Source organism: Myxocyprinus asiaticus, chromosome 9 (assembly GCF_019703515.2).
Source record: "Myxocyprinus asiaticus isolate MX2 ecotype Aquarium Trade chromosome 9, UBuf_Myxa_2, whole genome shotgun sequence".
Classification (NCBI taxonomy): Eukaryota; Metazoa; Chordata; class Actinopteri; order Cypriniformes; family Catostomidae; genus Myxocyprinus; species Myxocyprinus asiaticus.
In genome coordinates this window covers 50,783,081-50,909,759 of record NC_059352.1, presented here as the reverse complement: position 1 = coordinate 50,909,759, position 126,679 = coordinate 50,783,081, and the positions used below count along the sequence as shown (strand labels likewise).

General features: G+C 39.0%; 1 protein-coding gene, 2 long non-coding RNA genes and 1 pseudogene across 5 annotated transcripts; all 4 read left to right on the top strand.

Moving 5' to 3' along the window:
* The first annotated feature begins 15,922 nt into the window (after positions 1 to 15,922).
* Positions 15,923 to 89,580, top strand: LOC127446222 (uncharacterized). Of its 2 annotated transcripts, none has more exons than XR_007898169.1 (3): positions 15,923 to 16,123; positions 65,286 to 65,381; positions 88,203 to 89,580. It is a non-coding gene; the product is annotated as an uncharacterized LOC127446222 (long non-coding RNA). The 2 variants fall into 2 exon arrangements; XR_007898168.1 differs by lacking the exon at positions 15,923 to 16,123 and adding an exon at positions 63,492 to 63,877.
* On the top strand, positions 17,099 to 30,013 carry LOC127446221 (uncharacterized). Of its 2 annotated transcripts, XR_007898167.1 has the most exons (5): positions 17,099 to 17,512; positions 26,023 to 26,335; positions 27,905 to 28,359; positions 28,542 to 28,657; positions 28,778 to 30,013. It is a non-coding gene; the product is annotated as an uncharacterized LOC127446221 (long non-coding RNA). The 2 variants fall into 2 exon arrangements; XR_007898166.1 differs by having other exon boundaries at positions 27,905 to 28,657.
* On the top strand, positions 44,915 to 55,696 carry LOC127446218 (protein-glutamine gamma-glutamyltransferase 5-like; annotated as a pseudogene).
* Positions 89,581 to 108,554: 18,974 nt separating the features above from the next.
* On the top strand, positions 108,555 to 121,375 carry LOC127446195 (protein-glutamine gamma-glutamyltransferase 5-like). Its single transcript, XM_051706924.1, has 15 exons — positions 108,555 to 108,577; positions 109,079 to 109,258; positions 109,704 to 109,949; positions 110,137 to 110,255; positions 112,559 to 112,687; positions 112,787 to 112,964; positions 113,627 to 113,762; positions 114,550 to 114,653; positions 116,134 to 116,373; positions 116,471 to 116,491; positions 117,063 to 117,098; positions 117,220 to 117,420; positions 118,817 to 118,980; positions 119,257 to 119,393; positions 120,643 to 121,375. Exons 1-15 carry the CDS (start codon positions 108,571 to 108,573, stop codon positions 120,791 to 120,793), a joined length of 2,049 nt encoding a protein of 682 aa, XP_051562884.1. The 5' UTR covers positions 108,555 to 108,570; the 3' UTR covers positions 120,794 to 121,375.
* Positions 121,376 to 126,679: the final 5,304 nt, after the last annotated feature.

Genomic DNA, 126,679 nt, shown 5'->3' with positions numbered 1-126,679 from the left:
TTCTCAGCTTTTGGATGAACTCATTGATTCTAAAAGTGAAAATGCACAGTAAATATGGGATTTCTAATAAAACAAATTAGTGTACATTGTGTTTAGCAGCGTGGCGTTTCGCAATAAATCGTTCAATTTAAAAAAAATTGTATATTGGATGAAACTAGAGACTCTAATCTTTTGACTCAAACAGGTTTCAGTGTAAACACTTAATTAGGTTTCTTACCAGATGTAGTTTTGTTGGCGTTTCTCACAAAGACAAACTCTGCTGTGGTCGGTGCCATGTTGTTTTGTCACATGACTCTGTGCGTTGAAAGTTTAAACCTTCACTGACAGTCTTCTGAACTGAGATCAGTTGGTCTAAATGAATTTAAATTATGTGCTGCGTATAGCAAAGCCAAAATACAATGTCCACGGATGTGTATGCGGGGTTGCACAAGGTTAAAACACCTTTTAAAACTGCCATTTTCCATACTTCATCGTAATTAATTCCTCAAATAGAACAGCTCCCACAGCTTTTAAACAAGATGAAGCAAGTGCACACGCTCATCGCCAAGCTTTATTTTAGTTCATGTTTATTCATTTATTAATTTAGCTTACAGTTAGTGAAAGTAGTTGCTTAGTTCCACAACCTGATTAGTTTAATTAAGACATTAATCTTCAGTTGGGGCAGTTATTGGATCGATACATTAAGACCGCATCACCCAACATTTAAAGCAGAAATTTAAAGCTTATCATTTCATAAAAGCACTTACATTAATTCTTCTGTTGAAACACATTTATTATTTGAACTGTTACATTTTTTAAAAAGTTTTAATCATTGTTTTTGTGGGATACAGGGTTATGGCATTTCGTCATCATGGCAACAAAGTTGTAAAATTGGCTATAACTACACAGAAAAGTTATTTTATCACACAAAATTCATGTTAACACACATATTGTTTACATATTGTGACCATACTTTTGAAACAGTGAGTATTTTAACTAGTGCTGTCAATCGATTCAATTTTTTAATCGCAATTAATCGCGTATTTTTTTGTAGTTAATCGCAATTAATCACAGATTTTAAAAGTGCTGAAATTTAACAATATATATTCTTCTTTTCTTGTCAAAATACTTCTATTTCCATTTTAGGAAAGAAAATAAAATAATATGAATCAATATAATGCTTTATTAACATTTTCCAAACAAAGATAGAAATGCACTAAAATAGCACTAATTCAAGTAATAGTAAACTGGTTTGACTAACTGAAAGAACTAGTCCCCACATAGGTTGCATATTCATTGCAATGGGCATTAAATCTCTTAAACTCTCATCATCCACAATATTAATCTGCCTGTAGACTGTGACTATCTTCTTTGTTACAGCAATCGTGAAGCTGCGTTCATGATTCGCATCAGAGCGTCAAAGTCTGCGGTGCGTGCCACTTTGAACTCCACATGAAATGTGCTTACAAACAAACACACTTACAAACGCTGAAAAATACTTGATTTCTATCAATGTTTTGTACATCAAATAGTGCTAAGAGCTCCTTTCTCCATCATTTTATCACTGACAGGGAAGTGCTGTCAGAGATTCTTTTATTTATCGTGTAGTGATTTCTACTCAATTCACAGATGACGTAGTGATATTTGATCACGTGTCACTTAAGGGGTGGTTATGAGGGTATCAGATGACCCCTCCCCCTTTGCAACATGGGGCACCAGTTAAGAATACTATCTTAACAATTTAAGAACACTCCCAAAAGAGCTGTTCGATAATTTAGAATTCATGTAAACTAGAGGGAGTTGGTCAGCTGATTTATCTGAAGGATTTGTGAGAGTCTGGACAACTAGTAGAGTCTTTGATCGTCAACACAATGAAGACACAGTTGTAATAAAATTTATAAAATTTATTAACAATAGATATGCAAGAGTAAATACCACAATGATTAATAATGCTAATAATGTATATGCACTGCTAAAGGATAATAAACTAATAACCAAAAAGGAAAGTACTGAATTAAACAATAAAACAAATGAATGATTTGAACACAGAATGGATAAATCCAATGCTGTTGAACTGAATGTAGCAATGGGAGAGAATTGTATAGGAATGCTCCTTATGGGAAACCACCTAATGGCTCTGGCAAAATGGTGATAAATAATGCTTATTTATCATTAAACAAATAATATACCTATTATTTGTAACAAGCTGACCCCAGGTAACTGTTATAAAATATGCCGCAGGTATAAACTAATGCCAAGGTCTCTAGAAAGAGGTTTGGTAAGTGTGGCAGCGGGGGCGTGGTCAAGTATCTCTCCGGAGAGAGAGAAAGCAGTAAGAGCGCTTATACCTGAGTTAAATTATGTCTAACACCTGTCTCTAATTTCAGTGAGCACGGGGAGAGCGGCATAAATAGAGCCACACCACAGGTAGACGAGAGAGAGAGCCTGGGCACCAGAGACCCGATTGTGAAGCCAAGAGTTTATTATTGCAAAGTTGAGAGTTTATTTTGTGAAGTAGTTTGTGGATTTTTAGAGTGAGTTATTGAACAGCGTAAAAGCCTTGAAAGAGTGTATTTGCTGCAGTGAGGAAAATAAAATGCTTACCTGAACCATGAAATCTGCTTCTCGCCTCCTCCTTCCACTGAGTAGTGTTACACTGGTGCCGAAACACGGGAGCCGACACCTTCCCCTATCCCGATGCCCCGCCGCTCTCCCCCTTAGGGGGGGGCGCCCGCCAACGCAAGCGCGGGCGTAGCGCCTGGGCCAGCCTGCTGGAGGTGCGGGGACCCGGACCACTTCCGGGATCAGTGCCCTCTGATGGAGCTGGGGACAGTGGTGTGGGTCTCTGATCTCCCGCAGTCTGCCCCCGACCGGGCCAGAGCGTACCGGATACTGGTAAGTGTCAAGGGGGGGTACTCACCAAGCGTTGGTGGACACCGGGTGTAATCAAACCACTATCCACCAACGCTTGGTTCAACCCAAGGCATTGGACACAACTAAAATGGTGAGGGTGAAATGTGTGCATGGGGATATTCACAAGTATAAGTATCATAATGACGAGAGAGGGGGAGAGGCTGCAGCCCCTCCCCTTCTCAGGGATTTCCCTTTGGAGCAGTCGCAAGACGAATCCCTCAAACACGCCTTTGACCAAGTGAGAGTCATTGATGGTCAACGTCTCCAGCCGGACATCACCCTTTCATACCCCTATTTTGCGATTGTATAGAGTGACACAGGACGCTCAGACTAAAGAGGATACAACCCAACTTTTGATTCCAAGGAGCCGTCAGGAAATGGTATTCCAGGCGGCTCACTATAATCACATGGCGGGTCACTTAGGAGAAAGGAAAACACTGAACCGTCTAATAGCCCGTATCTATTGGCCGGAATTGGCGGCAATGTCCGCAGGTGGTGTGCGGCATGCCGCGAATGCCAGCTGGTTAACCCACCGGCCACCCCAAAAGCGCCATTGCGCCCTCTCCCTTTGGTCGAGGTCCCCTTTGAGAGAATTGGAATGGACCTCGTCGGGCCATTAGAACGGTCAGCACGCGGACATCGCTTTGTATTGGTTCTAGTGGACTATGCAACACGATATCTGGAAGCAGTGCCTCTTTGCAACATCTCAGCATGCAGTGTTGCGGAGGCACTCTTCAAAATAATCTCCCGGGTGGGGATTCCAAAAGAAATCCTCACCGATCAGGGCACAACGTTTATGTCACGGACACTACACAAACTGTACGAGTTGTTAAGTATTAAATCGATTCGCACCAGCGTATACCATCCTCAAATGGATGGCCTGGTGGAACAATTTAATAAAACCCTCAAAAACATGATTCGTAAGTTCGTGCACGACGATGCTAGAAACTGGGATAAATGGCTCGACCCCCTGTTATTTGCAGTACGAGAGGTCCCGCAAGCCTCCACTGGCTTCTCCCCATTCGAGCTGCTGTATGGGCGACGCCCACGTGGTGTGCTTGATGTATTGTGAGAGGCCTGGGAGGAGGGACCTTCAAACAGTAAAAATGAAATTCAATACGTTCTTGATCTTAGAGCAAAACTCCACACTTTGGGACAGCTAACACAGGAGAATTTGCTCCAAGCTCAAGAACGAGCGCCGACTGTATGACAGGAGAACTCAGCTAAGGGAATTTGCACCGGGAGATAAAGTGCTTGTATTGCTTCCCACATCGAGCTCTAAATTACTCGCCAAGTGGCAAGGACCCTTTGAGGTCACACGACGAGTGGGAGATCTCGATTATGAGGTTAAACGAACTGATAGAGGGGGCGCACGTCAAATATACCACCTCAATCTCCTGAAATTGTGGAGGGAGGTGGTTCCCGTGACGTTGGCTACGGTAGTTCCTGAGAAGGTGGAGCTCGGACCGGAGGTGAGTTCAAAATATAAACAGTTCACCCCGGACACTTGCGGAGACCACCTCTCACCGAGTCAACTCGCGGAGGTTGCTAGGTTGCAACAGGAGTTTGCGGATGTGTTCTCCCCTCTACCGGGACGTACAAACCTCATCCATCACCACATCGAGACTGAGCCGAGGGTCGTGGTACGTAGCCGCCCCTATCAATTACCCGAACACAAGAAGAAAATCATTCAGGAGAATTGGATGCAATGCTCGATATGGGGGTAATAGAAGAATCCCACAGCGACTGGTCCAGCCCTGTTGTTCTAGTGCCTAAGAGCGACGGGTATGTACGGTTCTGTGTGGATTATAGGAAAGTCAACGCGATGTTTAAATTTGATGCGTATCCAATGCCTCGCGTTGATGAGTTGCTCGATCGGTTGGGCACTGCTCGATTTTATTCGACATTGGATTTGACGAAGGGTTATTGGTAGATCCCCTTGACACCAATTTCCCGTGAGAAAACCGCCTTCTCCACACCGTTTGGATTACACCAGTTTGTGACATTTCCGTTCGGTTTGTTTGGAGCCCCGGCTACGTTTCAGCGTCTCATGGACCGAATCCTCAGACCACATTCAGCTTACGCCGCTGCCTATTTAGATGACATCATCATTTATAGCAATGATTGGCAGCGGCACATGCAACATCTGAGATCGCTGCACCGAGGGGGACTCACAGCGAGCCCAAAGAAGTGCACGATTGGGCGGGTGGAGGTACGGTATCTGGGGTTCCACTTGGGCCATGGGCAGGTGCGTCCCCAAATTGACAAGACAGCAGCGATTGCGACCTGCCCGAGGCCCAAGACCAAAAAGGGAGTGAGACAGTTCCTGGGGCTGGCTGTCTATTATAGAAGGTTCGTGCCTAATTATTCGGACGTCACCAGCCCGCTGACTGATCTCACTAAAAAGGGAGCTCCAGACCTGGTCCAGTGGACGGAGCAGTGTCAGCGGGCGTTCACGCAAGTTAAAGCCGCACTTTGCGGGGGTCCGCTTTTACATTCACCTGACTTCTCTCTCCCTTTTGTTTTACAGACAGATGCTTCAGACAGAGGGCTGGGGGCCATACTCTCGCAGATGGTGGAGGGGGAGAGAGCGCCTGTTGCTGTACATTAGCCGTAAGCTCTCGTTGAGGGAAACTAAGTACAGCACCGTGGAAAAGGAGTGTCTCGCCATCATGTGGGCGGTCCTCACTCTCTGATACTACCTGTTGGGGCGGGCCTTCACCCTCTGTTCTGATCACGCCCCACTCCAGTGGCTCCACAGCATGAAAGATACCAATGCCCGGATTACCCGTTGGTACCTGGCTCTTCAGCCGTTTAAGTTCAAGGTGGTCCACAGACTGGGAGCGCAGATGGCTGTCGCCGACTTCCTTTCCAGGAATGGGGGGGAGTGGTAGGCAGGCCGGATGCCGCTTCCGCCTGAGTCGGGCGGTGGGGATATGTGGCAGCGGGGTTGTGGTCAAGCATCTCTCCGGAGAGAGAGAAAGCGGTAAGGGCGCTTACACCTGAGTTAAATTATGTCTAACACCTGTCTCTAATTTCAGTGAGCACGGGGAGAGCGGCATAAACAGAGCCACACTGCAGGTAGATGAGAGAGAGAGCCTGGGCACCGATTGTGAAACCAAGAGTTTATTATTGCAAAGTTGAGAGTTTATTTTGCGAAGTAGTTTGTGGATTTTTAGAGTGAGTTATTGAACAGCGTAAAAGCCTTGAAAGAGTGTATTTGCTGCAGTGAGGAAAATAAAACGCTTACCTGAACCAGGAAATCTGCTTCTCGCCTCCTCCTTCCACTGAGTAGTGTTACAGTAAGTTTATATTTACGTTCCACACATCTGAGTGATCAGTCAGGCTGTAGAGACATCTTCCACTGGCGATGCGGGTAGCGTGCAGTTGGAAGGGCGCAGAGTTGTGATCCAGTAGTCGTTGCCACACTGGGTTGGAGGATGCTGAACTTCGGTTGAGCCAAGAGGGCCCTTAAAGAGTGGACTGGGCAGCTGGGTCAGTTGAATCTTCACAGGGTCCTTTGCAGGCTGGCTGCATCACTGGGAGCCGTGTGGGACAGGCAATGTCTGCCGATGCAGAGGTCCTGTGTGGACTGGGCTGCACTGCTGGAGGGCCGTAAGGGTCAGATAAGGTCCCTCAATGCTGGGGCCCTTTTTCAGCTAGAGTGAAGCAATATAGCAATAAAGCAATATAAAAGGTTTTGCTCGCAAAAGCTTAACCTCAACTATCTTGTAGCCTCTTTCCTCGTCAGGTCAGAAACTCAGGACGTGGTGTGTCTGCTAATGTCTTCTTCCCCGTCGAGTTGGAAACGCAGGACAAGGGTGTGTCTACCCGGGGGACACATTATTTCTTTACCAAACCTCTTTCAAATTATTAAAGGCATCATATGGAACAGATAGAGACCAAACACGATAAGAAAGGTTAAGTTGTTTATCTGTTAATAGGTCTGTCCGGTGAACTGTTGTGTTAACAGTCAATAACCATTAACATAAACTGTGCTTTGCATGAAGATGGAGTGGATGTGTTGCAGTTTATATTAATTTAAGACCTCCAAACATAAGTATGAATAGATCTCTGTGGCCCTCCACTGCTGCTGCATCCGGGAGGTCTTGAAGGAATTTATGGCAGTTCTTGCCTAACCTTAGGAATGAGTTTGGTGGGTGCAGAAGGTCCCCCTTCCTGCCCTGTAAGAGGTGTCTGGCAGTTGTCTTAGCATCTTATCTGATGTTGCGTCTTAGCATCTTATCTGATGTTGCTGAACATTTGTTTATGTTCATTCACCAAGGATCCAATCACAGTAAGGTGCATCTTCTTCCACACCGGCAGTTAGAGAGGGGCCCTGCCATAAACTGGTCCCTGGAATGCCATCTTAACTGACGTTCACCACAATCGAAATAACCTCCGCAGCTCTATCATAGGAGAGAGCGAAACTGTCAACTAGTGTGTTACGACAGTACCACCCATAGAATGTCTTATGCTGTTTTATGCTAAGCTTGTAGGCTCATCTTGGTAGAAAGGCTCTGGCACTGTGGTGTGTGTGCCAGTGTAATGACTTTGACATATTACAAAGGTCCGCCCTTCACACCAGTGTTTATGATGGAATATGTTGTATTAGCCATCAATGCGTTAATCGCGATTAAGAAAAATTAATGTGCTAAACTTTTTACTGACAGTTCTAATTATAACATTTACCAATTGGACCCATTGACTTCCATTGTAAGTGCCTTTTGCTTTTTTAAAGAAAAGGAAGGACGAGTCAAAATTTATTTTTGTGGTAATCAGCATTATCCCACAAATGCTGTCAAATTGAGCTTAACTTGAATTGAACCTGGAATATTCCTTTAAATTCTGCTTTAAGCAGATTTGTTCTAGTCTTGCTGTATGAACTTAATGTTTTTGTTATTCCTACTAAATGCAATAAAAATTCAAAAGAACTGAGTTAAATTTAAACTTGGGTTGTCTGCACACATGCAAAACCACACAACATTTCGGTGCACTACACAAAGGAACTCTACTTAGTGTTACAAATATTAGGCTACATACAGTTATAAGATTACACATTTCTAATACATTTCAATATTTAACTCCAATGAGACCAAACATTGGCTATATGGTATTGTATGCCAGAAGAAAAGAAAAAAACTTAGGAAAACAACCATATTTTAATTTAATATAAACAATGTAATGAAATGGTCAGATGTTAAAATAAAAAAATCAAATAAAAAAAATCAAACGTTAGCATCAACTTTCAATGACCACGTTTTCATGCACTTAAGAAAACAGTTTATTCCAGGGTTTATGCGAAAGCGGCATTCTGAGATGGCATGTGTAAAATGTGAATTATTGAACTTATTTTTACTTTATTCCAAAAGACTTAATGAGAATGAAATCAGCTTGAAGGAGGTGTATTTCTTAAGGCAGCTTCTTGGTCATCTGGCCAATAATCTTTAAAAAATAAAAATAAAGAGAGAGTGTAAAAAAAGGGGAATATATGAAATACAAAAAGAATGCATTACGATCACATAATACACATAAGATCAGCTTTTACTTTACCCCTATTTCTTATGCAGAAAATAAATGCAGCCACTCCAAGATGAAATATTACAGCACCAATAACATAAAAGGGGTACAAATAAAGAGTGTCCATTACCTTTAGAAGCAAAATGAAAATAAAGACACCTGTCAGGTACTTTGTCATAAATTAATAACTTTGAAATTCTTACTGCATCAAAGGCCCAGCACAAATTTATAAACCATTTAAAACCCTCTGAACATGTTTTTAGATTTTACCAGAATAATATGTTAATTCAACTCTTCACTGAATTCCTCACACGTTGATTCGTACTGACATTTGCAAACGACTCTCAAAGTGTCACTGAGCGAGCTATAGTGAATATTGCTGCTATTTCTGTAACTCTTGGAAACCACACATTGGTTAAACTTGTCTCTACACCCATACTCTCCAGTGATCATGTGGTTAATGAATGTTTCGACTTCCTCAGTGACAACAAATAGTCTTAGCAACTTAACTCATGCAGACATGTCAGACAGTTATAGTAATATCTTAACTAATAGGGAAAACTTATGTTAGAGATTGTCTATTATCAAAGAAGAAAACATATTTCTGACTAAAGTAAAAATATGACTAAAGATCATATTCAGGATCTTTGAAATGATGACTTGTGCTTGCTGCAAATGTGTGAATTTGTTGCCTGTGTGTACTAGTGTTCATCTTATATTTCAGCGCTCTTGTAGACACTGTGGGCTCTACAACCGTGCGCCATGTCTTATCCAATTTTCGTGAGAGCACTAATTTTAAGCGCAATTTTCGTGCAAAATGTGGGTGTATTGTATGGTAATGAAGTGCAAAGCACAGTTGACTAATTACCTGAGAAATAGGTCATTGCTCCTAGACGTTTCAAAAACTAGTCTGTTTTCAGCATTTCAATGTTTACATTCAAAAGGCTTTTGCACACCAAAGGCGACACGATTATGAGGGGCGAATCGCCGGCGAATGGCCCTTTCCCATAGAATTCCTTCATTGCTCACAGAGAACCAATCAGGGAACTGATCAACACATTCAGTTATTTGTACCTGGATTCTGAGGAAGATGAGGATGAGTACACAGGTGAGAGTCTGGATGAGTTTCCTTTATCACCCCCTCCCCCACCTGAAGATGAAGGGGAACCATGCCAACCAATTCTATCTTTTTACCTAAAAATGCACAGCTGGCTGAAATAATAATATCACTTGAAGGCCGGGTTGAGGACTGCTATCAGAAGGTGAGTGAATGTGTTTCTCATGAAGAGATAGAAAACAAATGCAAAGCCATTGAAGAGAGATTGCATTATTTGGTTGAACATGAATGCGACAGAGTTACGAAAAGGTTTGAACTCGCAATACAAGATTTAGGAAGATCTATGGTAGACTGTTTAAATAGAAGAGATATCCAAATTGAGCAAAAATTTAAGTCTCTTACTATAACAATGTCTAATCCCAACCAACCACATTTAAATTTCTCCTCATCAAATCAAGTAATTAAAGAGAACAAATTAATGATGTGCAGCTCACCAGTCCCATAACTGTAGCTGATTCTTCAATGCAATACAATCCTCCTGCAATAATTGACTTTCCTGATTTTAGCAACACTCAAGATGAAGATCCAGTGTTGTTCCTTGAAAGATGTGAAGAGTGTTTTGTTGTTCGTCCACTTTCTGACCATGAGATACTGGCTGCTTTAACCTCTGTTTTGAAAGGAACAGCTAAATATTGGTGGTTGGCTGAAAGAAGGAATGTTAGAAATTGGAAGCAGTTTAAGGAAATTTCCTTGCTTTCATATCTGAGTGAAGAATATGAAGAAATTGTTGCAAGAAAATTACTAGAAAGGATACAAGGTGTCAGGGAAAGTATCAGAGACTTTGCCTTTCATTACTGTGCTTTGTGCATGAGATGGAAAAAAGAGAAGTGGTACAAGCTATACTATGAAACTGTAATCCACGACTGGTGAGTCTGATGAGAGGAACTGTGAAAGATGTGGGCTAATTGGTACAAATTGGCACACAGATAGAATGAGATTTTGATGAGTCAAAAAGATATTGGAGTCAGGTGAATGTGGAAGAACAAAGAAAGAATCCACAAACCTCTCGTGATCCTCAACGAAAACCTCCCATAACAAATAACAGAATCATGCAAGCCACTCAAAATTCAGCACGACCAGTTGTTATTCCTGTTGTTATCCGAGATAGGTATTTCACTGCCATGGTGGATACAGGTAGCACATTGTCCCTTATCCAAGAATCCTGTTGGAAACAGTTGTGTAAAACAGAAACTAACCAGCAGTGTCAAGGACAGTCACTCATGTTGGCCAATGGACAGAAGCAGACAGCTCTGGGAAAGGTAAATTGGCAAGGTGAAATTCAAGGAGTACCAGTAGATTTGACCATGTTCATTATGAGAGATACTGATTTGACTGTGCCAATTATTTTAGGCATGGATATTCTACTGATGACAGGAATCGTGTTAGACTTCCAAAAAGCTCAGTACACCTTGCCTTCTGCCATAGAAGCTGGAAAAGATTTTTCTTTTCCATTTTTGAGCAAGGATGTCTGTTCTACTGTGCATTTTTATCTTGCTGTACCCACTCTTTCCGTTACAGATGACACCTTGTAGATTATGCAGCAATGAATTCAAAATGCTGACACTCAACCAAAGATCAAAATGAAGCTGGAAAATTTTATGTTAAACTGGCCTACTGTTTGTACACAAGACATTGGACATACAAACCTGGTAAAACATTGCATCATTACCACTGATGAATTCCCAGTCAGAAAAAGAGCCTACAGAGTTTCTAGAGATAAGCAGCAGTTTATTGAAACTGAAATCAAAGAGTTGTTAGCTAAAGAGATCATACATCCTTCAGTCTCTCCTTGGGGTTCTCCTGTGGTAATAGTTCCAAAAAAAGATGGTGGCTCAAGATTCTGTATTGACTATCGAGGACTGAATATGAAGACACACTTTGATGCGTAACCTGTGCCACAAATTCCTGATATATTAGAGTCATTACACGGAGCTGCTGTGTTTACCACCCTAGATCTTAAAAGTGGTTATTGGCAAATGGAGATGGAAGCAGATAGTATACATAAAACAGCATTTGTGACGTTCTCAGGGCTATTTGAATTCTTACGTCTTCCTTTCGGGTTGAAAAACTCTGCTGCTTCGTTCCAAAGACTGATGGAACACGTACTCAGTGATTTAAGAGGAAAATGTTGTCTGATATACATAGACGATGTAGTGGTGTATTCTTGGAATGAAATCAAAATCAAATCAAATCACTTTTATTGTCACACAAACATATACACAAGTCCAAAAGTGTGTGAAATTCTTGGGTGCAGTTCCGAGCAACATAGAAGTCATGACAGTGATGAGACTTATACCAATTTACAATAAACATCAGATTTACACAACACAATTTAAAATCTAATATACACATAATTACACACAACACAATATACAAATAATAACATACAATGTACAGTATACAATACACACAATATAGAATACACATTATACAATAAAAATAGTATATATAGTATATATAAAATATACAGTAGGTTGTATTGTACTGTACTGACAATCAGGCTGTCGGTTGATAGTAAGTTGCCAATGCGTTTTTAAGAGAGAATATAATTTATGACAGTCCGGTGTGAGATAATAAGAGTAATAAAGTGCAACGCTGATGTATTTGATCGTGAGAGATCAAGAGTTCAAAAGACTGATTGCTTGGGGGAAGAAGCTGTCATGAAGTCAGCTGGTGCGGGTCCTGATGCTGCGATACCGCCTACCTGATGGTAGCAGTGAGAGCAGCCCATGGCTCAGGAGGCTGGAGTCTCTGATGATCCTCCGAGCTTTTTTCCCACACCACCTGGTATATATGTCCTGGAGGGAGGGAAGCTCACCTCCGATAATATGTCTGGCAGTTCGCACCACCCTTTGTAGGGCTTTGTGGTTGTGGGCTGTGCTATTGCCATACCAGGCAGTGATGCAGCCAATCAGGATGCTCTCTACAGTGCTGGTGTAGAACCGTGTGAGGATGTGGCGGTTCATTCCAAACTTCCTCAGCCATCTCAGGAAGAAGAGGCGCTGATGAGCCTTCTTCACAACGGCCTCAGTGTGGACAGACCATGTGAGTTCCTCAGTGATGTGGACACCCAGGAACTTGAAGCTGCTGACTTTCTCCACCGGTGCTCCATTGATGGTGATGGGGCTGTGTTCTCTTTCTCTTCTTCTGAAGCCCACCACAAGCTCCTTTGTCTTACTGACATTGAGGGAGAGGTTGTGCTCCTGACACCAGTGTGTCAGAGTGTGCACCTCCTCTCTGTAGGCTGTTTCATCATTGTCAGTGATCAGACCTACCACCGTCGTATCATCAGCAAACTTAATGATGGCATTGGAGCTGTGTGTTGCCTCACAGTCATGTGTGTACAGGGAATACAGGAGTGGGCTGAGAACACAGCCCTGTGGGGCTCCAGTGTTGAGGGTCACTGATGAGGAGATGTTGCTGCCCATTCTAACCACCTGGCATCTGCTTGACAGGAAGTCCAGGATCCAGCTGCACAGCGAGCTGTTTAAGCCCAGAGCCCGGAGTTTCTCATCAAGCTTGGAGGGCACTGTGGTGTTGAATGCTGAGCTGTAGTCTACAAAATACATTCTCACATAAGTGTTCTTTCTTCCAGGTGGGAGAGAGAAGTGTGTATTGTGGATGCAATGGCATCATCAGTGGAGCGGTTGTTGCGGTAAGCAAACTGCAATGGGTCCAGTGATGGAGGCAGCACAGAGCAGATGTAATCTCTGCTTAGTCTCTCAAAGCATTTGCTGATGATGGGGGTCAGAGCAACAGGACGCCAGTCATTTAAGCAAGTGATTTTGGATTGCTTTGGAACAGGCACAATGGTGGACGTTTTAAAGCATGTGGGGACCACAGACAAGGAGAGGGAAAGGTTGAAAATGTCCGTACAAACACCAGCCAGTTGGTTCGTACACGCTCTGATGACGCGGCCCGGAATGCCGTCTGGACCCGTGGCTTTGCGGATATTCACCCGTCGGAAGGATCGCATTACATCCACTACAGAGACAGAGAGTGGTATCTTCAACATCTAAGTCAAGTCTTCAAATGCCTACATGATGCTGGTCTCACACTCAATTTAAAAAAATGCAACTTCATCCAATGAGAATTGACTTTTCTTGGTCACACTTTTCAGTGGAAGGAGTAAAAACTGATCCAGTAAAGGTAGCTGCTGTCCAGGATTTTCCGATACTCCAATTGCTAAAGGACGTTCAACGTTTTTTAGGTATGGTAGGGTGGTATCACCGTTTTATCCCTAATTTTTCAGCGAAAGCTTCCCCTTTACATGCTCTTAAGCAAAAGAAAGCTTCATGGATTTGGACTGAGCAATGTCAGCAGGCTTTAGAAAAATTAAAACAAGACCTTACAAAAGCACCAGTGCTAACTCCTCAAGATTACAGTAAGCCATTCAAAGTGCAGACCGATGCTAGTGAGATTGGTTTGGGAGCTGTACTAACACAGGAAATGGAAGGAGAGGAACATGTGGTAGCTTACGCATCTAGGCTGCTAAGAGGATCAGAAAAAGCTTATTATGTTTTGGAAAAGGAGTGTTTGGCTGTTGTGTGGGCAGTCGAAAAATGGAGACAATATTTGGAAGGGTGACCTTTTGAAGAGGTCACTGATCATGCTGTGCTCACATGGGTTTTTCAACATCCTAATCCAAACTCTCATCTCACCTGGTGGAATATACGTCTACAAGGCTTTCAATTCACAGTTAAGTACAGAAAAGGTCTGTGTAATGTCATACCAGATGTGTTGTCCCGAAACCCAGAACACACGGTCTCATTAGAGATGCTGACTGTAGTCAAAGCTACCAAGTCTACTGCTTTCCCAACCGACTTACCCATAGACCTTGATCAGATAGCTACTGCACAACAGAATGACTTGGAAATCCAGGAGCTATGTAAGAAGGTAGATTCCCAAACCACTCAGGATCTTACATTATGTCATGCAGAATGGAGTACTATTTCACAGCATACCTGATTTAAATAAGGGAAAGAAACTACAGCTTGTAATTCCTGTGGGTTTTCTTAAAGAGTTCTTGCAGTATGTGCATGATAATCCATTAAGTACACATCTAGGAAGATTGAAAACACTTCTTCGACTTCTGGACATGGCCTATTGGCCTACTGTTAGAGCTGATGTGTGGAAGTATTGTAAAGATTGTCAAAATTATCAAAAGTATAAGCCCATGTTAACCAAGTTATCTGGATATCTACAATCCACACCAGTAGTTGAACACCGGCACATGCTTGGAGTTGATCTGATGGGTCTATTCCCTAAGAGTGTCAACCAAAATGAACATCTCTTAGTTATTGTTGACTACTGTTACAAGTTGGTGAAGTTCTTACCTTTGAGAGTGGCGAAAGCTCCCCAAATAGCCAGGATCCTAGTACAGGAAATCTTTACTCGATGGGGCACCCCTGCCTATTTAGTGTCAGACCGTGGAGCTCAGTTCACCTCACAAATACTTTCCTTAGTCTGCAAACAGTGGGGAGTAATACAAAAATGTACTATAGCCTACCATCCCCAAACGAATATGATGGAATGGATCAATTGTAACCTAAAGACAATGATTGCTTCTTACGTGGGAGATCAGAATCACCAATGGGATCGATGGTAAGCCAGAATTCAGGTTTGCAATTAATACCACTTTCCATAAAAGCACAGGTTTCACACCAGCCGAAGTAGTTCTTGGACACAAATTGAAGGGACCATTGGAGAGAGCATTGCAGCAACCTCCTGCTCCTAGTAATCCTGCATATAATGTGTTGGAAAGTCAACAACAACTCATCCTCCTTGTTAAGAAAAACGTTGAACAAGCTCAACATAGACAAAACAGTACTATGACCTGTGACGCAAACACAATCAGTTTCAGGTGGGAGATGTAGTCTGGGTCTGGTCTCACCATTTATCCAGAGCTGAAGAAGGTTTTATGGTTGTTTTAAGTTAGCCGCTAAGTGGAAAGGTCTGGCTAAGATTGTCTCGGCTCTGTTAACTATACTGTTTCTCTCCTTAACAATCCTGAAAATGTGGAGATTTATCATGTGCAAAATTTGAAAACTTGTTATGGCTATGACAAGTTTCTTTCTGAAAGGGTGGGTATGTAACAGTTAAATGTTACTTCTGTTGTTATTCTACTACCCACCATCAGGGGGCACTAGTGTTTCTGTGGGTTAGGTTTAAATACAGGTATGTAGTAGAAGAAGAGATAGTTGTTTGGTAAAGGGAAAGCATGGATTCTCTTTGAAAAAAGCCACATTGACTGATGCTTTGATTGGGAAACATACTGTTTCATGCTCAATCAAAAAGGCTTTCCTTTTCCTACCTTTTTTGTTGTACCTAATGGTGCATTTGCTATCGCATGGTATACTTTAGAAATTGAAAGGACAACTTTGCCTGCATTATATCACATCGCCTTGTGTCATCTAAAATGGATATTACTCACGAGGATGGGACTAATTTCTGTTTGTTCCTGGAGTTAACATGTGGATAAGGGGATTTGGTTTGGACCGTTACTGGTGTTAAAGAACCGATTGCATCAACATCAACTACAAGGTTTCATCTTCCATCTACGGACTAATTCAGATAAGCTTCATCACTTTCACTGTATGCAACTCTTCAGTCTCAGATCAGAACTCTTTCTTTTGTATTAATAATATTTTTCTTGTATTTATTTGGGTTCATTTGTATGATTGGTTTATGGAATGTTACTTTAAGTTGTATTTCTGATGTACATTGCACTTTTGGTTTATTTATTTCTATAATATATTCTCATTAAGAAAATCAATTATCTGTTATATTGTTTTTTATTTTGAACACAACCAGTTTCCTGATTAGTGATAAGTTGGTATGAAGATCCCTCCAAAAAGAATTTCAGATTTATAGTGAACTTTTGCTCAGTTTATTATATAGTGACTGTTGAACTATCAATGAAGGCTCAGGCTGTATTAAAACAATACACTGAATCCGTGGCGGAAGAAAGTAGTTCAACTCACAAGAGTGTTTTACGGACGAAAACCAGAAAACGTTTTGAGAGAAAACCTTGAACGATGTCTTAAGGTGTGGTAACCGTGGTATAAGTGGAATAACTGACTCCAGCCCATTGAATTGTTGAAAAATATTGCACGCCCAAGGTGTAACGGTCACTGTACTTCATGTCATGCTGTTTTACCACCTCGAGGTGTGCATTATTTTTCAATGATTCAGCGGTCTGTCGTCAATTATAACTCACTTATTAATTGGAACAATGTTAATTATATGCCAGTGTCACACATACTGTATATACTTGTGTTAAGTGCATTTGTGTAAAATCACTGCGTAATGCACACTCATAATGACTGTTAAAACAAAAGTTTGACTGTATCTTATTGCCGTGTACATCTACTTGTGTTATATTTTCTTTAAGAATTACGTACATTAAGCAAGTTTGTTTGTAATGTACTTGTTAAATTTGTTTTTTGCAAGCTCTTTGTTCATTTGATTGATTGGCCGTTTATTTAGTTTAATCCCACCTCTATGAGGGGATATGGATTGTGATTGGATATAGGAGGAGAGAGAGAAGATGGCTGATCAGAGAGAGAAGTTATAAGATTTCCTCATGCGTTTACAGGAAAGAAAGTTTATTTTTAACCACTAACCCAGTGTGTTGAGTTTCATCTCGCAAGGTGATAAGCGTTTATGACACTGTTTATGTGAGTGATTGCTTTTATTTTGTTTATGAAAGTTTAAATAACTTAGTTTGAACCGAGTTCGCTGCACCGCGCAACACGAAGACATGTGAGTTCATCAGAGATCAAAGTGAGAGAACTGTGTGCATCGAAGAGTATTGGAGTGATCTTTAAACATCGATGGAGTTTGAATAAACTACAGACGCCGAGATAGAAGATTTGCTGTTGATTCAGCGGACTGCTGAGAGTGGTTACGGGCAAATCGCTGATCTACGTGGAGTTTGTGGATGATCGTTTGGGTTCGTTTGGATTCCAAAGAGGAGTTCAGGTGACATTTATTTTATTTGGTGTGCTCTTTAGGGTGAAGAGGCCATGTGTATGTTTTTAAGGCCACAATGCTCTCAAGGCACAACAGGCCTGCAACGGGTAGGTGTGTGAGTGTGTGTGGGCCCACAAATAACTATTGATTGTTAACATAATTCAGTAGAGATTTATATTTTCATTTTGGAAGAGTTAAACTGTCATAAGGTTGAAAAATCCTACTGTTTATTTGGAATTCTAATTTTATTTAATTCCAAGTGCACTGATATATTGTGAAATATTGATTTCATTTGTTCATTTAGCAAAATGTGAGCTTAATAGTTTCTTTGGGAATATTTATTGTGAACATTTCTTTCTTGCAATTTTATTTTTACTTTATTGTATTGTAAATCTGGGACATTACTAGTAGGAATATTCATTCAGAAAAGGCAATACAGTTATTTGTATTGTTAAAGGGACACATTATTTTTTGTACCTGAAAAGAAAGACAGACAAATCATTTATTTTATTTTTATTCATTCTACTTGTGATTAATATAATTCTTATTATATTACCTTTTGTGTTGATGGAAATCATGTTACACCTAAAAGGGAATTTGAGTTATTCATTTAATTTGTCACAGTAGTTAATAGGATACTGGAGGGGATTTATATTTTTAAAGTCGAGAGACACACCGTAGGAACTCGGGTGCTCCGCCCATTTAATGGTTAAGGGTAAGGGGCGCTGCACAATTTGGGGGCTCGTTCGGGATACGTCCTTTCTGGTGTCCTGTTAATGGCAAGAACAGAGTTAAACGTTAAGTGAATACAAGAGAATTGATACTTATCTGACTGAAGTTTCACCATGGCTTTTGAAAGTAACCCTTTATTGCTGCTGAGTAATCTGAGTGGTGTAAGGAAGCAGCAGTTGCAGAAAATCATGCCATCTTAGTGATAGGAGTACCTGCAACCACAGAAGTGACATGTATAGAAGAGACTGTGCAGACTATAAAAGCCCTAGGGAGAGTGCATGTAAGAGACTCGAGGGTAGGACCCACACCGGGTACAGTATTAGTCCTATGTGAGTGTAGGGAAGTCCTTGACCCTGCACGAGTTCCTCCAGAGCTACAGAAAAGTGAAGGAGAAGAAACATGGAAGGTCATAGTAGCTCCTGTTGATGTTACTGCCTTTGAGTTCACTAAGAAACTGACAAAGTACTTAACAGATGAAGGGAAATCTATGGCTGACATCCAAAATGTATGCTTTCCAACCAGTCCCAGTTTACCTGAATCGATCATTCGGGCAATGGGAGAACTATTAGAGAAGACAGCTAAACAAGAATCTTTTTGGGCATGGTTCCAACTCCGAATGGAGAGGAAAGTTTAAATAACTGGATAGAACAAGCCAGGTTAATGACAACGGAAAGTGAGTGTTCTGAAAAGGGAAAAAGGTAGACAAATAATGGAATGTTTGAAGGGTCCAGCCTTTGACATTGTAAAAGCTGTTCGATTTTCAAGTCCGGCGACCACTGCTTCTCAATACCTTGAAGCTTTAGAGAACGCCTTTGGAACCTCTGTGTCAGGAGAGGACTTATACTTCGCCTTTCGTCTCTTGCGGCAATACCAGGGTGAACCTTTATCTGACTTCTTGAATAGGATGGAGAAATCCTTGACAAAATTAGTGCAGAGAGGAGGGTTGACACCTCAGACAATGGACAGCATGGATCAGACAGTTACTTAGAGGTGCAGTTGAAGCTGACATGATGCTCCTACAATTGAGACAGAGGGAGAGAAAAGAAAAGCCACCTAGTTTCTTAACATTGATAAATTAGATAAAAGAAGCTGAGGAGAATGAAGCTGCTAGACATAGAATCAAAGCAACAGTAAAGCCAATACAAATAAGGCAGGATGATAAAGTAGAATCTTCTGTAGTCAGACAACTCAGAGCTGAGATTCAGGAATTAAGATCCAGATGGGATGACCATACAACAAATGTATCTGCTTCAACCATGAGTGTAGAATACAAAGACAAGCAGGCTACCAAAAGCTGACTTTTTCTGCTATCGTTGCAGGGAGGATGAACATATAGCTACCCAGTGTAAATCACCAGAACGTACAGCTCATGTAATACAGAAATTGGTATGTTCCCTCCGAAAATCAAAGACGGCGAGAACCAGAGAGACTAGAAATGATGATAATCCTAGTGGATTAGACTGTTTCTCTAAACGGAGTCAACCTGATGTCAGTGGGTCAAGCCCTATTCCCAGAAGATTAGTGGGGCCTGCATCGACAATTGCCATTAAACTGAATGGATGTCCATGTAATGTGTTACTGGATAGTGGGTCGCAAGTCATGATCATATTTGACGAATGGTATTCAAAGTACTTGTCACAAGTACCCATCCAGCCACTAACTGTACTGTCTATCTGGGGACTAATTGAGACTACCTACCCGTACCAAGGATACATAGTAGCGGAAGTGTCATTCCCTGTTCCAAAGACTAGAGAAAAAGATTCTGTTGACATTCTCGCATTGGTTTGCCCAGATCCACATGGCCCTAAGCAAGTTCCTCTGATAATTGGAAACAATGCAAGCTTCTTTCAGCACTTGACTGCTCTCAGTCATAAAACTGATGTAGCATACATAGCTCACTTATTGAGAATTCAGTCATCACTCCCAACGTCCTGTACATGGCAGATACCAGGGAAGGAGGAAGTGGTTGATGTAGCTGAGGGACTAGTAGAATGGAGGGGGATAGGAGCCTTGACTATTCTTCCAAGGATTGAAAAGTATACCAGTTGTAAAGGGGAGCTCGAGACACAGCTGAGGAAGGAAATTCTCCTAGAGGAAACAGCTACAGATAGCCAACATCCAGCTGGACTGTTTATCCCTCCCACAGTCTTGTCTTCATCAGACATGGACATGAATAATTTCTGTGCTGATTTACAATGAAACTGCTAAAGACATTACCATACCGATGGGGACAGTGATTGCTAACCTCTTTCCCACAAACACAGTTACAGTGGCTCAAGGAGCTTCAAAGAGGGTAGGTTCCAGAGTTTTCTAGTTTGGAGAGTCTCCTATTCCTGCAGATTGGAAGAAAAAACTGCAAGAAAAGTTAGCTGAATGAGGAAACATGTTCTCACTTGAGGAGTGGGATGTTGGACTTGCAAAAGATGTGAAGCATAACATCCTAAATGATTGCTGACGATTTAGATCCAGACGTATCGCACCAGCAGACATCAATGATGTGTGGTGTCACTTAAAAGATCTATTAGCTGCAGGCATAATAAAGGAATCAAGGAGTCCTTATGCTTCTCCAATTGTAATTGCCCAAATGAAAAGTGGAGCAATACATATGTGTATTGATTACCAGACACTGAACACAAGAACTATTCCTGACCAGTATACTACTCCCTGGATAGATGATGTGTTGGATTGCATGTCAGAAAGTAAATGGTTCTCTGTCTTGGACTTATGTAGTGGATACTACCAAATCGAGATGGCAGCCGAGGACAAGGAAAAGACTGCATTCCTCTGGGTTTCTACCAGTTCGAGCTCATGTCGCAGGGGATTACAGGTGCTCCCGCTAGCTTTGAGCGCCTAATGGAGAGAGTGGTTGGAGAGATGCATCTTCAAGTTATTGTGTATCTGGGTGACCTCATTGACTTTGGGTGTACTTTAGAAGAACATGAGGAGAGGTTGCTGAAAGTGTTGGACCGACTGGAAGAGTACAGACTCAAAGTGTCTATAGACAAGTGCCAGTTTTGCCAGTGGCAGGTTAAATATGTGGTGCACATATCCCTTGATCCGGAGAAGGTGTCTGCAGTGTCTAAATGGAAAATGCCACATGACTTAAAATCTCTGAGATCCTTCTTAGGATTCTGTGGATTTTATAGGCATTTTATACAGAACTACTCAGCTATTGTGAGACTGCTGACCGAATTGATGAAAGGATATCCACCTGTGATAGGAAAAAACAAGGTGGTACAGAAAAGGAAGTACTATAATGAATCACAGCCGTTTGGTGAACACTGGGATGAGACATGCACTGAAGCGTTTCATAACATCATTCATTCCCTTACACATGCACTAGTACTGGCATATGCAGATCCAGCTAAGCCATATGTCCTACATGTTGATGCAAGTTTAAGTGGCTTGGGTGCCATGTTAAACCAAGAACGTCCTGAGGGGCTGAGACTGGTAGCCTATGTAAGCCAAAAACTGAGTAACACTGAAAAACGATATCCCATTCATCAGTTGGAGTTTTTAGCCCTGAAATGGGATGTCATAGACAAATTTCATGATTACCTTTATGGGGCAAAGTTCACTGTTAAGACAGATAACAATCCCCTAACATATGTGCTGATGACTGCAAAGCTATGTGCTACAGGACATAGGTGGCTGGCGGCTGTGGCTGCTTATGAGTTTAGTTTTCAGTATAAACCAGGACACTATAACATTGATGCTGATGTACTGTCACATTATCCTGAGCATACTGACCTGTCACCTGAATGGCTGGACATACCTCAATCAGGAGTGAAAGCCATCTGTCAGCTTACAGTTGCTCATACCTCATGATGAATCTGACTGGTGGATCATTTATGCGTCACTCAAGAAAGCATTCTCTGTATGTATGTTTGTCCAGTACAGTTGTTGTCTAACTCAGACTTGAGATGTGGCCAAGAGCAAGATTCTTTCATTGGACCTGTAAAGCAGGAAGTAGAGAAAGGCAAAGTACTTACTGTTACAAAGAGTTGTAATCCGTCTGAGAACCTGTTAAGACAACAGGGTGAAAAGTTGGTGATCAGACATAACCTTTTGTACTGATGTACGAAATGTCCCTGTGGATGAGAGAAACAGCAGTTGGTCTTACCAGAAAAATATCACATGCAAGTGCTACAGTCTCTTCATGAGGGAGGTCACCTTGGGATTGAAAAGACCACAGAGTTGTGCAAAGATTGTTTCTACTGGCTAAGAATGAATGCTAATGTGGATGACAATAGTAGCTGATGTATTGTTAGAAAAACTCTACCACAAAGGTCTGCTTACATGAATCACATCACAAGCAGTGGTCCTTTAGATCTAGTCTGCATTGACTTTGTCCATTGAACCAGATTTGAAAGGGATTGGAAATGTTCTAGTAGTCACAGACAATTTCACTCACTATGCCCAAGCGTATCCTACAAAAAAACAGAAAGCAGTAACAGTAGCAAAGATCCTTGTAGAGAAGTTTTTCATACATTATAGTTTGCCAGCACGCATTCACTCTGACCAAGGGCGTGACTTTGGAAGTAAGCTGATCAAAGAACTCCTTGGGATTATGGGAATTCTTAAATCCAGAACATCGCCCTATCATCCTCAAGGGGACCCACAGCCTGAGTGCTTCAATCGGACACTCCTATCCATGTTGGGTACCTTGGATCCTGCCAAAAAGAACAGATGGAGTCAAAGCATCAGTCTGTTAGTACATGCATATAATTGTACTAAAAATGGAACTACTGCATACTCTCTGTATTATCTGTTGTTTGGTTGAGAGGCCAGACTTCTGGTAGATGTGTGCTTCGGGACTGCAGATGGTGGGGATAAAGGGAGAACACATCATCAGTATGTTGAAAGACTGAGAAAAGAACTGTAACAAGCGTTTCAGTTTGCCACTGGAAACACTCTGAAGACCCAGCAGAGAAATAAGAGACTGTATGATCTCATGGGGACATGATACTCTAGAAGGGGGAGAGTGTAACCTGGGTAGGGTTATTCTCATTTTATTTATGGTTGGTATTATTATTCTAAGATGGGGATAATATTACCATAATGTGCATTTAATGAATAAGGTTTATTTTGGGTTTTGTTTCTTGTTTGTGAAATAAAGAAATAATTATGTTTCTTTAAGAGTTACGTACATTAAGCAAGTTTGTAAAATGCAGTTGTAGGTTTTTTTTTTTTTTTAAGTAGGTAAGTTTCTGTTTCTCCACCAGACACTTCTGTGTTTCAGACCTGGCCTTTGATTTTTGTATTTTTGATGCCACTGACCATGTGGCTAATGGCAGGGTAGAAAAGTCTCTCACCATTGCTGAAGCATTGTAAGAACTGTCATGCTACAAATGTGGATTAATAATGGCATGTACATGCTTCCACTGCAGACAAGTAATACCTGGTCATGCGAAGGGTCATTTTGATCACTTGAGGGCAGTGCATGGCATAAATAATGCTTCAACATTCTTTCAATGCTGTGAAGATGGTTGCAGGCAGACTTTTGGATACATTCGGTCTTTCAGAAGGCATCTTCAGCATTCAGTCCCAGAACAGCATTACGGCACTGAGCAGCATTCCAGGGGGGGGGGGGGCTTAAGAGCATATGTGCAGGGCCTCTCAGTTTCCACAAATGCAGAATGCAGAAATTTCAGATCCTTTAGAGGCTCCAACAAAAGATAATGAAGACTGTGATTACTGGGATGAGTTGGAACCAGAAACCATAACAGAGCGAATAGCTCTGTTTTTGGCCACCCTTAAGTCCAAACAAGCACAGACCTACAGTACAGTCAGCTTTGTTGTCCAGCAGAGATCAAGCTTGATTTCAGACATTGTCGGTTCACTTCAGAGGAAGACTTTGTCTCTGTCTGGAAAATTAGGTCATAAGGATGATCCAAGGGTCCAAGAACTTGTCCATGATGTTGAAGCAGCAGCAAGTCCATTCAAAGGATTAGACTTTAAACAGATGCAATATTTTGCGAAGTCAGGCAACTTCATTCACCCTGTAGAGGAGGCTTTGCCTGGAGTCTCCTATGTGCAGAGAAGGGACTCTGCTACTGGGACAGTTCGACAGGTTGCAGTTCAAGATATGTTTTATCGTGTCCCACTGAAACCTCTCTTGACTAAACTGCTTGAGATCCCTTGCATTTTGGATGCCACCTTTACCTGGCAGCAAAGAAAAAATCCTTTTCAGTGTTACTCAGTTTTTGGCTTACATAGGCTACCGGTCTCAGCCCCTCAGGACGTTCTTGGTTTAACATGGTACCCAAGCCACTTAAACTTGCATCAACATGTAGGACATATGGCTTAGCTGGATCTGCATATGCCAGTACTGGTGCATGTGTAAGGGAATGAATGATGTTATGAAACGCTTCAGAGCATGTCTCATCCCAGTGTTCACCAAACGGCTGTGATTCATTATAGTACTTCCTTTTCTGTACCACCTTGTTTTTTCCTATCACAGGTGGATATCCTTTCGTCAATTCGGTCAGCAGTCTCACAATAGCTGAGTAGTTCTGTATAAAATGCCTATAAAGTCCTTTTAGACTTCTATGATGGTGAGTATTGCAAACAGCATCCTGTCTTCTCCAGCAAAGTGTCTGTTCCACTTCTTTTGTACAATGACAACTGTGAAACAGTCAACCCACTTGGTTCAAAGGTTGTGGTGCACAAGTTGGGGTTGGGGTTTATCAGAACTCTCGTCGCACTTTCTGGTTGCAGTTTACAAATCAGACGATGCCAAAACATATGGAATTGATAGTTTTCTGCTCTCAGTCATAGAGGAACTTAAGGATCTTGAGGTCAATGGTATCTCCCTCAACACACCTCACTTCAAGGGTGAAATGCTGTTCTCAGTTGCCCAGTTGTGTGGGGACAATCTTGGCTATAGATGCCATTTTTGGATTCACTGAGAGCTTCTCCAGTAATTATTTCTAAATTGGCCATAGGTGTAAGTGTGAGCAGGCATGGTTGTCTGTCTCTGTGTAAGCCCTGATATTGACTGGCGACCTGCCCAGGGTGTACCCCCCCTAATGTCAGCTTGGATAGACCCCTGCAACCTATCTTTTATCTACAGTAAAGGATATAGTGCCTATAGATAATGGATGGATGTTTGAAAGCAAAAACTATTAAACCGTAATCTGTAAATGAGAGAACACAATCTTAACAAAAACAACAACTAAAAAACTAACCAAAGAATAAAATCTAAAGGAGAAACAAGACAATTGAAATCAGTTGTCCAGTTTTGATTGTTGATTTTTTCACTCTTGGATCCATCTTTGCTTTCATGGTTCAGTTCTTTCATTCTTAGTTCAGTGTAAACACAGGGGCATGACTGAAGTTATTGATGGCTAAATTGGTCTGGTGTTTTATCGACAGCCTTTTTAATTAGCACTAGGGATGTTCATCATATCCTGTGTATTCATGAATAGGAGCTTCCAAACAATGACATTTATTCACTTAACACTGTGTGATGGGTTTGTGTGATTTAATATTAATGACAATATCAACATTAAAGTAATATTAACAAGAATAATATTAGTCCAAACTAATATTTCAAATTAACTTTTTCGTTTGCAAAGACTGAGTTTGAATACAAATTTAATTTGTTTGCCTTTCACATATTCGCATTTAGTCATATTTTGCAATGTTTATACATTGTTTATACATTGTATGCAATAAATGTTTTGGTGATCCTTTTTTTGCATTTTGATACTTCCACAAAATAAGCTTGATAACTTAAATGTCGTTTATATTGCAACACTAAGTGACTGATGTGTAATTAACAGGTGAGGACCAACATGATTGAGTACTTAGAAAACGCAGAGGCCAATCAACCATTTCCACACATTGTGTGCTTGGGGGATGAGACGACGACGTGCCAAGCCTTCACCATTATTTCAGGCCACACCATTGAAACTGAGTCTTTGTTTGGAGCTGTGGACCTGCGTTTCAAGACTTTTTTTGTCTTTGACATTAATTACACCAAGCAGTGCGTCCCCACATGGGAGTTTCTGAAGCACGGCCTGTACCATATTGATGGACATGAGTCCTCATCTGTTAAGTTTTTGAGGACATCAGTTTGTTCAATCCGCATTTAGGGTGTGTGTAAAATTTTTTTGTAATGTGTTTAAAGAGGTTATTTTAAATGTAAAAGTTATTTTTTTAATATAGTTAGGTGCTGTGTGTTGTGCTATAATGCACTGTGGATGTGACTTTTTTTTTTAAAGAAGCTGTTCTATATACTGGTGTTTTTATCTACGTGGGGTGGGGAGGGGGTATTGTATTCATGCATGATTCGTTTTGGCAAAAAATGAAAAGTTAATCATTAAATACACATTTACAGTGGCCTCTTTTTGTATAGTGTGTTTGTAAGATTATGGGAAATTATTAAAAAGTACACAACAATAATATATAATATACCGTAATTATTATTATTATTGTTATTATTATTAAATATAAAAGTAGCAAGGCAATGAGTCTTGGGAAAAAAAAAAAAAAAACATTGTATGTGTAATTTTAACCCAGCAATAGAATTAATTTTACTCACTAGGTTGGGTCAAATGAACAACCCACCATTCTGGGTTAAATGGTAAAACCCAGCACTTGGGTCAAAGCAACCCAGCGCATTCTGTCCCATAGTTACCTAGCAGTGAGGTTAAGGTTGGGTTATTTTTTAACCCAGCAATTTTTTGAGTATACGAATCATATGCAATACAAAGGACTGTAGTTATTTATATAATAATTATATTATATTAGTAGATAGCATGTGCCCCGTTTGTTTTTCCTTGATATTATTAAAGCATTATAAAGTGCATCTGGACTTTATATGCATCAAATGATCATGTCTTGTGCATGCACTCTATATGTACAGCAAATTTTAACAATGGATTTAACAAATAAAAAATATTTGTCCTGCATAAAGTGAGATATTGTCCTATATATATATATATATATATATATATATATATATATATATATATATATATATATATATATATATATATATATGCCACTTTATTCCAAAGCAGAAATCGAAAGCAATAGGCGGTCGATTGAGTGAGATAATTCCGCTATGAAATTCTCTATGCGAGAGCAGAAATCTTTACCAGTCAAATGCTCAATCGTACAGTGGAGGCATGAAAGCAGAATGCTGCGTCTGCAAATTAGGACACTGATCTGCAAGATCATGCATGTTTATTGGTTTTGATGCAAGGTTTTTGTGTGTGTGTGTTCGCCAGGATTCAAGAAATAATGCTTTGCCAGTATACAGTATTATTAAGCTTACATATTCAACTGAGGGTGCTCTAATGTTTGCAACCCAGCAGAAACGGGTCTGTATCTAACTGGTAGCTGCACTGACATGATGGCAAAACAACAAGATACATTACTTATCTATTAATTTATTATTGAATAGTAGTGTAACCTACTAGCTCACTTTTTGCTGCACTACCATGTTCGTGTAGCACATCCTGGTGCTCTCTGGCAATGTGACACATACGATTCCGAAAGGAATATTTGCCAATTCTCACGGTCTCTCCACACTCCCTTTCGATTTCCTCGTTCTTAACTTTGATTTATACTTAGCATTTATTTAGGCTATAAGGTTTGCAACGTCACTAAAACAATGTTAGAGCTCCATAACCTCAGGCCTATTGCTTCCTTTCACAGATTCCCAAACCAGCATATCACGAAGTGCATTCTGGGTTGAGCGAGCGGCACTGAGCGGCCTGAGCGAGCGGAGCGGAATCTTCAAAAAGGCGCTCTCCGCTCAGGTGAAATTATCACCGCTCCACTTTGCTCACATGCTCTGCCCTGTACACACTTGAATAAAGATCATTTTTAAGGAAGGACTTAATTATAATAATAATTGTATTTATTTATCACACATATACAGTGAAATTCTTTTTTTCACATATCCCAGCTAAGCTGGGGGTCAGAGTGCAGGGTCAGCCATGATACAGTGCCCCTGGAGCAGATAGGGTCAAGGGCTTTGTTCAAGGGCCCAACAGCAGCATCTTGGCAGTACTGGGGCTTGAACCCCTGACCTTCTGATCAGTCACCTAGAGCCTTAACCACTGAGCCACCACTGCCCATAATCACCGCAATCACCACAATCACACCAAGTATGATTGCTTTCCTTGGCAATGTAATTGAGTACAAGTAGCCTGTTCTCAATAATACTCAAGTAAAGTATAAATAACACTTAAGTAATAAAGCACTTTACACCACTGGTTTGCAAACACTGTTTCACTGATTAACTCATTGTTTTCACGATAAATTAATTCCAGATTATTTCCAAACCCAGGCTTTCCAGTGAAGCAGTGCATGAAAAACCTGAGATGGGCAGAAATACTCTTTACAAGAGCAGTTTCCTCCTTGGTATTCATCTAAAAAACATCAGCCATTGTATACATTTTCCATGTAAATGCCAGTTATTTTAGTAATAACAAAATTACCTTTCTTATTCTCTTTAGAAATATCTTGGTACTCATTGAGTTTTTTTTTTTTTTATCCCCTTTTCTCCCAATTCCCACTACTTAGTAGGTCCTCGTGGTGGCACGGTTACTCACCTCAATCTGGGTGGTAGAGGAGAAGTCTCAGTTGCCTCCACTTCTGAGACAGTCAATCTGCACATCTTATCAAGTGGCTCACTGTGCATGACACCGCAGTGACTCACAGCATGTGGAGCAATGCACAACTTACCACGTGCCCTATTGAGACTGAGAACCCCTAATCATGATCGTGAGGAGGTTACCCCATTTGACTCTACCTTCCCTAGTAACTGGGACAATCTGGTTGCTTAGGAGACCTGGCTGGTGTCACTCAGCACACCCTGGATTCAAACTCATGACTCCAGGTGTGGTAGTCAGCATCAATACCCGCTGAGCTACCCAGGCCCCCTGTGAGTCACTTCTAAAACTCATATTGTAAGGCAAATACTCAGATGTCAGCACTGAAACAGCACTGGATTAATGACCTGGATTTCTGCATTTAAAACCTACAATTTGTCTGACTGAAGTCTTTAGAAACTCTTCTAACCCTATACATTGTTATGAGCTTAAAAAACTATAACTCTTACTGGATCATGTATTTTTTTCATTGCTTGTACTTTTACACTGTTACTGTACTTAAGGACATTTTTCAAGTACCTGCATGTTTTCAGAGTATTTTAACCAACACAAAATATGTATCGTTTTAAAGTTTAGAAGCTATAATTTATAATGCATGTAGCCATTATGCCCATAACTGATCAAGTGCTTTGAAATGTTCCGATTTGATAATTTATTAATAATTTTGGACTGTACATTTTATTGTAATCAGTAAAAACATCAATCTCATCAAATAGCCATGTGTCATATGTTGTTGGAAAGCTCTCAAAGAGTAGAAAACAACCAACCAGCCTCTTTGTTTTACTCACTGACAAAAATATAGCGAGTAATAGCTAAGTATATGTCTTTGACAATTATGTTGGTGTTGCTTATATGCCGCATTTTCGCTTATAACTTCATGAAAAATAAACGGAACATAAAATATCACTTACACTACTTGATTATCATTCAAACAAGCCCCCACACAATGTAATCGGATGTATAGAACGTTAGATAATCCACATGAAGCACAATGGCCACCAGGAGATGGTGCCAAATACATGACAAAGACTCAATGATGACTCATATGGCACAGAATGAAACTCATTCTTTAAAATCTCTTTAATAAAATCATGTATGCATGCTATGCAAACCTTTAGTCATTGTTGTGTTTGCATGTGTAATTAGTTCTTATGTACAGTTATTATTATGTTTTATTTGTTTGGAGACATTTTTGGACACTATAATAAATTATTTTTGTAATGGTATAACTTGTGATTGCTTTGTCATATCAAAATAATTTTTTTCTCAAATACAGTTGACATGATTAGGAATAAAACAAAAACAGTTTTTCGTGGCCACCTTATTTACACCCAGAGATATATATATATATAATGTCAAATAAGAAAAAAAGTGAATTTTTGGCTCCAATTATTTGTGTGATTTTTTTAGCAGATTCTCAGGCTGAGAGTCTCAGAATTTATTATAATCTATATCATTATTTTATTTTTTTAAGTTTTCTTGATATGATGATATGAATGATACCAAACAATTGACCCTTCTTGTTTTTTTGTTGAGTTATAAGCCTTTAAATTTGGGTATGCCATGAAACATCTTTAAAATTACCTTCAGAGATTAAATGGTAAACATATATAAAAAAAAAAATTAAAAAAAAAATGATAATCCTAATAGATCAGTACTTTTACTTTTAATATCCAAATACATTCAAAAGTAAGAACTTTTGTACTTTTACTCAAGTAGAATTTCCAAGGGGTACTTACACTTTCACTAGGGTATCTGTACATTTACTCGGGTACAGTATTTATGTACTTTGCCCACCAGTATTAAAACTACACCTGATTATTTTATGTAAAATGTTGCTAATTTGTCTTATCAAGACTGTCTTCTGACCTCATTATAAATAGATCTAATTTTAGGAGACTTTTATGCAGATATCCGTTTAAAAATCCTAAGTGTTAACATACTTTTTTCCTCAAACTGTTTCGTAACTATAAGTATTGTTTATCCACATCTTATGAAAGTGTTTGCATGAGAAAGGATGCTATATTTTGTTGAATTTCTTTATATGTGATGAGGAAATGGGATTAGAGAAATTCATTATCCCTATACTAAACAAAAGGTGTCATTATCACTAATGGGACGTGGGGCGAGTCAGAGGAGTGACCTGTGTGTCACCCTTGAAATTACCACATCCTCTTCTATGTGCATCATAGATTTAATTTTCAGGTTACGATGAACATTTGTGAGAGTGAGGTTGTGTAATCTCAAATGATTCCCATTACCATGTTAACCATTTTTTTTATTATTGAATTTTAATATCTCTGTGAAGCACTTTGTGATTTATATCTGTGAAAGGTGCTATATAAATAAACTTTACTTACCATGCTTTGTAAATGGTGACTAATCATAGTCTCACTAATTATGCTCTTACACGAAAATAGAAATATTAATAACAAAAATACACCACTTTAAGACTTCATCAGTCATATAAATGTAACTATTACGTGTATGAACGTTGCACTTACAAAAAAGTACCATGGAACTACCGTAATATTCTCTAAGTAAACATTGGAGTGTCATAATTCAGTAACAAAGTAACAGTCAAAGGACTTTATTTGCATGGAACACAAAAGATGATGTTTAGCAGAACGTTCAAGCAGCTGTTTTCCATACACTGAACATGGAAAGTGATTCACTGTCATTGTATGGAAATGAGCAGCATGGACATACAATGATAATGATATTTGAAGTTTGACATGATGGTGAGTAAATGATGACAGAATTTGTCACTATAAAGTCATGATTAGTAAAAAAAAAAACAATCTTGACTTCTGTTTTTATTCTACATTTGGATTAGAAACTGCATACTAAGAAAGTGAATTATATAATATGTGATATTTGATATATGAAAAAAAAAATCCATGTGCAGGAAGTTTATTAAAGAACACGTGCAAACAATCCAAATCAGCAGGCAGATTAAACGGTTAAATCCAATATACCAAACAGACAGTCTAACAAGGCAAACAAAACAAAGATCCAAAAAGCCTGTTCCAACAACGGGAAAATGCTTGGTAAGACAGTGTACAGGTGCATCTCAATAAATTAGAATGTCGTGGAAAAGTTCATTTATTTCAGTAATTCAACTCAAATTGTGAAACTTGTGTATTAAATAAATTAAGTGCACACAGACTGAAGTAGTTTAAGTCTTTGGTTCTTTTAATTGTGATGATTTTGGCTCACATTTAACAAAAACCCACCAATTCACTATCTCAAAAAATTAGAATACATCATAAGACCAATAAAAAAAAACATTTTAGTGAATTGTTGGCCTTCTGGAAAGTATGTTCATTTACTGTATATGTACTCAATACTTGGTAGGGGCTCCTTTTGCTTTAATTACTGCCTCAATTCGGCGTGGCATGGAGGTGATCAGTTTGTGGCACTGCTGAGGTGGTATGGAAGCCCAGGTTTCTTTGACAGTGGCCTTCAGCTCATCTGCATTTTTTGGTCTCTTGTTTCTCATTTTCCTCTTGATAATACCCCATAGATTCTCTATGGGGTTCAGGTCTGGTGAGTTTGCTGGCCAGTCAAGCACACCAACACCATGGTCATTTAACCAACTTTTGGTGCTTTTGGCAGTGTGGGCAGGTGCCAAATCCTGCTGGAAAATGAAATCAGCATCTTTAAAAAGCTGGTCAGCAGAAGGAAGCATGAAGTGCTCCAAAATTTCTTGGTAAACGGGTGCAGTGACTTTGGTTTTCAAAAAACACAATGGACCAACACCAGCAGATGACATTGCACCCCAAATCATCACAGACTGTGGACACTTAACACTGGACTTCAAGCAACTTGGGCTATGAGCTTCTCCACCCTTCCTCCAGACTCTAGGACCTTGGTTTCCAAATGAAATACAAAACTTGCTCTCATCTGAAAAGAGGACTTTGGACCACTGGGCAACAGTCCAGTTCTACTCCTTAGCCCAGGTAAGACGCCTCTGACGTTGTCTGTGGTTCAGGAGTGGCTTAACAAGAGGAATATGACAACTGTAGCCAAATTCCTTGGCACGTCTGTGTGTGGTGGCTCTTGATGCTTTGACCCCAGCCTCAGTCCATTCCTTGTGAAGTTCACCCAAATTCTTGAATCGATTTTGCTTGACAATCCTCATAAGGCTGCGGTTCTCTCGGTTGGTTGTGCATCTTTTTCTTCCACACTTTTCCCTTCCACTTAACTTTCTGTTAACATGCTTGGATACAGCACTCTGTGAACAGCCAGCTTCTTTGGCAATGAATGTTTGTGGCTTACCCTCCTTGTGAAGGGTGTCAATGATTGTCTTCTGGACAACTGTCAGATCAGCAGTCTTCCCCATGATTGTGTAGCCTAGTGAACCAAACTGAGAGACCATTTTGAAGGCTCAGGAAAACTTTGCAGGTGTTTTGAGTTGATTAGCTGATTGGCATGTCACCATATTCTAATTTTTTGAGATAGTGAATTGGTGGGTTTTTGTTAAATGTGAGCCAAAATCATCACAATTAAAAGAACCAAAGACTTAAACTACTTCAGTCTGTGTGCATTGAATTGATTTAATACACGAGTTTCACAATTTGAGTTGAACTACTGAAATAAATGAACTTTTCCATGACATTCTAATTTATTGAGATGCACCTGTAAACTGGCAATACTTCGCAATGAACAATGGAGATGAATGGCTATTTATACATAAGGTAAACAGGAAATGAGCAGAGAAGAAATGGGTGATGAACAGTATTCGGGAGAGGCCTCTCTCTGGTGGTTGGTAGGATGGGTAACGGCCTCGGATGTAAGCATAGTGTATCTTAAGATTTGAAATGGGTTTTCTGCAGGCAAAATGTAAAATCTGATATATTAAATCTGAATAGTAAGAATATTACAATCAAAATGTTTTAGCCTATTTTTAATATTCATGCATTTCATGAATGCATAATACATTTTGTAATCTTTATCAAAATAAAATTATAACAAATTGAATATTCAATACAACAGATTTTAGCCTATTCTGTAAAATGTATGCATTTTAATTTAATAACAAATTTCACCAAATTGAATTTTTCAAAATAAAACGAATTATACATAAATATATTCAAGCTTTTATTAATTAAATTAATTTAAAGATGGAAATTTGTTCTAAAATTAAAAAGTCTTAAATCTTAAAAATAGGTTAATTATATTTATTTATTTATTGAATATATAATCTGTAGTTGTGTGCCGGTTGTGTCTGCCATTCATTACTGCATTTAGCACTGATGCCAAAGAAAACAGAAAACAAGAAAACAACGTTTTGTGTATGGTGTTGCCGAAATGGGATGTTGAAAGGGGAGTGTTGACAGGACAGATGATGGAAACAAAGGATTTAGCAAAAATATTTCAACTTCTGTATGTTATTTTAATAATTATATAATTAATATATATAATGAATTTATAATGTTATATATGACAGCCAATATTGACTTACCTTTCAATATTACCTTATATTTTAAGCATATTAATACATAATCTGTTATATACCATGCATTTATAAATCATATACGTCGTGAATAAGTTATGTAAGTGTATTAAATTATGTTTACTCTTTCACTGGTACAACAGAAAAAGAGCTTTTGTCATCATTCATTGGGTATTTCTTTTCTTCCTTATTTTGTTCCCCAACTGAATGTGTGACGTGTCATTGTAACGAATGCCCAACTCAGAGTTACGAGCTTCCTTGGTCAGCTTGAAGGCAGCATTAAACATGCTAGCAATGCCTAACAACATGCTAGAAATATGATAAAACATGCTAGTAATGCCTAGCGACATGCTAAAACTGGTTTGCAACATGCTAGCTACACTTAGCTACATGCTAAAACATGCTAGCAATGCTTAGCAACATGCTAGCAAAACCTAGCTACATGCTAAAACATGCTAGCACTACCTAACTACATGTTAAAACATGCTATCAGTGCCTAGCTACATGCTAGCAACATCTAGCTACATGCTAAAACATGCTAACACATGCTAGCAAGACCTAATTACATGCTAAAACATGCTAGTAACACCTAACTACATGCTAGCAATCCCTGGTTACATGCTAAAACATGCTAACAAGAACTAGCTACATCTTACGCTGGCATCCCTCATGATATAATATTGGGAGGAGACTATAATCTTTTGATGGACTCAGTCCTTGATCATAGTGAAGCAAACATGTGTAAGCTTCCAAGAGCAACATTGACGCTTCACAGGATGTGTAAAAATCTTGGTCTCACAGATATTTGGTGACTTTTGAACCCATCTGGTTGGGATTATACATTTTATTTTTTTTTTTTTTTTTATCAGTTCATAAGATTTATTCTAGAATAGATTTTTCTTTTCATATCTAAGTCCCTCATTTCATCTGTTGTGGATTGCTCAATTGGAAACATAGTCTCAGATCACACCCTGGTGAGTTTAGAGGTGTTGTCACATATGGAGAAAAATAAATCATATAGTTGGCACTTTAATAGAGGGTGGCTGTGGCTCAGATGGTTGAGCAGGTTGGCCACTAATCACAGGGTTGGCAGTTCAGTTCCTGGTCTACATGACTCCACATGCCAAAGTGTCCTTGGGCAAGACACTGAACCCCAAGCTGCTCCCAATGGCAGGCTAACTTGGTATTGGGAGTGTGGGCTATTCAAAAAAATGTTAAGTCTGCATCTAGAGATGCAAAGGCTCACCTTATGCAATTCAAGATTTTACACAGATTTATTGGACCCCCTCTAGATTGTATAGCCTTGGTCTTAAAAACACACCCACCTGCTGACGATGCCGATCAGAAGATGGAGACACATCCCATGTTTTTTGGCGGTGTTAAGGTGTGAATTTTTGTTAAGGTGTTAAGGTTGAATGTACAGAGTTTTACATGTGACATTTCATTCTGCTCTAGACTCTGTATTTTGGGTGATGGGGGTCTGACCAATATTATGATTGGCAGGCAAATTATTTAAAGGGGATGGAAGTTGGATGGAGTGACCTCATTTAAGGAGTGGTGTGCGGAGATGTCAAGCAGAAGGCTGGGGGTCCGGAATTTCTTTGATAGGAAGTGGGGCAATTACTAAATTACTAAAGTGGGGACTCTCGGGGATGGGCTGTGGAGAGAGAGTTTAGTTTTAATTATCATTATTATATTTTCTTTTTTGTTTTCTTTGTGTGTGTGTGTGTGTGTGTGTGTGTGTGTGTGTGTGTGTTCTATTTGTGACCACAGGGGTGTTCGCTGGGGGTCAGGTTGGGGTTGGTGATTGTGGAGGGGTATTGGGGGGGTTAAATGTTAAATGTTGATTCATTGGATATATGTTATGTTTTTTTTTATTTTTTATGTCTATGAATCAATAAAAATGTTAATTGAAAAAAAAAAAAAAAAAAAAACTTCCAAATTTTCAAGCTACTTGAACTTCCAGGCCAGGCTTTTTCAAGCCAACCTCAAAGTTTATCCTCAAACTTTTCAATCTAGTTTGAAAGTGTTCTGCATGCATAGGCTTACAGTGACCCCAAAAAGATTTGAACTCTACATTTAAAAATGTCTGAATTTGATTGCATTAGATTACACATTATCTCAGCATGCGGCACCTGCAAATAAATGCAGCTAGAGCTTTTATCAGAACTAACATTTTATTCTCATTTTGAGTCATTTTTGCTTAATGACTTTTAATCAACTGGTGTGGCAGTGATTTTTAATGGATGCATGTAGTTTATTGTATTATATATCATAATACAATATCATTTTTTATAATGTAATATTTTTGTCATATATTTAGCAAAATTTTTAGGACCAAAATTCTCAGTCTAAAAGGTTATTCTCATCACTGTAATACAATAATTTATACTGCATACATTAAAGGTAGTACAACAAATACTACTATCATGTATACATACCTTACCATTTAAATCATTTTTTTATTTTTATTACTGTATTAACAATGAGACTGTTTTGACATTAGATTTCTTAAGGGAAAAATACAATTTATTTATAATTTTATGGTGAAATATGACCCAGACATGTTCTTGATAGTGTCATGATATAAATAGGACAATGCGGGGAGAGAGTAGAGGTAATGTATATTCCAGGGTGTGAGATGGCAACAACTGGAGCAGAGAGAAACAGAGGTGAGAAATCCTGGTGACTGGAGCTGATGGTAATGGCTGGAGCACAGGAAAATAGGCAAAAATATCCAAACTAAACTAAATAAAAATAAATAAATAAAAACAACAACAACAACAACAACCAAAAAAAAAAAACAGAGACCAACGTGAGAACATGTGTAACAAAGTACACAACAAGAGAACGATCCGATACTGAACTCACACAGAAGGGCTGCTTATAAGGGAGAGAGAAGATAGTGTGCAGGTACTGAGCTAATCAAGCAGCGGCTGGTGATGAGCATTGCTGGGCAACACTGCTGCGTGATTAACTCTGCACCAGCAGCAACACCAGAGAGATGCACAGAAACAAACCAGCAGAATGAATCCTTCCATGACAGATAGTTTTTGTTAGATTCATGCTTATACATTTTTAGGGGCCACTGTATAGGATATCTACAGTATTATTTGATTATTTGTAATGTTTAATATTTTCTATTCCTCCAGATAAATATGTACCTGTCCAGAATTCTCTTTGCATTGTCTCGTCTGGCAGTGGAAAAGGGCTTCATTCCTCAACCCAAGAGAGATCCGTTCCCGCTGTTTGCTACACTGGTGTGGGCATCGTTCTGTGGTTGTTTGAGAATTATCCTCATACCCTGCAGCCCTCGCTACAGTCCTCTGTGAACTATCTCTATCATGACAGCAATACATGGCATGACATTTCAGACTTTCTCATTTATAACAAACCAAAAGCCAATTGAAATTTCAGGTAACAGTGGCACGGACAAATTGAGACTCCTACATGAAACAATATGAATCTAGCTTATATAAGAGACCACTTTAACCATTGTTTGTTTGTTTGTTTGTTTGTTTCAATGAAGGGTTTAGTGACTATTAACACACCATGTTTTCTGAACTTTATTACCCTAACAGGTTAGAGAATACACACTGAACTACTACTACACTTCACTTCACTTTTATTGTCACACAAACATATACACAAGTGCAATAGTGGGTGAAAGTCTTGGGTGCATTTCCAAGCAACATAGCAGTCATTACAGTGATGAGACATAGATGAGACATATACCAATTTACAATAAACAGACTTACACATCACAGTTTACATATCTAATATACACATAATTACACACAACACAATATACAAATAATAATATACAATATACAGTATACAATACACACAATATAGAATATTGTACAGTATACAATACACACAATATAGAATACACATACAAACAATATAGAATACACATTATACAATAAAAATAGTATATATAATATATATAAAATATACAGTAGGCTGTATTGTACTGTATTGACATTCAGGCTGTCGGTTGATAGTCAGTTGCCAGTGTGTTGTTAAGAGAGAATATAATTTAAGACAGTCCGGTGTGAGATAATAAGATTAATAAAGTGCAGTGCTGATGTATATTGATCATGAGAGATCAAGAGTTCAGAAGTCTGATTGCTTGGGTGAAGAAGCTGTCATGAAGTTGGCTGGTGCGGGTCCTGATGCTGCGATACCGCCTGCCTGATGGTAGCAGTGAGAACAGCCCATGGCTCGGGTGGCTGGAGTCTCTGATGATCCTCCGAGCTTTTTTCACACACTGCCTGGTATATATGTCCTGGAGGGAGGGAAGCTCACCTCCGATGATGTGTCTGGCAGTTCGCACCACCCTTTGCGGGCTTTGCGGTTGTGGGCGGTGCTATTGCCGTACCAGGCAGTGATGCAGCCAGTCAGGATGCTCTCTACATTGCTGGTGTAGAACTGTGTGAGGATGTGGCGGTTCATTCCAAACTTCCTCAGCCATCTCAGGAAGAAGAGGCGCTGTTGAGCCTTCTTCACAATGGCCTCAGTGTGGACGGACAATGTGAGTTCCTCAGTGATGTGGACACCGAGGAACTTGAAGCTGCTGACTCTCTCCACCAGTGCTCCATTCATGGTGATGGGACTGTGTTCTCTGTCTTTTCTTCTGAAATCCACCACAAGCTCCTTTGTCTTGCTGACACTGAGGGAGAGGTTGTGCTCCTGACACCAGCATGTCAGAGTGTGCACCTCCTCTCTGTAGGCCGTTTCATCATTGTCAGTGATCAGACCTACCACCATCGTATCATCAGCAAACTTAATGATGGCATTGGAGCTGTGTGTTGCCTCACAGTCATGTGTGTACAGGGAATACAGGAGTGGGCTGAGAACACAACCCTGCGGGGCTCCAGTGTTGAGGGTCAGTGATGAGGAGATGTTGCTGCCCATTCTAACCACCTGGCGTCTGTTTGACAGGAAGTCCAGGATCCAGCTGCACAGCGAGCTGTTTAAGCCCAGAGCCCGGAGTTTCTCATCAAGCTTGGAGGCCACTATGGTGTTGAATGCTGAAATGTAGTCTACAAACAGCATTCTCACATAAGTGTTTCTTTTTTCCAGGTGGGAGAGAGCAGTGTGTATTGTGGATGCAATGGCATCATCAGTGGAGCGGTTGTTGCGGTAAGCAAACTGCAATGGGTCCAATGATGGAGGCAGCACAGAGCAGATGTAATCACTGATGAGTCTCTCAAAGCATTTGCTGATGATGGGGGTCAGAGCAACAGGACGCCAGTCATTTAAGCAAGTGATTTTGGATTGCTTTGGAACAGGCACAATGGTGGACGTTTTAAAGCATGTGGGGACCACAGACAAGGAGAGGGAAAGGTTGAAAATATCCGTAAAAACACCAGCCAATTGGTTCGTGCACGCTCTGAATGCCGTCTGGACCTGCGGCTTTACGGATATTCACCCGTCGGAAGGATCAGGTTACATCTGCTACAGAGACGGAGAGTGAACTAACCTCTGTAGCTTCGGCCACGAGAGCTCTCTCCACGAGGGCGGTGTTATTTCCCTTGAAACGAGCATAAGAAGTATTTAGCTCATCCGGGAGTGAGGTAGCGGTGTTCATGGCGGAGTTTTTATTCGCTTTATAGTCCGTGATGATATTAATTCCCTGCCACATGCTTCTAGAGTTGGTGGTGTTAAACTGTCCTTCAATCTTGTCTCTGTACTGGCGTTTGGCTGCTCTGATAGTTTTGCAGAGTGCATATCTGGCTTGTTTATGCTCCTCTGCATTCCCGGAATTAAAAGTGGAGGTCTGCGCATCACGTGCAGGGTGAACATCGCTATATATCCATGGCTTCTGGTTGGGGTAGATCCATATAGTTTTGGTCGGAACAACATCCTCTACGCACTTTCTGATGAAACATTTTACGCTATCAGCGTACACCTCGATGTCGTCATCATAGGCAGACCAGAACTTCTCCCAGTCCACGTGATCAAAACAGTCTTGTAGCGTAGAATCTGATTGGTCCGACCAGCAGTGGATCGTTCTGAGGGTGGGTGCTTCCTGTTTCAGTTTCTGCCTGTAAGCGGGCAGAAGCAGAATGGAAGAGTGGTCTGAATTGCCAAATGGTGGGCGGGGGAGGGATTTGTAGCCATCCCGGAAGGGAGAGTAGCAATGGTCCAAAACCCGGTCCCCTCGTGTCTCGAAACTGATGTGTTGGTGGTATTTTGGTGCAATTGATTTAAAATTGGCTTTGTTAAAGTCCCCGGTCACAATGAACGTGGCCTCAGGGTGCGCGGTTTCCTGCTTGCTTATAATACCATACAGTTACTTGAGTGCCCAGTCTGCGTCGGCTTGTGGTGGGATGTACACAGCTGTGATAATGACCGCTGTGAATTCCCTCGGTAGCCAGAATGGTCGACACAGAAGCATGAGAAATTCCAGATCAGGAGAGCAGAAAGACTTGATAGAATGTACGTTCCTCTGATCACACCAGGATTTGTTGACCATAAAACATACATCACCACCTCTGCTTTTACCTGAGAGGTCTTTCGCTCTGTCCGCTCGGTGCACGGAGAACCCCGCGGGTTCGATGACTGAATCTGGAATCTCAGCAGACATCCAAGTTTCCATAAGGCAGATAATGCAGCAGTACCTTGTCTCTCGTCTGAGATTGATCCGCGCTCTCAGCTCGCAGAGCTTGTCCAGAGACTGAACATTTGCCAGTAGAATACTTGGTAGCGGGGGTCGATTTGCACGATGTCTTACTCTGATGAGAACTCCGGCTCTATTTCCCCTTTTCCTTCTGCGTTTCCGCGGCTGGGCAGCCCAGACAAAGGGCTCCGCTGGTGTGTTTGTAAACAGCGGGTCGGCCTTGAGGAATTTGAAGTCCGGTTTTCGGTGTGCTATTGCAGAACCAATGTCCAAAAGTGTTTGTCTATCGTAGACAATAAGACAGACAACATCCGAAGCAAAAAAACATAGAATTGTGAACAAAACAAACAAAAAACTGCAGTGTTGTGTCGGAGCTCGCAACGCAGCAGCCATACTCGGCGCCATCTTGAGTCTACTACTACAAATGTTTGCAGTTTTGGAGTGAATCTAATGAAAATGCAAAATCAAAAGATAACAAATAATATTTTGCATAGTTGCATAAAGAAAATGAAGTATTTTTAACAATATACTTCTTATTGAATTGTTATTATTTTCATGACAATAAAGTACATTTCCCCCTCAAATTCTTATTACTTCAATGTGAAAAAAAAATCTAACTTCTGTATTGTGAGACAATGATACAGTATATTAAATTCTAAAGCATTATACATACTACTAGGATTTGTTATACTGCTTTTAAAATTGTATTAACATTGTAAATCATTTTATTACAGTTTTTTGTCAAAACTGCATTACAGTAATAACAATTAATAAACAATCAGTATTGAGAATAATGATCAACAGATACAGTGCATCCGGAAAGTATTCACAGCGCTTCACTTTTTCCACATTTTGTTATGTGACAGCCTTATTCCAAAATGGATTAAATTCATTATTTTCCTCAAAATTCTACAAACAATACCCCATAATGACAATGTGAAAGAAGTTTGTTTGAAATCTTTGCAAATTTATTAAAAATGAAAAAAATCACATGTACATAAGTATTCACAGCCTTTGCCATGACACTCAAAATTGAGCTCAGGTGCATCCTGTTTCCACTGATCATCCTTGAGATGTTTCTACAACTTGATTGGAGTCCACCTGTGGTAAATTCAGTTGATTAGACATGATTTGGAAAGGCACACACCTGTCTATATAAGGTCCCACAGTCAACAGTGCATGTCAGAGCACAAACCAAGCCATGAAGTCCAAGGAATTGTCTGTAGGCCGCCGAGACAGGATTGTATCGAGGCACAGATCTGGGGAAGGGTACAGAAAAATTTCTGCAGCATTGAAGGTCCCAATGAGCACAGTAGCCTCCATCATCCGTAAATGGAAGAAGTTTGGAACCACCAGGACTCTTCCTAGAGCTGGCCACCTGGCCAAACTGAGCGATCGGGGGAGAAGGGCCTTAGTCAGGGAGGTGACCAAGAACCCAATGGTCACTCTGACAGAGCTCCAGCGTTTCTCTGTGGAGAGAGGAGAACCTTCCAGAAGAACAACCATCTCTGCAGCACTCCACCAATCAGGCCTGTATGGTAGAGTGGCCAGATAGAAGCCACTCCTCAGTAAAAGGCAGATGACAGCCCGCCTGGAGTTTGCCAAAAGGCACCTGAAGGACTCTCAGACCATGAGAAACAAAGATTGAACTCTTTGGCCTGAATGGCAAGCATCATGTCTGGAGGAAACCAGGCACCGCTCATCACCTGGCCAATACCATCCCTACAGTGAAGCATGGTGGTGGCAGCATCATGCTGTGGGGATGTTTGTCAGCAGCAGGAACTGGGAGACTAGTCAGGATCGAGGGCAAGATGAATGCAGCAATGTACAGAGACATCCTTGATGAAAACCTGCTCCAGAACGCTCTGGACCTCAGACTGGGGCGAAGGTTCATCTTCCAACAGGACAACAACCCTAAGCACACAGCCAAGATAATAAAGGAGTGGCTCCGGGACAACTCTGTGAATGTCCTTGAGTGGCCCAGCCAGAGCCCAGACTTGAACCCGATTGAACATCTCTGGAGAGATCTGAAAATGGCTGTGCACCGACGCTCCCCATCCAACCTGATGGAGCTTGAGAGGTCCTGCAAAGAAGAATGGGAGAAACTGCCCAAAAATAGGTGTGCCAAACTTGTAGCATCATACTCAAAAAGACTTGAGGCTGTAATTGGTGCCAAAGGTGCTTCAACAAAGTATTGAGCAAAGGCTGTGAATACTTATGTACATGTGATTTATTTATTTATTTATTTTTATAAATTTGCAAAGATTTCAAACAAACTTCTTTCACATTGTCATTATGGGGTATTGTTTGTAGAATTTGAGGAAAATAATGAATTTAATCCACTTTGGAATAAGGCTGTAACATAACAAAATGTGGAAAAAGCGAAGCGCTGTGAATACTTTCCGGATGCACTGTAATTAGTTCTTATGAAAAATTATTATGTTTTAGTTGTTTGGAGACATTTTTGGACACTATGATAAATTGTTTTGTATTGTTATAACTTTTGATTGCTCTGTCGTATCAACAGAACTTTTTTCTCAAATACAGTAGACATGATTGGGAACAAAACAAAAACAGTGTTTTGGAGCCACTTTATTTACACCCAAAGATATATAATGTCAAATTAGAAAAAAGTACATTTTTGGCTCCAATTATTTTTGTGATTCTCAGAATTTATCAATTTATGTCATTATTTATGTTTTTAAAGTTTTTTTTTTTTTTTTTTTTTTAAGATGATAACAAACCATTGACCCTCCTTGTTTTTTTGTCGAGTTATAAGCCTTTAATTTTGGGTATGCCACTGAAACATCTTTTAAAATACCTTCAGAGATTAAATGGTAAACATATAAAATTCCAAAAAACTAAATGATAATCCTAATAGATCAGTACTTTTACTATTAATACCCAAATACATTCAAAAGTAAGAACTTTTGTACTTTTACTCAAGTAGAATTTCCAAGGGGTACTTACACTTTCACTAGGGTATCTGTACTTTTACTCGGGTACAGTATTTACGTACTTTGCCCACCAGTATTAAAACTACACCTGATTATTTTATGTAAAATGTTGCTAATTTGTCTTATCAAGACTGTCTTCTGACCTCATTATAAATAGATCTAATTTTAGGAGACTTTTATGCAGATATCCATTTAAAAATCCTAAGTGTTAACATACTTTTTTCCTCAAACTGTTTCGTAACTATGAGTATTGTTTATCCATGTCTTATGAAATTGTTTGCATGAGAAAGGATGCTATATTTTGTTGAATTTCTTTATATGTGATGAGGAAATGGGATTAGAGAAATTCATTATCCCTATACTAAACAAAAGGTGTCATTATCACTAATGGGACGTGGGGCGAGTCAGAGGAGTGACCTGTGTGTCACCCTTGAAATCACCACACCCTCTGCTATGTGCATCATAGATTTGATTTTCAGGTTATGATGAACATTTGTGAGAGTGAGGTTGTGTAATCTCAAATGATTCCCATTACCATTTTTTTTTTCTTTTCTTTTCTTTTTATTGAATTGTAATATATAATATGGTTGTATTATAATCCACTAGTGAAGGAATCTAAACAATGTATGACCAACTGTATACTGTAATGTTCATAAACATATGCACATTCATATTCCTCCATTATAACTTTTTATAGTTACACTGTTTATGAAATGCTCCACGCCTGTCTGTCCTGAACTCACCTTTTGCCCCACAGATGTGTGAGTACAGTAAGAGTAACTATTTTTCATTCAGGGACACTGTACAAACTGTGTCCACCCCATGAAATGCACAATTCTTCCGTGTGTGTGATTGCACAATCATGGAATTGTTGGTACTGACTGTATCATTTCGCATTGTTTTCAGAAGTGAATGTGGTCCGACCACTTTTGACAAAAAAATCAGGGAGGAGCAGGAGGGAATCATATAAATAGCACAATAAACCACAGGATTAGTTAATCTAACGGTAAGCGACAATAAACAGCTGAATCTCATGGACGGTAAGCTTCATGTGTGTTTTTACGTGTATTTTATTTGTTTACGTGTATTTTATTGTTTACAAAAAGTTTTACTTTTTACATTAAACTTTTGTAAACAATTACAAAAAGCAAAGTAGCCATTTTTATTCTGAAACCTCTCTTACAACTTACAAAAAAAGGCATGATTTTTAGAAATAATGTAGTTGTTTTTAAAATGTAAGGTATTTGTTGCATTTTAATCTTTATCATTAAAATCTGATCATTTAACTGTGCTGTTATTTTTTGATATATATATATATATTCCAAAACCTTTCCAAAAATCATGACTTTTTTTGCATGTTTTAGAGTATTTTTTTATTTTTTTTAAATATATTTTAACTTTAAATCTGATAATTTACTGTGCTGTTATTTTTGTTAAAAATTATAATATTTTTTTGATTTATAAGTTTATATTTGATATATAGTTTAAAGTCAAAAGCAATTTCACATTTGTTTATTGTTTGATTTTGTTCATTTTGTACAGAGTTAAAGTTTCGAAATGTGGACCTGCAACAACTTCCAAACCAGCTCCGCCACCGGACCGACGGTCTGAGTTCCAGCACGCTGGTTGTGCGGAGAGGACAGTCCTTTCAAATTCAAGTGAACTTCGATGGAAGGCCATTTGATTCACGGAGGGACAAACTGATCTTCAAAGTACTTTTAGGTATGTGCATGTGTTTTTGAAAAAGTGAACATACAACATAATGCCCAAATTCATCAGTATGCGTGTTACTCAATGTGTTGACCCAAAGCAACTACTGTAATTGCTGATTTCCGTTCCCACAGTAACAGCGATTTCTCTTATTGGTGGATCTCTCTTCAAGATTATAGTGTAGTTCTTAACTGGGATTTCGGAAATTAAACATGATTTCTTAAAAATGATGTTTAAAACACAACAACTCATGGCTTCTACAGAAGCATAAACCCTCGATTAATGACCTCAGAGCTCATGATGGATCTGCCTTGAAAGGTTTACACAATAAATCACTAAAATTTCATTTTCCATATGGAGAAAATGAATGTGATTTTTACTTCCAGAACTAGACTTTTGCGCTCCCCTCCTGAACTCACTCTTCTCTCATGTTCTCTCTACAGGTCCGTTTTCTGTCCAGATCCCCATCTCTGTTTCTGAACAGACTTCTCCGTCTCAATGGAGCGCAACTCTCAAACAGGGTGTACCCAACCTGAATTCACCACGGGCGGTATCGGTGTTGCTTTTCAGCCCCGCGTCTGCTTCTATTGGGGTTTACACCCTCAGTCTAACAATCGAGACTCGCACAAGTGTAAAAAAACACACTCGCTCGGCCAGTTCACATTACTCTGCAACCCCTGGAGCCTAGGTGAGTCCTTTTCTCTGATGTGCATTCGAGCATTATAAATATACGATGGTATCATTAATACATGTAATGTTTATTAAACTTTTATCATTCTGCTATTGCAACCGTTTTAGACCAAAAGCACCCTTGTGTTAAATCACTTTTGTGGCTTATTGTTAACTATGATACTATTATACTGTATATTTTGTAGCTGATTCAGTGTACCTGTCCTCTGAGGATCTGAGAAAGGAATATGTGAGGAATGATATCGGAGTGTTGTTCAAAGGCTCAGCCAATAACTACACCGCCAGACCATGGTCTTTTGATCAGGTGAGATTGGCTTGGAGGTGTGAGATGATTTCTCATTGTCGTTTAAACCTTTACAGCTTACATGTTTGAAATTAGTTTCGTAGACAAAATTTTTTTTTACAAAACTAAAATACTGAAATGGAAAGTTTCAATTCATTTAAAAAAAAAAAAAAAAAATTTTTGGGCTAGATATTACATTAAAAGCAGTTAACAAATATCCAGCATACATGTAACTCCTTCAGTACTGTTTAAAAAACTAAAAATTCTAGCGAGTAGGTGTGTCGAAACTTTTGACTGGTAGTTTAAATATTTCGTGTATATGTTTATTTTAGTATTTTTTTTGTTTTGTTTTTTTGTTTTTTTGGTTGCTAAATTGGACTCTTTTTTTTTTACTTGTGCAATGCATTTTCAGTATGAAAAGGGGATATTGGACATTTGTATGAAGCTGTTTCAATTGAGTCCTCAATATCAAGCTGATGTGAATAGAGATGTACTCAAATTCTCTGACCCCATATACATCAGCAGAGTGATTTCAGCAATGGTGAGTCTCATCTCCTTTATTCTTTTTCTCATTCTCTCCTCTCCCTCCCTCGAAATATTAATATAGTCTCTCTCTCTCTCTCTCTGTGTGTATGAACAGGTAAACTGTCAGGATGATAAGGGTGTGTTAATGGGGAACTGGTCAGGGGACTTTAAAGATGGTGTTAACCCCTCACAATGGTCCGGCAGCGCTGATATTCTTCAGCAGTGGTCAAAAAAACTGTTTAATCCTGTCAAATATGGACAGTGTTGGGTCTTTGCTGCAGTTATGTGTACAGGTGGGACAGATATACATTTTAATATCTGTTTTAAAGGAATGGTTTGCACAAATGTTGTTATTATTTACTGTACTCACCCTCATGTTGTTCCAAAACCAATATTTGTTCTGTGGAACACAAATGGAGAAATTTGACAGAAACTTTGTGCTGCTCTTTTCTATTCAACAAAAGTTTATAGTGATGGTATCCGCCAAGTTCAGAAAAAGACAAGGACAAAAAATAAACATCATAAAAGTAGTATGATTTTTGTTAAGTTATAACTTTTAACCTTTTAAGTTATTCACTGAAAATCTTCCTCTTTACTGTAGCTCTCAAATCTCATTATGCATATTTGAACTGCCGCGCCACGTTCAGAAAAAAAAAAAAAAAACATTAAAAAAACCAATGCCGTTTGAGGCCAGTGACATCAAGCATATTGCAATGCGTATTTCTAAATGTAAACACGAACATGAATGAGATCTTTGAGCTTCGATGGAGGGAAAGATTATCAGTGAATAATGACTCAAATGTTCTTTTTGAGGGCGAGTAAAAAAAAGAGATTTTTTGAGTGAACTATTCCTTATCATTTGTCATTTAAACCAGAAAGAGACAAAGTTATATTTGATTGGCATTAGTGCTATTGCCGATCAACATCAAATACAATTCTTTTTTTATGGTTTAATAGTAATGAGAGCCCTTGGCATCCCGACTCGTGTGGTCACCAACTTTAACTCTGCCCACGACACAAACGGAAACATGGTGATTGAGGAGTACTACACGGAGAAGGGCGAGAAACTGTCACTCAGCCGGGATAGCATTTGGTGAGTCTTGATGCATTGATTATGCAGCTAAAAATATATGGATTTCTCTGCATGGGATATTTATTTTATTTATCTATTTTAAATAAATTCCATGGCCGTACTCTTACAAAAATTAGCATCTTATCAGCCCTTCAAAAAATGATGTTACTCTTCTTTGTAGAAGTCTATGGATAATAATCAGTGCAGTTATCGCATGGCTTCAAATAAACAGGCTATACCAGTCATTCTTAATGTTATTCTTTTATAATGCTTTTATAATAATTTTATAGATGAAACAAGGCGCTCAAGGACATGCTGTCTTGTTCATATATAGCCTAATAGCCAGGGCCGTTTCTTGCTATAAGCAGTATAAGCGGGCACTAATGTCCCCTGAGCCACCAGGGGGCCCCGCAAAGCAAGGCCGTTTTTTTTATTTTATTTTATTTATTTTTTATTTAAACTTTTGGTATATAATTATTTATTGTTATTTATAGACATTTATTGTTTATTTGTATAGTTATTATTATAATATTGTTGCTCAGAAAATGGCCCTGCTAACAGCTGGCGTATCTTATTGCTTAAATAAAAAATTGAAAAAATTCCGTTTTTCAAGTTGAAAGTATTTTCACTTAATCTGAATGAAGCCAGTATAAAAAGATAAATGAGCCATTGATATTGCTGGCATCACTGCTTATTTGTGAATGTCTTTGTTTATTCCTCAGTGACGTTTGTGGCTGTTTGACTAGTAATATTACAACAACCTAAAATAATTAATATCTTCATTCTTAAATCTCTGGGTTCTGTCAGGAATTTTCATGTGTGGGTAGAGTGCTGGATGAAGAGGCCTGATCTGGGTCAAGCGTACGACGGTTGGCAGGTTCTCGACCCAACACCCCAAGAGCGGAGCGCAGGTAATAACATTCATTTTTCAAGGCTAACAGATGTAGAGTATTTAGTGTGTTCTTTATCCCTGTCGAAAAGACCAGCTAAGACCAGTTCCAGAATTCCAATCTTGTCCAGGCCGGTTTATGCTATTCTATTGCTTATCTAGCATAGCCATAGGCTCTGTTCCACAACCTAGTGAGCAGCCTACACAGTGTTTATTGTATGGCATCATAGGCATGAAGGCATTGTTATGGTTTGCAATATTGTTTATGATTTTAACTCAAATATATATTCCAATCTGAGATTAACCTGATCAAGAAAATGACCTAGGCCTACCACTGAAATTATGTGTCAAAATGGGGGAATTGTCAACCATGTCACTGTCAAATACATGACCCTATAGGGTCAACTTTTGGGTAACATAGTTGACGTGACCCTACTGTGTCCACTGATGATAATTAAATATTGTCCATAGATCAGTTTTTTTCATAATTTAAGCCTGTATGTGTCAGAGGACACTGAGGGTGTGCGTGCCCTCGTGCATGTGTGTGCGTGCATGCGTGTGAATCATGATGATTAGGCATTAAGGGACATATAATTGATTTTACAAAATTAAGCAGATATTATTCCTTTGCAAATTAAAAAAGAGCTGTCATTGTATTTTGTGAAAAAAGCAGGATATTGCTTTCACTGTCAACTATGTTACAGCTGATTTTTTTACACATCAAATAACAATAATGCTGCTTCTGATATCCTTCAAGGTGTATTTTACATCCACAAAGGTTAGAGTTTTACAAAACATCCCTTAAAACTACCAAAATTAAATTTAAGGCAGATTTATGATTTAAAAAATAAAAATAAATGTTACTGTCACTGGTGACCGTGCTAAAAATATTACATGAATATCTGCAAAAACATACAATTCATACATATAATTATTTAAAAAAAAATGACTGGACATATGGCAGAATAGACAAAAGAACCCTTAATTATGTGTGTTACTTGAAGTGTTGCATTTAATCGGTGTCTGTAATGGCATGCAGTCCGTAACATAGTTGACAAACTCACTAGGAAAAACATCCTTTCCTTTATAATATCAAAAAGGTATTTAATGCTTAAGCTTTGTAACTAGTAGATATGTTAAACTGAAAGAATATTTGAAATAAAACCAATAGTTGTTTTCTTGAGCAAATACTTTGTTTTTGTACTATTTTTGTTGACATGAAATATACCCCCAGTTATAGAATAAGCCAGGTTCTTGCTGGTTAAGCTGCTCAGTCAGTGTGCTTTTGCTGTTTTAGAGGTTTGAGCAGACTTTAGTTAAACAGCCTGGTGAGCACAAACTCTAGCATGCAATAATGGGGACCAGCATGCCTGCATTCAAAATGCAATGTATGCTAGTGGCCAGCCATGCTAATATTTTTCAGCAGGGATATTTTTGTTTCACAGATTTACATTGTGATAATCTTCCCTAAAAATGATTAAAAAAGAAATGTTTTCTGCAGGAATATATCGTTGTGGCCCTGCAGCGGTGAAAGCCATTCATGATCAGAAAGTGGACGCGGTGTACGACGTGCCGTTTGTCTTCGCAGAAGTGAACGCAGATGTGCGTACAATGATCACAAGGAATGGGAAGATATTAGAATCCAGAATGGACACTAAGAGAGTCGGAGCCCTGATTTGCACCAAGCAGCCAGGATCAATGCAAATGCAGAATATCACCTCAGAATATAAAAATGAAAGGGGTAAGAATCTTTTTGAAGCAAGCAATAAGACAGAAAATTACATAATTTTAAGGATGCTTTTACATCGTGACCAAATCTTTTCTTAATTCTTTTTCAGATTCATTCAGCAGAGAGAGCAGTAAGTCATTTAAGCCTTTTGTGTTTTTAAGTATTGAGAAGTTGTTAGACAAATTAACTCAGTGTCAGCTGGACACATCTACTCATATAGAATATTATAGAATAACAGTAAAGTCATCAAAACAATGAAATAACACACAACCAAATAAAAGCTTAATTTGAAATGTATTGTAGCTACATTAGTTAACTTGAACTAACAAAAATACTTTTACAGCACTTATTAATCTTGACTAATGATCATTTCAAAACGCACTATTACATTTTGAAAATTCAACGTTGTAAATGTTAACATTAGTTAATGCATTTTGAACTAACAATATTTTTTATAAATGAACATTAAACAAAATTAAGAAGTGCTGTAAAAAATATTGTTAATTGATAGTTCAACTTATTGTAAATTGTTGCCAGAAATAAATATTTTTCTACAAAACTAATTTCAAACATTTAAGCGTAAGCCTTTAGATCCAAAGGTTTTCAATCATAAGAACCATTAAGTGTCTCCAAACTTTTGACTGGTAGTGTATAATATTTCTTATTCATCCAAATTTCACAAATTAATACTCTTTTCCAGTAGCTGCCAGAGAGGATCATTCTACAATGAAAAAAGGTGAGTTCTAGCATTGTTTTTTTCTTTCAATAAACACTATTTGCATTTTGTCTGTTTGAATAACACAACTAAACACAGTGATCTAATATTACATTTTGTGTGTTTTTGCATGCAGCTTCAGAGGGCATAACTGTTTCTCTAAGTCTTCTGAAAGCCCCCGTAATGGGAGAAAACATTTCATTCAGCGTCATAATCACCAACAATGAGGCTGTTCCAAAAGACCTGAAAAAGCATGTGAACGCTCAGAACAAAGAGTACAACGGCAATCCAATCACAACCTTCTGGGAGGCTCACGATGATCTCAAGATCAGTCCTAATGAATGTAAGAGCTCTTGATGAGTGCAGTTTTCTGAACCTGTATTGATGTATTTCCAATTGAAATAGGAAGTTTGCGTGTAGGGTTGCCACTTTTGAACTTGAGAAATACGGGACACTCTCTGTAGAGAGCGATTCAATATGGGAAGAATCATTTACACAACAAAGGCAAAATTTCCAATCAATGTCGAAGTTGAAATAACCTTACTCTGCTGGGGTGATCCCTGTTGAGGGTTTTCGGCGGGACAGCATCTAACCAGCTTAAATATGGGACAAATCACATCCCGTATTGATTTGATATAGGGCGCACCATTTTATCTTTAAATACGTGACAATCCCTTATTTGGGTGAGACATGTTGAAAGCCTTGTCCCTTTGAAGTTTGCGTAACAGCCGTGAAGCATGATTTCATTTTAATTAAAATATCTGAAGCTGGAGTGTGCAGTTTCTGCTCCACTTCTGGCACAAAACTGAATTGCAAAATTTACTAGATAGGTAAAGTTTGTCAAGATAAACTTAGATGTTGGCTTGACAAAGTCTTGTCTGAAAGTTTAAACTAGTTTTAAATGTTTGAAGTTTGATGGTTATACAGACATTACAGTAAGACAATCAGCCAGCTAGAGAGAGAGAGAGAGAGAGCAACATAAAGCAGATCAAAGGCCTTTTGTGTGTTTGGTTACATTTGAATTTTGGACAGTTTGGGAGTTTGAATTAACGAGCATTCCATTGGCCCATTTAAACATTCTTTCAGTGGGATTTGTTGTTTTTGACAGTTGGAGTTTGAATTAACGAGCATTCCGTTGACCCGTTTAAACATTCTGTTCATGGGACTTGTAAGAAGAAACAACAAGTCTATAAGTCTATTGTATTTTACACATATTTGATCTTCTGCTGTGCGAAAACCAAAAGTCAGATCAGTTAGAAAAGACATAGCACACTATTCCAGAACAGTCTGAAGGTCTGTACCAAATTTCGTGGATGTAGTTTGAAATCTCTTGGAGGAGTTATTGTTAGAAATTTTGGTCTTGGTTTAGGGATTTTGAAAAAAACCTAAACAAAGTTTGTAGAATAACAGTATGTTGGCTTCATCGAGCCAACATAATGACTGTTTTCAAACACTCCCTGACTGCCATTGGTTGAGCATGTAGTCCCAAACGCACAAAATTGGTTGACCCAACGTTGTTATGTCTGGCCAAGTCAGACTGATTTAACAAACAAAAAGCAATTCCTGAATCTATGGAATCTTGATCATCCATCTATCAATTTAGATTCATTTTAAATCTACTTGGGAAACAGAATATGAGTGAAATTATTAAATGGGAATTACACAGTCTTCATACAGACGTCATTTGTCACTGTGTGGTTCTGCATGACCGATTTCTGTTCTCTGTTCTCCACCAGCTGTGACTATAAAACACGACATCTCGTTCCGCGAGTATGCACTGAAGGAGGTGAGAGAGGACTATCTGGTTAACCTGGCTGTGGTTATAGAGGATGTGAAGTCACAGAAGAGAGAACTGGCTACTGAAGAGTTCAACATCACCAGCCCTGCCCTCATTATACAGGTATGGTGGCCCAACATGGACAACGGTTGAGGTTTAGTCTATATTAAAATATTTAACCTATTTTACTGCTTAACCTGTTGAAGCTCATGCTACATGTTCTTTGTCTTATTGTGATACATGCTTTTCTCATTGCATATTCTTACACTCATTTCAATACCACAGTAAAATGGGTTGCGAAGGCAATTTCATGTTAGCTTTAAGTAAGAAGAAACAACGAAGAATACATAGTTGTATATTAATACAGCAATTTAATGTGATACCTTTTCATTCTTCCAGGTTGCAAATGAGAACTCGGTCATCGTTAACACTCAGCAAGCTGCAACGGTGATGTTCACAAGCCCGTTCAATGTTCCAGTGAGTGGAGAACTTATAGTACTGGGTTCGGGACTCTTGGAGGAGAAGGTTGAAATGAGGTTTGTAAAGTGTTTTTGCTTCAGTTCAGTGCATGCCGGTAAGAAATCGACTTTCGTCAGCGCTGATCGCCCAATACAAATACACCACCATTCATTTTTATCCATTTTTGTCTACTTCCCTTTATTTAGTAAGAAAGTAACAACTACTGAGCCAACTATAAATTCTATACTGTAGTAACTTGTCATTAGCCATCACCTTCATTGCAAAATGTAATTTATTATGATTTTACATTAGTAACAATAACTCTAGTAACTACACACACGCACAAAAAAAGTTGAATGAACTTAATAAAACTGAGGAAAACTTTTCCAAGCAATTAAATTACACTGTTTTAGCCAAGAATAATTAGTTTGAATGGATTTGATCTAGTCTTGTTGAATGAACTTGAATTTATTTTGTAATATCGACCATTAAAAAATGTGTCGAACGTCAACAGTTTTAATTTTGTTGAGGCGACAGCAAATGTACACCTAGTTTGGCCAACAAAAATTATTTATGTTGTCCCAACACAAATGGATTGAGTAAACTTCCATTTGACAAATTTAAGTGTGATTGCATGCTGTATGAAAATAAAATTCCTAGTGCAGGGAGTCTGCACTAGCAGTGAGGCAGTACAGGCGTTGAATAGTCGAGTACATACTGTGTTTGAAGTGGGAGTGGTGGATTTCTAAGAGATTTTTCACACTGTATTTATCTTTAACATCAGTTGCAACTGCAGTGACTCTTAAAACGACGTCTGTGCCGACCTTTAAGTCAACATTTCTGAGTAATTCACAGGGTACTTCAATGTTTGTGTGCGTGTTAATTAAATGCAAATCACAGCAAATTTCAAATTAAGACTTCAAAATATTTAAAAAAAGTAGTTTCTTAGGTTTTAAATGATAAACAATAGAATATGTTTAAAATGTGTGAACTTGAGGTGAAATGACTTCAGACATCCACTAAAAATCATCAACACCAGTTGTTGAAAAGTAATTGCAAAAATGGTTCAGAAAAGTGAAAATTTCAAGCAGCATTTGTGTGCATATGATTTGATATGTTGTTATGTAATGCAATGTAATTCATGCATATCAAGTGTGACTATTGTGTGTCATTCTCTAAATGTCATTTTGTTTTAATTGCAGTGTTAAGCTCAAGCCTGGAGAAACCTTGAAGACGCCTGTCCAGTTCATTCCCAAGATGACAGGCCCAAAGATGCTTCACGCAAGTTTAGCGTTGATAAACCTGCCCACTATCCTGCGGGGATTCAAGACCATCAACATTCAACCAGCTTAAAGACATGAAACAGGAGTTAAAGCACTGGTTCTCTGCTGGTTTCACTTCAGGAACAAGATTTTACAGTTTTACTCTTTAAGTTCCTATAACTCAACTGGCAGAGCATGGCACTAGCAATGCCAAGATCATGGGTTCAATTCCCAGGGAACACACAAACTGATCAAATGTATACCATGAATGCACTGTAAGTTGCTTTTCTTTGTAGGAATTCAAAAATGTTTACAAATTTTGTTTTTACGTTGAATAAAGCAAAAATCACTACATACAGTATTGTTGTGCTTAGATTATTGCATCTTTAGATTAGCAACATAGTACCAAACTATTGAAATCAATTGTGAATCGAGTCTCTCTTTCTTTTTCTTTTTTTTGTTCTTTTTTTTTTGTGCTAAATGTGAAGAGCACTATTTGTGTTGCTGCCTATGTAGAGTGTTCTAAATCAGTTACTTTTAGGTTCCATTTCCATTTATGTTTAGAGATGTTACATCAGAAATTAGCATAATTAATTCTGATTCAAAGTAATGTCCAGCATCATCCAATCACTGCCAACCATGTTAAAATAAAATGATACATTATAAATTCTGAATCTATGTACTGATTATCACTGTCCCATGTCTGTCAAACATGTTGAGTGATCCAAACATCATCTGCAGCCTGAAACTGAACTTAGCTGCATAGAGAGCTATAGGATGCTCCCTTGCTCCCTATTTAGTGAATAACTTAACCTCCAGTGTGCTGTCTGTCTGCACTGGTCTCAGAACAGTTTGAAATGCACCTTATTTTCATCCTCACTCCATATAAAGCCTCTGAAAGCAAAATTTCTCAGCTTTTGGATGAACCCATTGATTCTCAATGTGAAAATGCACAGTAAATATAGGATTTCTAATAAAACAAATTAGTGTACATTGTGTTTAGCAACGTGGCATTTCGCAATAAATCGTTAAATTTAAAAGAAATTGTATATTGGATGAAACTAGAGACTCTAATCTTTTGACTCAAACAGGTTTCAGTGTAAACACTTAATTAGGTTTCTTACCAGATGTAGTTTTGTTGGCGTTTCTCACAAAGACAAACTATGCTGTGGTCGGCACCATGTTGTTTTGTCGCATGACTCCGTGCATTGAAAGTTTAAACCTTCACTGACAGCACAGTCTTCTGAACTGAGATCAGTTGGTCTAAATGAATTTAAATTATGCGCTGTGTATAGCAAACACAAAATTCAAGTTAACACACATATTGTTTACATATTGTGACTGTACTTTTGAAACAGTGAGTATTTTAACTAGTGCTGTCAATCGATTCAATTTTTTAATCGCAATTAATCGTGTTTTTTTTTGTGTAGTTAATCGCAATTAATCACAGATTTTAAAAGTGCTGAAATTTGACAATATATATTCTTCTTTTCTTGTCAAAATACTTCTATTTCCATTTTAGGAAAGAAAATAAAACAATACGTATCAATATAATGCTTTATTAACATTTTCCAAAGAAAGATAGAAATGCACTAAAATAGCACTAATTCAAGTAATAGTAAACTGGTTTGACTAATTGAAAGAACTAGTCCCCACATAGGTTGCATATTCATTGCAATGGGCATTAAATCTCTTAAACTCTCATCATCCACAATATTAATCTGCCTGTAGACTGCAACTATCTGCTTTGTTACAGCAATTGTGAAGCTGCGTTTATGATTCGCATCAGAGCGTCAACGCCTGCAGTGCGTGCCACTTTGAACTCCACATGAAATGTGCTTACAAACAAACACACTTACAAACGCTGAAAAATACTTGATTTCTATCAATGTTTTGTACATCAAATAGTGCTAAGAGCTCCTTTCTCCATCATTTTATCACTGACAGGGAAGTGCTGTCAGAGATTCTTTTATTTATCGTGTAGTGATTTCTACTCAATTCACCGATGACGTAGTGATATTTGATCACGTGTCACTTAAGGGGTGGTTATGAGTGTATCAGATGACCCCTCCCCCTTTGCAACATGGGGCACCAGTTAAGAATACTATCTTAACAATTTAAGAACACTCCCAAAAGAGCTGTTCGATAATTTAGAATTCATGTAAACTAGAGGGAGTTGGTCAGCTGATTTATCTGAAGGATTTGTGATGGGTCTGGACAACTAGTAGAGTCTTTGATCGTCAACACAATGAAGACACAGTTGTAATAAAATTTATAAAATGTATTAACAATAGATATGCAAGAGTAAATACCACAACGATTAATAATGCTAATAATGAATATGCACTGCTAAAGGATAATAAACTAATAACCAAAAAGGAAAGTACTGAATTAAACAATAAAACAAATGAATGATTTGAACACAGAATGGATAAATCCAATGCTGTTGAACCGAATGTAGCAATGGGAGAGAATTGTATGGGAATGCTCCTTATGGGAAACCACCTAATGGCTCTGGCAAAATGGTGATAAATAATGCTTATTTATCATTAAACAAATAATATACCTATTATTTGTAACAAGCTGACCCCAGGTAACTGTTATAAAATATGCCGCAGGTATAAACTAATGCCAAGGTCTCTAGAAAGAGGTTTGGTAAGTGTGGCAGCGGGGGCGTGGTCAAGCATCTCTCCGGAGAGAGAGAAAGCGGTAAGGGCGCTTACACCTGAGTTAAATTATGTCTAACACCTGTCTCTAATTTCAGTGAGCATGGGGAGAGCAGCATAAATAGAGCCACACCACAGGTAGACGAGAGAGAGAGCCTGGGCACCAGAGACCCGACTGTGAAGCCAAGAGTTTATTATTGCAAAGTTGAGAGTTTATTTTGTGAAGTAGTTTGTGGATTTTTAGAGTGAGTTATTGAACAGTGTAAAAGACTTGAAAGAGTGTATTTGCTGCAGTGAGGAAAATAAAACGCTTACCTGAACCAGGAAATCTGCTTCTCGCCTCCTCTTTCCACTGAGTAGTGTTACACTGGTGCCGAAACACGGGAGCCGACACCTTCCCCTATCCCGATGCCCCGCCACTTTCCCCCCGGGGGGGGTGCCCGCTGACGCAAGCGCGGGCATAGCGCCTGGGCCAGCCTGCTGGAGGTGCGGGGACCCGGACCACTTCCGGGATCAGTGCCCTCTGATGGAGCTGGGGACAGTGGTGCAGGTCTCTGACCTCCCGCAGGCTGCCCCCGACCGGGCCGGAGCGTACCGGATACCGTTAAGTGTCAAGGGGGGTACTCACCAAGCGTTGGTGGACACCGGGTGTAATCAAACCACTATCCACCAATGCTTGGTTCAACCCAAGGCATTGAAATGTGTGCATGGGGATATTCACAAGTATCCGGTGGTGACCCTGACGATTAAATTCCGGGGGAAAAAGCATAGAGTGCAGGCCGCGGTTAGTTCCCGCCTCACCCATCCACTGATTTTGGGGACTGATTGGTCTGATTTTAGAGTTTTATTGAAGGGAATTTGCGCAGATGGGTCCTGTATGAAGTCAGGGAGGTGTACAGTGTGCGATGCTCTGGCAGGGGAGGCGGAGCCGGGGCCATCCTCGACAGCTCCGCATCATAATGACGAGAGTGGGGGAGACGCTGCAGCCTCTCCCCTTCTCAGGGAATTCACGAGACGAAACCCTCAAACACGCCTTCGACCAAGTGAGAGTCATTGATGGTCAACGTCTCCAGCCGGACATCGCCATTCATCTAGAATGGCTATTACTCACACGGATGGGACTAATTTCTGTTTGTTCCTGGAGATAACGTGTGGATAAGGGGATTTGGTTTGGATCGTTACTGGTGTGAAAGAACTGATTGCATCTACAACAACTACAAGGTTTCATCATTCATCTACGGACTAATTCAGATAAGCTTCATCACTTTCACTGTATGCAACTCTTCAGTCTCAGATCAGAACTATTTCTTTTGTATTAATAATATTTTTCTTGTATTTATTTGGGTTCATTTGTATGATTGGTTTATGGAATATGTTACTTTAAGTTGTATTTCTGATGTACATTGCACTTTTGGTTTATTTCTACAATATATCCTCATTAAGAAAATCAATTGTCTGTTATATTTTTATTTTTATTTTTAACTCAACCAGTTTAGTGAACTTTTGCTCATAGAAGTACGAGTTTATTATATAATGGCACCCAAACAGGTACCATACTAATTAACTTCATTCACTGACATTTTACTGTGTTATGAGTCTTTATTCAGTATGACAAGCCATAAAGCTCTGGATGAGGATGGGGCCGTACCTAGCCTGGATTTTACATCGAATTCCTTCATTGCTCACAGAGAATCAATCAGGGAACTGATCAATACATTCAGTTATTTGTACCTGGATCCTGAGGAAGATGAGGATGAGTACACAGGTGAGAGTCTGGATGAGTTTCCTTTACTACCCCCTCCCTCACCTGAAGATGAAGGGGATCCATGCCAACCAATTCTATCTTTTTACCTAAAATTGCACAGCTGGCTGAAATAATAATATCACTTGAAGGCCGTGTTGAGGACTGCTATCAGAAGGTGAGTGAATGTGTTTCTCATGAAGAGATAGAAAACAAATGCAAAGCCATTGAAGAGAGATTGCATTATTTGGTTGAACATGAATGCGACAGAGTTACGAAAAGTTTTGAACTCGCAATACAAGATTTAGGAAGATCTATGGTAGACTGTTTAAAAAGAAGAGATATCCAAATTGAGCAAAAATGTAAGTCTCTTACTATAACAATGTCTAATCCCAACCAACCACATTTAAATTTCTCCTCATCAACTCCAGTAATTAAAGAGAACAAACTGATGATGTGCAGCTCACCAGTCCCATAACTGTAGCTGATTCTTCAATGCAATACAATCCTCCTGCAAAAATTGACTTTCCTGATTTTAGCAACACTCAAGATGAAGATCCAGTGTTGTTCCTTGAAAGATGTGAAGAGTATTTTGTTGTTCGTCCACTTTCTGACCATGAGATACTGGCTGCTTTAACCTCTGTTTTGAAAGGAACAGCTAAATATTGGTGGTTGGCTGAAAGAAGGAATGTTAGAAATTGGAAGCAGTTTAAGGAAATTTCCTTGCTTTCATATCTGAGTGAAGATTATGAAGAAATGGTTGCAAGAAAATTATTAGAAAGGAAATAAGGAGTCAGGGAAAGTATCAGAGACTTTGCCTTTCATTACTGTGCTTTGTGCATGAGATGGAAAAAAGAGAAGTGGTACAAGCTATACTACGAAATTGTAATCCACGACTGGTGAGTCTGATGAGAGGAACTGTGAAAGATGTGGGCTAATTGGTACAAATTGGCACACAGACAGAATGAGATTTTGATGAGTCAAAAAGATATTGGAGTCAGGTGAATGTGGAAGAACAAAGAAAGAATCCACAAACCTCTCGTGATCCTCAACGAAAACCTCACATAGCAAATAACAGAATCATGCAAGCCACTCAAAATTCAGCACGACCAGACATTAAAACAGTTGTTATTCCTGTTGTTATCCGAGATAGGTATTTCACTGCCATGGTGGATACAGGTAGCACATTGTACCTTATCCAAGAATCCTGTTGGATACAGTTGTGTAAAACAGAAACTAACCAGCAGTGTCAAGGACAGTCACTCATGTTGGCCAATGGACAGAAGCAGACAGCTCTGGGAAAGGTAAATTGGCAAGGTGAAATTCAAGGAGTACCAGTAGATTTGACCATGTTCATTATGAGAGATACTGATTTGACTGTGCCAATTATTTTAGGCATGGATTTTCTACTGATGACAGGAATCGTGTTAGACTTCCAAAAAGCTCAGTACACCTTGCCTTCTGCCATTTTCCATTTTTGAGCAAGGATGTCTGTTCTACTGTGCATATTATCTTGCTGTACCCACTCTTTCCGTTACAGATGACACCTTGTAGATTATGCAGCAACGAATTCAAAATGCTGACACTCAACCAAAGATCAAAATGAAGCTGGAAAATTTTATGTTAAACTGGCCTACCGTTTGTACACAAGACATTGGACATACAAACCTGGTAAAACATTGCATCATTACCACTGATGAATTCCCAGTCAGAAAAAGAGCCTACAGAGTTTCTAGAGATAAGCAGCAGTTTATTGAAACTGAAATCAAAGAGTTGTTAGCCAAAGAGATCATACATCCTTCAATCTCTCCTTGGGGTTCTCCTGTGGTAATAGTTCCAAAAAAAGATGGTGGCTCAAGATTCTGTATTGACTATCGAGGACTGAATATGAAGACACACTTTGATGCATAACCCATGCCACAAATTCCTGATATATTAGAGTCATTACACGGAGCTGCTGTGTTTACCACCCTAGATCTTAAAAGTGGTTATTGGCAAATGGAGATGGAAGCAGATAGTACACATAAAACAGCATTTGTGACGTCCTCAGGGCTATTTGAATTCTTACGTCTTCCTTTCGGGTTGAAAAATTCTGCTGCTTCATTCCAAAGACTGATGGAACACGTACTCATTGATTTAAGAGGAAAACGTTGTCTGATATACATAGACGATGTGGTGGTGTATTCTCGGAATAAAATCAAAATCAAATCAAATCACTTTATTGTCACACAACCATATACACAATTCCAAAAGTGTGTGAAATTCTTGGGTGCAGTTCCGAGCAACATAGAAGTCATGACAGTGATGAGACTTATACCAATTTACAATAAATATCAGATTTACACAACACAATTTAAAATCTAATATACACATAATTACACACAACACAATATACAAATAATAACATACAATGTACAGTATACAATACACACAATATAGAATACACATTATACAATAAAAATAGTATATATAATATATATAAAATATACAGTAGGTTGTATTGTACTGTACTGACAATCAGGCTGTCGGTTGATAGTAAGTTGCCAGTGCGTTGTTAAGAGAGAATATAATTTATGACAGTCCGGTGTGAGATAATAAGAGTAATAAAGTGCAGTGCTGATGTATTTGATCGTGAGAGATCAAGAGTTCAAAAGTCTGATTGCTTGGGGGAAGAAGCTGTCATGAAGTCAGCTGGTACGGGTCCTGATGCTGCGATACCGCCTACCTGATGGTAGCAGTGAGAGCAGCCCATGGCTCAGGTTGCTGGAGTCTCTGATGATCCTCCGAGCTTTTTTTCAGGCACACTGCCTGGTATATATGTCCTGGAGGGAGGGAAGCTCACCTCCGATGATGTGTCTGGCAGTTCGCACCACCCTTTGCAGGGCTTTGCGTTTGTGGGCTGTGCTATTGCCATACCAGGCAGTGATGCAGCCAGTCAGGATGCTCTCTACAGTGCTGGTGTAGAACCGTGTGAGGATGTGGCGGTTCACTCCAAACTTCCTCAAGAGTACATTATGTCATGCAGAACGGAGTACTATTTTGCAGCATACCTGATTTAAATAAGGGAAAGAAACTACAGCTTGTAATTCCTGTGGGTTTTTGTAAAGTGTTCTTGCAGTATGTGCATGATAATCCATTAAGTACACATCTAGGAAGATTGAAAACACTTCTTCGACTTCTGGACATGGCCTATTGGCCTACTGTTAGAGCTGATGTGTGGAAGTATTGTAAAGATTGTCAAAATTGTCAAAAGTATAAGCCCATGTTAACCAAGTTATCTGGATATCTACAATCCACACCAGTAGTTGAACCCCGGCACATGCTTGGAGTTGATCTAATGGGTCCATTCCCTAAGAGTGTCAAACAAAATGAACATCTCTTAGTTATTGTTGACTACTGTTACAAGTTGGTGAAGTTCTTACCTTTGAGAGTGGCGAAAGCTCCCCAAATAGCCAGGATCCTAGTACAGGAAATCTTTACTCGATGGGGCACCCCTGCCTATTTAGTGTCAGACCGTGGAGCTCAGTTCACCTCACAACTACTTTCCTTAGTCTGCAAACAGTGGGGAGTAATACAAAAATGTACTACAGCCTACCATCCCCAAACGAATATGATGGAATGGATCAATTGTAACCTAAAGACAATGATTGCTTCTTACATGGGAGATCAGAATCACCAATGGGATCGATGGTGAGCCAGAATTCAGGTTTGCAATTAATACCACTTTCCATGAAAGCACAGGTTTCACACCAGCCGAAGTAGTTCTTGGACACAAATTGAAGGGACCATTGGAGAGAGCATTGCAGCATTGCAATGCTAAGATTGTCTCGGTCCTGTTAACTATACTGTTTCTTTTCCTGAAAATGTGGAGACTTATCATGTGCAGAATTTGAAAACTTGTTATGCCTATGACAAGTTTCTTTCTGAAAGGGGGGTTATGAAACAGTTAAATGTTACTTCTGTTGTTATACTACTACCCACCATCAGGGGGCACTATTGTTTCTGTGGGTTAGGTTTAAATACAGGTATGTAGTAGAAGAAGAGAGAGTTGTTTGGTAAAGGGAACAAGTGGGTTCTCTTTGAAAAAAGCCACATTGACTGATGCTTTGATTGGGAAACATACTGTTTCATGCTCAATCAAAAAGGCTTTCCTTTTCCAACTTTTTTTTTTTTTTTTTTGTACCTAATGTTGCATTTGCTATTGCATGGTATATTTTAGAAATTGAAAGGACAACTGTGCCTGCATTATATCACATCGCCTTGTGTCATCTAAAATAGATATTACTCACGAGGATGGGACTAATTTCTGTTTGTTCCTGGAGTTAACATGTGGATAAGGGGATTTGGTTTGGACCGTTACTGGTGTTAAAGAACCGATTGCATCAACATCAACTACAAGGTTTCATCTTCCATCTACGGACTAATTCAGATAAGCTTCATCACTTTCACTGTATGCAACTCTTCAGTCTCAGATCAGAACTAATTCTTTTGTAATAATAATATTTTTCATGTATTTATTTGGGTTCATTTGTATGATTGGTTTATGGAATGTGTTACTTTAAGTTGTATTTCTGATGTACATTGCACTTTTGGTTTATTTATTTCTATAATATATTCTCATTAAGAAAATCAGTTATCTGTTATATTGTTTTTTTATTTTGAACTCAACCAGTTTAGTGATTAGTGATAATTTGGTATGAAGATCCCTCCAAAAAGAATTTAGATTTATAGTGAACTTTTGCTCATAGAAGTACGAGTTTATTATATAGTGACTTTGTCGAACTAGCAACGAAGGCTCAGGCTGTATTAAAACAATACACTGAATCCGTGGAGGAAGAAAGTAGTTCAACTCACAAGAGTGTTTTAGGGACGAAAACCAGAAAATGTCTTGAGATAAAACCTTGAACGATGACTTAAGGTGTGGTAACCGTGGTATAAGTGGAATAATTGACTCCAGCCCATTGAATTATTGAAAAATATTGCACGCTCGAGGTGTAACGGTCACTGTGCTTCATGTCATGCTGTTTTACCACCTCGGGGTGTGCATTATTTTTCAATGATTCAGGGGTCTGTCGTCAATTATAACTCACTTATTAATTGGAACAATGTTAATTATATGCCAGTGTCACACATACTGTATATACTTGTGTTAAGTGCATTTGTGTAAAATCACTGCGTAATGCACACTCATAATGACTGTTAAAACAAACGTTTGACTGTATCTTATTGCCGTGTACATCTACTTGTGTTATATTTGCTCAAAACCCTGCATGTTACTAATTAAACGAATTTAAATAATGCTCCAACAGTGCAAGCAATAAAACACAGTCAGTCAATCTTCAGCCTGACCCATTATTAGATACTTTAATACTGCTAATGACTATTAAAAATAGCACTGCAACAACGATTTTTGTTTTTGGTATTCAAAGGTACTGAGTGCACTGCAAGTCACAGCAATAGTAGTAATTTTATTAATATTTGGCGAAGAAAAACACTTAAGATCCATAAGATTATTCTGTGATATGACATTAACTAGCTAACTATTTAGCAATTTTTACTAGATGCTAGCTAGCTAGACTTAACAATCACTAATACCTACATCTGCAGCCTTTATGAATTTTGCAGTTTAATGTGTGGCGGTCTCCTGGCTTTATTCACCTGATAGTTTTATACAGATCAATAATGTCTGAACAAACTGTATATCCATTAATGTTGCTGAATTAAGATAGGAGAACGCCAACAATTTGTAGTTAAGGTTACCCTGTAAAAAAAAAAAAAAAAAAAAAAAAACAGTCCTTGTAAAAACTCAGCACAGTTTTGTGAAATTCTAATCAACTTAATCTGAAATTTAATTCTAGGTGTGTGACTGAGGTTGCGGCTGGCACTGATGGACAGTTTTGTAAGAGACAAGTTAAATGAATGGCAGCTTGACAACCCGGTAGATACCTTTAAAGGTAAGTTAATTTTTATTGAGACATAATGTTGAGATGTTACTATTAAGTAAAATTGACTATTTATCTAGCTACATCTATGATGCAATATGAACTGTGTTGTAGCCACATGTTTAGGGGATTTAACACATTTAAAAGAGTAAGCCTTATCAGTGTTTGATACCGTTAAACCTTCCCCAATTTTCAAATTGCCTAGGTAATTAAAATAATAATTTCATAGGGAGCTGGAGCATTGTATTCATTGGGTTGGTGTTATGTGAATGTATGTACCGTATGCTGCCACAAGGTGGCCACACATGACTGTGACCCACAGTGCTAAATGCTCTACCTTTTTTATTTTTTTACATTTAGATCATCACAAAACTTCGTGCAGTTATAGTTCACATGTTTGGCAGTATTTTAAGTTACTCCAAAATGCTGACTTAATGAAGCTCTAAGATAAAAATTACAATTTCTTCCTAATTATTTTTGGTGCTTTATCAACAGTGTTTACCTTCATAATCTCTAAACTTGACCAACCCATTTTCTTGAAATTTTAAAAGGTTTACTTTTAGTTGGTACCAAGTATTTGATTCAATATGATTAATAAGCCTTTAGTTTTGGGTATGTATGTAACCCGGGTAGGGTTATTCTCATTTTATTTATGGTTGGTATTGTTATTCTAAGATGGGGATAATATTAACATAATGTGCTTTTAATGAATAAGGTTTATTATGGGTTTTGTTTCTTGTTTATGAAATGTAGAAATAATTAAGTATGTTTCTTTAAGAAGTAGTACATTAAGCAAGTTTGTTTGTAATGTACTTGTTAAAAAACATGTTTTTTGCCAGCACTTTGTTCATTTGATTGATTGGTCGTTTATTTAGTTTAATCCCGCCTGTATGAGGGGATATGGATTGTGATTGGATATAGGAGGAGAGAGAGAAGATGGCTGATCAGAGAGAGAAGTTATAAGATTTCCTCATGCGTTTACAGGAAAGAAAGTTTATTTTTAACCACTTACCCAGTGTGTTAAGTTCAATCTCGTAAGGTGAAAAGCGTTTATGACACTGTTTATGTGAGTGATTGCTTTTATTTTGTTTATGAAAATTTAAATAACTTAGTTTGAACCGAGTTAGCTGCAACACGAAGACATGTGAGTTCATCAGAGATCAAAGTGAGAGAACTGTGTGCATCGAAGAGTATTGGAGTGATCTTTAAACATCGATGGAGTTTGAATAAACTACAGACGTCGAGAGAGAGAAGATTTGCCGTTAATTCAGCGGACTGCTGAGAGTGGTTATGGGCAAATCGCTGATCTACGTGGAGTTTGTGGATGATCGTTTGGGTTTGTTTGGATTCCAAAGAGGAGTTCAGGTGACATTTATTTTATTTGGTGTGCTCTTTAGAGTGAAGAGGCCATGTGTATGTTTTTAAGGCCACAACGCTCTCAAGCCACTAACAGGCCTGCAACGAGTGTGTGTGTGTGTGTGTGTGGTGGGGGGTGGGGGGTGGGGGGGCCCACAAATAACTATTGATTGTTAACATAATTCAGTAGAGATTTATATTTTCATTTTGGAAGAGTAAACTGTCATAAGGTTGAAAACTCCTACTGTTTATTTGGAATTCTAATTTTATTTAATTCCAAGTGCGCTGATATATTGTGAAATATTGATTTAATTTATTCATTTAACAAAATGTGAGCTGATTAATAGTTTCTTTGGGAATATTTATTGTGAACATTCATTTCTTTCTTGCAATTTTATTTTTACTTTATTGTATTGTAAATCTGGGACATTACTAGTAAGAATATTCATTCAGAAAGAAGGCAATACAGTCATTTGTATTGTTAAAGGGACACATTATTTTTTGTACCGGAAAAGACAGACAAGTCATTTATTTTATTTTTATTCATTCTACTTGTGATTAATAAATATAATTCTTATTTTACCTTTTGTGTTGATGGAAATCTTCATATTTTAGGGTAATCATATTACACCTAAAAGGGAATTTGAGTTATTCATTTAATTTGTCATAGTAGTTAATAGGATACTGGAGGGGATTTATATTTTTAAAGTTGAGAGACACACCGTAGGACCTCGGGTGCTCCGCCCATTTAATGGTTAAGGGTAGGGGGCTCTACACAATTTGGGGGCTCGTTCGGGATATGTCCGTTCTGGTATCCTGTTAATGGCAAGAACAGAGTTAAACGTTAAGTGAATACAAGAGAATTGATACTTATCTGACTGACGTTTCAGCATGGCTTTTGAAAGTAACCCTTTATTGCTGCTGAGTTATCTGAGTGGTGTAAGGAAGCAGCAGTTGCAGAAAATCATGCCATCTTAGTGATGGGAGTACCTGCAACCACAGAAGTGACATGTATAGAAGAGACTGTGCAGACTATAAAAGCCCTAGGGAGAGTGCATGTAAGAGACTCTAGGGTAGGACCCACACCGGGTACAGTATTAGTCCTATGTGAGTGTAGGGAAGTCCTTGACCCTGCATATGATCCTCCAGAGCTACAGAAAAGTGAAGGAGAAGAAACATGGAAGGTCATAGTAGCTCCTGTTGACGTTACTGCCTTTGAGTTCACTAAGAAACTGACAAAGTTCTTAACAGATGAAGGGAAATCTATGGCTGACATCCAAAATGTATGCTTTCCAACCAGTCCCAGTTCACCTGAATCGATCATTCGGGCAGTGGGAGAACTATTAGAGAAGACAGCTAAACAAGAAGCTTTTTGGGCATGGTTCCAACTCCGAATGGAGAGGAAAGTTTAGATAACTGGATAGAACAAGCCAGGTTAATGACAACGGAAAGTGAGTGTTCTGAAAAGGGAAAAAGGTGGCAAATAATGGAATGTTTGAAGGGTCCAGCCCTTGACATTGTAAAAGCTGTTCGATTTCCAAGTCCGGCGGCCACTGCTTCTCAATACCTTGAAGCTTTAGAGAACGCCTTTGGAACCTCTGTGTCAGGAGAGGACTTATACTTCGCCTTTCGTCTCTTGCGGCAATACCAGGGTGAACTTTTATCTGACTTGAATAGGATGGAGAAATCCTTGACAAAATTAGTGCAGAGAGGAGGGTTGACACCTCAGACAATGGACAGAGCATGGATCAGACAGTTACTTAGAGGTGCAGTTGAAGCTGACATGATGCTCCTACAGTTGAGGCTGAGGGAGAGAAAAGAAAAGCCACCTAGTTTCTTAACATTGATAAATGAGATAAAAGAAGCTGAGGAGAACAAAGCTGCTAGACATAGAATCAAAGCAACAGTAAAGCCAATACAAATAAGGCAGGATGATAAAGTAGAATCTTCTGTAGTCAGACAACTCAGAGCTGAGATTCAGGAATTAAGATCCAGATGGGATGACCATACAACAAATGTATCTGCTTCAACCATGAGTGTAGAATACAAAGACAAGCAGGCTACCAAACACTGACTTTTTCTGCTATCGTTGCAGGGAGGATGGACATATAGCTACCCAGTGCAAATCACCAGAAAGTACAGCTCAAGTAATACAGAAATTGGTACGTTCCCTCTGAAAATCAAAGACGGAGAGACTAGAAATGATGATAATCCTAGTGGATTAGACTGTTTCTCCAAACGGAATCAACCTGATGTCAGTGGGTCAAGCCCTATTCCCAGAAGATTAATGGGGCCTGCATCAACAATTGCCATTGAACTGAATGGATGTCCATGTAATGTGCTACTGCATAGTGGGTCGCAAGTCATGATCATATTTGACGAATGGTATTCAAAGTAGTAGTCACATGTACCCATCCAGCCACTAACTGGACTGTTTATCTGGGGACTAATTGAGACTACCTACCCGTACCAAGGATACATAGTAGTGGAAGTGTCATTCCCTGTTCCAAAGACTAGAGAAAAAGATTCTGTTGGCATTCTCGCATTGGTTTGCCCGGATCCACAAGTTCCTCTGATAATTGGAACCAATGCAAGCTTCTTTCAGCACTTGACTGCTCTGTCATAAAACTGATGTAGCATGCATAGCTCACTCATTGAGAATTCAGTCATCACTCCCAACATCCTGTACACGGCAGATACCAGGGAAGGAGGAAGCGATTGATGTAGCTGAGGGACTAGTAGAATGGAGGGGGATAGGAGCCTTAACTATTCTTCCAAGGATTGAAAAGTATGCCAGTTGTAAAGGGGAGCATTGTGACACAGCTGAGGAAGGAAATTCTCCTAGAGGAAACGGCTGCAGATAGCCAACATCCAGCTGAACTGTTTATCCCTCCCACAGTCTTGTCTTCATTAGACATGGACATTAATATTTTCAAAGTGCTGATTTGTAATGAAACTGCTAAAGGCATTACCATACCGACAGAGACAGTGATTGCTAACGTCTTTCCCACAGACACAGTTACAGTGGCTCAAGGAGCTCAGTGTACTTCAAAGAGGGTAGATTCCAGAGTTTTCTAGTTTGGAGAGTCTCCTATTCCTGCAGATTGGAAGAATAATGGCAAGAAAAGTTAGTTGAACGAGGAAACGTGTTCTCACTTGAGGAGTGGGATGTGGGATTTGCAAAAGATGTGAAGCATAACATCCGACTAAATGATTGCTGACCATTTAGAGAAAGATCCAGACGTATCGCACCAGCAGACATCAGTGATGTGTGGTGTCACTTAAAAGATCTATTAGCTGCAGGCATAATAAAGTCCTTATGCTTCTCCAATTGTAATTGCCCAAAAGAAAAGTGGAGCAATACATGTGTATAGATTACCAGACACTGAACACAAGAACTATTCCTGACCAGTATACTACTCCCAGGATAGATGGACAAGGAAAAGACTGCATTCCTCTGGGTTTCTACCAGTTCAAGCGCATGCCGCAGGGGATTACAGGTGCTCCCGTTAGCTTTGAGCGCCTAATGGAGAGAGTGGTTGGAGAGATGCATCTTCAAGTTATTGTGTATCTGGGCGACCTCATTGACTTTGGGCGTACGTTAGAAGAACATGAGGAGAGGTTGCTGAAAGTGTTGGACCGACTGGAAGAGTACAGACTCGGTGTCTATAGACAAGTGCCAGTTTTGCCAGCCGCAGGTTAAATATGTGGGGCACATTGTAGCCGCAGCTGGAATCTCCCATGATCCGGAGAAGGTGTCCGCAGTGTCTAAATGGAAAATGCCACATGACTTAAAATCTCTGAGATCCTTCTTAGGATTCTGTGGATTTTATTGGCATTTTATACAGAACTACTCAGCTATTGTGAGACTGTTGACCGAATTGACCAAAGGATATCCACCTGTGAGAGGAAAAACAAGGTGTTACAGAAAAGGAAGTCCTATAATGAATCGCAGTCATTTGGTGAACAGTGGGATGAGACATGCACTGAAACATTTCATAACATCATTCATTCCCTTACACATGCACCAGTACTGGCATATGCAGATCCAGCTAAGCCATATGTCCTACATGTTGATGCAAGTTTAAGTGGCTTGGGTGCCATGTTAAACCAAGAACATCCTGAGGGGCTGAGACCGGTAGCCTATGCAAGCCAAAAACTGAGTAACACTGAAAGGCGATATCCCATTCATCAGTTGGAGTTTTTAGCACTGAAATGGGCTGTCGTAGACAAATTTCATGATTACCTTTTATGGGGCAAAGTTCACTGTTAAGACAGATAAAAATCCCCTAACATAAGTGCTGACGACTGCAAAGCTAAGTGCTACAGGACATAGGTGGCTGGCGGCTCTGGCTACTTACGAGTTTAGTCTTCAGTATAAACCAGGACGCCATAACATTGATGCTGATGTACTGTCGCATTATCCTGAGCATACTGACCTGTCACCTGAATGGCTGGACATACCTCAATCAGGAGTGAAAGCCATCTGTCAGCTTACAGATTCTCATACCTGTGATGAATCTGACAGTAGACTGGTGGATCATTTATGTGTCACTCAAGAAAGCATTCCCTGTGTGTATGTTTGTCCAGTTCAGTTGGAAATGGAACACCAGGAGCAATTGTCTAAATCAGACTTGAGATGTGGCCAAGAGCGAGATTCTCTCATTGGACCTGTAAAGCAGGAAGTAAGGCAAAGTACTTACTGTTACAAAGAGTTGTAATCCATCTGAGAACCTGTTAAGACAACAGGGTGAAAAGTTGGTGATCAGACATAACCTTTTGTACCGATGTACAAAATGTCCCTGTGGACGAGAGAAACAGCAGTTGGTCTTACCAGAAAAATATCACATGCAAGTGCTACAGTCTCTTCATGAGGGAGGTCACCTTGGGATTGAAAAGACCACAGAGTTGTGCAAAGATTGTTTCTACTGGCTAAGAATGAATGCTGATGTGGATGACGATGTATTGTTAGAAAAACTCTACCACAAAGGTCTGCTTACATGAATCACATCACAAGCAGTGGTCCTTTAGATCTAGTCTGCATTGACTTTCTGTCCATTGAAACAGATTTGAAAGGGATTGGAAATGTTCTAGTAGTCACAGACAATTTCACTCACTATGCCCAAGCGTATCCTACAAAAAAACAGAAAGCAGTAACGGTAGCAAAGATCCTTGTAGAGACGTTTTTCATACATTATAGTTTGCCAGCACGCATTCACTCTGACCAAGGGCGTGACTTTGGAAGTAAGCTGATCAAAGAACTCCTTGGGATTATGGGAATTCTTAAATCCAGAACATCGCCCTATCATCCTCAAGGGGACCCACAGCCTGAGTGCTTCAATCGGACACTCCTATCCATGTTGGGTACCTTGGATCCTGCCAAAAAGAACAGATGGAGTCAAAGCATCAGTCTATTAGTACATGCATATAATTGTACTAAAAATGAAACTACTTCATACTCTCCGTATTGTCTGTTGTTTGGTTGAGAGGCCAGACTTCCGGTAGATGTGTGCTTCAGTACTGCAGATAGTGGGGATAAAGGGAGAACACATCACCAGTATGTTGAAAGACTGAGAAAAGAACTGCAACAAGCATTTCAGTTAGCCACTGAAAACTCTCTGAAGACCCAGCAGAGAAATAAGAGACTGTATGATAAAAAAGTGAAACACCAGATTCTGGAAAAAGGAGACACTCTGTTCATTAAGAATCTTGCCAGTACGGGAAGGAATAAGTTAAAAGATCGCTGGAACTCTGTACCTTACCGTATCCTGAAAAAGGTGCCAAACTTACCTGTCTATAAAGTGAAACCTGAGACTGGGACGGAAGGAGTCAGGATGTTGCATCGAGACCATTTGTTACCTGTGGGAGATGGTGTGAGGATGTACTTACCTAATGGAAAGGAGAAAGGTCAGCGTCATATGGTAACCAGGTCCTGATCGGTGAAAATTGCAGAAAGAGAACAAGTGAGAAACAAATAATCTGGAACAGAGCATCGTGAATCAGTAGATGTTGGCTCTGACATGATGAAAGTAGCTTGTATAACTACTATCCAGCTCAGGAAAGCAGGCAGTTCATACAATTGCTTGTGCCACCAGTAGAGTCTAAGAGGAAAGAGATACCATGAGAAGAATCAGAGACTCCTGAACAAGGGAAAGTGGTGGGAGGAGATTCAATAGCATGCGATGTAGACATAATCTCTCAGCTGAATTCTGATCAAGTGGAGGATTTAGAATTAGAAGGGAGGAGAAAATCAGTTTACTGATGTTCAAAGACAGACAGAAGTGGAAAGAATTGAAATCATCCTAAAAGAGAGAGAAAACCAGTTAGAAAATGGAGTTATGATGAGCTGGGATAGGCCATTAACTTCAGTAGATAGGGGTATGGTAGTGCAGACTCGAGAATTCACCAGAGTGAAGAGTAATTGCCAAACGTTATGGTGTCATCCTATGGCTCAGTGTGGTAAATGTGCTAGTTTGAGTAACAAACCAAAATCTAGAGTCCTAGTACAAGTGTAGTGGGTGTTAGTCTCATGGGGACATGATACTCTAGAAGGGGGAGAGTGTAACCTGGGTAGGGTTATTCTCATTTTATTTATGGTTGGTATTATTATTCTAAGATGGAGATAATATTAACATAATGTGCATTTAATGAATAAGGTTTATTTTGGGTTTTGTTTCTTGTTTGTGAAATAAAGAAATAATTGTGTTTCTTTAAGAGTTACGTACACTAAGCAAGTTTGTAAAATGAAGTTGTAGGCATTTTATTATTTTTTTTAAGTAGGTAAGTTTCTCCACCAGACACTTCTGTGTTTCAGACCTGGCCTTTGATTTTTGTATTTTTGATGCCACTGACCATGTGGCTAATGGCAGGGTAGATAAGTCTCTCGCCATTGCTGAAGCATTGTAAGAACTGTCATGCTACAAACGTGGATTAATAATGGCATATACATGCTTCCGCTGCAGACAAGTAATACCTGGTCATGCGAAGGTTCATTTTGTTCACTTGAGGGCAGTGCATGGCATAAATAATGCTTCAACATTCTTTCAATGCTGTGAAGATGGTTGCAGGCGGACTTTTGGATACATTCGGTCTTTCAGAAGGCATCTTCTTCAGCATTCAGTCCCAGAACAGCATTACGGCACTGAGCAGCATTCCAGGAGGTGGCTTAAGAGCATATGTGCAGGGCCTCTCAGTTTCTACAAATTCAGAATGCAGAAATTTCAGATCCTTTAGAGGCTCCAACAAAAGATAATGAAGACTGTGATTACTGGGATGAGTTGGAACCAGAAACCATAACAGAGCGAATAGCTCTGTTTTTGGCCACCCTTAAGTCCAAACAAGCACAGACATACAGTACAGTCAGCTTTGTTGTCCAGCAGACATCAAGCTTGATTTCAGACATTATCGGTTCACTTCAGAGGAAGACTTTGTTTGGAAAATTAGGTCATAAGGATGATCCAAGGTTCGAAGAACTTGTCCATGATTTTGAAGCAGCAGCAAGTCCATTCAAAGGATTAGACTTTAAACAGATGCAATATTTTGTGAAGTCAGGCAACTTCATTCACCCTTTAGAGGAAGATTTGCCTGGAGTCTCCTATGTGCAGAGATGGGACTCCGCTACTGGGACAGTTCGACAGGTTGCAGTTCAAGATATGTTTTATCGTGTCCCACTGAAACCTCTCTTGACTAAACTGCTTGAGATCTCTTGCATTTTGGATGCCACCTTTACCTGGCAGCAAAGAAAAAATGAGTCCTTTTAGACTTCTATGATGGTGAGTATTGCAAACAGCATCCTCTCTTCTACAGCAAAGTGTCTGTTCCACATTTTTTGTACAATGACGACTGTGAAACAGTCAACCCACTTGGTTCAAAGGGTTGTGGTGCACAAGTTGGGGTTCCTTCATAATCAATAGTCTCCTCCCAGAGTTTGTCAAAACTCTCGTCACACTTTCTGGTTGCAATTTACAAATCAGACGATGCCAAAACGTGGAATGAGAGCAGAACACTAACAAGTCATAGAGGATCATGAGGTCAATGGTATCTCCCTCAACACACCTCACTTCAAGGGTGAAATGCTGTTCTCAGTTGCCCAGTTGTGTGGGGACAATCTTGGCTATAGATGCCATTTTTGGATTCACTGAGAGCTTCTCCAGTAATTACTTCTGTTGGTGATTCTAAATTGGCCATAGGTGTAAGTGTGAGCAGGCATGGTTGTCTGTCTCTTTGTGTAAGCCCTGATATTGACTGGTGACCTGCCTAGGGTGTACCCCCCTAATATCAGCTCGGATAGGCCCCTGCGACCTATCTTTATCTACAGTAAAGGATATAGTACGTATAGATAATGGATGGATGGATGTTTGAAAGCAAAAAATATTAAACCGTAATCTGTAAATGAGAAAACACAATCTTATCAAAAACAACAACTAAAAAACGACCCAAAGAATAAAATCTAAAGGAGAAACAACACAACTGAAATCAGTTGTCCAGTTTTGATTATGTAACTCGGTCAGGCTTTTTTCACTCTTGGATCCATCTTTGCTTTCATGGTTCAGTTCTTTCTTTCTCAGTTCAGTGTAAACACAAGGGCATGACTGAAGTTATTGATGGCTAAATTGGTCTGGTGTTTTATCGACAGCCTTTTTAATTAGCACTAGGGATGTTCATCATATCCTGTGTATTCATGAATAGGAGCTTCCAAACAATGACATTTATTCACTTAACACTGTGTGGGTTTGTGTGATTTAATGTTAATGACAATATCAACATTAAAGTAATATTAACAAGAATAATATTAGTCCAAACTACTATTTCAAATTAACTTTTTAGTTTGAATACAAATTGAATTTGTTTGCCTTTCACATATTTGCATTTAGTCATATTTTGCAATGTTTATACATTGTTTATTCTTTGTATGCAATAAATGTTTTGGTGATTTTTTTTTTTTTTTTTTTTTTTTTTGCATTTTGATACTTCCACAAAATAAGCTTGATAACTTAAATGTCGTTTATATTGCAACACTAAGTGACTGATGTGTAATAGGTGGGGACCAACATAATTGAGTACTTAAACGCAGAGGCCAATCAACCATTTCCACACATTGTGTGCTTGGGGGATGAGACGACGACGTGCCAAGCCTTCACCATTATTTCAGGCCACACCATTGAAACTGAGTCTTTGTTTGGAGCTGTGGACCTGCGTTTCAAGACATTTTTTTTGTCTTTGACATTAATTACACCAAGCAGTGCCTCCCCACATGGGAGTTTCTGCAGCATGGCGTGTACCATATTGATGGACATGAGTCCTCATCTGTTAAGTTTTTGAGGACATCAGTTTGTTCAATCTGCATTTAGGGTGTGTGTAAAGTTTTTTTGTAATGTGTTTAAAGAGGTTATTTGAAATGTAAAAGTTATTTTTTTTAATATAGTTAGGTGCTGTGTGTTGTGCTATAATGCACTGTGGATGTGACTTTTTTTTTTTTTTTTAAGAAGCTGTTCTATATACTGGTGTTTTTATCTACGTGGGGTGGGGAGGAGGTATTGTATTCATGCATGATTTGTTTTGGCAAAAAAAAAGTTAATCATTAAATACACATTTACAGTGGCCTCTTTTTGTATAGTGTGTTTGTAAGATTATGGGAAATTATAAAGTACACAACTATAATTAATATATAATATACCGTAATTATTATTATTGTTATTATTATTAAATATAAAAGTAGCAAGGCAATGAGTCTGAAAACAAAAACCATTGTATGTGTAATTTTAACCCAGCAATAGAGTTAATTTTACTCACTAGGTTGGGTCAAATGAACAACCCACCATTGTGGGTTAAATGGTAAAACCCAGCACTTGGATCAAAGCAACCCAGCACATTCTGTCCCATAGTTACCTAGCGGTGAGGTTAAGGTTGGGTTATTTTTTAACCCAGCAATTTTTTTAGTGTACGAATCATATGCAATACAAAGGACTGTAGTTATTTATATAATAATCATATTGTATTAGTAGATAGCATGTGCCCCGTTTGTTTTTCTTTGATATTATTAAAGCATTATAAAGTGAATCTGGACTTTATATGCATCAAATGATCATGTCTTGTGCATGCACTCTTTATATGTACAGCAAATTTTAACAATGGATTTAACAAATAAAAAATATTTGTCCTGCATAAAGTGAGATAGTGTCCAATATATATATATATATATATATATATATATATATATATATATATATATATATATATATATATATATGCCACTTTATCCCAAAGCAGAAATCGAAAGCAACAGGCGGTCGACTGAGTGAGATAATTCCGCTATGAAATTCTCTATGTGAGAGCAGAAATCTTTACCAATCAAATGCTCAATCGTACAGTGGAGGCATGAAAGCAGAATGCTGCGTCTGCAAATTAGGACACTGATCTGCAAGATCATACATGTTTATTGGTTTTGATGCAAGGTTTTTGTGTGTGTGTGTTCGCCAGGATTCAAGAAATAATGCTTTGCCAGTATACAGTATTATTAAGCTTACATATTCAACTGAGGGTGCTCTAACGTTCGCAACCCAGTAGAAACGGGTCTGTATCTAACTGGTAGCTGCACTGACATGATAGCAACAAGATAAATTACTTATCTATTAATTTATTATCAAATAGTAGTGTAACCTACTAGCTCACTTTTTGCTGCACTACCATGTTCGTGTAGCATATCCTGGCGCTCTCTGGCAATGTGACATACGATTCCAAAAGGAATATTTGCCGATTCTCACGGTCTCTCCACACTCCCTTTCGATTTCCTCGTTCTTAACTTTGATTTGTACTTAGCATTTATTTAGGCTATAAGGTTTGCAACGTCACTAAAACAATGTTAGAGCTCCATAACCTCAAGCCTATTGCTTCCTTTCACAGATTCCCAAACCAGCATATCACGAAGTGCATTCTGGGTTGAGCGAGCGGCACTGAGCGGCCTGAGCGAGCGGAATCTTCAAAAAGGCGCTCTCCGCTCAGGTGAAATTATCACCGCTCCACATCGCTCACATGCTCTGCCCTGTACACACTTGAATAAAGATCATTTTTAAGGAAGGACTTAAGTCATGATAACCAAAATAAGTACTTTGTTGTTTGAAGGTTTCAATGAAATTTATAAGGAGTAAAAAGTATGATTGCTTTCACTGGCAATGTAATTGAGTACAAGTAGCCTGTTCTCAACAGTACTCAAGTAAAGTATAAATAACACTTAAGTAATAAAGCACGTTTTGAGTACAGCATGTGGAGCAACGCACAACGCACCCCACTGAGAGCGAGAACCCCTAATTGCGATCGTGAGGAGGTTACCCCATTTCACTCTACCTTCCCTAGCAACCGGGACAATCTGGTTGCTTAGGAGACCTGGCTGGTGTCACTCAGCATGCCCTGGATTTGAACTCATGACTCCAGGTGTGTTAGTGAGCGTCAATACTCGCTGAGCTACCCAGGCCCCCTGTGAGTCACTTCTAAAACTCGTATTGTAAGGCAAATACTCAGATGTCAGCATTGAAACAGCACTGGATTAATGGATTAATGACCTGGATTTCTGCATTTAAAACCTACAATTTGTCTGACTGAAGTCTTTAGAAACTCTTCTAACCCTATACATTGTTATGAGCTTAAAAAACTATAACTGTTACTGGATCATGTATTTTTTTCATGGCTTGTACTTTTACACTGTTACTGTACTTAAGGACATTTTTCAAGTACCTGCATGTTTTCAGAGTATTTTAACCAACACAAAATATGTAACGTTTTAAAGTTTAGAAGCTCTACTTTACAATGCATGTAGCCATTATGACCAAAACTGAACAAGTTCTTTGAAATGTTCCGATTTAAAAATGTATTAATAATTTTGGACTGTACATTTTATTGTAATCAGTAAAAACATAAATCTCATCAAATATAGCGAGTAATAGCTAAGTATATGTCTTTGACAATTATGTTGGTGTTGCTTATATGCCACGTTTTCGCTTATAACTTCATGAAAAATAAACGTAACATAAATATCACTTACACTACTTGATTATCATTCAAACAAGCCCCCAAACAATGTAATAAGATGTATAGATCATTAGATAATCCACATGAAGCACAATGTTACATATGGCCACCAGGAGATGGTGCCAAATACATGACACAGACTCAATGATGACTCAAATGACACAGAATGAAACTCATTCTTTAAAATCTCTTTAATAAAATCATGTATGCATGCTATGCAAACCTTTAGTCATTGTTGTGTTTGCATGTGTAATTAGTTCTTATGTACAATTTATGTTTTATTTGTTTGGAGACGTTTTTGGACACTATAATAAATTATTTTTGTAATGGTATAACTTTTGATTGCTTTGTCATATCAACAGAATTTTTTTCTCAAATACAGTTGACATGATTGGGAATAAAACAAAAACAGTTTTTCGGAGCCACCTTATTTACACCCAGAGATTATATATATATATATATATATAATGTCAAATAAGAAAAATAAGAAAAAAAAAGTGAATTTTTGGCTCCAATTATTTGTGTGATTTTTCAGCAGATTCTCAGGCTAAGAGTCTCAGAATTTATTATAATCTATATCATTATTGTATTTTTTTACGTTTTCTTTAAAATGATACCAAACAATTGACCCTCCTTGTTTTTTTGTCGAGTTATAAGCCTTTAAATTTGGGTATGCTGCTGAAACATCTTTTAAAATACCTTCAGAGATTAAATGGTAAACATTTAAAAAAATAAATAAAATGATAATCCTAATAGATCAGTACTTTTACTTTTAATATCCAAATACATACAAAAGTAAGAACTTTTGTACTTTTACTCAAGTAGAATTTCCAAGGGGTACTTTTACTTTCACCAGGGTATCTGTACATTTACTCGGGTACAGTATTTACGTACTTTGCCCACCAGTATTAAAACTACACCTGATTTTTGTAATGTAAAATGTTGCTAATTTGTCTTATCAAGACTGTCTTCTGACCTCATTATAAATAGATCTAATTTTAGGAGACTTTTATGCAGATGTCCGTTTAAAAATCCAGTTAAAAAGTGTTAACATACTTTTTTCCTCTAATTGTTTCGTAACTATGATTGTTTATCCACGCCTTATGAAAGTGTTTGCATGAGAAAGGATGCTATATTTTGTTGAATTTCTTTATATGTGATGAGGAAATGGGATTAGAGAAATTCATTATCTCTATACTAAACAAAAGGTGTCATTATCACTAATGGGATGTGGGGTGAGTCAGAGGAGTGACCTGTGTGTCACCCTTGAAATCACCACACCCTCTGCTATGTGCATCATAGATTTGATTTTCAGGTTATGATGAACATTTGTGAGAGTGAGGTTGTGCAGTCTCAAGTGATTCCCATTACCATTTTACCCATTTATTTTTATTGAATTGTAATATCTCTGTGAAGCACTTTGTGATTTATATCTGCGAAAGGTGCTATATAAATAAACTTTACTTACCATGCTTTGTAAATGGTGACTAATCATAGTCTCACTAATTATGCTCTTATACGAAAATAGAAATATTAATAACAAAAATACACCACTTTAAGACTTCATCAGTCATATAAATGTAACTATTACGTGTATGAACGTTGCACTTACAAAAAAGTACCATGGAACTACCGTAATATTCTCTAAGTAAACATTGGAGTGTCATAATTCAGTAAAAAAGTAACAGTCAAAGGACTTTATTTGCATGGAACACAAAAGATGATGTTTAGCAGAACGTTCAAGCAGCTGTTTTCCATACACTGAACATGGAAAGTGATTCACTGTCATTGTATGGAAAAGAGCCACTATAAAGTCATGATTAGTAAAAAAAAAACAATCTTGACTTCTGTTTTTATTCTACATTTGGATTAGAAACTGCATACTAAGAAAGTGAATTATATAATATGTGATATTTGATATATGAAAAAAAAAAATCCATGTGCAGGAAGTTTATTAAAGAACACGTGCAAAAATCCAAATCAGCAGGCAGATAGACGTAGTCGTTAAACAGGTGGTTAAATCCAATAAACCAAACAGACAGTCCAACAAGACAAACAAAACAAAGGGTTATCCAAAAAGCCTGTTCCAACAATGGAAAAATGCTTGGTAAGACAGTGTAAACTGGCAATACTTAACAATGAACAATGGAGATGAATGGCTATTTATACATAAGGTAAACAGGAAATGAGCAGAGAAGAAACGGGTGATGATCAGTATTCGGGAGAGGCCTCTCTCTGGTGGTTGGTAGGATGGGTAACGGCCTCGGATGTAAGCATAGTGTATCTTAAGATTTGAAATGGGTTTTCTACAGGCAAAATGTAAAATCTGATATATTAAATCTGAATAGTAAGAATATTACAATCAGAATGTTTTAGCCTATTTTTAATATTCATGCATTTCATGAATGCATAATACATTTTGTAATCGTTATCAAAATAAAATTATAAAAAATTAAATATTCAATCAAACATATTTTAGCCTATTCTGTAAAATGTATGCATTTTAATTTAATAACAAATTTCACCAAATTGAATTTATCAAAATAAAATGAATTATACATAAATATATTCAAGCTTTTATTAATTAAATTAATTTAAAGATGGAAATTTGTTCTAAAATTAAAATGCTTGAATCTTAAAAATAGGCTAATATTATTTATTTATTTATTTATTTATTGAGCATATAATCTGTAGTTGTGTGCCGGTTGTGTCTGCCATTCATTACTGCATTTAGCACTGATGCCAAAGAAAACAGAAAACAAGAAAACAAAGTTGTGTATGGTGTTGCCGAAATGGGATGTTGAAAGGGGAGTGTTGACAGGAAAGATGATGGAAACAAAGGATTTAGCAAAAATATTTCAACTTCTGTACGTTATTTAATAATTATATAATTAATTTATAATGTTATATATGACAGCCAATATTGACTTACCTTTCAATATTACCTTATATGTTAAGCATATTAATACATAATCTGTTATATACCATGCATTTATAAATCATATATGTTGTGAATAAGTGATGTAAGTGTATTTAATTATGTTTACTGTTTCACTGCTACAACAGAAAAAGAGCTTTTGTCATCATTCATTGGGTATTTCTTTTCTTCCTTATTTTGTTCCCCAATTGAATGTGTGACGTGTCATTGTAACCAATGCCCAACTCAGTGCCTAACAACATGCTAGAAATATGATAAAACATGCTAGTAACGCCTAGCAACATGCTAAAACTGGCTTGCAACATGCTAGCTACAATTAGTTACATGCTAAAACATGCTAGCGAGACCTAGCTACATGCTAAAACATGCTAGCAAGCCATAGCTATATGTTAAAACATGCTAGCAATGCCTAGCTACATGCCAGCTACATGCTAAAACATGCTAACACATGCTAGCAAGACCTAGTTACATGCTAAAACATGCTAGTAACACCTAACTACATGCTAGCAACCCCTGGTTACATGCTAAACCATGCTAACAAGAACTAGCTACATCTTAAAACATGCTAGCAATGACTAGCTACATGCTAAGAACATGCTTGGAAGGCTTAGCTACATGTTACAACATGCTATCTTTCAATCTTCCAACCTTTCAATCTGTCTGACTGACTGAAGGTCTTTTTAAACCTTCCAAATTTTCGGGAGTCGTATGGCACCATGCGAGGTTCGGACGTGTGAATGGCGAGCTCTGCGCACTTTGCTAGTTTTAATACTTTCTGTGTCATAAACCAGTGAGATTTGATACATCCTATACCATAACTGTTTTTTGAAGACAAAATGTCAAAGAATTCAAAATCCTCAGGCTCTGGAGACATTAAAAGACACTTATGTGCTCAAGCTGATACCCCTTGACAAGGGCGAAGACCAGGGACTCAATTTGGCCAGTGAGGTGAAAGAGATTCAGCGTCAACTGTTGAACATGATGGCAATGCTGACAAAGGCCGTTGCTGACTTGGAGGATCTTGCTGTAATACATCGATGGATCACTGCCATGGAGAAGAAATTCACCGAGTTGGTTACAAGACTGGGGGATGTCGAGAAACGGATCAATTATCTGGAGTCATCAGAGAGGGAATTAGCTGCTAGCCTACTAGCAACCAAGAAGGACTTTGAACGTATTTGGGAAAAGTTGGAAGACCTTGAGAATTGTAACCGGTGAAACAACGTCCGAATTGTTAGAATTCCTGAGTTTGATGAAGGCCGAGATATGGTGAAATTCCGAGACAAGCTCTTCCTGAGTCTGCTCGACATAGGCCATAAGCTGGAAATCGAGCAAGCTCACAGAGTTCCAGCTTGGATATCCGCAGAGGGAGATAGGCCCTGATCAATTTCCGACAAATTTCTGAGATCATCCAATAAAGATCTCCTGTTACGCGAGGCGAGGAGTAAAGGAAGGCTTTCTTGGAAGAACCACAGCATTTTCTTATTCCCAGACTTTGCGAATTCGACGAGAGAAATGTGATCGGTTCAAGGAATGCAAAAAACTCTTACATCAACGGAAGGTCGCTTTTGCTCTGATGTTCCAGGCCAAATTGAGAATAGATGCTAAGGATGGCCGTAAAACATTTACATGCCCACAGCAAGCGATGTCCTACATAAAGTCAATGGAACGAGTAAGTAATTTGGTGGTTTTCATGTTGCAGCCGAGTGGGCCTGAATTACTGATCATTGTCTTGACTGTCCAAGGAAGCTGAGCGCCTTTTTTTTTCTTTTTGTGCTGGTTCCGCTACCGGCTGGAGCTTGTTTTGTGGAGGAACACACCTTCAGGACAGTTATGTGGATGAATCTACATGTTCTTTGTGCTTATTGGCTGGAGTTTGTTTTATAGATTATTTTCTGTTCTGTAATTCTGTCTCACAAAATTTGTATAGAAGCAGTATTTGAGAAATTCGATGACACGGGGGCTCTCGTAGGCGTACATTAACTGTTTGAGTTTAGAGGTTTGCACTTCCGGTTGGCGCTGTCGTGCACATGGTTAATGCACATGTTTTCTTTTTTTTCCTTTTTTTTTTTCTGGGGGATGTTCGGGGGTTGATTATTGCACCAATGTTGGGATATGGTCTTTATAATTGTATTTTTGACGCACAATCTATTTTTTCTCATATGTCAAAATGTCAAATGTTAATATGTGCGGACTGTCTCTCTCCACATGGAATGTGAATGGCTTGGGGCACCCCATAAAAAGAAGGAAGGTTATTTCTTTTCTTAAAAGTAAGAAATATGATATAGTGTTTCTTCAAGAAATGAATCTTTCCCCGCAGGAAGCTGAAAAATTTGGGAAGATATGGGGTGGACATGTTTTCTTTAGTGCTGGCTCAAGTAAGAGCAGGGGAGACATTACATTGATAAGTAAATATCTACAATTCAAATGTCTCATACGGAGAAAAATAAATCATATAGTAGCCGCTTTAAAATATCCCTTTTGCAAAATCCTGAATTCCAACAAATGTTAAAGGCCGAAATCAAGGCTTATATGGAGATCAACTGGTCCACTGTACCCTCTGTGGGCATGGCTTGGGAGGCACTTAAAGCTGTGCTTAGGGGTCGGATCATACAGTATGCCTCATTCATCAAAAAATCCAAAGCACGAGAACTCGTGGAGTTGGAAGTGAATATTAAAAGTGCTGAGGCAGAGCTGAATTGCCGAATGTCGTTTGATGGCCTCAGAGAACTGGCCCGATTGAAATACAGATGTAACACTATTATGTTGTAGAAGGTGGGGATTTGGCTATTCAGGTCAAGACAGTCATACTTTGATTGGAAGACATAGCAGGAAAATTTCTGGCTAGATATATAAAGCAGAAAGAGTCTTTTTCTACCATTCCCTCAGTGAAATCTGCTGGTGGTGAAATATTTGCCTCTGCTATTGATATTAATAATGCTTTTAAGGAGTTCTATCTTGATCTCTATAGCTCCATGTTTTCATCTACTGATGAAGATATTAGAAACTTTGTGGAACCATTAGAACTCCCTAAACTGACGGCTGAACAAAAAAATTCTCCTGATTCTGAGATAACCTTGGAGGAGCTTGGCGAGGTAATTAAGGCCTTGCCTATAGGCAAGGCTCCGGGGCAAGATGGCTTTGCCACAGAATTGTTTTAATCTTATGCTACAGAACTGGCCCCACTTTTGTTAGAAGTTTATATGGAATCATTAAAGAATGGAAAGCTTCTTCCAACCATGACACAAGCCTGGATAAGTCTGATTCTTAAAAAGGACAAAGATCCAAGTGAGTGTAAGAGTTACTATCAAATTTCCCTGATACAGCTAGACGTAAAAATATTGTCAAAAATTCTGGCTAACCAATTAATTTATGACATCTCTTATACATAGATCAGGTAGGGTTTATTTGGGGCCGCAGCTCTTCTGATAACATTAGGATATTCATCAATATTATGTGGTCAGTGGCGAATGGTCAGACTCCGGTCGCTGCCATCTCGCTGGACTCCGAAAAGGCATTTGATATGGTAGAAGGGGATTATCTTTTTAAGATTTTCGAAATATGTGGGTTCGGAAACACTTTTATTGGATGGATTAAGTTACTTTATAGACACCTGGTAGTGGCGGTACAAACAAATGGATTAATTTTACTCTGGATAGGGGCACAGAGCAGGGTTGCCCTCTTTCCACATTATTGTTCTGTCTTGCCCTGGAACCATTAGCAGCCGTAATAAGAAGGGAAAGTGATTTTCCAGGGGTGGTGGCGGGAGGTGTGGCACATAAGCTTCTGCTTTACGGAGATGATATTTTATCATTCATCTCCGACCCCATTAGATCTATGCCTTACCTCCACAGAATTATTAATTCCTTTTCTAAATTCTCAGGATACAGAGTCAAGTGGTCTAAATCCAAAGCTTTGGCTCTGACAGCGTACTGCCCAGTAACGGCTTTCCGGCCGGGCACCTTCCAGTGGCCCAAACAGGGCATTAAGTATTTGGGCATTTTATTCCCAGCAAATTTGTCTGATGTAGTTAGAGTTAATTTTGACCCCTTAATAAAAAGGTTTTCGAGCGATGTGGGCAGGTGGGATTCATTACATTTATCAATTATTGGGAAGGTTAATGTTATTAAAATGAACTGTATTCCAAAATTTAACTACCTGCTACAGTCTGTCCCTGTAGATGTCCCCCTTTCTTATTTCAAGCAATTTGATAGCATTGCGAAGTCCTTCATTTTGAATGGTAAGCATCCTAGATTACATTTTAATAAGATACATAGGCTGATTGAAAAATGTGGGCTAGGCCTACCCAAGATTTTGTTTTATTATTATGCACTTGGTCTCAGACATTTGGCTCTTTGGTCGCTTCTGCCTGAGAGAGCCCCTCCCTGGTTTTGTATTGAACAGGTTCTTGCCCCATTTCACCATTGCAAAGCCTTTCTATCAAACTAATCGGAGAAATTAAGTTACACCACATTATCTTGCATTTGCACTCAGTATGGACAAAAGTGTCCAGAGTGTTTAATTCGGACATTTATTTAAATGTTGCCTAAAGCATATGGTTGAACCCTAAATTATGTATTGATAAGTCCCCTTTCTGCTGGTCAGAGTGGATTGTGAGGGGGGTTACTACACTCGGTGACCTATATGAGAGTAGAGTGTTGAGATGTTTTGAAAATTTGGTTCAACATTTTGGGATTCCCAGATTTCAGTTCTATCGGTATTTACAGCTGCGCCACCTGCTCTGTATTGTTTTTGGGAGTGGCACACACCCCCCTAAAGCGGCAGATACTCTGGGAGAGGTGATTACTGCTTTTGGAAAAGGTCATGAGGCATCAGTGTATTACTCCCTTCTAATTCAGAGTCTGGGGGACGGAGCTTTAACTTCTATCAAGAGATTATTAGAGAAAGATTTAAACTTGGTATTGGAGTAGGGAGTGTGGGCTAGGATTCTAAAAAATGTTAAGTCTGTATCTAGAGATGCAAGGGTTCGCCTTACGCAATTCAAGATTTTACACAGATTCTATTGGACCCCCTCTAGATTGTATAGGCTTGGTCTTAAAGACACACCCACCTGCTGGCAATGCCAATTAGGATATGGAGACACAACACGTGTTAAGATCCAAGAATTTTGGTTGAAGGTTTAGAGTTTTAATTCTGCCCTAGAATCTGTATTTTGGGCGATGGGGCGGTCATAAATTTGGGGGATAAACATATAAAAAATTGGGTTCTGACCAGTATTATGATTGGCAGGCAAATTATTTTAAGGGGATGGAAGTTTGATGGAGTGCCCTCATTTAAGGTGTGGTGTGCGGAGATGTCAAGCAGAAGGCTGGGGGTCCGGAATTTCTTTGATAGGAAGTGGGGCAATTACTAAATTACTAAAGTGGAGACTCTCGGGAATGGGCTGTGGAGAGAGAGTTTAGTTTTAATTATAATTATTATATTTTCTTTTTTGTTTTCTTTGTGTGTGTGTGTGTGTGTGTGTATTCTATTTGTGACTACAGGGGTGTTCGTTGGGGGTCAGGGTGGGGTTGGTGATTGGGGAGGGGTATGGGGGGGGGGGGTGTTAGATGTTGATTCATTGGATATATGTTATGTTTTTTATTTTTTATGTCTATGAATCAATAAAAATGTTAATTGAAAAAAAAAAAAAGAGAAAAAAAATTCCAACTTTTCAAGCTACTTGAACTTCCAGGCCAGGCTTTTTCAAGCCAACCTCAAAGTTTGTCTTCAAACTTTTCAATCTAGTTTGAAAGTGTTCTGCATGCATAAGCTTACGCATAAGTGACCCCAAAAAGATTTGAACTCTACATTTAAAAATGTATGAATTTGATTGCATTAGATTACACTTTATCTCAGCATTCGGCACCTGCAAATAAATGCAACTAGAGTTTTTATCAGAACTTAACTTCATTATTCTCATTTTGAGTAATTTTTGCTTAATGACTTTTAATCAGCTGGTGTGGCAGTGATTTTTAGTGGATGCTTTAAGCTTATAGAAGTTTATGTTATTATATCATAATAATACAACATAATTTTTATAATATAATCTTTTTTGTCATATGTTTTGCAAAATTTTAAGAACCATTAAGAATTTTTTTTTTGTTTTTTTTTTGTGCATTTTTTAAATATTATTTCATGCCAATTAAGCAACATTTTCTTCACAAAACTCTCATTAGTCTAAAAGGTTATTCTCATCACTGTAATACAGTAATTTATACTGCATACATTAAAGGTAGTACAACAAATACTACTATCATGTATACCTTACCATTTAAATAATACAGTACAGTATTACAGTATTGACAATGAGATTGTTTTGACATTAATGAGATTTCTTAAGGAAAAATACAATTTCTTATTTATTTCTTTTAATTTTGTGGTGAAATGTGACCCAGACATGTTCTTGATAGTTTTTGTGAAATTCTTGCTTATACATTTTTAGGGGCCACTGTATAGGATATCTACAGTATTATTTGATTATTTGTAATGTTTAATGTTTTCTATTCCTCCAGATAAATATGTACCTGCTGTCCAGAATTCTCTTTGCATTGTCTCGTCTGGCAGTGGAAAAGGGCTTCATTCCTCAACCCAAGAGAGATTCGTTCCCGCTGTTTGCTACACTGGTGTGGGGCATCGTTCTGTGGTTGTTTGAGTATTATCCTCATACCCTGCAGCCCTCGCTACAGTCCTCTATGAACTAACTCTAAATTTAGCAGAAGATGCTTTTATGGTTGTTGACATGATGGATCATTTACCCTGTACACACTTGAATCAAGATAATTTTTAAGGAAGGACTTAAGTCATGATAACTAAAATAAGTATTTTGTTGTTTGAAGTTTTCAGTGAAATAATCCAGGTGTGGTAGTCAGCGTCAATACTCGCTGAGTTACCCAGGCTCCCTGTGAGTCACTTCTAAAACTCATATTGTAAGGCAAATATTCAGATGTCAACACTGAAAGTTCATGTTTATTTTATAGAAGGGCTTCAGAGTAGCAACAGCACTGGATTTCCTGGATTAACGACCTGGATTTCTGCATTTAAAACCTACAATTTGACTGACTGAAGTCTTTAGAAACTCTTCTAACCTTATACAGTGTTATAAGCTTCAGAAACTCTGTTTTACACCATAACTGTTACTGGATAATGTATTTTTTCATGGCTTGTACTTTTACACTGTTACTGTACTTAAGGACATTTTTCAGGAGACATTTAAGGAGTATTTTAACCAACACAAAATATGTATCGTTTTAAAGTTTAGAAGCTCTACTTTACAATGCATGTAGCCATTATGCCCAAAACTGAACAAGTGCTTTGAAACGTTCCGATTTGATAATTTATTAATAATTTTGCACTGTACATTTTATTGTAATCAGTAAAAACATAAAGCTCATCAAATAGCCATGTGTCATATGTTGTTGGAAAGCTCTCAAAGAGTAGAAAACAACCAACCAGCCTCTTTGTTTTACTCACTGACAAAAATGTAGCGAGTAATAGCTAAGTATATGTCTTTGACAATTATGTTGTTGTTGCTTATATGCCATGTTTTCACTTATAACTTCATGAAAAATAAAGGGAACATAAAATATCACTTACACTACTTGATTATCATTCAAACAAGCCCCCACACAATGTAATCAGATGTATAGATCATTAGATAATCCACATGAAGCACAATGTTACATATGGCCACCAGGAGATGGTGCCAAATACATGACACAGACTCAATGATGACTCATATGGCACAGAATGAAACTCATTCTTTAAAATTTCTTTAATAAAATCATGTATGCATGCTATGCAAACCTTTAGTCATTGTTGTGTTTGCATGTGTAATTAGTTCTTATGAACAATTATTTTGTTTTATTTGTTTGAAGAGGCTTTTTTGGACACTTGGAGACATTTTTGGACACTATAATAAATTAGTTTTGTAATGCTATAACTTTTGATTGCTTTGTCGTATCAACAGAATTTTTTCCTCAAATACAGTTGACACAATTGTGAACAAAACAAAAACAGTTTTTCGGAGCCACCAAATTTACACCCAAAGATATACTGTATAATGTCTAATTAGAAAAAAAAGAAAAAAGTGCATTTTTTGCTCCAATTATTTGTGTGATTTTTCAGCAGATTCTCAGGCTGAGAGTCTCAGAATTTATCATAATCTATATCATTATTTTATTTTTTTAAGTTTTCTTTAAAATTATACCAAACAATTGACCCTCCTTGTTTTTTTTTGTGGAGTTATAAGCCTTTAATTTTGGGTATGCTATGAAACATCTTTAAAAATACTTTCAAAGATTAAATGGTAAACATAAAAAAAAAAAAAAAAAAAGATAATCCTAATAGATCAGTACTTTTACTTTTAATATCCAAATACATTCAAAAGTAAGAACTTTTGTACTTTTACTCAAGTAGAATTTCCAAGGGGTACTTACACGTTCACCAGGGTATCTGTACATTTACTCAGGTACAGTATTTATGTACTTCGCCCACCAGTATTAAAACTACACCTGATTTTTTTATGTAAAATGTTGCTAATTTGTCTTATCAAGACTGTCTTCTGACCTCATTATAAATAGATCAAATTTTAGGAGACTTTTATGCAGATGTCCATTTAAAAATCCTAAGTGTTAACATGCTTTTCTCCCCAAATTGTTTCGTAACTTTGACTATTGTTTATCCACGTCTTATGAAAGTGTTTGCATGAGAAAGGATGCTATATTTTGTTGAATTTCTTTCTATGTGATGAGGAAATGGGGTTAGAGCATTTCATAATTCCTATACTAAACAAAAGGTGTCATTATCACTAATGGGATGTGGGGCGAGTCAGAGTGACCTGGGTGTTTTCTTAAAAGTAAGAAATATGATATAGTATTTCTTCAAGAAATGCATCTTTCCCCGCAGGAAGCTGAAAAATTTGGGAAGATATGGGGTGGACATGTTTTCTTTAGTGCTGGCTCAAGTAAGAGCAGGGGAGTCATTACATTGATAAGTAAACAGCTACAATTCAAATGTCTCAAAGATTAAAGATAAATTAGGAAGTGTCATTATTGTTTTAGCAGAAATTCAGGGGCAAAGGTTAATTTTGGCTAATATTTACGCACCTAACACTGATGATCAGGGCTTTTTTATAGATCTTGAAGGGATGTTGCAAGCCGCTGGCACCCCTCATGATATAATATTGGGAGGAGACTTTAATCTTTTGATGGACTCAGTCCTTGATCATAGTGAAGCAAACATGTGTAAGCCTCCAAGAGCAACATTGACGCTTCACAGGATGTGTAAAAATCTTGGTCTTACAGATATGTGGAGACTTTTGAACCCATCTGGTAGGGATTATACATTTTTTTATTTTTTTTTTATCAGTTCATAAGATTTATTCTAGAATAGATTTTCTTTTTATATCTAAGTCCTTCATTTCATCTGTTGTGGATTGCTCAATTGGAAACATAGTCTCAGATCACACCCTGGTGAGTTTAGAGGTGTTGTCACATATGGAGAAAAATAAATCATATAGTTGACACTTTAATAGAGGGTGGCTGTGGCTCAGATGGTTGAGCAGGTTGGCCACTAATCACAGGGTTGGCAATTCAGTTCCTGGTCCACATGACTTCACATGCCAAAGTGTCCTTGGGCAAGACACTGAACCCTAAGTTGCTCCCAATGGCAGGTTATCTTGGTATTGGGAGTGTGGGCTATTCTAAAAAATGTTAAGTCTGTATCTAGAGATGCAAAGGCTCACCTTATGCAATTCAAGATTTTACAGATTTATTGGACCCCCTCTAGATTGTATAGCCTTGGTCTTAAAAACACACCCACCTGCTGGCGATGCCAATCAGAAGATGGAGACACAACCCATGTTTTTTGGGGGTATTAAGGTGTGAATTTTTGTTAAGGTGTTACGGTTGAATGTTCAGAGTTTTACATGTGACATTTCATTCTGCTCTAGACTCTGTATTTTGGGTGATGGGGCAATCATATATTTGGGGGATAAACACATAAAAAATTGGGTTCTGACCAGTATTATGATTGGCAGGCAAATTATTTTAAGGGGATGGAAGTCGGATGGAGTGCCCTCATTTAAGGAGATGGGGATGGTGGCCACTTTCGAGGAGATGTCAAGCAGAAGGCTGGGGGTCCGGAATTTGTTTGATAGGACCACTATCATTAAATTACTATAGATAAATTACTAAAGTGGGGACTCTTGGGGAGGGGCTGTGGAGAGAGATATTTAGTTTTAATTATATATGATTATTATATTTTCTTTTTTGTTTTCTTTTTGTGTGTGTGTGTGTGTGTTCTATTTGTGACCACAGGGGTGTTCGCTGGGGGTCAGGTTGGGGTTGGTGATTGTGGAGGGGTATTGGGGGGGTTAAATGTTAAATGTTGATTCATTGGATATATGTTATATTTTTTACATCTATGAATCAATAAAAATGTTAAAAAAACAAACAAACAAAAAAAAAATTCCAACTTGTCAAGCTACTTGAACTTCCAGGCCAGGCTTTTTCAAGCCAACCTCAAAGTTTATCTTCAAACTTTTCAATCTAGTTTGAAAGTGTTCTGCATGCATAGGCTTACAGTGACCCCAAAAAGATTTGAACTCTACCTTTAAAAATGTCTGAATTTGATTGCATTAGATTACACATTATCTCAGCATGCGGCACCTGCAAATAAATGCAGCTAGAGCTTTATCAGAACTAACATTTTATTCTCATTTTGAGTCATTTTTGCTTGATGACTTTTAATCAACTGGTGTGGCAGTGATTTTTAATGGATGCTTGTAGTTTATTGTATTATATAATGTAATATTTTTGTCATATATTTTGCAAAATTTTTAGGATAAAAATTCTCAGTCTAAAAGGTTATTCTCATCACTGCAATACAATAATTTATACTGCATACATTAAAGGTAGTACAACAAATACTACTATCATGTATACGTACCTCACTATTGAAATATTTTTATATTACTGTATTAACAAAGAGACTGTTTTGACATTAGATTTAAGGAAAAATACAATTCATATAAATTTTGTGGTGAAATATGACCCAGACATGTTCTTGATAGTGTCATGATAGAAATAGGACCCAGATGCAGGAGTAAAAATATAACAATGTATAATGAGTGAAAAGTTAAGGTATATGATGAAAAAATATGAAGTAGCACAAACATCGGAACAGTCCAGAGAAGAGGTGGAAGATGAAGGTGGAGGACTCTGATGGTGGCAGCTTCAGCGGGGAGAGAGTAGAGGTAATGTATATTCCAGGGTGTGAGATGGCGACAACTGGAGCAGAGAGAAACAGAGGTGAGCAATCCTGGTGAATGGAGCTGATGGTAATGGCTGGAGCACAGGAAAATAGGCAAAAATATCCAAACTAAATTAAATAAAAAAATAAAAAAAAATTTGTTTTTTTTTTTTTTTTTTTTAAAAACCAAACAAACACCAGAGACCAGCATGAGAGCATGCATAACAAAGTACACAACAAAAGAACGATCTGATACTGAACTCACACAGAAGGACTGCTTATAAGGGAGAGAGAAGATAGTGTGCAGGTACTGAGCTAATCAAGCAGCGGCTGGTAATGAGCATTGCTGGGCAACACTGCTGCGTGATTAACTCTGCACCAGCAGCAACACCAGAGAGATGCACAGAAACAAACCAGCAGAATGAATCCTTCCATGACAGATAGTTTTTGTTAGATTCATGCTTAAACATTTTTAGGGGCCACTGTATAGGATATCTACAGTATTATTTGATTATCTGTAATGTTTAATATTTTCTATTCCTCCACATAAATATGTATCTGCTGTCCAGAATTCTCTTTGCATTGTCTCATCTGTCAGTGGAAAAGGGCTTCATTCCTCAACCCAAGAGAGATTCGTTCCCGCTGTTTGCTACACTGATGTGGGGCATCGTTCTGTGGTTGTTTGAGTATTATCCTCATACCCTGCAGCCCTCGCTACAGTCCTCTATGAACTATCTCTATCACGACAGCAATACATGGCATGATATTACAGACTTTCTCATTTATAACAAACCAAAAACCAATTGAAATTTCAGGTAACTGTGGCACGGACAAATTGAGACTCCTACATGAAACAATATGAATCTAGCTTATATAAGAGACCACTTTAACCATTGTTTGTTTGTTTGTTTGTTTGTTTGTTTCAATGAAGGGTTTATTGACTATTAACACACCATTTTTTCTGAACTTTATTACCCTAAGAGGTTAGAGTATACACTGAACTACTACTTCACTTCACTTCACTTCACTTTTATTGTCACACAACCATATACACAAGTGCAATAGTGGGTGGAAGTCTTGGGTGCAGTTCCGAGCAACAGAGCAGTCATGACAGTGATGAGACATATACCAATTTACAATAAACAGATTTACACATCACAATTTACATATCTAATATACACATAATTACACACAACACAATATACAAATAATAATATACAGTATACAATACACACAATATAGAATATTGTACAGTATACAATACACACAATATAGAATACACATACAAACAATATAGAATACACATTATACAATAAAATATATAGTATATATAAAATATACAGTAGGTTGTTGTTGGGCCTCGTGTATTCAGATAGAAGACAAAGGCAGGCCTAACAGTCAAAAACATTCCTCAAGCCCCTCCTTCTAAGTCGTAAATTTTACTGACAAAAATCATCAGGACTTCAAATAATTCTGAAATGCTTCCAAAGTTGCTTCCAGCGACTTTGTTCACCGAATACGGACGTAGCTTTTTGCTGCTCTCCGGTGCAACCTCGTGGCTTAAGGAAGTAATGTCCGACTTGAAACTGTAGCCATACGATCTCCATCTCGCTGGACGAGTTGAGATTACTCTGTGTTCAACCGAACACTCTAACGGATCCGAAGGAGACCGCTGAGCAATTCGCATCTTCATCCGTTGGCCTACAGAAGTGAAGAGATTAAAGATTTCTCTTCCATCTTCAATCAAGTCGACATTTCTGAGTTCTCCGCCAGCCCACCGAGAATCAACAGCCGTACCGCCCGCCGACAGAGTGAGCAAACGGCCTCCCGTCATCACCCGAGCCTCAAGGAACCGGGTCAAAGTTAAAGGACGGAGGAAAACACATTCTACTTGTGTCCTCATGCGATTCAAGTAAGAGGTTACGTCTGGGCAGAGATAGAATATTATAGTGTGTTATTCTTGTGTTTCAAGGTTTTTGCTTGTACAGTTTACGGACCACCATGTCCGCTCATTATTAATACTCAGGGTATTAATTATCACGAATTTGTTTTGCTGTATTGTGGTCCAACCAAATTGGACTGTTGTGCATTTTCGCCATCGCGGGTGAGACAGCAACTGAGTTCATCCATTAAAGAGTCAAATAACAAGGGACTTTTACGAGCCCCGCTCGTAAAACCGCGTCTCTGAGTGATGAACACGGCTGCTTTATCTCCAGCTATCGCGAAATCAGCTTTCGGGCTGTCACTTAATCTCTCTCTCTCTCTCTCTCTCACTAACCACACTGACACACACACACCTTATGTGTTATAGGATTATTTTATTTCCATATCTAATCATGTCACTGTTTAGTTTGTAGTTGTAAGTCGGAAGTTTATTGACTGCATTGTATTAATTATTAATTGATATTACTGCATAAATAAACTTTGTTTATATTACAAAGAGAAGTGTTTTGGTTTGTTTTGCATACGCCTGTGTCATGCTGACGGGATGTCAGTGCTCAGATTCAAACCTTCATTCATTGTTTTTTTCCCGAAAATCGATATTCTTCGGATGTCGATTTTCCTAAGAAAACAATCTAATATTGAGACTGTTATACTATCTGGTTATTAGTCCCTGATTCCAGGGTGGTGCCCCATCAATGTTAATCCTTATTAATATTCTATTGATTTTTGATAATTGATAATTATCTTTGATTGAATTTGAATGATCAACAAGCTAGTGTTAATTTTAATTAATGTTTCATCGACGTTAACAATTAACGATTATCTTTGATAACTGTTGATTTAAAGGATTTAAAAAAGCTAACATTGATTCTCATCAATGTTCTATTGATTTTAATAATTAATAATTATCTTTGATAATTATTAATTATTGCTAATAACCAAACTTGCTCCTAAACGTAGCACACTACATTTACTGGAGTGCCATATGAGGTTTTAATGAGTTAGATCTAATTAATTAATTTAAATATTGATTAATAACTACAGAAATAATTATTAATTATTTCTGATAGTAACACTGATCTCAACAACCAGTAAAGCCCTACATTGTATTGTACTGTATTGACATTCAGGCTGATGTATATTGATCGTGAGAGATCAAGAGTTCAAAATCTGATTGCTTGGTGGAAGAATATATCATGAAGTCGCTGGTGCGGTTCCTGATGCTGCGATACCGCCTGCCTGATGGTAGCATTGAGAGCAGCCCATGGCTTGGGTGGCTGGAGTCTCTGATGATCCTCTGAGCTTTTTTCACACACTGCCTGGTATATATGTCCTGGAGGGAGGGAAGCTCACCTCCGATGATGTGTCTAGCAGTTCGCACCACCCTTTGCAGGGCTTTGCGGTTGTGGGCAGTGCTATTGCCGTACCAGGCAGTGATGCAGCCAGTCAGGATGCTCTCTACAGTGCTGGTGTAGAACCGTGTGAGGATGTGGTGGTTCATTCCAAACTTCCTCAGCCGTCTCAGGAAGAAGAGGCGTTGATGAGCCTTCTTCACAACGGCCTCAGTGTGCACGGACCATGTGAGTTCCTCAGTGATGTGGACACCCAGGAACTTGAAGCTGCTGACTCTCTCCACCGGTGCTCCATTGATAGTGATGGGACTGTGTTCTCTATCTTTTCTCCTGAAGTCCACCACAAGCTCCTTTGTCTTGCTGACGTTGAGGGAGAGGTTGTGCTCCTGACACCAGCGTGTCCGAGTGTGCACCTCCTCTCTGTAGGCCGTTTCATCATTGTCAGTGATCAGACCTACCACCATCATATCATCAGCAAACTTAATGATGGCATTGGAGCTATGTGTTGCCACACAGTCATGTGTGTACAGGGAATACAGGAGTGGGCTGAGAACACAGCCCTGTGGCGCTCCAGTGTTAAAGGTCAGTGATGAGGAGATGTTGCTGCCCATTCTAATCACCTGGTGTCTGCTTGACAGGAAGTCCAGGATCCAGCTGCACAGCGAGCTGTTTAAGCCCAGAGCCCAGAGTTTCACATAAAGCTTGGAGGGCACTATAGTGTTGAATGCTGAGCAGTAGTCTACAAACAGCATTCTCACATAAGTGTTCTTTTTTCCAGGTGGGAGAGAGCAGTGTGTATTGTGGATGCAATGGCATCATCAGTGGAGCGGTCGTTGCGGTAAGCAAACTGCAATGGGTCCAGTGATGGAGGCAGCACAGAGCAGATGTTGACATTGCCCGGAATGCCGTCTGGACCCGTGGCTTTACGGATATTCACCCGTCGGAAGGATCGGGTTACATCCGCTACAGAGACAGAGCGTGAACTAACCTCTGTAGCTTCGGCCGCAAGAGCTCTCTCCGTGAGGGCGGTGTTATTTCCCTCGAAACGAGCATAAAAAGTATTTAGCTCATCCGGGAGAGAGGCAGCGGTGTTCATGGCGGAGTTTTTATTCCCTTTAAAGTCCATGATGATATTAATTCCCTGCCACATGCTTCTAGAGTTAGTGGTGTTAAACTGTCCTTCAATCTTGTTCCTGTACTGGCGTTTGGCTGCTCTGATAGTTTTGCGGAGTGCATAACTGGCTTGTTTATGCTCCTCTGCGTTCCCGGAATTAAAAGCGGAGGTCCGCGCATCAAGTGCAGCACGAACATCGCTATTATCCATGGCTTCTGGTTGGGGTAGATCCGTATTGTTTTGGTCGGAACAGCATCCTCTACGCACTTTCTGATGAAACACGTTACGCTATCAGCATACACCTTGATGTTATCAGAGGCGGACCGGAACATTTCCCAGTCCGCGTGATCAAAACAGTCTTGTAGCATAGAATCCGAATGGTCCGACTAGCACTGGATCGTTCTGAGGGTGGGTGCTTCCTGTTTCAGTTTCTGCCTGTAAGTGGGCAGAAGCAGAATAGAAGAGTGGTCTGATTGGCCAAATGCTGGGCGGGGGAGGGATTTGTAGCCATCCCGGAAGGGAGAGTAGCAATGGTCCAAAACCCGGTCCCCTCGTGTGTTGAAACTGATGTGTTGGTGGTATTTTGGTGCAATTGATTTAAAATTGGCTTTGTTAAAGTCCCCGGTCACAATGAACGTGGCCTCAGGGTGCGCGGTCTCCTGCTTGCTTATAATCCCGTACAGTTCCTTGAGTGCCCGGTCTGTGTCGGCTTGTGGCAGGATGTACACAGCAGTGATAATGACTGCTGTGAATTCCCTCGGTAGCCAGAATGGTCGACACAGAAGCATGAGAAATTCCAGATCAGGAGAGCAGAAAGACTTGATAGAATGTACGTTCCTCTGATCACACAAGGATTTGTTGACCATAAAACATACATCACCACCTCTGCTTTTACTTGAGAGGTGTTTCGCTCTGTCCACTCGGTGCACGGAGAACCCCGCGGGTTTGATGGCTGAATCTGGAAACTCAGCAGACATCCAAGTTTCCGTAAGGCAGATAATGCAGCAGTCCCTCGTCTCTCGTTGGAAAGAGATCCACGCTCTCAGTTCACAGAGCTTGTTGTCCAGAGACTGAACATTTGCCAGTAGAATACTGGGTAGCAGGTGTCAATTTGCCCGATGTCTTACTCTGATGAGAATGCCGGCTCTATTTCCCCTTTTCCTTCTGCGTTTCCGCGGCCGGGCTGCCCAGACAAAGGGCTCCGCTGGCGTGTTTGTAAACAGCGGGTCAGCATTGAGGAATTTAAAGTCCGGTTTTCGGTGTGCTATTGCAGAACCAATGTCCAAAATTGTTTATCCGTCGTAGACAATAAGGCAGACCACATCCAAGACAAAAAAACATAGAATTGTGAACAAAACAAAAAACTGCAGCATTGTGTTGGAGCTCGCAACGCAGCAGCCATACTCGGCGCCATCTTGAGTCTACTATTACACATGTTTGCAGTTTTGGAGTGAAACTAATGAAAATGCAAAATCAAAAGATAACAAATTATATTTTGCATAGTTGCATAAAGAAAATGAAGTATTTTTAACAATTAAAATTTTGTTGAATTGTTATTATTGTCAGGACAATAAAGTACATTTCCCCCTCAAATTCTTATTTCTTCAAATTGAAAAAAAAAATCTAACTTCTGTATTGTGAGACAATGATACAGTATATTAAATTCTAAAGCATTATACATACTACTAGGATTTGTTATACTGCTTTTAAAATTGTATTAACATTGTAAATCATTTTATTACAGTTTTTTGTCAAAACTACATTACAGTAATAATAATTAATAAACAATTAGCGTTGAGAATAATGATCAACAAATAAATAAATATTCAGTTAAAAATCCATGTACACTGGAAATGCAGGAAATTGATTTAAAATGAAGGACCAGTATAATTAAAAGTATAATAAAGAGAAATTGCATAGTAATATTTCATTGTACAATGTCCATGTGTTATGTACTGTATGTTTGGATTAATGCAAGAATAAATCTCTTAATTGATTAAATGCAGAAAATGTATATGTACGAGTCACTGATGTTGTTATAAACATATTGTGTATTACCAGTGGTATCAAATACGTACATTCCAGTCCCACACTTTGATTTGAAAGGATTTTGACTCAAGATTTTGGCCCCAAGTCTGATCTCATTGATCACGTTTGTACATTTGGAAAGACACTAAAATGTACAATATGGACATTTGAAAGCATCTAAAATGTAAACATTTTTTTTTTCTCGGATTTACAGCTTTAGAAATGTAAGATATTGAAGAATCCATTACAAATATATTTGAATACACGAATCGATTATCGTTTTAAAGTGATATAATTGTTTAAAACGTCGTACAGGGCAGCAGAAATCACACAGAACTGAAAGAAACCATTAAAATGTCCTAATATAATGTCAACTGCGTTAAATATGATAGTATTTAACTAATCTCATTGATTATAAATGAAATGCAATTAACTGATTAATTCTATGAATTAAGCCATTCAAACAGTACACGTAAACATTTGTACTTTTCTACAGGTGTTAATACGTAAAATGATGATGACGTTTAGATGTTGTCATTACGTCAGTATTGTATGTTTCAGTGACTGTGCAAGCATAAGAGAATGTGCGTTTGCAAGAACCAAACATTACGTAAGAATAAATAGGAATTCTCATGAGATCACATTGGCTTTAGTCATGAACAGATTATTTCCTGTCATGTCACAACATTGACTTGGAAATTTCAAAACTCAAAGCTGCTTTTGGTTCTGAAATTTACACATTACAGGTGTGTAAAAATGACAGAGCAAAAAAAAAATCTGAATTACCAAAAACAAATTTCTCGGTAGCTTTTGAAATTGACTTTAGAAACTAACTAACTTTAATGCACAAACTTTGTAAAGCTACCTGTGTAATTAAAAAAAGAATTTTAATGTCTTAAAACTCAGAAACCTGAAATTGTTCAACTCTAAATTTAGCAGAAGATTTTTTTATGTTTGTTGACATCATTGAGCCTGTCCACACTTGAATAAAGATCATTTTTTAAGGAAGGACTTAAGTCATGATAACCAAAAGAAGTAATTTGTTGTTTGAAGTTTTCAATAAAATGTAATATTTAAGGAGTAAAAAGTATGAAAAGTAGCCTGTTCTCAATAGTACTCAAGTAAAGTGTAAATAACACTTAAGTAATAAAGCACTTTACACCACTGGTTTGCAAACACTGTTTCACTGATTAACTCATTGTTCTCGCAATAAATTCATTCCAGATTATTTCCAAACCCAGGCTTTCCAGTGAAGCAGTGCATGTCAAACCTGAGATGGGCAGACATACTCTTTACAAGAGCAGTTTCCTCCTTGGTATTCATCCAAAAATAACCTGGAACCTGGAACATCAGCCATTGTATAAACTTTCCAAGTATTTTAGTAATAACAAAATTACCTTTCTTATCCTCTCTAGAAATATCTTGGTACTCGTTGAGTTTTTTTGTCCCCTTTTCTCCCAATTTGGAATGCCCAATTCCCACTACTTAGTAGGTCCTCGTGGTGGCATGGTACTCACCTCAATCCGGGTGGCAGAGGACAAGTCTCAGTTGCCTCTGCTTATCACGTGGCTCGTTGTGCATGACACCTCGGAGACTCACAGCATGTGGAGACTCATGCTACTCAGCGATCCACGCACAATTTACCACACGCCCCATTGAGAGCGAGAACCCCTAATCACGACCGCGAGGAGGTTACCCCATGTGACTCTACATTCCCTAGCAACCGGGCCAATTTGGTTGCTTAGGAGACCTGGCTGGAGTCACTGAGCACACCCTGGATTCGAACTTGCGACTCCAGGTGTGGTAGTCAGTGTCAATACTCGCTAAGCTACCCAGGCCCCCTGTGAGTCACTTCTAAAACTCGTATTGTAAGGCAAATACTCAGATGTCAGCACTGAAACAGCACTGGATTAATGGATTAATGACCTGGATTTCTACATTTAAAACCTACAATTTGTCTGACTGAAGTCTTTAGAAACTCTTCTAACCATATACAGTGTTATGAACTTCAAAAACTCTGTTTTACACCATAACTGTTACTGGATCATGTATTTTTTCATGGCTTGTACTTTTACACTGTTACTGTACTTAAGGACAATTTTCAAGTACCTGTAAGCTTTCAGAGTATTTTAACCAACACAAAATATGTATCGTTTTAAAGTTTAGAAGCTCTACTTTACAAAGCATGTAGGCGTTATGACCAAAACTGAACAAGTGCTTTGAAATATTCAGAAAAATCAGAAGTTTTCCGTTTTGATAATTCATTAATAATTTTGCACTGTACATTTTATTGTAATCAGTGAAAACATCAATCTCATCAAATAGCCATGTGTCATATGTTGTTGGAAAGCTCTCAAAGAGTAGAATACAACCAGTCTATTTGTTTTACTCACAGACAAAAAATGTAGCGAGTAATAGCTAAGTATATGTCTTTGACAGTTATGTTGGTGTTGCTTATATGCCGCATTTTCACATAAAATATCACTTACCACTACTTGATTATTTTTCAAACAAGCCCACACACAAGGTAATCGGATGTATAGATCATTAGATAATCCACACAAAGCACAATGTTACATATGGCCACCAGGAGATGGTGCTAAATACATGACACAGACTCAATGATGACTCAAATGGCACAGAATGAACTCATTCTGTGTAATCTCATTACTAAAATCATGTCTGCATGCTATGCAAACCTTTAGTTATTGTTGTGTTTGCATATGTAATTAGTTCTTATGAACAATTATTATGTTTTAGTTGTTTGGAGACCTTTTTGGACACTATGATAAATTGTTTTTGTAATGTCATAACTTTTGATTGCTTTGTCGTATCAACAGAAATCTTTTCTCAAATACAGTAGACATGATTGGGCACAAAAGAAAACGTCATGGTTACTTGTGTAACGGAGGTGATGGAGGGAATGAGACGTTGTGTCGATGTAGTGACACTAGGGGTCACTCTTGGGAGCCCGACACACCTCTGGTCTTTGATAAAAGGCCAATGAAAATTGGCGAGTGGTATTTGCATGCCACTCCCCCGGACATACGGGTATAAAAGGAGCTGGTATGCAACCACTCATTCAGGTTTTATGCTGAGGAGCCAATTTAAGGTCCGGCCATTTCAGCGGTTAGTTCAGCATTGTGGCAGGAGGGACACAACGTCTCATTCCCTCCATCAGGGAATGGCGGTTATACAAGTAACTACGACGTTGTGTTGATGTAGTGACACAGTAGTCTGCCCACCACACACTGCCAGTTCACGTAACACAGTTACAGGATGTGGCGTCCCTATACGAAATGCCACAATTGGCTGAACTGTGTTACGTGAACTGACGGTGTGTGGTGGGCAGACTACTGTGTGCCTCATAGCCAGCACACCAGATCGACATGTAACCTCCCCCAACATAGTTATGAGTGTCAAACGGCCCTTTTTAGGGACAAGTCGACTACCCAAAAGATAGAGACAGGCTTAACCCAGTCGTGGCCTCTTTTCCCCTTCTTTTTTTCCACTCCCTAAAAAAGAAGGGGGATTATCTGACTGGGCCGCCAGGTCTAGTCGGGGGGTGTCCCTCCCAAGGGGAAGACACCGCAGAGACCTCTCCTCGCCCAAAGAGAGGGGGGATATTTAAGTGGAAAAATACATCACATGGTCTTTCCAACCATGTGGAGAGTCTTCAAGGTAGATCCTGCCCAATGGGGGAGGAGTTACTACAATCATGGAGACTGGGGCAGAGGGGCTCTGCCTAAGGAAGACGCAGTTTGCCAACAGGGAAACGAACTAGCAGAAGATATATCGCATGGGGTTAGCCTTACAGGGAACTGCCACATGCGGAGCACCTACCCCAGAACAGGGCTCTTAGTTAGCACGTGTACTGGGCCAGCAGCGAGTCTCTCTGAAAACTCGACTGCCACAGGGCTCGGAGGAAGTCAACCAGGGAACAAAGTTTGTGAACACTACTGGGAATTAATGGCGCACATCTTCAGCTCCAAGGGAGGTGGAAGCACTATGTGCAAGCGATACACCCGGACAGCTATCCCGGGCTTATCCGCTTGTGTTGTGTGCCACTACCTGGGACGAAACCGGTTCCACCTGGAGGTTGTAGAACCTTGCACAGGTGTTGGGTGTTGCCCAGCCCGCTGCTCTGCAAATGTTTGTTAGAGAGGCACCCCTGGCCAGGGCCCAGGGAGCCGCTACACCCCTGGTAGAATGGGCTTGTAGCCCTACCGGGGGCGGCATGTCCTAGGCGACATATGCCATAGTTATGGCATCAATGAGCCAGTGGGTGATCCTCTGCTTGGAGACAGCACTTCCTTTCTGCTGTGCACCAAAGCAGACAAAGAGCTGCTCAGAGATTCTAAAGCTCTGCATGCGATCCAAATAGATGCGTAAAGCGTGCACCGGACACAGCCACGACAGGGCTGGATCTGCCTCCTCCTGGGACGAGGCGCAGTCTGGAGGGATTCAGGCTCCTGGCGCCTCTTAGGAACTTGATGATCAGGTCGTGCTTCCCTAAGGACTTACCATCGACTGCGTCGTGGTGTGCTGCTATGGCGGCAATGTACACCTTCAAGGTGGAAGGGGACAGCCTCCCTTCCAACCTCTCCTGCAGGAAGGAAAGCACTGATCTGACTGCGCATCTCTGGGGGTCTTCCCGATGGGAAGAACACCACTTAGCGAACAGACACCACTTAAAGGCATACAGGCGCCTCGTAGAGGGGGCACTAGCCTGAGTGATTGTGTCTACCACTGTAGGTGGCAAGACAGAGGTCTGGGCGCGGGTGCCAGATGGTGCCCCGTCCCTGAGAAAGAAGGTCCTTCCTCAGGGGAATTTGCCAGGGGGGAGCTGTCGTGAGGAGCGTGAGGTCTGTGCAAGCAGGCTTACTGGGGAAACGCATATCTGCGCATGCCAGGGGGGCAGCTGTGTGCCAGCACATCTATGCTGAGGGGGGCCTTGGTCAGGGCGTACCAGAATGGGCAGTGGAGAGGATTCTTGGGAGGCGAACAGGTGCACCTGTGCCTATTGAATCGACTCCAAATCAGCTGGACCACCTGAGAGTGGAGTCTCCACTCTCCCCTCAGGGTAACCTGTCATGACAGCACGTCCGCTGTAGTGTTGAGGTTGCCCGGGATGTGAGTGGCTTGCAGCGACCTGAAGTGCTGCTGACTCTAGAGGAGGAGACAGCAGGCGAGTTGTGACATACAACGAGAGTGCAGACTGCCTTGGCGATTGACATATGCTACCGTTGTCGTGTTGTCTGTTTGAACTAACATGAGCTTGCCCTGGATCAGTGGCTGAAATCTCCGCAGGGCGAGTAGAATTGCCAACAACTCGAGGCAGTTGATGTGCCAATGCAGTTGGGGACCCGTCCAGAGGCCGGCGGCTGCGTGCCTGTTGCAAACAGCACCCCAGCCCATTTTGGAGGCATCTGTCATGACCACGACACACCTGGAGACCAGTTCTAGAGGAACACCTGCCCATAGAAACGAGAGGTCGGTCCAAGGGCTGAAAAGACAGTGACAGACCAGCGTGATGACCACGCGACGTGTCCCATGGCGCCATGCCCATCTCGGGACTCGAGTCTGGAGCCAGTGCATTGATGCATATGAAGCAGCCTCATATGCATCAACCCGAGCGGGGTGGCCACCACCGAGGATGCCATATGTCCCAGGAGCCTCTGAAAAAGTTTCAGTGGAACCGCTGTTTTCTGTTTGAACGCCTTCAAACAGGCCAGCACCGACTGGGCGTGCTCGTTCACAAGGCGCGCCGTCAAGGAGACTGAGTCCAACTCCAAACCGAGAAAAGAGATGCTCTGAACCGGGAGGAGCTTGCTCTTTTCCTAGTTGACCCAAAGCCCTAGTCGGGTGAGGTGTGAGAGCACCAGGTCCCTGTGTGCGCGCAACATGTCTCGAAAATGAACTAGGATTAGCCAGTCCTCGAGATAGTTGAGAATGCGAATGCCCACCTTCCTTAACGGGGCAAGGGCAGCCTCTGCGACCTTCATAAAGATGCAAGGAGACAGGGACAGGCCGAAAGGGAGGACTTTGTACTGATACACCTGACTCTCAGATGCAAACCGCAGGAAGGGTCTGTGTCGAGGAAGGATCGAGACGTGGAAGTACGCATCCTTCAGGTCTACCGCCGTGAACCAATCTTGATGCCGGACACTCGCCAGAATGCGTTTTTGTGTCAGCATCTTGAACGGGAGTCTGTGTAAAACCTAGTTCAGAACTCACAGGTCCAAGATTGGCCGAAACCCACTGCCTTTTTTCGGTACAATGAAGTAGGGGCTGAAAAACCCCTTCTTCATCTCGACTGGAGGGACAGGTTCTATCGCGCCCTTTTGTAGGAGGGTAGCGATCTCCGCGCAAGGTAGCAGCGTTTTCGTCCTTCACCAAGGTGAAGTGGACACCGCTGAACCTGGGCGGACGCCCGGCAAAGTGAATCACGCAGCCGAGTCGGACGGTCCGGACCAGCCCTCGCGACGGATTGGAAAGCGCAAGCCATGCACCCAAGTTCCGCGCAAGGGGGACCAAAGGGACAACGTCATCGGATGTACCGGCAGGTGGGGCCTCGCGGCGGGGCGGAGCTCGAGGTGCCACACCACGTCGTGGCCGTGCTGAGTCTAAGGACATCGAAGCACTTACCTGGCTCCTTGTGACCACCCCCGGAACAGCCTGGGATGGGGAGAAAGAGGCCTGTCCTCATGACCCGTGGAGACTGTCACATCAGGGGCGGATTTGTGCCACAGCTGGGCGCTCAGGGTCGGGAGACCGGCGCTGGAGCGTCAAACCTGCCAAATAGAGTGGTGGACGGTGGTCGTGATGACGGCCGTGCACACCGGATATGTGACCCAGGGAACAAGGAAACCGTTCTTGCTGAGCTCTTGAGTACTGCAGCCACTTGGGCATGCAGCGCAATTAAATGCAAAAGGTAACAAAAAGATGGAGAGATCTGCTTACCAGCTCCAGAGCAGCGGGTTTTGTTGTCCCTGGGTCACCCGTCTCAAGGGCGCTTTGAAGCCTTTCACGGGTTCTGGGCGGCCATGAGACGGGTGGCGTCTGCTTCCTGTGGTGGGCTCCACGACGGGGCCGGACGGTGTCACCGAATAGGCCTGCCTAGGAAATGGGGGCAGCAAGGAATCGTGTCTTGTCGGCCTCGCCCATCTTGACCAGGTTGAGCCAAAGGTGGCGCTCCTGGACCACTAGTGTGGCCATCGTCTGCCCGAGAGACCGCGCCGTGACCTCCGCCGCTCGGAGAGCGAGGTCGGTCGCCGAGCGCAGTTCCTGCATCAATCCTGGGGCAGAAGTACCCTAGTGTAGTTCCTTTAGCGCCTTGGCGGACTTGCAGGAGAGCCATGGCGTGCAGGGCGGAGGCGGCTTGTCCATTAGCACCGTAGGCCTTGGCCGTCAGAGACGACGTAAACCTACAGGCCGTGGATGGGGGCTTTTGGCACCCGCGCCAGGTGGTGGCGCTCTGCGGGCACAGGTGCACCGCGAGCGCCTTTATCCACCGGGGGATTGCCGAATAGCCCTTGGCCACCCCACCATCGAGGGTAGTGAGGGCGGGGAAGCTGAAAAGATCGGGACCGGGCAGTAAAAAGTGCCTCCCGCGACCTTGTCAGCTCTTCATGCAATTCCGGGAAGAAAGGAATGCGGGCGGGGTGTGGCTTTGAGCGCCGCCGCAAGCCCTGGAACAAATCACCGAGCCGCGAGGGTTCATGGAAGAGCAGTGAGTTCCACTCTAGCCGACGCTCGCGTCTGCCCGGGAAAGCATGTCGTCATCTCCATGTCAGTCTGTGACTGGGCAATCGTCCCCGAAGGGAGGAGCCCAGCTGAGGCTTCCGACTGGACGAGCCCGCTCTCCGATGCTACGCTCGAGAGCTCATCACTTTCGCGGGCTTTAAAGTTTTCTTTAAAATGATACCAAACAATTGACCCTCCTTGTTTTTTTGTCGAGTTATAAGCCTTTAATTTTGGGTATGCCACTGAAAAATCTTTAAAAATATCTTCAGAGATTAAATGGTAAACATATAAAATTCCAAAAAAAAATAAATAAAAGATAATCCTAATAGATCGGTACTTTTACTTTTAATACCCAAGTACATTCAAAAGTAAGAACTTTTGTACTTTTACTCAAGTAGAATTTCCAAGGGGTACTTACACTTTTACTTTCACCAGGGTATCTGTACATTTACTCGGGTACAGTATTTACGTACTTTGCCCACCAGTATTAAAACTACACCTGATTTTTGTAATGTAAAATGTTGCTAATTTGTCTTATCAAGACTGTCTTCTGACCTCATAATAATTATATCTAATTTTAGGAGACTTTTATGCAGATATCCATTTAAAAATCCTAAGTGTTAACATACTTTTTTCCTCAAATTGTTTCGTAACTATGACTATTGTTTATCCACGTCTTATGAAAGTGTTTGCATGAGAAAGGATGATATATTTTGTTGAATTTCTTTATATGTGATGAGGAAATGGGATTAGAGAATTTCATTATCCCTATACGAAACAAAAGGTGTCATTATCACTAATGGGATGTGGGGTGAGTCACAAGGAGTGTCCTGTGTGTCACCCTTGAAATCACCACATCCTCTGCTATGTGCATCATAGATTTGATTTTCAGGTTATGATGAACATTTGTGAGAGTGAGGATGTGTAATCTCAAATGATTCCCATTACCATTTTTTTTTTCTTTTCTTTTCTTTTTATTGAATTGTAATGTATAATATGGTTGTATTATAATCCACTAGTGAAGGAATCTAAACAATGTATGACCAACTGTATACTGTAATGTTCATAAACATATGCACATTCATATTCCTCCATTATAACTTTTTATAGTTACACTGTTTATGAAATGCTCCACGCCTGTCTGTCCTGAACTCACCTTTTGCCCCACAGATGTGTGAGTACAGTAAGAGTAACTATTTTTCATTCAGGGACACTGTACAAACTGTGTCCACCCCATGAAATGCACAATTCTTCCGTGTGTGTGATTGCACAATCATGGAATTGTTGGTACTGACTGTATCATTTAGCATTGTTTTCAGAAGTGAATGTGGTCCGACCACTTTTGACAAAAAAATCAGGGAGGAGCAGGAGGGAATCATATAAAAAGCACAATAAACCACAGGATTAGTTAATCTAACGGTAAGCGACAATAAACAGCTGAATCTCATGGACGGTAAGCTTCATGTGTGTTTTTACGTGTATTTTATTGTTTACAAAAAGTTTTACTTTTTACATTGCACTTTTGTAAACAATTACAAAAAGCAAAGTAGCCATTTTTATTCTGAAACCTCTCTTACAACTTACAAAAAAAGGCATGATTTTTAGAAATAATGTAGTTGTTTTTAAAATGTAAGGTATTTGTTGCATTTTAATCTTTATCATTAAAATCTGATCATTTAACTGTGCTATTATTTTTTGATATATATATATATATATATATATATATATATATATTCCAAAACCTTTCCAAAAATCATGACTTTTTTTGCATGTTTTAGAGTATTTTTTATTTTTTTTAAATGTATTTTAACTTTAAATCTGATCATTTACTGTGCTGTTATTTTTGTTAAAAATTATAATTTTTTTTGATTTATAAGTTTATATTTGATATATAGTTTAAAGTCAAAAGCAATTTCACATTTGTTTATTGTTTGATTTTATTCATTTTGTATAGAGTTAAAGTTTCGAAATGTGGACCTGCAACAACTTCCAAACCAGCTCCGCCACCAGACAGACGGTCTGAGTTCCAGCACGCTGGTTGTGCGGAGAGGACAGTCCTTTCAAATTCAAGTGAACTTCGATGGAAGGCCATTTGATTCACGGAGGGACAAACTGATCTTCAAAGTACTTTTAGGTATGTGCATGTGTTTTTGAAAAAGTGAACATACAACATCACTCTGCGTCTATAATGCCCAAATTCATCAGTATGCGTGTTACTCAATGTATTAACCCAAAGCCACTACTGTAATTGCTGATTTCCGTTCCCACAGTAACAGCGATTTCTCTTATTGGTGGATCTCTCTTCAAGATTATAGTGTAGTTCTTAACTGGGATTTCAGAAATTAAACATGATTTCTTAAAAATGATGTTTAAAACACAACAACTCATGGCTTCTACAGAAGCATAAACCCTCGATTAATGACCTCAGAGCTCATGATGGATCTGCCTTGAAAGGTTTACACAGTAAATCACTAAAATTTCATTTTCCATGTGGAGAAAATGAATGTGATTTTTACTTCCAGAACTAGACTTTTGCGCTCCCCTCCTGAACTCACTCTTCTCTCATGTTCTCTCTACAGGTCCGTTTTCTGTCCAGATCCCCATCTCTGTTTCTGAACAGACTTCTCCGTCTCAATGGAGCGCAACTCTCAAACAGGGTGTACCCAACCTGAATTCACCACGGGCGGTATCGGTGTTGCTTTTCAGCCCCGCGTCTGCTTCTATTGGGGTTTACACCCTCAGTCTAACAATCGAGACTCGCACAAGTGTGAAAAAAACACACTCGCTCGGCCAGTTCACATTACTCTGCAACCCCTGGAGCCTAGGTGAGTCCTTTTCTCTGATGTGCATTCGAGCATTATAAATATACGATGGTATCATTAATACATGTAATGTTTATTAAACTTTTATCATTCTGCTATTGCAACCGTTTTAGACCAAAAGCACCCTTGTGTTAAATCACTTTTGTGGCTTATTGTTAACTATGATACTATTATACTGTATATTTTGTAGCTGATTCAGTGTACCTGTCCTCTGAGGATCTGAGAAAGGAATATGTGAGGAGTGATATCGGAGTGTTGTTCAAAGGCTCAGCCAATAACTACACCGGCAGACCATGGTCTTTTGATCAGGTGAGATTGGCTTGGAGGTGTGAGATGTCTTTCATTGACTGGGTTGAAAAACTGTTTCACAATAACCATTGTCATTAGTGACTGAATGTTACTATAACTGACATTTACGTGCTGTTTTCTAAGTTTTGCCGCAGTTTTCTGTTAAAATGAACACTAGAGGCACTACAACAACTGTGCATTTAATTCACGTTCACACAAATCATGAGTACAACAGCTGATTATGACTTTATAACACTAATATAAATACTCTATTTTCGCTCTATTACTCACGCACTACACATTTGCACTACATCACAAACATCCATTAAATCCACTCCGTCATTGCGCTAAAGTCTGAAGTGAGGACAGTCTTAAAACAATACTAATATATAACACAGTATAATGATAGTGGGGGAAAAATGTACACAAAAATTGCAGAAATTAAATGAATGCAATTATACATAATAATATTTACTCCAAATTCACTAAAATACTTTAAAATCTAAAGTCTCTCCATTGATTTTGAAAATAATACTTCTGTTAATGTACCATTCCTGCATGATATTAGTCGATGCCGATCATTTCGAAATCAGTCTGACATTAATTATCACCAGTGTTGGGGAGTAACGGAATACATGTAACGGGATTACGTATTTAAAATGCTAAATATAAGTAACTGTATTCCACTGCAGTTACAATTTAAATCATTGGTAATTAGAATACAGTTACATTCAATAAGTATTTTGATTACTGAAGAGATTACTTTGCATTTTATTGTCATTTGTTTCATTTGTTTCATCCGAGGAGCGTTTGAACAGCGGTGAAACACTTTCTTATGATTTGTTTCATACGAGTGCTTTCACACTGTTGTGAGTGAAAAGGTGGATATGATGTCATTGAGGAACTTTCCCTTGGGAGCTTAATAGAGGAGCTATATCGTGTTTCTACAGCTTAACAAAAAACAGTTAGAAACGCTTTGACAGATGAAACATAACTCTAATAAATACACGATTACACGCCTGGTCAGTGTTTTTATGTGGTTAGGGTATTTTACAAGAAATGCTAACCAATGTAGCCTTTAACATCGTATAGAAAGCCACAAATAATATATTTTCTGCCTATTCTATGAACAGAATCCACATATGATCAGAAAAGGATGTCGTTGTTTTCACTCTGTGGGGTTTTAGCAGCAAAAATAGTTATCTTGTGTAAATTGTCATGTGAACATTTCGCTTTATGCTAAGCTAAAATGCTATTTCTTGCCTTAACATGCATCTGTTACCAGACGTGATTATATTTATAATAAAGTCTATAATGAAAATGCACGTTCAAGCATAACATTTTTCTCTAGTAAGACCTTTGATATTAGAGCAAAGATGAACTGCAAAAATCTTATTCTTAATGAGAATTAAATATTGTTTTTTTCTGTAAAGATATCTAAAAATCCTTAAAACAAGATCAATTTACTTAAGTTGCAAAACTGCATACGATATGTATTTTTTCAGAGAATGTGTATTTTCTTACTTTATTTACTTGCTTATAGTCAAAAGGAGAGAAAAAATCTTCCAGTGCTGAAGAAGTAATCCAAAGTAATCGGAATACATTTCAAATACATTTTACAGCATGTATTCAATAATCTGTAGCGGAATACTTTTTAAAAGTAACCTTCCCAACCAAGGGTGAAGCCAGGAAATTACATTTGGGTGGGCCTCAGTAAAAATGGATGGGCCAAGTTTTCGCCCAACTTTGTTTTTACCCAATTTTCCTTAAGAAAAGAGAAGTGGCACATTCAAACAGTGCTTTCACACTTTCAGAAATAAGAATTTATGCATTTTTAAAACTATTTTATAAATATATATTTGAAGTCAAAGAATAATCCCTAATATTCTGAGTGGGCCCAGGCCCACCCCGGCCCACCCTTGGCTACGCCACTGTTCATAACCCTGATTATCACACATAAATCAAACAATATTGGCCTTCTTTATATACACTACCAGTCATATATTTGGGCACAATGACAGAATTTATGTTTCTCATTGTCGTTAAAATCTTTACAACTTACATGCTTGAAATTAGTTTCGTAGACAAAAAAATTGTACAAAACTAAAATACTGAAATGGAAATTTCAATTCATTTAAAAAAAAAAAAAAAGAAACAATTTTTGGGATGGATATTAAATTAAAAGCAGTTAACAAATATCCAGCATACATGGAATAAAAATTCTAGCGAGTAGGTGTGTCGAAACTTTTGACTGGTAGTTTAAATATTTCGTGTGTATGTTTATTTTAGTATCTTTTTTTTTTACTTGTGCAATGCATTTTCAGTATGAAAAGGGGATATTGGACATTTGTATGAAGCTGTTTCAATTGAGTCCTCAATATCAAGCTGATGTGAAAAGAGATGTACTCAAATTCTCTGACCCCATATACATCAGCAGAGTGATTTCAGCAATGGTGAGTCTCATCTCCTTTATTCTTTTTCTCATTCTCTCCTCTCCCTCCCTCGAAATATTAATATAGTCTCTCTCTCTCTCTCTCTGTGTGTATGAACAGGTAAACTGTCAGGATGATAAGGGTGTGTTAATGGGGAACTGGTCAGGGGATTATAAAGATGGTGTTAACCCCTCACAATGGTCCGGCAGCGCTGATATTCTTCAGCAGTGGTCAAAAAAACAGTTTAATCCTGTCAAATATGGACAGTGTTGGGTCTTTGCTGCAGTTATGTGTACAGGTGGGACAGATATACATTTTAATATCTGTTTTAAAGGAATGGTTTGCACAAATGTTGTTATTATTTACTGTACTCACCCTCATGTTGTTCCAAAACCAATATTTGTTCTGTGGAACACAAATGGAGAAATTTGACGGAAACTTTGTGCTGCTCTTTTCCATGCAACAAAAGTTTATAGTGATGGTATCCGCCAAGCTCAGAAAAAGACAAGGACAAAAAATAAACATCATAAAAGTAGTATGATTTTTGTTAAGTTATAACTTTTAACCTTTTAAGTTATTCACTGAAAATCTTCCTCTTTACTGTAGCTCTCAAATCTCATTATGCATATTTGAACTGCCGCGCCACGTTCAGAAAAAAAAAAAAACATTAAAAAAAACCAATGCCGTTTGAGGCCAGTGACATCAAGCATATTGCAATGCGTATTTCTAAATGTAAACACGAACATGAATGAGATCTTTGAGCTTCGATGGAGGGAAAGATTATCAGTGAATAATGACTCAAATGTTCTTTTTGAGGGCGAGTAAAAAAAAGAGATTTTTTGAGTGAACTATTCCTTATCATTTGTCATTTAAACCAGAAAGAGACAAAGTTATATTTGATTGGCATTAGTGCTATTGCCGATCAACATCAAATACAATTCTTTTTTTATGGTTTAATAGTAATGAGAGCCCTTGGCATCCCGACTCGTGTGGTCACCAACTTTAACTCTGCCCACGACACAAACGGAAACATGGTGATTGAGGAGTACTACACGGAGAAGGGCGAGAAACTGTCACTCAGCCGGGATAGCATTTGGTGAGTCTTGATGCATTAATTATGCAGCTAAAAATATATGGATTTCTCTGCATGGGATATTTATTTTATTTATCTATTTTAAATAAATTCCATGGCCGTACTCTTACAAAAATTAGCATCTTATCAGCACTTCAAAAAATTATGTTACTCTTCTTTGTAGAAGTCTATGGATAATAATCAGTGCAGTTATCGCATGGCTTCAAATAAACAGGCTATACCAGTCATTCTTAATGTTATTCTTTTATAATGCTTTTATAATAATTTTATAGATGAAACAAGGTGCTCAAGGACATGCTGTCTTGTTCATATATAGCCTAATAGCCAGGGCCGTTTCTTGCTATAAGCAGTATAAGCGGGCGCTAATGTCCCCTGAGCCACCAGGGGGCCCCGCAAAGCAAGGCCGTTTTTTTTATTTTATTTTATTTATTTTTTATTTAAACTTTTGGTATATAATTATTTATTGTTATTTATAGACATTTATTGTTTATTTGTATAGTTATTATTATAATTTTTTTGCTCAGAAAATGGCCCTGCTAACAGCTGACGTATCTTATTGCTTAAATAAAAAATTTAAAAAAATTCTGTTTTTCAAGTTGAAAGTATTTTCACTTAATCTGAATGAAGCCAGTATAAAAAGATAAATGAGCCATTGATATCGCTGGCATCACTGCTTATTTGTGAATGTCTTTGTTTATTCCTCAGTAACGTTTGTGGCTGTTTGACTAGTAATATTACAACAACCTAAAATAATTAATATCTTCATTCTTAAATCTCTGGGTTCTGTCAGGAATTTTCATGTGTGGGTAGAGTGCTGGATGAAGAGGCCTGATCTGGGTCAAGCGTACGACGGTTGGCAGGTTCTCGACCCAACACCCCAAGAGCGGAGCGCAGGTAATAACATTCATTTTTCAAGGCTAACGGATGTAGAGTATTTAGTGTGTTCTTTATCCCTGTCGAAAAGACCAGCTAAGACCAGTTCCAGAATTCCAATCTTGTCCAGGCCGGTTTATGCTATTCTATTGCTTATCTAGCATAGCCATAGGCTCCGTTCCACAACCTAGTGAGCAGCCTACACAGTGTTTATTGTATGGCATCATAGGCATGAAGGCATTGTTATGGTTTGCAATATTGTTTATGATTTTAACTCAAATATATATTCCAATCTGAGATTAACCTGATCAAGAAAATGACCTAGGCCTACCACTGAAATTATGTGTCAAAATGGGGGAATTGTCAACCATGTCACTGTCAAATACATGACCCTATAGGGTCAACTTTTGGGTAACATAGTTGACGTGACCCTACTGTGTCCACTGATGATAATTAAATATTGTCCATAGATCAGTTTTTTTCATAATTTAAGCCTGTATGTGTCAGAGGACACTGAGGGTGTGCGTGCCCTCGTGCATGTGTGTGCGTGCATGCGTGTGAATCATGATGATTAGGCATTAAGGGACATATAATTGATTTTACAAAATTAAGCAGATATTATTCCTTTGCAAATTAAAAAAGAGCTGTCATTGTATTTTGTGAAAAAAGCAGGATATTGCTTTCACTGTCAACTATGTTACAGCTGATTGTTTTACACATCAAATAACAATAATGCTGCTTCTGATATCCTTCAAGGTGTATTTTACATCCACAAAGGTTAGAGTTTTACAAAACATCCCTTAAAACTACCAAAATTATATTTAAGGCAGATTTATGATTTAAAAAATAAAAATAAATGTTACTGTCACTGGTGACCGTGCTAAAAATATTACATGAATATCTGCAAAAACATACAATTCATACATATAATTATTTAAAAAAAAATGACTGGACATATGGCAGAATAGACAAAAGAACCCTTAATTATGTGTGTTACTTGAAGTGTTGCATTTAATCAGTGTCTGTAATGGCATGCAGTCCGTAACATAGTTGACAAACTCACTAGGAAAAACATCCTTTCCTTTATAATATCAAAAAGGTATTTAATGCTTAAGCTTTGTAACTAGTAGATATGTTAAACTGAAAGAATATTTGAAATAAAACCAATAGTTGTTTTCTTGAGCAAATACTTTGTTTTTGTACTATTTTTGTTGACATGAAATATACCCCCAGTTATAGAATAAGCCAGGTTCTTGCTGGTTAAGCTGCTCAGTCAGTGTGCTTTTGCTGTTTTAGAGGTTTGAGCAGACTTTAGTTAAACAGCCTGATGAGCACAAACTCTAGCATGCAATAATGGGGACCAGCATGCCTGCATTCAAAATGCAATGTATGCTAGTGGCCAGCACATGCTAATATTTTTCAGCAGGGATATTTTTGTTTCACAGATTTACATTGTGATAATCTTCCCTAAAAATGATTAAAAAAGAAATGTTTTCTGCAGGAATATATCGTTGTGGCCCTGCAGCGGTGAAAGCCATTCTTGATCAGAAAGTGGACGCGGTGTACGACGTGCCGTTTGTCTTCGCAGAAGTGAACGCAGATGTGCGTACAATGATCACAAGGAATGGGAAGATATTAGAATCCAGAACGGACACTAAGAGAGTCGGAGCCCTGATTTGCACCAAGCAGCCAGGATCAATGCAAATGCAGAATATCACCTCAGAATATAAAAATGAAAGGGGTAAGAATCTTTTTGAAGCAAGCAATAAGATAGAAAATTACATAATTTTAAGGATGTTTTTACATCGTGACCAAATCTTTTCTTAATTATTTTTCAGATTCATTCAGCAGAGAGAGCAGTAAGTCATTTAAGCCTTTTGTGTTTTTAAGTATTGAGAAGTTGTTAGACAAATTAACTCAGTGTCAGCTGGACACATCTACTCATATAGAATATTATAGAATAACAGTAAAGTCATCAAAACAATGAAATAACACACAACCAAATAAAAGCTTAATTTGAAATGTATAGTAGCTACATTTGTTAACTTGAACTAACAAAAATACTTTTACAGCACTTATTAATCTTGACTAATGATCATTTCAAAACGCACTATTACATTTTGAAAATTCAACGTTGTAAATGTTAACATTAGTTAATGCATTTTGAACTAACAATATTTTTTATAAATTAATATTAAACAAAATTAAGAAGTGCTGTAAAAAAATATTGTTAATTGATAGTTCAACTTATTGTAAATTGTTGCCAGAAATTAATATTTTTATACAAAACTAATTTCAAGCATTTAAGCGTAAGCCTTTAGATCCAAAGGTTTTCAATCATAAGAACCATTAAGTGTCTCCAAACTTTTGACTGGTAGTGTATAATATTTCTTATTCATCCAAATTTCACAAATTAATACTCTTTTCCAGTAGCTGCCAGAGAGGATCATTCTACAATGAAAAAAGGTGAGTTCTAGCATTGTTTTTTTCTTTCAATAAACACTATTTGCATTTTGTCTGTTTGAATAACACAACTAAACACAGTGATCTAATATTAAATTTTGTGTGTTTTTGCATGCATCTTCAGAGGGCATAACTGTTTCTCTAAGTCTTCTGAAAGCCCCCGTAATGGGAGAAAACATTTCATTCAGCGTCAAAATCACCAACAATGAGGCTGTTCCAAAAGACCTGAAAAAGCATGTGAACGCTCAGAACAAAGAGTACAACGGCAATCCAATCACAACCTTCTGGGAGGCTCACGATGATCTCAAGATCAGTCCTAATGAATGTAAGAGCTCTTGATGAGTGCAGTTTTCTGAACCTGTATTGATGTATTTCCAATTGAAATAGGAAGTTTGCGTGTAGGGTTGCCACTTTTGAACTTGAGAAATACGGGACACTCTCTGTAGAGAGCGATTCAATATGGGAAGAATCATTTACACAACAAAGGCAAAATTTCCAACCAATGTCGAAGTTGAATTAACCTTACTCTACTGGGGTGATCCCTGTTGAGGGTTTTCGGCGGGACGGCATCTAACCAGCTTAAATATGGGACAAATCACATCCCGTATTGATTTGATACAGGGCGCACCATTTTATCTTTAAATACATGACAATCCCTTATTTGGGTGGGACATGTTGAAAGCCTTGTCCCTTTGAAGTTTGCGTAACAGCCGTGAACCATGATTTCATTTTAATTAAAATATCTGAAGCTGGAGTGTGCAGTTTCTGCTCCACTTCTGGCACAAAACTGAATTGCAAAATTTACTAGATAGGTAAAGTTTGTCAAGATAAACTTAGATGTTGGCTTGACAAAGTCTTGTCTGAAAGTTTAAACTAGTTTTAAAGGTTTGAAGTGTGATGGTTATACAGACATTACAGTAAGACAATCAGCCAGCTAGAGAGAGAGAGAGAGAGAGAGAGAGCAACATAAAGCAGATCAAAGGCCTTTTATGTGTGTTTACATTTGAATTTTGGACAGTTTGGGAGTTTGAATTAACGAGCATTCCATTGGCCCATTTAAACATTCCTTCAGTGGGATTTGTTGTTTTTGACAGTTGGAGTTTGAATTAACGAGCATTCCGTTGACCCGTTTAAACATTCTGTTCATGGGACTTGTAAGAAGAAACAACAAGTCTATAAGTCTATTGTATTTTACACATATTTGATCTTCTGCTGTGCGAAAACCAAAAGTCAGATCAGTTAGAAAAGACATAGCACACTATTCCAGAACAGTCTGAAGGTCTGTACCAAATTTCGTGGATGTAGTTTGAAATCTCTTGGAGGAGTTATTGTTAGAAATTTTGGTCTTGGTTTAGGGATTTTGAAAAAACCTAAACAAAGTTTGTAGAATAACAGTATGTTAGCTTCATCGAGCCAACATAATGACTGTTTTCAAACACTCCCTGACTGCCATTGGTTGAGCATGTAGTCCCAAATGCACAAAATTGGTTGACCCAACGTTGTTATGTCTGGCCAAGTCAGACTGCTTTAACAAACAAAAAGCAATTCCTGAATCTATGGAATCTTGATCATCCATCTATCAATTTAGATTCATTTTAAATCTACTTGGGAAACACAATATGAGTGAAATTATTAAATGGGAATTACACAGTCTTCATACAGACGTCATTTGTCACTGTGTGGTTCTGCATGACCGATTTCTGTTCTCTGTTCTCCACCAGCTGTGACTATAAAACACGACATCTCGTTCCGCGAGTATGCACTGAAGGAGGTGAGAGAGGACTATCTGGTTAACCTGGCTGTGGTTATAGAGGATGTGAAGTCACAGAAGAGAGAACTGGCTACTGAAGAGTTCAACATCACCAGCCCTGCCCTCATTATACAGGTATGGTGGCCCAACATGGACAACGGTTGAGGTTTAGTCTATATTAAAATATTTAACCTATTTTATTGCTTAACCTGTTGAAGCTCATGCTACATGTTCTTTGTCTTATTGTGATACATTCTTTTCTCATTGCATATTCTTACACTCATTTCAATACCACAGTAAAATGGGTTGCGAAGGCAATTTCATGTTAGCTTTAAGTAAGAAGAAACAACGAAGAATACATAGTTGTATATTAATACAGCAATTTAATGTGATACCTTTTCATTCTTCCAGGTTGCAAATGAGAACTCGGTCATCATTAACACTCAGCAAGCTGCAACGGTGATGTTCACAAGCCCGTTCAATGTTCCAGTGAGTGGAGAACTTATAGTACTGGGTTCGGGACTCTTGGAGGAGAAGGTTGAAATGAGGTTTGTAAAGTGTTTTTGCTTCAGTTCAGTGCATGCCGGTAAGAAATCGACTTTCGTCAGCGCTGATCGCCCAATACAAATACACCCCCATTCATTTTTATCCATTTTTGTCTACTTCCCTTTATTTAGTAAGAAAGTAACAACTACTGAGCCAACTATAAATTCTGTACTGTATTAACTTGTCATTAGCCATCACCTTCATTGCAAAATGTAATTTATTATGATTTTACATTAGTAACAATAACTCTAGTAACTACACACACACAAAAAAAGTTGAATGAACTTAATAAAACTGAGGAAAACTTTTCCAAGCAATTAAATTACACTGTTTTAGCCAAGAATAATTAGTTTGAATGGATTTGATCTAGTCTTGTTGAATGAACTTGAAATTATTTTGTAATATCGACCATTAAAAAATGTGTCGAACGGCAACATTTTAATTTTGTTGAGGCGACAGCAAATGTACACCTAGTTTGGCCAACAAAAATTATTTATGTTGTCCCAACACAAATGGATTGATTAAACTCCCATTTGACAAATTTAAGTTGATTGGATGCTATGAAATACATTTTTGGAAAAATGTTCGGGAATTGTGACAACTGAACAAGCAGTAAAACTCCTTTTTGTGTGTGTGTGCGTGTGTGTGTGTGTGTGTGTGTGTACTGTATTTTGAGGTAAACTGACACAATCTTGCATCACATACCTGTGCAGGGAGTCTGCACTAGCAGTGAGGCAGTACAGGCGTTGAATAGTCGAGTACATACTGTGTTTGAAGTGGGAGTGGTGGATTTCTAAGAGATTTTTCACACTGTATTTATCTTTAACATCAGTTGCAACTGCAGTGACTCTTAAAATGATGTCTGTGCCGACCTTTAAGTCAACATTTCTGAGTAATTCATAGGGTACTTCAATGTTTGTGTGCGTGTTAATTAAATGCAAATCACAGCAAATTTCAAATTAAGGCTTCAAAATATTTTACAAAAAGTAGTTTCTTAGGTTTTAAATGACAAACAATAGAATATGTTTAAAATGTGTGAACATGAGGTGAAATGACTTCAGACATCCACTAAAAATCATCAACACCAGTTGTTGAAAAGTAATTGCAAAAATGGTTCAGAAAAGTGAAAATTTCAAGCAGCATTTGTGTGCATATGATTTGATATGTTGTTATGTAATGCAATGTAATTCATGCATATCAAGTGTGACTATTGTGTGTCATTCTCTAAATGTCATTTTGTTTTAATTGCAGTGTTAAGCTCAAGCCTGGAGAAACCTTGAAGACGCCTGTCCAGTTCATTCCCAAGATGACAGGCCCAAAGATGCTTCACGCAAGTTTAGCGTTGATAAACCTGCCCACTATCCTGCGGGGATTCAAGACCATCAACATTCAACCAGCTTAAAGACATGAAACAGGAGTTAAAGCACTGGTTCTCTGCTGGTTTCACTTCAGGAACAAGATTTTACAATTTTACTCTTTAAGTTCCTATAACTCAACTGGTAGAGCTTGGCACTAGCAATGCCAAGATCATGGGTTCAATTCCCAGGGAACACACAAACTGATCAAATGTATACCATGAATGCACTGTAAGTTGCTTTTCTTCGTAGGAATTTAAAAATGTTTACAAATTTTGTTTTTACGTTGAATAAAGCAAAAATCACTACATACAATATTGTTGTGCTTAGATTATTGCATCTTTAGATTAGCAACATAGTACCAAACTATTGAAATCAATTGTGAATCGAGTCTCTCTTTCTTTCTTTTTCTTTTTTCTTTTTTTTTTGTGCTAAATGTGAAGAGCACTATTTGTGTTGCTGCCTATGTAGAGTGTTCTAAATCAGTTACTTTTAGGTTCCATTTCCATTTATGTTTAGAGATGTTGCATCAGAAATTAGCATAATTAATTCTGATTCAAAGTAATGTCCAGCATCATCCAATCACTGCCAACCATGTTAAAATAAAATGATACATTATAAATTCTGAATCTATGTACTGATTATCATTGTCTCATGTCTGTCAAACATGTTGAGTGATCCAAACATCATCTGCAGCCTGAAACTGAACTTTTGATCAGATTTTAGGAGTGAATGCACTTAACTGCATAGAGAGCTATAGGATGCTCCCTTGCTCCCTATTTAGTGAATAACTTAACCTCCAGTGTGCTGTCTGTCTGCACTGGTCTCAGAACAGTTTGAAATGCACCTTATTTTCATCCTCACTCCATATAAAGCCTCTGAAAGCAAAATTTCTCAGCTTTTGGATGAACCCATTGATTCTCAATGTGAAAATGCACAGTAAATATAGGATTTCTAATAAAACAAATTAGTGTACATTGTGTTTAGCAGCGTGGCGTTTCACAATAAATCGCTCAATTTAAAAAAAATAATTGTATATTGGATGAAACTAGAGACTCAAACAGGTTTCAGTGTAAACACTTAATTAGGTTTCTTACCAGATGTAGTTTTGTTGCCGTTTCTCACAAAGACAAACTCTGCTGTGGTCGGCGCCATGTTGTTTTGTCACATGACTCCGTGCGTTGAAAGTTTAAACCTTCACTGACAGCACAGTCTTCTGAACTGAGATCAGTTGGTCTAAATGAATTTAAATTATGCGCTGCATATAGCAAAGCCAAAATACAATGTCCACGGATGTGTATGCGGGGTTGCACAAGGTTAAAACACCTTTTAAAACTGCCATTTTCCATACTTCATCATAATTAATTCCTCAAATAGAACAGCTCCCACAGCTTTTAAACAAGATGAAGCAAGTGCACACGCTCATCGCCAAGCTTTATTTTAGTTCATGTTTATTAATTTATTAATTTAGCTTACAGTAAGTGAAAGTAGTTGCTTAGTTCCACAACCTGATTAGCTTAATTAAGACATTAATCTTCAGTTGGGGCAGTTGTTGGATCGATACATTAAGACTGCATCACCCAATATTTAAAGCAGAAATATAAAGCATATCATTTCATAAAAGCACTTACATTAATTCTTCTGTTGAAACACATTTATTATTTGAACTGTTAATTTTTTTAAAAAGTTTTAATCATTGTTTTTGTGGGATACAGGGTTATGGTATTTCGTCATCATGGCAACAAAGTTGTAAAATTGGCTATAACTACACAGAAAAGTTATTTTATCACACAAAATTCATGTTAATACACATATTGTTTACATCTTGTGACTATACTTTTGAAACAGTGATAATTTTAACTAATGCTGTCAGTTGATAAAAATTTTTAATCGCAATTAATCGCGTTTTTTTTTTTAGTTAATCGCGATTAATCACAGATTTTAAAAGTGCTGAAATTTAACAATATTGATTCTTCTTTTCTTGTCAAAATACTTCTTTTTCCATTTTAGGAAATAAAATAAAATAATATGTATCAATATAATGCTTTATTAACATTTTCCAAACAAAGATAGAAATGCACTAAAATAGCACTAATTCAAGTAATAGTAAACTGGTTTGACTAACTGAAAGAACTAGTCGCCACATAGGTTGCATATTCATTGCAATGGGCATTAAATCTCTTAAACTCTCATCATCCACAATATTAATCTGCCTGTAGACTTTTAGTATTTTGAATGGAAATATGTCACATGGTCTTGCCAAGCTTTGTCAGAAGTATGTCATGTGGAGAAGTCCCATGGTAGGTCCTACCCTACAGGGGAGGAGTTTCTACAAACATGGTGACTGAGGCAGAGGGGCATCTGCCCAAGAAGACACAGTTTACCAACAGGGAAACGAATTAGTGGACAACCAACACAAGCCTCCTCCTGGGGCAGCGCTTGCAGGTTCACCACCTGATCCCTAAAAGGGGTCGTGGGAACCTTGGGCACATAGCCCGGTCGGGGTCTCAGGATCACAAGAGAGTAGCCCGGACCGAACCCCAGGCACGTTTTGCTGACAGAGAATGCTTTCAGGTCTCCTACCCTCTTGATGGAAGTGAGAGCAGTCAGGAGGGCAGTCTTTAAAGAGAGTGCCTTAAGCTCAGCTGACTGCAGGGGCTCAAAGGGGGCTCCCCATAGACCCTGATGAACTACAGAGAGGTCCCATGAGGGAATGAGGCATGGTCTGAAGGGATTCAACCTCCTGGTGCCTCTCAGGAACCTGATGATCAGGTCGTGCTTCCCTAAGGACTTACCGTCCACTGTGTCGTGGTGTGCCGCTATAGCAGCTACATACACCTTCAAGGTGGAGGGGGACAGCTGCCCTTCCAACCTCTCCTGCAGGAAGGAAAGTACCGATCCGACTGCGCATCTCTGGGGGTCTTCGCATCGGGAAGAACACCACGTAGCAAACAGACGCCACTTCAAGGCATACAGGCGCCTCATACAGGGGGCCCTTGCCTGAGTGATCATGTCTACCACCGTGGGTGGTAGGCCACTTAAGTCTTCCGCATCTTCGAACGTCACCCGCCCTTCGAAGATGGACATCGCCCGCCCGAGAGACCGTGCCATTACCTTTGTCACCAGGAGGGCGAGGTCGGTCGCCAAGTGCAGCTTCTGCATCAATTCCGGGGCAGAACTACTCTCGTGCAGTTCCTTTAGTGCCTTGGCTTGGTGGACTTGCAGGAGAGCCATGGCGTGCAGGGCGGAGGCGGCTTGTCCAGCGGCACTGTAGGCCTTGGCTGTCAGGGATGACGTAAACCTACAGGCCTTGGATGGTAGGTGGTTCAACGCACCTTTGAGCTGGTCCACACTGCGCCCATCACTGGGTTAGAAGAAATAACCACCCGACAAGTTGGCAAAACAAACAAGACAAGCAAACGATTCTCTAGCGTGCAGTTCGAAAAAACGAAACTGATTTCTCTATAAGCTGCAGCAGCGATATTGTAGGGCTTTACTTGTTGTTTAGATCAGTATTACTATCAGAAATAATTAATAATTATTTCTTTAGTTATTAATTAATATTTAAATTAATTAATTGAATCTAACTCATTAAAACCTCATATGGGGCTCCAGTAATGTAGTGCGCTACGTTTAGGAGCGGGTTTAGTTATTAGCAATAACTAATAATTATCAAAGATAATTATTAATTATTAAAATCAATAGAACATTGATGAGAATCAATGTTAGCTTTTTTAATCCTTTAAATCAACAATTATCAAAGTTAATCACCAATCATTAACATCTATGATACATTAATTAAAATTAACACTAGCTTATTGATCCTTCAAAATCAACAATCGTCAAAGATAATTATCAGTTATCAAAAATCAATAGAATATTAATAAGGATTAACATTGATGGGGCACCACCCTGGAATCAGGGACTAATAACCAGATAGTATAACAGTCTCAATATTAGATTGTTTTCTTAGGAAAATCGACATCCGAAGAATATCGATTTTTGGGGAAAAAAACAATGAATGAAAGCTTGAATCCGAGCACTGACATCCCATCAGCATGACACAGGTGTATGCAAAACAAACCAAAACACTTCTCTTTGTAAAATAACAAAGTTTATTTATGCAGTAATATCAATTAATAATGAATAAAATGCAGTCAATAAACTTCTGACTTACAACCACAAACTAAACAGTGATATGATTAGATACGGAAACTAAAATAATCCTATAACACTTAAGGTGTGTGTGAGAGTGTATGTGTGTGTGTGTGTGTGTGTGTGTGTGTGAGTGTGTATAAGGAGGGACGCGCACAAAATGGCGGACGTGACTCTCGTGGAGAGTATGTCACACGCAACTTCCGGCCAGGGAATATGGCCGCGAATGTGGGCGGAGAGAAACCAGTCAATGGTAGCTTAGGGACAAAGCTGAGCTTTATCACGAAGCTATCTACTAGCCAAAAATGTGTGCCAGAATGTTTGTGAGGGGTCGCGTGTGTGTGTGTGTGTGTGGTTAGTACGAGAGAGAGAGAGAGAGAATTAAGTGACGGCCCCAAAGCCGATTTCACGATCGTGGGAGAGAAAGCAGCTGTTAGTTTATCACTCAGAGACGCGGTGGACGGCTCGTAAACCATCCCGTGGTCTTTGATTCTTTAATGGATAAACTCAGTTTGCCGGTCTCACCCGCGATGGCGAAAATGCACAACAGCCCAATGTGGTTGGACTACAATACAGCAAATCAAATTCGTGAGTATTAATAATGAGCGGACATGGTGGTCCGTAAATTGTACAAGCAATAACCTTGATACACAAGAATAACACACTATAATATTCTATCTCTGCCCAGACGTAAACCTCTTACTTAAATCGCATGAGGACAGAATGTGTGTTCATCAATCCTTTAACTCAGACTCGGTTCATCGAGGCTCGGGTGATGACGGGAGGTCGTTTCCTCACTCTGTCGGCGGGCGGTACAGTTGCTGATTCTCGGTGGGCTGGCGGAGAAATCAGCAATGTCGACTTGATTGAAGATGGAAGAGAAATCTTTTCTCTCTTCACTTTTGCAGGCAAACGGATGAAGATGCGGCTTGCTCGGTGGTCTCCTTCGGATCCGTAAGAGTGTTCGGTGGAACACAGAGTAATCTCAACTCGTCCAGCGAGATGGAGATTGTATGGCCACAGTTTCAAGTCAGACGTTACTTCCTTGTGCCACGAGGCTGCACCTGAGAGCAGTGATGAGCTGCGTCTACACACGGCAAGCAAAGTTGCTGGAAGCAAATCCCGGAAGCATTTCAGAGGTATTTCTACTCTTGATGATGTCATTGTTGAGGGACGTTCTGTTGTGTGCCCCATCAATAGGAGCTGAGATTTCGATCCTTTTTATCAGTAAAATTTATGACTTGGTATGTGGGGGCTGAGTTAGGTTTTACGACTGTGTTAGGCCTGCCTTTGTCTTCTATCTGAATACATGAGGCCCAACAATATGTTGTTAATTTGCTCATAGAGAAAGAAAACTTTCGAGACACAAACTGTTTCAATTCACCTGCTGGACAAGTTGACTGACAGTATTATCACGTATACACAGTCAAGTGTAAAAAAAGTTGTAACGTTTAAAACATGTTATACCACAGGCCTGTTGAATGCTTAATTCTGATTGGTTGACAGACATTCTAAGGTGTGCAATTATTTTCCAGTAAACGTCTTGACCGCATTACAGTTTCATATCACTCCAAATTATTTCAGTTATTTCAAAGAGACGTACAGGCTACCACAACAAAATAACCAATTAAAACAAAGACATTGGTTAAAAATATTGGATAAGAACAACAAACAATGTCTATAATATCTTGAACAGCGCCCTTGCGCTCCCTCTCTCATCCCATCTACACACACTGACAGACATACTGTACATACGCGTACACATACACATAGAAACT

What these genes read in the sequence shown, in the direction of transcription:
- LOC127446195 (XM_051706924.1), top strand. An exon ending in CTGCAACCCCTGGAGCCTAG is followed by an intron (nt 109,950 to 110,136) that starts GTGAGTCCTTTT and finishes TATATTTTGTAG; the next exon opens with CTGATTCAGTGTACCTGTCC. An exon ending in GCCCTGCCCTCATTATACAG is followed by an intron (nt 118,981 to 119,256) that starts GTATGGTGGCCC and finishes TCATTCTTCCAG; the next exon opens with GTTGCAAATGAGAACTCGGT.